Below are 136,181 nucleotides of genomic sequence, written 5' to 3'. Positions count from 1 at the left end.
ACAATTCAGGTTTTGAAAAGGGAACTGATATAACAAAATATTACATTTTCTTTCAACTCCATCACTAAAGAAGAAACACCTTTCATCCCTCATGGACCTGATATTGTTTATCATTAACTACATGAGATAATTTAGGCAACTTTAAGTGTTTTTATTTGGCCCTACTCACAATAATCTACATAGAGGTTGCTGAAAGGGCCGTGTGAATGTTGACTCCCAAGATCCTGTCACAGGCCCTTTCCCTCCATTGTCTGCACTCAGTAATCTTCCTCAAATGATCCAACTGGGGCAGAAGGGTGGGGCTGAATTTACTTGTAACGTTTGTAAGGTGGATTTTAGTGTAAGTCAGGTAGATCTTAGTGTGTGAATTTTTGTCATTATTTTTATTTTGTTATTATTTCTTAGAGTTCAGTTTCCCAGGATCCATAGCCATTCCCAGGTATTAGATATGAGTCCCCACAATTATGGGTCAAAACATCTCCACCATGCCTGCACAGCTTTATATAATGACAAATAATATAAACATCCACTGCAGCTGCACAATGAGACACAGGGATGAGGTGATATAAACTTGTAAGGCTGTTGCTGGCAATATGCCTTCTTTGTTTATTGCCCTATAAAGCAGGTGGGCATTGGTCAAGGGAGGTGGGAAACGTTGGGGTTGAATGCATAGATGCTGTGCATGCCTCAATCGGCCCCCATCAAGATTTGGGGGGAATCTGTGTTTGCCTCAACTGGCCCCCATTGAGGCTTGAGACGATTTAGGGGAAGCACAAGTTGTACCTGTCTTGATTGGTCCCATCGAGATGGAGGGGTAGTTGCACCCCCTTCTCTCAGGCCCCTGTGGAAAGGGTGATTGGGAATGCTGTAGGAGTTTGTCTTCCCACTATCAGCAACCTTCTGAGAAAACTAGACTAGAATAAAGTAAGATTATTGACCCCTTCTTAGTGTCTTTCCTGTCTAACCAGATCAAGAGTGAACCTGTGCTAGCAGCCCTCCTGTGTGCTGTGTTTATCGGTCTTACAAAATTTTACTAACACCCCCAAGCTCTAGGCATCAGTTGCTTCCTTATCAACCCATGTTTCAGGAGCTACAACATGAGCTCCCTCTAGGAGAAAGTTTTATCTCCCCCTGCTCGTCTAACAAGAAGATAGGGTCTTTGACTCCTTCCCCTTTCCAGGATGACCTATTGATACTGACAAGAGTATTTTCCCAAGCCTTGGTGGTCCCAAACTCCTGCTCAAATTTCACTAGTTTCTAAGCCCATACTTTTGCAGTTGTGTGTTGAGAAACCCAAAACTAAAGTCTGTGCAGGGGTGGGGACCCTGCAGCCTAGAGGCCACATGTGACCCTCTAGGTTCTCAAGCTCAGACCTTTGACTGAATCTAAACTTCACAGAACAAACCCTTTTATTGAAGGGATTTAGATTTAATCAAAGGGCCATACTTGAGGACCTAAAGGGCCACGTGTGGCCTTGTGCAAGCTTCCCACCATTGATCTATGGGGCTCCACACAGAAGACAGCATTTAATTGCCCCCAGACAAGCTGGTCATGGGGGCTGGAGGAGTGGATAGCACATCACTCCAAACTATCAAAGTCATTTACTCTATGAACTAATTTCATCTCTTTCCCTTGCAGATCCCCATAGGGAGCTAGTTGCAATAGGAATTCATCTTTATGGGACCAGAGGTGAATAACTCCTCATCTTAGCCACCTAAAAAAGGGACAAAGGGTAGTCCTTTGTCCTTGTCTGCAGAATTTAACTGATTTAGCTTGACTCTGTCAGTAAATCCCCAGGAAGCTCCCCAAGCCCATGGAACTGAGCTGTGGAAAGTGTCAGCATTGACTACATTAAACTACTCCTTCAGGAGTCATTGTTCCAGTGATACATCAGATTTCTGTTTGAAGTGCTCATGCAGCCTCCCCTGTTCCTTATGAGTGAGAATCTGCCCACCCTCTGCTCCCTATCACTCTCCTCCTGGAAGCAGTAATAAGTTAAGTCTGAGGCTTTTATACCACCAGTGGGGGTTCCCAAGTCTCTTCCTCATCACCACTCTTACGCTTCTATCTAATGGCTCTGATCTCTGCAGGATACAGCCCAACCTCCAAGTGGGAGACTATGCAGTAGGATCCTAGCTGTGGTTTCTTGGTCACCACCCCCATCAAGAGAGAATTTCTTCACTTGCACTGTCACCAGCTCTACCATCTGCCCTTTGGCCCTCATTTCATGATACTTAAAAGCTAAGAGCTTGGTTTTTAGTTGCTGAATGTGCAGGACAAGGTCACTTTAAGTGAAATTATGTAATTAATCCAGCTTCTGAATGACAGTCAAAAACAACCAGGCAATGCTGAACTTGGCACTTTCTTTACCCTCCCTGACAGCTCATTCCATGTGAATGAAAGCCTCCTTCCTGCTCCATTGAGAAGACTCCCCATACACAACCTACTGTATGCTACTGTGCTGTTTCCAGCCATATATATATATACATCTTGCACTTCAACCTTGAGGTGAACCATAAAACCATCTCATCTTGTCCTAGTTACTAAGTGTGGCTTATGCTAAGGGTGGGTCTGATGCCAGCATCCCATTAGTCTAAGTTTATATATTGAGGTGAGACACTCATATGACATCAAAAAGTCAACAAAAGGTTTACTTAGCCTGACCTAGTAAGGATATGCAACAAGGATATAGTAGCACTTAGCAATTACAGATGTGCCCCCACCCCATCTCCATATAGAAATGAGTTAGTTTAGCAAGGTAGGTTGTAGTAACTTGTGTGGTCTTTTAGCATCCACCAAGTTGAAAAGGCATTGATCCCACCATATAGATGACCAGGTGACCAGGAAGCCATACTAACACAGTCAGAGGTCACCAGGAATCTTTGTTAAGAAGGCACAGCTTGAGCCTTGCCCCATTTCTAGGCCAATTAAATCTTGGATTAGAAGAAACCTGGTAGATAATGGTCCTATCATAGAAATGGAAGGAAATTGATAGTGGCATGCTTTTTTCTAAGGCCAGTCCTATCACATCGAAAACCAAATTATAGAACACTAAGGTCAGAAAGAACCTTAAAGGTTTGGTACTAAATGCTTATCCTACCCTTAGAATAGGATCTAGTACACCTTATTGGACAGATGAGGTAACTAAGGTCCACAGAGCCTAAGACCACCTTGTCAAACAGCAGTCACCACATTTGGTCTTTTAATATGTTCTTCCCATATCGATTCTCCTCCATACTCTGCAAAAATCCTACTCCCAACCTTGAATTTTCATATCCTTTATCAGAGACAACCTGACCTTTGCTATCTGGATATGGAAAATGCCTACAAGTTATCTTCTCAGTCGTCCCCTTTCCATCACTCTTAGTTATGCATGCAGGGGTCAAGCAGAAAAAGTCTAATCCCCCTTTGGAATGACAACCTTTGCTAGGTTGGTGACACCTATCATATCCCTCCTAAGAGTTCTTCTTCAGGCTAAATTCCACTTCAACCAAATGGCATTGTCTTTAATCTCCTGACCAACCTTATCTGGACATTCTCCAGCTTCTCATTTTTTTTCCTAAAATACGGTTTTCAGAACCAAACAAGACAACAGAAGTAATTTGATGGAGTAGAGGACAGTAATACTAATACTTCTCTAATGCAAAACGTTATTCCTCTCTTAATGTAGCTGAATTTTGATGTGTATTTTTTCCAATTAAATTCAAATCAGCAAACATTTTTAGGTGCCTGCTATGTGCAAAATAGTGACTAGCTACCGAGAATGCAAAGGATAGGAATAGGGACTGGACTTGTGATTTGTACTAATATAGAGAACTCCATCTTCTCTGCAATTTCTAGTCTTGGTTACCTAGAGAAATGAAGTGACTTCCCCAAGGTCACATAGCCAGTGTGTGTCAGAGGTGGTACTTGAATCCAAGTCATCCTGGCTCCAAGGTCAGATCTCTAATTACTATGATAGTCTGCCTCTCAGAATGCAAAAATAAATTTACAACAGTGCCTACCTTCAGGTAACCTACTTCCTACTTAAAAGAAATAATACCTAAATAAGTAAATATAATATGTATAAAAAAATCATTTTGGAGCAGGGTTGCTCTAATTGAGGGAACAATCAAAAGACTTCTTGTAGTCCTTTCTTGCTTGTCCATTTGACTTATTAATATGCAGTTCAATAAACTCCACATATCTTTCTCATTATTCTTTGGTCCATCTCTCTAACCTGTTAAGATTTTGGGGGTACTTGATTCTGTCATCGATGTATTAAATGCCAAGGTCACTCTCCTAATGACCTCTCTTCAAGGTGACACCAACCCTTTAATGTCTATTTCTTGGACCCCATCATTCTGCCAATTCCAAATGCTAACTGTATCATCACTTCACTCTCCATATCATCCAAAAGGATAGCAGAAGATGCTTGTCAAATGCTTTGTTAAAATACAGGTAAAGTATCCCCATCAAAAAAAAAAAATAAGATTAGGCTAGCATGGCCTGGTTTTGAAGAGGCCATGCTGCTTCCAAGTAATAACTATTACCAATTCAAAATGATCACACTTTAATAGGGTCTAGAATTTTGCTGGGAATTGGCATCAAGTTCACTGATCTATAACTGGAATATTCTACCCTCTTCCCTGAGTACTGTAGAAATACTCTCCTGTCTGTTAGCATTTTTCAAAAATAATTTTTAGCAACTGAATAATCACAGATTATTTAACTAAAATTGAATATATTTCATTTGTGTGTAATGATTTTCACTCATTGAGAGCAGTTAGGTCTTTTATTTGCATCTCTTCCACTATCTTTGATTTCAACTCCCAGATTTTTGTTCATCCTTCCCAATTCAAATATCATTCTCCTTAACAGAGCAAACAAAGCAAAACAAGAATCGATTAGTTCTGCTTTCTCCCTATTGTCTATGTAGACCAAAGGCCTGTGAATGTAGGGTCCTGAAAGTCACCTCAAATTTAAGGAATTTGGGTCAACAGCTAGTCAAATCTTTAATCTACCCAATCAGTATTTCTCTTTTCCCAGACCAACAAAAGGATATTAGTTTAAAACAAAATAACAAGGGAACTATCTCTCTCTCTCTCTCTCTCTCTCTCTCTCTCTCTCTCTCTCTCTCTCTCTCTCTCACTCTATATACACACACACACACACACACACACACACACACACACACACACAGAGGCACTCTCCTACACATTCCTAGACCACCACTGGGTGAGGGAACATAGAGGGAATATACATGGCCAGGAAGCACTGGGCTTCATCCTAGCTGGAACCCCTTTCTATCCCTGCTGCACCTACCTATTATCCTTCTCTACTTTGCTGTAAATGGTGGTATCATCTGCTAACCATTTTTCATTACTGTACTACTTTCTTCTGGTTCTCTTCTTTTTGACTCTCTGAAGGGTTTCCAATACATTGAAGCTACACATTTTACATATGAGGAAACTGAGACAAACAAAGCTTAAGTGACTTTGCCAGGGTCACACAGTTAGCATCTGAGGCAACATTTGATCTCAAATCCTCCTGACTCCAGACCTGGGCTCTATCTACTGCATCACCTAACCGCCACTATATAACTATAGTAATTTTAAAAATGTACTAAATGGCAGAAAAACTCATTAGTTTTGAAGAGAAATCTTGGTATTAGAGAATATGTGATACAATAGATTTTCCTCTTCTTGACACAGAGGTGAGGGACTATGGAAGCAGAGCATTGCATACACTGTCAGATAGTTATTTTTGTCAGATGCGGAACTGTTTTCCTTTATTATAATGAATAGTTTGATATGGTAGGAGAGGAAGAGGATATATCTAGAAATTCTTCTACTGTGAAAAGCAAAGAAGTATTAGTAATGCCTTAACAAAATTTAAAAGAATTTAATAGTAAGAATTTTAGCAGGGAGAAATAGCTTTAGCAGCTACCTGTAGAGTTATAAAGTCCTGTACTACTCCATATTATACTTCTGGGTCAGATGTCTGGTTTTTTCCTCAAAACCTCTTCTATTTTTCTTTTCTCCAGGTGGTCTGCAAGATGGATCTATTACTGTCACTTCTGTTTCTCCTTCCATTGACTCTCACACAAACACTTTTCCATCATGCTTCCTCCCCCTTCCCTCCATCACTCCCTAACCCCATTCCTGGATTTTCTCACATAGGTCTATATTCTTAATATACAATGTGCTTTGATTTGTTTGTTCCGTCTGAATAAAATTTAGCCTTGAACGGCTATATTTCAATCGTGAATCCTATTCCACAAGTCCTCCGATATGCATGAAGTCGAATTTGCTTACTTGTATTGTGATCACTGTCACCCATTCTTTGTAGCTTTGTGCATAGATTTATGAGATCACTGGTTTTGATTCTGGTTCTCTTCTAGGTAACTATCTTTTCTGAGACTTGTCTGCTGGCATTAGTCTTTACCTGCTACTCTTTGTAGTACTTGGCACTTCAGTCATGTTGTACAGTTCTCCTCTCTTTCTGCTTCAGTTTCTCTTTGAATCCTGCTTAAGATTTTAAGACTCCATGAAAAAAATTTGCCAGCCTTTGTTAGATACTTTGCATCCCTGGCAAGAACCAGTCATGTCTTTATTTTAAGCTATAGTCTGGCCATCCAAATCCCATTTTCAGATACAATCTTCTTAAGCTAACTTTTTTCGATCAATCAACAAGCATTTATCAAGTATCTCCTATGTGCTAGGTATCATGTAATAGGGATGATAGTCTCTGCTCTTTCTTAAAACTAAAATTCAACAAAAGATATAAAGATATAAAGACAAATATAAAATATCCCCTGCCTTCAGGAAGTTTACATTCCAAATAACATGTACACATATAATTACAGACAAAATGAATATGAGATGATTATGATATTAGAGTCAAGAGGAATCAAGAAAGGCATCAGGTAGAGGGTGGTATTGAGGTGAATTTTGAAGAAAAGGAGGATTCTAAGAGGCAGAGGGATGGAGGGAGTGTATTCCAGGAGTGGGGGACAGGCTGTGCAGGAGCAAGAAGAGAGAAGATAGGGTGTCATTTATAAGAAAACAGCAAGTAAATAAGTTTGGCTGTACTACAGAGTATATGGAGATGAGTAATTAAAGAGGTTGACTGGGCCCAGGTTGTAAAAGTCTTTAAGAACAAAACAGAGTAGCTCTTATTTGATCCTAAAAGCAATAGAGTTACTAAGAAAGAAAGTGTCATGGTTATACCTGTGCTTTAGGAAAATCACTTTGGTAATGATGGGGAGAATAGAAAAGGAAAGAAGATAGATAGGAAAGGAGAGAAATGAGGAAGAAAGGCAAATTAGGAGGCAATTACCAAAATGCGGAAGAGAGGTAACAAGGACTAGAACCAGGGTGTTGCCTATATGAATAGAAAGAAGAGGTTTTAGTTGTGATGTTGGGCATATGGGATGAGAAAATGTAAATTCAGGATAACAGCAAGGTTACAAACCTGATAGACTGGAAGCATGGTGATGGAGAAATAGGGAAATTCTGTTTTGGACATGATGAGTTTGAGATGCCTGTGGGTCTCCAGTTTAAAATATCCAATGGACAGTTGGTAGTATAAGACTGATCCCAAGAGAGACCAGGGCTGAAAAAATAAATCTGGGAGTTATTTGCATGAAAATGTTAATTAAACCCACAGAAGTTGGTGAGGTCACCAAATTAAAAAATATAGTAGAAGAGAACTCAGGAAAATTGGCAGTAGTGATAAAAAACATCATCTGTGTCCCTAAGTTATTTATTTTCTTGCTTAAAATTTCATAATCCCTAGTAACATTATATAAGTTGCTCCTAGAAGAATTATTTGCCCTTATATAAATCTTCAAATGTACCGTATGCAGGTAGCAGTCATCAGATTTGACAAATCTCAGGAGGCTCTCTGTCATATCCTCAACCAGATGCCCAGGAAAGACAGCAGTCATCTCTATTTTTAGTGTCAGATCAATAAGTAAGCACCTTGGTGGCTCTCAGCATGGAGCCATCAAGCACTTCTTCTCATCTTTTCTTCTGCTAACCAGTCCTGGATGAGCTCTCCCTCGTATAAGCTGCTGATCCAAATTTTAATTCCTTAAAAAAAATCTGCTTGATTCCTCCTCAAAGGGTCTAGGTCCTCTCTCTACGTGAAAAGCATCCTACCTTTGTTTCCAAACATTCAGTGGTCCTTCCTATACCTCTACATTATATCTTTCTGTTCTTCAACCGACTGACACAGGAGCAGTTAATACTATAGTGAATTATGTACACATCTTCCTCTCAAGTAGACTGTAAGCTCTCTGGGAGGTGGGTGTCTATTATGTGATCTTTGCCTCTGGATCTTAACGTATCCTGGGCCCTTTCTAACCATTGCATTGTATAGTTCTGACAATTCTTGCTAATATCAAGGAGTCTTATTAATGCTTTTCTACTGTGAGCCACCAGATGGCAGTCAAACCTCTCACATAAATTGATATGTTTAAAATTTGGAAGAAAAAAATGCTATTGATACAAAACAGTGCATATATATACTTCCTTAGATATGAAAGTTTGGCAAATAACCCATTGGCAGAAGCACAATATTAGACAACCAAATAGCAAAAAGTAGCTTAGTATAAAAGAAAAAGAGCACCAGTCCTGGTGTCAGGAGACTGATGTCCCAAGACTTGGAGATTAGAGCTTTGGGATGTCAAGATACTCACTTTCCCACTCTCGCCCTATATTTCTTCCCCTGTAAAAATGAGGAGAGCTAATCTCTAAAAGCCCTTTCATCTCCGATTGTTGATGAGTCAATGAGCTCTAAAATAATTTAGAGAAGTTGCTACATAGTATGAGGAGAAATACAGGCAATAAATGGGGATCTGTAACATACAATATTCAAATGAATATAAATCACAGAAGATGACATTGCAGACCGTAAAGGGGAGCTTCTTTTTTTCTGAACCCCTACAGCTGCAAGGAATGATAAGGCAAAAACTTAAAGCTGAATATTTCTGGTCATGAATTCCATTTGGCACCCAGCAGGCAGCGTGGAACATATGGCCCCCTGAATATGTATATATGGATGGCAGTCATAAAAGGCGGTCCAAACCCTTGCTACCATAAGCATCTGTGCTCCTAATGCTTTCCTTTCACCCTCCACTGGTTCCATCACCCACCTCCTTTGCCATTGGCTCATCTCCTTCTGCCCACTTAACTACTGCCCATGTTATTTGTAAGGTTGGGAAAATGAAACTGATCTCACTGAGGAACTGGCAAATTTCTGGCTCCGAAGGCACAAGAGCTTGAAAGGAACTGACCCAGCCCCAAGTTCCATTTTTTGTACTACTTCCATGAGAAAGAGGAAATAGCAATTTCCTCCATAGGGTAGACAGATTACTGCCAAGTAAAACTGCTCATTAGTATCCAGAATCCTCATATTTCAGGAGGTAATGTAGTGGAAACACCCTGGAACTGGGAAGCAGGGTACCTGGATTATAGTAGCTACTCAGTCATTGATTGACCTGATGACCTTGAGCATATCACTTAAGTTCTCTGGGTTTTAGTTTCCCCAATCTATAAAATGAGGGGGTTAGACTAGATGATCTCATCTGTCTCTTATGATTCTAAATATAATGTCCTGAGATCTCTAAGTTTCTTTCAGGATCCATATCCTAAAATTTAAATTCAGTTGACTCATGAAAAATATAGGAGCTGGGCTGAGTTCCAGAGTCCCTTCTGATTCTAATGGTCTATGACTCTGCTTCTCATTTCCCTCCTTGTGTTAGGTGGTATAAAACCTAGTTGGCAGGTCTCTGTGACCACTTCCCTTTCTCTACTCCCCGCCCCCCACCATATCCATTGTTGACCTTGATTCCCTGAGTTTAATTGTATATGTCATCACTTCAAGCCTCTTCTTAACCTTTCTTCATCAAAGTAGTATTTTATAAGAATGAAAGCCTTATTCAGTGAACCTAAGTATCATTTATTACATGTTCATCCAGGATCTCCTGGTATTTCAAACTAAAAGGGAATTGAAATGAAAGAGTTCAGATGAAGAAGAGGGGATTTGGGCAAATGAACCCTGTTCATCACCCTGTCTCATGTCTCACAGACACCTTCTCTGGGCACTTTCCATTGGAATGTACCATATCAATGAAGGATTGTAAAGGATAAAGAATTAGAAATGACTGTGTTCTTACATACCCTGAGAGCTCTTGCCATTTCTGACCACATCAGTAACTTTTAAAGAAAGGGTAGAGGGGCATCATGGGAAAGACTGCATGGTGAACTACATAGGAAGCTGGACTCAATATCAGGAAAGCCCAAGTTCAAAACCTGACTCTGACACAGATTAGTTATGTGATTCTAGATTTCCTGGTGCCCCCCCAAGGCAATGCCTAAAACTATTACATTATAGGACAGTTACCAGTCTGTAATTCAAATTACAGAACAGTTGCTAGTCTGCACTGGAAGAAAGGGTTCATCAAATTTCATCAATGAAATCATAGGTCCTGATCTCTTCTTCCCCCTTCACATAAAGTATTGAATTGTGGGTTCTATTCATTCCAAATGTAGTGATACAGACTCTTTGGTTATAGGAGTTCCAAGTCACTATCAAAATGAGGCAGCTAAGTGGCACAACTGACAGAGCATTGGTCCTGCAGTCAGGAAGACCTGAGGTCAAACCCTAGGCAAGTTACTTAACCTCTTTTTGCTTCAGGTTCTTCAACTATAAAATGGGTTCAATAATAGTACCTACCTCCTAGAGTTGTTGTGAGGACTAAATGAGATAATCTTTGTAAACTGCTAAATACAATGCCCAGAACATAGCAGGTTGTATATAAATGCTATTATTAATAAATCCTTGATTCATCTCTCCTTTCTCACAAAGAGGCAGGACAGATAATTTGTGTTCCTAAAATAAACTCCAAGAGCAGTAGATCTGAGCCCTTCAATCCCACCAGACCTATCCTTCTACTTCCTTAGCTTCTGATGCTACATCTACCTCTGTTCCTCTTTCTCCTTCAGCCTATACCATTCTCCTGGGAGCTAAAAATAAATTATTGACTTCTTGCTTGGACAGGACACAAACAAGAGGATTTAGAACTGGAAAAAGATCACAAAGATCTTCTAAGTCAACCCCCTGATTTCTCAAATGGATATTCTGGACTCAACTTAGCTCTTCTATCCCACTTCCACTAAGTCTGATCAATGAAAGTATGGTGCCAGAGTTGTGTAACTTGTGTTGGTTATTGTGATCTTTGGACATTCCAGCGTTTGCATTTCACATTTCTGTGAGTGACTGTCCCTAAGAACCTGACACAGCCCAATTTGGGGCTGCTCCCATATAAGGCAGGCTATGTTTTTAGTAGAAAATTTTGAGAAAGCCAGTGAGTTTCAACAAAGGCCATTATAATTTAGATAACACTTATGCTCCTTGCTTTCCTCCCCCTTCAGCCTTTCTGTAGTTGGTGGTGCTCCAATGTCCTTTTCTCAGTCCTCAAGCTTTTTGATCTCTCTGAAGCATTTGATACTGCTGATGATTAGCAACTGTCTCTTCCTAGATATGTTCTCCTCTCTAGGTTTTCATAACACTATTCTCTTCTGTCTCTTCTCCTTCCTTTCCGGCCATTCCTTGTGCTTTGTTCATCATCTATGCCCCAGTCTCTGACCATAAGTGTATGCCAAGAGTCTGCCCCTGCTCTTTTGGTACCCCCTTTCTCCTGGTGATCTTTTCAGCTTGATAGATTCAATTATGATTTATATTCAGAGGATTCCCTTATCTCTATATGCAGACCTACTCTCTACTGATCACTGGTTCCACATCACCAGGAGCCTATTGAATATTTCCCACCGGATATACCCTGTGTGTCTCAAATTTAACATATTCAAAATAAACCATTGGATCATAGTTTTAAAGCTAGAAGGGACTTTAAAAGTAAAGCTAAATGCCTTATTTTGCAAATGAGGAAACTAAAATCCCAAGCCAGCAGTAAATGGCAGAACTGGGATTTGAACTCAGGTCCATTGCCTCCAAAATAATCAGTTGGGTTTTTTCCCCACTGTCTTGTTACCTTTATTTTCCCACACACAAAAAAATATCTATCTTCCTAACTTTCTTATTTCTTCTGAGAGCACTTTCATTCTTTTAATCACCCAGTTTAACAATCTCAGAATCATCCTTGCGTCTTCTCTCTCCCTCATTTCTCCCTTCAATTAAATGCCAAGTCTTATCAGTTCTATCTTTACATCATCTCCCACATCTGTCCCTTTCTCTGTACTCACACTTCCATCCCCCTAGTTCGAGCCCACATGATATCTCTTGCCTAGATTATTACAATAGTGTCCTAATTCATCTCCCAGCCTCCTGTCTCTCTCCTTTCCCATTTGTTCTCTCTACAGCTGCCTGTGCAAAAAATTCTAGAAAAACTTCTAGCAATCCCTTATTGCTTCTAGGTTAAAATACAAACTCCTCTTTTTGGCATTAAAACCCTCTCGTGTTTATACATTCTCTAAATATTTTTGAACTGCTTCTTTGCCCAAAGTCATCATTGCAAATATTCTGTAGCAAACTTGTGCCCACCATGTGTTTCTCCATTGTCCTTTGGGTTAACCATGCCTTTGAGTATTCAGAGATTGTATTCATAACCAGGTAGCATTACCAGGAAGACATGTATGTTTAAATATAGGTTTTTGAGATGATACAAAGTATTGCATAATTTCCCAAATGCAGTCAAAACTACTCTCTTACTCAATTCTGGGCCCAACTTACTATCTTTAGTTCCCAACCCAGATATATGTATTAAAGCACTAACTCAATAGACTTGCCATGCAACTACATATGATCATCTGAAAAATAGGCATTTTTTCATCCATTTAGTTTTTTCTTTGTGGGTTATTAGGCAAGTCTATTTTGAATAAACATGTATCACGTAGTGGAGGCCCCTGTTTTATTCTAGGAATTGATGTAGTGGACACGACATCATTCACAAATCAGAGCACCTATACAGAATCCCTCTTCCGTTTGTACTGCACATGAGAAGGAATACTCATGAAAGTGGCAACAAATCTCTTCCCTTTTTATGCTTTAGTTGACATTAATAATCAGAGATATGTTGAATAGAATCATTATTATGATTGCATTTATCAGGGATTCCTACATGATCTTAGCAGAGACATGAGAGGCTCCTGGTGGAACAAAGCCTTTAAAGCTATGTTTTGCTCTATTGATTACAAAAAAAAAAGCATTTGACTCAGTAAACACAGCAGGGATCTTGTATTCACTGCATCTTTCAGTCTTTACAGTATGACTGTAAAAATGTGTTCTAATATGGAAAATCATTTGCAAAAGTCTTTCTAGTCCTTTCTCATATTGTGATGAAGTATATCCTCAACATGTATTAGATCATTCTTATAAAGATCATATATAATGTGCCCATATAAGAACATTACATAATGTATGTTTGTAAATAATGCAATTATTACATATCTATTTAATAATGTTGTAATGATTAGATGATGTAATATGTAACATCATATATAGTATAAGTTTTATAGATAGATAGATAGATAGATAGATAGATAGATAGATAGATAGATAGATAGATAGATAGATAGATAGACAGGTATATGAAAAAAAGGCATTTTGGCCAGTGGTTACTGATGTTTTCTCCCTCCATTATTTGGGGATGATAATATCAGTGATCTCCCCTGGGGAGAATCTCTACCCTGAAATATAAAACAATTTCTCAGTATTTTTAAGATTGTCAACTCTAACATTAATTTCCTTGGTTATGTACCTGCTCTTGTCTGCCTGTTCTTCCTGACTTCATCTTCTTAAGTGTTATTTCTACTTCCTCATGTAGCACTTTGGAGCCTGAGGTATTAGGGTTCAAATGTAATATTTTCATTATAATTGATGGTGAAAATAGATCGTTATAGAAATGTTGATAAATTTGTTCCACTTTCTGTCTATTTGCTGTCCTGCCAATTCCATCTTGAATGCTCTTGGGATGATGCCACTCAGCTGGGTCTTATGCCAAGCTTTCTGTCAACTTGCATTTGCTTCTACTACTTTTTGTTCTAAGAATGTATATGTAGCTAAAAGGGTCATAATCTTCCACTGAAGAAATCATGGTGTAGCGAATAGGGAGCTAGCTTTGGAGTCAAAATGACTTGGATTCAAGTCCCAAGTCCTGTCTCTGACACATCTTGGCTGTGTGACCCTGAGCAAGTGACCTTATCTCACAAAGCGGCTAAGAAATTCTCTAAGACTAAGACATATTCTGAACTCTTTTTCATCCTTGTTGTAGGGGCTACTTTTCATTGGTTAAGTTTTTCAGAAAGTAGTAATAATCTAAGTCAATAATTTTGCCCTTTTCCCCATATACCATTTTTTTTTTAGCATTGTTGGCTTATTGTAACAGGTCGGGGTGAAGCTGTATGCAGATCATTCTCATGTGTAGCTTTTCCTCTAATTTGACGTTATTTTTGACTGTTACTCTAACTAGTTGATGCTCTGACTTCAGAAACTACTGATTCTCACATGATTCACATATCAGTAACTATCATTCTTGTGTGTCAACATTTACTTAATCTTGGAATTTTTTGTGATGTTATTTGGTGCCCTACTAATATTCTACTTGTGGCATGACCCTGACATAAACAAAACTTCTGCTCTAAGCTAGCAAAGCATTGAAGGCAGGGTCAGTGATGGACTACATGCCAGTTGTCTAAAGGCCAGCTCTGCGATGCTTGGATAGATTTTTGACTAAAGCAATTCTCTAATACCAAGTTATAGAGGGGTTTCAATTTATAGCAATGAATGTGGATAGTGGATAGTGGATGTGGTATGGATAGTTCCACACCAATGAAATTAACGAAGAGCTGAAATTCAATGTTCATCATGTTTAGAACCTATTGAATCTTTTCTGAAAGCAGGTATTCATAATATATAAGCGTGAGTCTTCTAAATAGTCTACATTCCTTGGGTATTTTTATTTCCCAATATGCTTTTCTCTCTTATGCCTACTTTTGCACTGAATTCACAAAGTATATATTGACTTGGTTTAGAGGATCTTATTAAGTTCTTTAGAGAATTTCTCTGTCTAATCCTATGCAACAGATGTTGCTGCATAAACTTCAATTATCTTTATGATCATCTTCTTGTATGTGTTTATCATAACCACTGAAAGCCAAGATGATCAAGTGTCCCATGAAATTGTTTCTTGGTGCCTTTGGACACATGATACTTTTTCCATTTAGCTTCAACTTTCTTTTGTCTTCCAGTTCCATTTATCAGGAGAAAAATCAATATTGATGTTCAATTTTTCTAGTAGTAGGTCTGTTGAAAAAAGATTTCACATTTAATGTACTGATTGTTAATTTAATGCTTACAGGTAGTCTATACCCTGAGATTCTCAGCCTTCTCTGCTCCCTATTCCAACACTTTTTCACTGTGGAAACATAAAGGCCCTCACAGGACAAAGGGCTGTTTATTAATTTTCTTGGTTTACCAGGTTGTCATAGCCAAATAATGATCTAATTACCTAGGGTCAACCAACTCATGACAACCCTTCTCCATACTTATCTAGATTTATTTCCAGACAGCAAACTCAATGCATCATCAGGACCATCTTGGAAGCTTTGAAACTCTTCAAAGTTTCTATGCTACGATGATGCTTTGAAGTAAAACTTTCTGTATTTTGTCTTTGGAAAGCCAAATGCAAAGCACTTGCAAAGCTGGTTTCATTGCAAGCTGAAAGTCAATAAGGAATCCCATTTTATGGGGTGCTTAGTTATCTCTTCTTGCAGGATTCATGATGAGCACAAGTAAAGATAAATGCAACTTATGCTCAATTGACCTCTGAAATTACCTCCAGTTTACCCTATATATATCTTGTATATACATACTGATTTGCATGTTGTCCTACCCATTACATTATGAGTTTCTTTAGCCTTTCTTTGAATCCCCAGGGCTAGGCACAGTTCCTGGCACATAGTCAGCACTTAATAAACATTTGTTGTTATTGTTGTTTTGTGTTATTATAAAGAAAAAATATAACACATCAAAGTATTCATGGCCAACAAGAGCAGAAAAACCAAGGTGAATGGAAATCTATCCTCCATGTCATCTGGCCTACTGTGGAACATCAGACAGTCTACTGGAGTAGCCCTGCTATAGCACAGACTGATTTAGAGCCTGGGGCTCCTCCTACTACCCCCTGAGCATATAAATGTAAGCTACTGCTCTTACTAGAACCATTGTGGTCTCTATCATTCTGATGTTTTTGTAAAGGTTAAAAGTATAGTCCACAGGCCCTCCTCCCTGTACATTTCACAGATGGATGGAACATATTTATCAGAAAAACAGGATGTTTTAAAATGGTAGAAAGGAAATAAGGTTTCATTCAGCGTTGCAGTCAGCACTTAGAAGTGTGCTCTCTTCTCCGTGTGGCCATGGCAACAGTTGTAGGAGTTAGCAAGAAGAGGGGACAAATGAAATGGAAGTACACAAAACTAAGGATAGAATTGTGGAATCTGAGAGCTGGAAGGGCCTTAGGGAGCACCGAGTCCAACCCCCTCTTTTGACAGACAAATTAGTCAACCGAGACTCAGAGAGGGGAAGTAACTTTGACCAAGGTCACAGTAGGGCAAGGGCTTGAGCCTAGGTCTCCTTCCTGACTACTTACTTATTCAACATTCTTTTCACTACATGTTCTGTCTCCACAGAATCAAGTTTGTCCAGATCAGGGATTCTTAATGTCCATGAATTTGTTTTTCAAAAAGTAATTTTATAAATATATTTCAGTGTAATTGATTTCCTTTGTTGCTTTTGTTTAGTCACTTCAGCCGTGCCCTACCCCATTTGGGGTTTTCTTGGCAAAGATACTAGAGTGGTTTGCCATTGGCTTCTCCAGTTCATTTTTAGGTGAGGAAACTGAGGTAAACAGAGTTAAGTGACTTGCCCAGGATCACACAGCTAATAAGTGTCTGAGGCTGGATATGAGCTCCAAATATGAATCTTCTGACTGTAGGCCTGGAACTCTGTCCACAGTGCCGTCTACCTGCCTGATTTCCCTTGTAATCCCTGACATTTTGTACAGTTAAAAATTATTCTGAGAAGGGGTCCATAGGCTTCCCCAGATTGTCAAAAGGGTCCATGACACAAAAAAGGTTCAGAATTCTTTGCTTTAGATAGAGAAATATAGATAGTTCAGAGTTTGTCTCTGGAGATTGGTTTTGACCTAGTTTCTTACCCTTATGAGTTTTCTAGAGAAGGAAATTTTTTTTAAGGTGTAAATCACAGAGGTGTTTATGAAGTTACAGTTTTGTTCTAGAAAGAGTAGTGGATTGGGGTACAAATTCCAACTCTGACACTTAATGTTTAGCTATAAGCAAATTATTTCATCTCTTTGAGCCTCAATTTCCCCATTTACAAAAAGGAGAATTGCTTCTCATACTGCCTTTCATATACGGTTTTTATGAGGAAAGTGTTGTATAAACTGTAGAACATAACAGAGAGGTATTCATAACCATTATTCACAATTTCTAATTTATGCTTGAGAAGGGGCATAAAATACATCACTCAGGTCACACATGACTAGAAAGGGAGGTGAGTCTGTAAGAGGGAAGAGGTAAACTCAAAGTGTTGTATTGTTATTAAATAATATTAAAAGGCCCAGGTGCACTGGATGAGAACTGAGCCATAAACAGGAATGAGAATCACACAGTACAAAAATGGATCAGCAGCAATCTGCCCTAGCAGAAGTAACAGCCACATCGATGAGATCAAGGATCTATGGAAATAAGTTACCCAAATCTCAGCATCATGAATGGAGCGTTGGAAGGGACCTAAAAATGCCATCTAGTCCAACTCCCTTATTTTATAGATGAGAAAACTAAAGAGGTTATTAGGTAGCTTGCCAAGGCCACACAGCAGCAAGTAGCAGAATCACTGACCTCATATTCAGCCTGCTTTTCCATTGCCTGCTTGCTTCTGTCCCATTGTTTCATATCACTTCTCTTTTCCAGATATCTCATCTTAGAAAGTCCTTTTGTGAAATTCCCAGTATCCTTTGAGAAAAGCCTTATTTGACATTGATCATTATGGTAGGGACCATCTCTAAAAAGGTTCAGGGCCCAGGACAAAGCACAGGAACATTTTTATCAAGCTGGAATCCGGTTAAAGCAAACCTCAAGGGCAGTGTGGGAGGGAGGTGGGATTGGAGAAGGCAGGACTGTGCCAGTGCTGTGTTGCCTTAGTGATAGATGAAGGGAGGGGGAGAAAAGGGTTGTACATACTGACACTAATTGTATTTGCTAATTGTATTCTACTGTACGCTGAAGCCTCTTCTGTTTCCCTTTGCTTCTCTGAATCACTAGGTGACTGACTGACTACCTAGCTCTCAAGAGGGACTAGTGGGGAGAGCCTCTAATTTTGCCACACCCTAGGAACAGATGACATTTGGATGTGACCTGGAAAGGGGATGGATTAGGTTATTGCTCCGTGTACTTTCACTTTACCATTTCTATGAATTATATTTAATGTTGAAATTCTTTTATCTTTTTTTTTTAAAGAAGAAGATAAGAGAAAAACAAATGAAAATGCTGATTACTGTTCTGGGCTCCTGAATTAACTAATCTTAGTCAAAATGCCATCCTTCTGAAAACTTACATTCAAACATTCATCCTTGCTATTTATCAGAGAACTAAGTTATTTCTGCCAGCCTATACAGAATAACATCTGTTCAAGAACAGCTGGTCAGGCTGCGGCAAAGATCTGAGCTGTTTGCCAAAGCTTATGATCCTCTAAGGCTCTAAAAACGGCATGACTGTAGCTTTTTTTAAATGTCAGAATCTAAACTCGAACTCGCATTAGGGATACAAATTTGCTCTAGAAATCTATTTTAATTCCTCAAACGTACTGTTCCAATCTAGAAGCAAAATGTTCAAGTGCTGTTTTAGGCCTCACCCAAAAAACAGCAGTAAATAAGAAACTCTTTTCTTCTTCCAGCTCAAAGGCCTATTTTGGTGGGAAGGAACCCAAATTGTACAACATAACAAATAATGAGGACTTGTAAGTAAGGTGAAGTTGAGCAGAGACATCTATATATTCAAAAGGTACCAGGGCCCTCAAATATCTTTCAATTACTGCTTTATAGAAATCATTCTCCTCTGTGAGGTTTTCCACAAGGCCAGTATTTCCATGACTTTTTTATATGCATGAGAATCTCAACTCACAGGGGAAATACAGGGATTTTGCAGGACATGCATCACTGAAGTCACTTGGGCATATCACTGAAAGGTCCCTAGTCTACAAACAGTGCAAGAGAATAGCGCATGGCAGTTCAAGGTACCATTTAGAGAAAAGAATATAAGCAGAAAATCTTGAAGGAAGATACATGAAATGTTAAATCAGGAAGGGCCCTGCTTTAACTAGAGGTCATCTAATCCAGCCCCCTACTTTGATATATGAGGAATATAGTCTGTAAAAGCAGAGTGTAATGGGATACATACACTTCAGTGGCAGCACTCACAGTACAAGAAAAAAGCTTTTAAGAGAAAACACATCCCTATACGCACATCCTCATATTCTCTCTCTCTCTCTCTCTCTCTCTCTCTCTCTCTCTCTCTCTCTCTCTCTCTCTCTCTCTCTCTCTCTCTCTCTCTCTCTCCCTCTCTTTCTCTGTTACACACACACACGCACACACACATATGGAGATACCCACTCACATCCCCACAGTTCTCACACACACTTCCACACAACATGCACATTCCACACCTACATACCCCTCACATTTTCATACACATACACATATATCTACAGCAAATGTCCTTATCTTTTTCTACCCTGGTAGCTTTAGACAGAAAACTAAGACAAATTTCTTTTGCTATTTCCCTCTCTTTATGAGCAAACTTTCTTTAATTTTTATTTTACTTTTTGGTCTGAAAGTGAAATTTCATAAGCATAAGGCTCTCCCAATGTAGAACCTTTCTGAAGCATGCAAATCAGTGACTGAGTACTCAGGGTTGCCAACAAAGGGCTGCCCAGGCTAACTAGGGCTAGGGACTTGCCTATAGTAAAGTCACACTCGTCAGAACTGGAATTTGGGTACTGCTGACCAAGGCTGCCTTTCCTGTGAGAGGAATACTTTGTTATGTCATGGAATATAGGAATTGTAATTATTCCTAACTCCCAACTAAATAGGCCTTGTGCCTACCTGGCCACACCCTTTACAATGGACTTTGTTTTAGGAATAGAAGTATGGTTACCTAAGTTAAAATTGTATATTCATACACATTTATATATATATTATCAAAATAAGACACACCATTTAAAAAGCACCTTCTGGGATAAGATATCAGTCATGCTGGCCAAATACTAGATAGATGACAACCCTAGATGGCAGAAGTGAATAAAAGCTCTTCGAAGGCAACGGTTATTTTTCTTTTGTCTTTGTATCACCAGTGCCCAAGATAGTGCCTTACATATAGTAGGTGCCTAATAAATATTAATTATATTTAAAAAGAAGAGAGGGGGGAGACACAGAGAGGGGGAGAGCAGAGAGAGAGAGAAATAGGAACAGGTAGGGGAAGGAGGAAAGCATTGCCAAAGTCTCCACAAAGGAATAAATCCCCCTTTCTTTCTGCTCCCCTCCTCCCCTATAGATCCAGACCATTCTGCCATAGGTAAAATGGAAAAAACCAGTCATAGGGCAAGAGAGAAAAGGAAAAATCATGATCATGATGACGAACATTTAACAGACATAACAATAAAGGTTATCTTTTGATCCCACTTCTCATCAATTTATTTATAACAAGAACAACCCATACACTCTGGGCACTGGAGATGGGGGATGATTTTCAAAAGGTAGACAGGTTGGGCACAGCTGGCTCAGCAAACTCTGTCTCTAGTGGCTACTTTCAGCCTAGAAAAACTAGGTGGGGCCAGGGCCACCGGACAATCACTGCTCAAAGTAGTGCCAAGCCTTGGCTCCTTCTTTGGGAGAGCGGGGGACTATCAGTGTGGAACACTGCATTTAAATGCCAGACTTTTTTTTAATGCTTTGGTTCATATAGATGAACTACCTTTATAGGAATGTTTTTTTTTTTTAATTGTTATGAGGCATGGTTGGGGAGAAGGAAAGGAATTAATTAGAAAATATAAGTGATATAAAAATGAATGACAGCAACAATTTTTAAAGGGGAAAAAAGGACTGCACTTCCTGACTTCTTACAGGAGTCCAATTGGGAAGACACCTTAGAGAACATCTAAACAAGGGGTTCCTATCCCAGGATGCATGAATTTGCAAAATACATTTTTATAACTATTTCAATATAGTTGGTTTATTCTTTTGAAAATAAAATTCTGAGGAGTCTATAGGGTTCCCTAGACTGTCATATAGGTCCTTGGCACACAAAAGTTTAAGAACTGTTGATCTGAACCAGTGAGATGGCACAGTGTATAAGAACAGTGGGCCTGGGCTCAGGAAGATCTGAGTTCATATTCATCTCAAACATTTACTAACTGTATGACCCTGGAGAAGTCATTTAATCCTATTTGCCTCAGTATCCCATCTGTAAAATGGAAACATACTGGAAAAGGAAATGCATATGACTGTAGTGTCTTTGCTAAGACAAAGTTCATGGGGTCACATAGAGCTGAACTAGACTAAATGACTACACGACAGCAAAACCAATATCTGAGCTAAGCCCCTGTTTAACGGATGAGACAGCTGAAGTTCAGGGAGGAGAAACTGATTTGGCCAAGATCACATAGGCAGTAACCACCAAGACGATAACTGAAACCCAGATATTTTGATTCCAAAATCAATAGTGCACTTTCCATTACAGAACACTGTCTTTTCCAGGCTAGAATAACCAAATACTTATAGAAAGGGGGAACTGAAAGGAAGGAAAGGCAAGGAAGATAAGCATAGAAAGAAAAGGAAAGGAAGTGGGAGGAGGGAATTAAATTCAATTTAACAAGTGTTTATAAGTTATTTACTATGTGCCAAGCACTAGGGTTAAATGATAAGGATACAAAGATAAAAATAAAATAGCCCTTGCTCTCAAGGAGCTTTTATGGGAGAGAGGTAGGGTTGGGGATAAACAACATGCACATAGAAAATTTAATACAAAACATATCCACAATAATTTTTAGGGGTAGGCTAGTAAGCATTAATGATAGGGGAGCACAGTTCAAGAGAAAAATTGGAATTGGTTAGATCTAAAAATTGTCTACAGTGAGAGGATAGTTGATAGTGGAGGCTGATGAGATATCTTAGAAAGCATAATGAGAAAAGAGAAAACATTCAGGAAGAGATCTTTATGTTTCATCCACGAATAGGGGACAAGACAAGGATGATGCAAGGATGACAAATCTACTGTAAAGGAGACTGAGATAGAGTGCTCAGATATCTAGGAGGAGAACCAGGAGAGAACAGTGTCACACACACACAAAAAAAACCCAAAAAACAGGAAAAGAAACACATTTAGGATGAGGTAGCCAATTGTGTCAAGTTCTATAGACAAGGGATAAAGGAGTAAAGGTTGATTTTTTTTAAAAAAAGTAAAGATTAAGATGTAAAAATTAAATAAAGGCCATCAGATTTGACAATTAAGAGGTCATTGTAAACCTTGGGGAGAGAAATTTTAGTTAAGGATATTGTTAGAAATTAGACTAAGTTGTGAAAAAGTAATTGCAAGGTAAGAAAATGAAGGCAAGTAGTGTACAGACAGCTTGAGCCAGGCATCACCTCTGAAGGCAGCTCATTCGACTTCGATATGTTGTTTTTGTTGTTCAGTCCTGCCCGTGGGGTTTTCTTGTCAAAGAAAGCCATTTTCTTCCTTGCCATTTCCTTCTCCACTGTGTCTCCATTTTACAGATGAGGAACTAAGGCAAAATAGAGGTTAAGTGACTTGCCCAAGGTCACACAGCTAGTAAGTGTCTAGGTTAGATTTGAACTCAAATCTTTTTGACTCTAGACCTCTTGCTCTATCCACTGCCATCTAACTGCCACCTTGGTATAGTTCTAATTATTAGGAAGTATGACCTGCCTCCACTTTGCATCTTCATTTTTCTGTGTTTCTTACTACTAATACCTTCTCTTTCTTCTTTATGTCTGATCATAGAGGAAGAGATATTCTTATTCCTCACTAGGACTAATATCTCTACCTAACACTCAATCTCATTCCCTTCCTGAGGATTTTCTTTTAGTGATCATCCCTTCTTTCATATTTAAATATGCATTTTAGAATTGAACCTGAAGTCTCTATTTCTCCCTCATCAGCAATTACTTTCTCCCTGCTTACAAACATGCACAAATCTCTCCATATCATATTCTCTCCTAACCAGGTATCATTTCATATCTTTCCTTTGACTGCTATATTTCTTTAAAATGCCACCTGATGCCTCCACTTCTCTCATCACCTGTTCTCTCCTCAAGCCCTTACCATCAGGTGTTACCCCACCACTGCACTGAAGCAACTCTCTGAAAAGTCACTGACATCCTAATCATGAAATTTAACTGCTCCCCACCCCCCATTCTTCATCCTCTGAATTCTCTGCAACGTCTAACACTGTTAACTTCTACTGGATAGTCACTCTTTACTTGGCTTCATAGACACCACATTTGCCTAACTTCTTATTCTCCCTCTTTAATCTCTGACTTCTCGTTTTCTTCCAGATGCCTTACTATGGGAGTTTCCCAAAGGTCCTGTTTGGTCCTCTTTATTCTCTCCTTATACTTTCTTTTGTAATTTTCCCCCCATTCCTTCAATCTTTAAGTAGATGACTCAAATTTATATTTACAATCCTAATTCATCTTCTGAACCCCAGACCTATACCTTCACCTCTCTACAAAACATTTCCACCTGGGTATCCTGCCGGGCCCTTGAATTCAGCAGAGTCAAAAACCAAGTTTATTTTTCCCTCCTAAACTTGTTCATCCTTCTGACAAATACTTTTGTTCTTTGGCACTACCTTTCACTCTCTCTACTGTTCATAAATATACAATCATCTTTGATCTTTTCCTTGAATATCTAGTATTAATTAGATGTGTTGAATTAATTCCATCTCTCCAACACCTCTCACATTTATCCCCTCTTCTCTATGTCTACCACTACCGCTCTAATTTAGACGCTTATCACTTGCATGGATTATTGAACTCTTTAAAGCTCTTTGCCTGCCCTCAACCCTAATCCATCCTCCATGTCTCTACCAAAACAATATTTCTTACACACAGATCTGGTCAACATTAATTATCTTTTCAAAAAAAATTTCAGTATCTTCCTATTGTATTCTGCATAAAGATGAAACGATTAGCATTTCAAGGACCTCCACAGCTTGTCAATACTCTGTCTTGCCACTCCTATCTCATAAATGTGTCCCATTTAATCTAGTTTTAATCTAGTTTTAAAACTTCAGAAGGACAAATGTTACAAACTTACAAAACAATTGAAGTTAATTGTTTATAATTTTGCAATATTGCAATATTTTTATTGAAATTCAATATAATTCAATATAATTACTGTTTTGTGTTATATGTCACTATAGTTGCTTTTCAAACTTTGTTAAAAACTTTCATTGGCTGCTCCTCAGTGACTGAAAGATAGCATTTGTAATTCTAGCGTTAGGATCTTCCACGTACATGACAGTTTTGATGTGACCCAACAAGAAAAACTCGAATGGAGATCAATGAGATAGACCAAGGTGGTCATGCAAGAGGACATCCATCAGTCTGAGAAAGTGTTATCCAGAAATTGTCACACATGAAATACACAACAAGGTGCCCATTTTGTTAAAATTAAAACTAGATATTTATCATTTAAAATTCACAAAACTAAATAAGTGTCAAATATTTTAAAATGTGAAATTATGTGTTTTGGGGCGTAAGTTTGTATTATTTATACTTCCGAAGCTATTAAACCTTAAAACTGCACTAAGATTTTTGGGATGCCCTGTATTATTCTCATCCATAAACTCTACCCTCCAATCAAACTGTATAGTTCTTTGCTAATCCCAAGCATGCAATAGACTTTGTTTCCATGGCTTTGTTTGGTTGTTCCCTTTTCCTGAAATGCTCTTCCTTCTTCCATTTTCAGGAATGGAACACTTATGCATCCTTTAAAGGCCAACATATATGACACCTTCTCCAAGAAGCATTCCCTGCTCCCTTGACCTTCTTTCTCAGATCTTATCCCTTTTTCCCAACCTTCTTCACACACACACACACACACACACACACACACACACACACACACACACACACACACACACACACTTTTAGATTCCTGTATTTCTCTGATTCCAATGAGTTGGTCTCATGTTTCCCCGGACCACAGTGCTCATAATATAAAAGGAAGCTAAGACTATGACTTATTACCATCCCATATGATGCAGTTGGGATGTTTAAAGCTCTTTTATCTATTTAGCTATAATTAGTCTAGCTAAATGGCACAGTGGTGAGAGTGCTGGGCCTAGAATCAGGAAGACCTACCTTCTTGAGTTCAAATATGACCTCAGACACTTACTACCTGTATGACTCTGGGCAAGTCACTTAACCTCTGTCTGCCTCAGTTTTCTCAACTGTAAAATGGGGATAATTAAAGCATTTTACCCAGGGTTGTTATGAGGATCAACTGAGATAATATTCTGTTTGATCTCCTGTCTTCTTATCCTCATACTGGCTGTCCCCTGTATCTGGAATGCCCTCCCTCCTCACCTCTCCTTTTTAGAATCTCTAGATTCATTCAAGGCTCAGCTTGAATGCCACCTCCTACATGAAGGACTGCTGATTCCTAGCTCCTAGCGCCTCCCTCCCCAACCCACTCAAAATTACCTTATATTCATTTTTATTTACTCATATGTATACATATCATCTCCTCCCTCCCACACCCCCATTCAGTAAAATGTAAACTTCTTAAAAGCAGGGAGTATTTCATTTTTATTTTTGTATCCTCCATCTCCTTTGTATCCACAATGTCTGACATCGAGTAGATTAATAAATGATTGATTAGCTTCAGAATGGTGTTTTACAATTCCTGCTTTTCACTGACTTTCTGTAGTTGTAAGAAAAGACTCTTTGACTGACGCAAAGCCTGCTGAAAGTCTCCAGATAAATTCTAACCTTGCAAATGTCCTTAGCTATCAGGACTACTCCTCAACTGCCCCATTAGGACACAGTAGACTTTCCAGAAGGCTAGAGACAGGGTGGTTTTGAGCAAGCAGGTTCTATAGTCTGTGAAGTCTTATACATTCTAGTCTGCTACCAATAAAAGTCATATAACAAAGAGTTCATAAAAGTGTAGCTCTCACTTCTGGAAGAAGAGAACATAAGACTCTATTACCTATAAATTCTTGACATACAAGACCCTCCATAATCTGCCTCCGACCTACCTTCTCAGTCTTATCTCCCACCATTCCTTTTTGCCCACTCTACATTCCAGCTATGCCCTAATTTCAACCTTCTGCCTCAGTGTTTGTTACAGGCTGTTCCCTCCCCGTCATCTCCCCACACATACACACACCCAATTTCAATTTCCTCAGTCCCTAGTGTCTAGATCCTACTTCTTCATCTCTGTGAGTTGAAACCATTCTGTTGCTTACAGACCAGCTCAGGTGTCAACCCTGAATGATTCCTCTTTGATCAGATTTTTCACAGTACTTTGTCAGGCCTTCTCTTTTGCTCTTTTCCCATTCTGCTTTCCCAGTCTGTCCATCAGACTGAGCTCCTTAAGTAGTATAGGAACATACAGGCTGGCCCATAGAAAGTAATAATAAATGTTTGAAAAATTGATTTGTTCAGCTATTTCATCTTTTCTCATACCTATATTTTAGACTTCAAAATATGAAGTATTTATATAATGGCTGAAAACAGGACAAGAAGGGAAACTAAATTTGTTTTAAAAACAGAACAAAAATCTTTTCACTCAGATCATCATTTTCTATCATAGGATTTCTTAAGTTATTCAATAAACCTCAAGTGCCCTTTTAAAAAGCCCTAAGTTCCCATTGATACTGTCTCTGACCTCAGAAAGCTTACAGTGTGCTGAGTCTTAAAAGACAATCTAATTGGACTCTCATATACAGATAAAGAAACAGAGGTCCAGAGAAGAAGTCATTTAGGTCACATGGGAAGCAACTGGCAAAGTTTAACCTCTATCTGCTAGGTCTGGCTGAACTTCTTTCATTTAGGATACAATTATCTCAATTTTCAGGCTTTATTAAAATAAGCATGTTTTTCTCCCCTCCAAAAAATCAGAACAAAACTACTAGCTTTATAAACTTTATTTACATTGTCAAACTCAGCATTTTCATGTCCATTGACCACATAAGATGAAGAAAAGGGCGATTGTTTCTTTCTAGGAACGGGGCGCCTGGTTCACTTTTCTGTCCTGGCGAACCCATTTTCTTACCATAGAAGACAATCGCCTGCCTACTCGATCACATACTAACTAAAAGTTTATGTTTCCATATTCTGTCTCTACAATCAGCTTTGCAGTATTTGGCCACCCTTGCAGCACTGTTTGCTCACTCACTCCCCCGACTGGATGGTAGATGTTGAGAAAGTGGAATATTCCTTGCTCCCTATTTCTAGGCTCTTTTCTACTTCTGTCATTCGGTATCCTCTCCTCCTTTGAGGTTCACTCAAACCATAAATATCACCCAATCAAGATTCTGATAATGACTATTTCTAGAACTCCCCTTCTTTCCTCAATGAGATCGGTACCTGGCTCACAGTCTTTCCATTCTTTCCAACTCCATCCCCAATGATAGGGGACTTCACCATACATATTGATACTCCCTCAAATATTCTTATCTCCTTCCTCAACCGGCTCATTGATAAGTCTTGATCTTGGCATCGCTCACAAATGGTCCACTTCCATGTGTATGAATGCTAAAATTCCCTTTCTAATCACAATTTGTTGTCATTTCACCTCTCTCTCTGCCTTGTGTTTTATCCTGTGACATCCAGTCTCTTGACCCCTTAGTTCTTTCCCAAACCATCACTCCTACACTGGTTACACATTCCTCCCTTCCCTATCCTTTAGTGAATAGTTCAATTCTACCCTTTTTCAATTTTTTTCAATTATACCTCTTTTCTTGAATCTCTTGCCCCTTCATCCTGCTGCTGATCTTGCTCTGACAGACTTCAGCCCTGGATCACTCACCATCCGATGCCTATACTTTTGCTCATGGGGTGTGTGTGTGTGTGTGTGTGTGTGTGTGTGTGTGTGTGTGTGTGTGTGTGTGTGTGTGTGTGTGTGTGTGTGTGTGTGTGTGTGTGTGTGTGTGTGTGTTCATGTATTCATCCTTCATTGCTGAAGAAGACCATGCCATCAGAGAAATAATGACATGACTTGCACTTGGCTTTGTTTTGAGTGAGGGAGGGCTGTGCAGGTCACCAGCCTCACTTCTCCTCCAGAGCCATCTGAATCCAGTGACCAGATATTCATCAGGATGACTGGAGATGACCCAGGATAAGGCAATTGAGGTTAAATGACTTGCTCAAGGTCACACAGCTAGTGAGTGTCAAGTGTCAGAGGTGAGATTTGAACTTAGGTGCTCCTGACTCCTGCACTGGTGCTCTATCCACAGCACCACCTATTTTACTGAACAAAGCTGGAGAAAAATCCCAAACTGGGCCAACTTGCTCCATTACAAATTTATATTCTGTATCCTCAACTGGGCCCTCACTGCTGCTTTTACACATCTCTAAATGACTATCCCACTCACCACAACAGTTTTTCTAAACCTTTTTATTTCTTTTCAAACCTCCCATAGCTCCTCCTCTCCCCATCCTCTCAGCTGAGAACTTTGCCTAATATTTCATTGAAGCTGAGACCTTCCCTATCTCCCCTCCTCCTCATCTCATCTCATCCAGATGGTTTGTCATTATTTCTGGTCACTCCTGCATCACATAATGAAATAGCCCTTTTCCCTGCCAAGGCAAATCCTTCTACACGTAAAAGTGATTTCATCCCATTCTGTCTTCTCTGACATCTTTCATTTCCACTTTCTCACTTATCTTCAGTCTCTCTTCTGGTATTGGTTGCTTCCCTATTGTCTACAAATACCCATCTACATGCTCAAAAAACATTTGATCTATCCATCTCCACTAGCTATCATCCCATATCTCTTCTTTTTGTGGCTAGCCATCTAAAATAATTCCCTCTGCCTCCTTTCCTCTTACTTCTTAATTCTCTACAGTTTAGCTTCTGCCCACATCATTCAACCAAAACTGCTCTTTTTAAAGTTAACAGAGATCTCTGAATTGCCTAATCTAATGGCTTTTTCTTAATTCATATTTTTCTTACCTTCTTGGCAGCTGTTGACACTGTGGATCTCTCTCTTCTCCTTGATATTCTTCTTTTCTCTCTAGGTTTTCTTGATACTACTCTCTCCCTCCTACCTATATGACCACTCCTCACTCTCCTCTGAAAGATCTTCATGCAGCTCATGCTCACTACTATGAGTGTCCCCTCTCTAGACCCTCTTCTTGTCTCTCCTTATACCGTTTCACTCAGTGATCTCATCAATTCCTATGCATTCAATTCTCCTGTGCTAAGGATTCTCAAATGTACTTAACCAGCTCTCTCTGCTAACATCTAAACTCAAATCTCCAACTGCCTGTTGGGTATCTCAAACTGGATATCCAGTAGACATCTCAAACTCAATATGAATCCAAAACTGAATTCATTACCTTTCCTCCAAAACCTTCTCCTTTTCCTAACTTTATGGGTACCACCATTCTCTCAGTTACCTAGGCTCAGAACTTAGAGGTCATCCTTGATGCCTCACTCTTTCATCTCACCCCCTGTATTTAATGTTACTAGATCAATTTTATCTTAGTAATATCTCTCATATAGGCCACCTTTTCTCCTCTGACACGACCACCACTCTGCGGCAGGTGGGATGGCCTACTGATTGGTTTCCTTGTAACAAGTCTTTCCCACTCCAGTCCATCCTCCAGTAACTATCCATGTAATCTTCCTAAAGGACAGATCTGAACATGTTACCTCACTCCCCTATTCTATACTTTCGTGGCTTTCTATCTCCATCAGGATCAAATATAAAATCTTCTGGCACTCAAAACCCTTAATAACCTACTACCACTCACCCCTCCCATTTTTCTCATCTTCTTACACCTTATATTCTACCACGTACTTACTCTGTGATCCTGTGACACTGGCCTCCTTGCTGTTTCTCAAATAAGACATTCCACCTTCCAACTCCAATTCACTGGCTGGCTATCTTTCCATCCCAAGCATTCTTTTGTTCCTCATCTCTTCTACCCGGCTTCTCTGACTCCCTTAAAGTCCCACCTTCTATAAGCAACCTTTCCTGATTCCCCTTAATTCAACTGCCTTCTGTCTCTTATCTCTGATTTATTTTTCATATAGCTTCTTCGTATGTAATAGTTCATATGTTGTCTCCTTCATCCGACTGAGAACTCCTTGAGAGCAGGGACTGTCTTCTACCTTTCTTTGTAACTCTAGTACAGTGCTAGGGTTGAATGATGGAGGAAAGAAAAAAAGATTACATAAACTGAATCTATCCCTAGGGACCTTAGTGTTTACCAAATCTTCCCTGACACCTTCAAATTCAAAGTGACATTTTATTCCTTAAGTTTCTCATAGCATTTTGCTTGGCTCTAGTTCTCCTTCATATTTGCATCACTCTCCCTTGTACCATAGCTATTTTTGAACCTGTCCTCCCGCTGGAGAGGTAAGTTCCCTGTGAGTAGGCCATGTCATACCAGTATCCAACTTAGTATTTTAAAATGTTTTAGAATATTAGATCAAAGGTAATTGAGTTGAATTAAATGAAGATTAAGAATGGGTAATTGTTTTTCAACAAAATTTGCCTCACAACTTGGCATAATTCTTTCCTGTACCAATATTCTAGAATTACCAGTGTTATTGCACTAATGGACACTAGCATTAATATTTCACACATCATATTCCAGAGGTTACAAAAGGTGGTAATCTCCAAATCCAGTGAGTTCTAAATCTAGAATGTTTTCTAAACCAAAGTGAACAGTTCTCAAAGGTTGGGCATGTCAAACGAGGAAGAGATGGCTTCCTATTACTTTCCTTGGATGACTTTGTGTTTGTCCTTCGTTTTCAAAGAGGACAATGACATCAGGGAAATGACATGACTTGCAGTTAACTTTGATTTGAGTGAAGGAGTACTGTGCAAGGTCACCAGCCTCACTTTTTTTCTTCTAAGCCATGTATTGACATTCACTCTAGATTCACTGAAAGACAGGAAGGGCCAAAATACAGTCATTAAGTGGAGCTTGGCGCCAGGGACTCGTTGTGGTTGAATGTATGAGCTTCAGAGTAAAGTGGGAGAAAGGACGGAGGGACGGAAGGACGGACGGACAGAAGGACGGACGGAAGGAAGGAAGGAAGGAAAGATGGCAGTAAACCCCAAGTTAACTGGAAATTTACCTTTGGAGAGGAGAGGGAGAGGGTGAGCTGAGTTCCCCAACTAGCTGGGTCCCCATTCAGTCAACTTGGGGACTTAAAATCAAGTCAAAACCATCTCAGAATACTCTGACCTAGGATTGTAGATTTAGAGCTGGAAGTAACGTGAGTCCATCTAGTCCAAACCTCTCATTTTACAGGTAAGGAACTGAGGCCTAAAGAGATTCAGTGACTTGCCCATATCACCCAGTAAGTAGCAAAGATAGGACTTAAACCCAGATCACCAGACTCCAAATTCAGCAGTTTCCACTATATCATACTGCAGTAATTGTTTCTCTTTTACCCAGAAACCCTGAGGGTCTTCTCCTTCCAGTTTAATTTTTTGTTATTATTATTATTAAAAGGGCCATCCCTTGAGCCTTAAAGAAGTCTAGTCATTGAATGGGTGTATCTCACTCAAAGTGAGAATGCTATAAGACCTTAGCCTGAAAGGGCCAGGGTCTCTCATTGCATCCAGGACCATCTCCAGTCATCCCGATGAATATCAGGCCACTGGACCCAGATGGCTCAGGAGAAGAAAGTGAGGTTGGTGACTTTGCACAGCTCTCCCTCACTCAAATCAAAGTCAACTACAAGTCATGTCATCATCTTGATGTCATGATTCTCTTCAAGAACAGACCAACACAACTGCCTATGAGATGGCAAAAGACTTGAACCTTCATTCATTTCACACTAGTTTCCGAACACAGTAGAGGTTTGGCTCTGTTATCTATCCCTTTCAGGAAGCCATACCCATAGCAAAAGTGAAGAGGAGAAAATTTCAGGGCTTAAACTTTCACATTATAGAACTGTTCAGGTAGAACTAAACATCTTCATTCTTATTCCTATGTAGGGGTCAACCTTCCTTCCCTGTGAGGGAGTATGACTATTAGGGAGAAGTGGTTCAAATCTAAGTAGAATGAAAGCTCTGTTGCCTTATCCTATAGATAGATAGATAGATAGATAGATAGATAGATAGATAGATAGATAGATAGATGGATAGATAGATATAGATATAGATATATTGCTTATGACCTATGTACTGGAAGAAGAATCTTTTTCAGTTTTAATCTTTTGAGATCAAACTGTTATTAGCAATTTTATTAAGTAATATATTCTGGGACAAAATGTTTAATTATAAAATCTTGAATTAAATGCCCAACTTTGGTCTTGTAACCATTGTTAAACATAAGATTTAGACCTGAAAATGACTTTTAAGTATTGAGCTCAACACTCTTGGTTTACAAATGAGGAAACTGAAGTCATGTTACTTGCATAAGATCAAGGTTATTACACTAAAGTATATACTAGTCTTGGAATTGAAGGGTAACAACTTTAATTTGTATGTTGAAGAGGCCAAGTATCTATTTAGATCTGAGTGATGGCCACTTTGGTTTTAGCCAGGGACTTGGGAATATGGAGGCATAATTTCTAACAGAATCAGGGCAAACAGTAATGGCTCTTCAGTGACAACATCTCAAAGCTGAGCTTCCAGGACACTCAGCTCATTCCAATGACTTTCACTTTTAAAATAACACTGTACCTTTTATTTTCTGTTGAGCTAACAGAAGCAGTGTGGACTGCTATATTTAGGCCTGACTTAAGCATCAATGGCCTCTCAAATAAAAATGATCGATAGTGTGATAAATATAAATGGGTATATACATGTATGCATGTGTGTGTGTATATATATGTGTGTGTGTGTGTGTGTGTGTATATATATGTGTGTGTGTGTGTGTGCATGTGCACAGGGAAGGGAGTTTCAATCCAAAATCATGGTGTTGTAGTCATCAATAAAATAGTTCAATTTTCTTGAATACCAAATTGATACAACATCCCTTGGCTATTTATGTACTTTAAGTGTCTGACAGCCATCTCTAATAAGGTGAAAGCTTCCTTTGTGTCAGTGGGGTGCTGCTAGTCCACATGAAACCTTTCTAATATCCTTCTATAAAGCCACACTCAATTTTATGGGAACACAATGTATTCATGTGTGCAAAATAAACAATTGTATAAAAAGACATTTGAGTTAAAAGTTTTATTCATTCAACATCTCACATTACAAATATTTAAAAATTATATGCATACTGGTATAAATAGTCATTTGCAAACTATTTAATAACATTAATTTCCACTAGCACTTCAACAAATGAACTCTTTAAAAAAAGGAACTGTGTTATATAACTTAGAGTAGAACATACAAAAATATGAACTTAACGTGAAAATGACTTTAATAAAAAATGAATTACCCTTATTTAAAATGCTATAATAAATACTACAACCTCCCCATACACAGTAAAAACTATATGGAAATTCAGCCAAGTAGTACAATTAACTGACATACTTAAATAACTTTTCCTTCTGATAATATGAGCAATACATTTGGAAAAAAAACATCAGGGATTAGTAAAAACTAGACACCCACTTGCTAAAAGTTTCACTTCCAAAAAATATAACAAAAATCTGATGAAAATTATAAAAACTAATTATACTTTAAAATTTAAAAATATAAAAAATAAAACAGTTGAATACAATATTGTCCCAATTCTTACAATGCTATCAATCACAGTAGCTTGAAAATAAGATAATAAAATAAAGCAAATGACCAAAACCTCTTTTATTCCATTTTTTAAAAATAATCTCAAATTTACATTAGTAGAAAGATTGATTTCTGATTCTTTTCTTTAGAAACACCAGCAAGAAAGAGGATTACTATAACAGTAGAAAATGACATTTTTAAATGTCTGCAATTAAAAACAAAGAAGTACACTGCAAAGATCTTTCAAAAGTCTGAAATAAGTATTGCACATAACAACTTGAAGTTAACTTGCCACAATTCATCACATTCAAGTTTTAAATCACCTTTTAACAGAAGGTTCAACTCTTCAAAACAAAAGGGGTGAATTATCAAGTCTTTCCAACAGCACTCTTATAAAATGCTAAATTCATTCACTGCAAGTTTTATTTTGCATTCTGCAGAGGTCTGTGTATGGAGAAGTATATATACTATACCAAAGCATGGGGCCAGAGGGACAGGGAGAGGGTTCCTTTACATAGAAAATAATCAGAAACACTTTATTTTACATTGCAAAAATAACCATGTAATTACTCTGTAACTACATTGTAAATACATGGCTGGTGCCATGCTAGTGCGCTAGAACTACATGCTTGGGAAATTGAAGTGATACCCTAAGATCTGTAAACTAATTACATGTTAATTATGTTTTGAGTTACATGGTAACTCCCAACTACAATCCCATGTAATCCGAAGGACATGTCACTGCTAAAGTCCAGAGTAATAGATATAATTGTTTATGCCCTGTAAATTGAAGTGTAACCAAATAATCTGCAAACACGCTTGTCACACAATCACCACAAGTGGATATTAGTAGAATAACAATTTCTTACATTAGTCATGCATACTAACATTACATACCTACCACATGGCAGGCTCAGTTTTTCTTAAATATAATTTAAAAGAGCAGACATCTCTGAATCAAACACCGAACATCAATTTGTTAATATTAAAAATGGCTAAACATTCACCAAAAACGTCTGCATTGTGTATAATTTAAAAAACTTAGTAAGAAGTTGTAGACAATTTTGATGTTACTTTAAATTTCTACCCTACACTTATGCATTTAATTTTCAAGGAACTACAGTGTTATCTGTCACTTTCATGCTTTTTTTTCCTTTAATTCATAACTTTACATATACTATTTCTTAAATTATATGTACACCAAATAGCTGGTGCTGGGCTAGGATGTTTAAGCAACATGCTTTCTCTTCTCTGCAGATTCTAAAATAGCATTGCCAGTGCACAACATCCATAATTCCAAATGTATGCAGAGCACTGAAATGTATAAAAAGCAGAATATAAGAAAATAAAATTTATTAAAATTATTTATATTAAAAAATGAAGTATATGAAGATCTCTCAGTAATAAAAGTACAAAAAGCTACTCTTTGCAATATGAAAAATTGAGGTATTGCATAAAGAGATATCCCGTCAGTGAAAAGTGTGCCTAAAAATGCTCACTGTTGGAAAAACAAGATATACAAAAGTAGTGCATAACAAATATACATTATGTGCATGACAAAATAAGTTAGCTACAAAAACACTGTACCGAAATTCAGCAGGTCATGTACAAAGGGAAAATTATTATTCAAAGCTAGTTCTCAAACAGTGTTATCTCTTGTAATGTTAACTCATCACACCTGTTTACTGAGTAGGAACAGCACAGTAGCACACCCCAAGCCACCTACAAGCATTAAGGAAAAGAAAGAAAAAGAAAAAAAAGTAAATGACCAACCTATAATTATGTAGTTTAGGAGAAAAGGAAAAGTCCCTGACAATCTACAATAAGAGCACCCTCCATTTGCATTACAGCTGTCCATATTTTCAGGGATTTCACTAAAAGCAGCTCCCTTTCTATACTTGACTACTTAAGACAGCAAATGTCTCCATTTTGACCTTTGGAAATTAACAGGTATAGTTCATTAAAGCCTGTATTGAAAAAAAGAAAGAAAGAAATGACTGCTTCTCAGAAAAGATAATTGGGTGGGGTTGGGGGAAGGGGGGGGGGGGTCACAGACCAGGTGTTTCCACAGCAGTGCTGAAGCAAGTCTTTGGTTTTTAAATGTCTAAGATGGTACTTTTAGGTAGCACAGCTAGCAAGCTTGCCGTCCAATTTTTTCTATGTATCACACACTGCTGAACGATCCATTTAATGATGAACAGGGCATTAGTAAGAGAATGTCAATTCAAATAAAAGTTAATCTCACTACCAGAGCTCCAAGTGACTATTTTAAGCACACCCCTTGAAGCATACTGTTCAACATGTTATAATGCCTTTCCAAGCTAGAATTTATTTATAATAAAGCATGCATTACTCAATGAAGTTGGCACTTCAAACATTGTGACTATGTCTCATGCTAAGTTCTGAAATTTTACTGTTATTTATTCTATAGGAAGAGTAAAGATAGACATATGTACCTCTGCACAGATTTACACAGCTATTGTGGAGCTCAAACAGTGCAAAATACTTTGCAACTACTTAGCTTTTTCATATTCATCTTCTATGTCACAACTACATTACAGATATTCAAAGTGACTTTACATCTAAGAGTAAGCCAATCAGCAGCCAATTTCTATGGTGGTATTAATTTTTTTTTCTGAGTTTCTGCTATTCAGTGCAGTCACTATAGCACAAAATCAGACTGATATCCTTGAGGTATCTCTAGGTTTTATTTTTGTTTTTTTTTTCTTCATGTCAAAATGGAGATCGATGGCTGGCACCTGATGCATGTTAGTAAATTAGGATATAGAGTTATATATAACATCAAAAATAAAATCTATACATTTGTTCGTCGGGAGAGGAAATGCTAGTCTTTCCACTAGTTGTCTGTGACTCTAGCTTTGGTAGGATTCCTGGGGCTGTAACCAGATAATTTAGCTTAAAAATAAATAAGTGCACTCCCCCCTCAGTAGTAACTTGACCCAATTTTTTTTTTTTTACATTCGAAGCTTTTTAAAGTATTTAGATGGAAATATATCTAGCTCTGCCTACTTTACTATTTTTTTGATGTGGTAGTAACTCAGAGGCACAACAAAATTATATTCAGCCTCCAAACCCTTAAAACATTAATTACAATGCTGCTTCAACCTTGCTCATGCATTTGTATCACTTTACCATGCTCTTTCCTGTTAAAAGGTAATTGTTACCTTCTTCCATTGCTGTTAAGATTTAAAAAAAAAACTAAGGGGAAAAAAGCATAAAAGGAAAAGGCAAAAAGCACTTCCCTGGGGAAAAAGTGTCAGAATAGACTGATAGTGTTATTGTTGCATGGTTATTTTAATAAAAGTATTCTTATATGTTATATTATTAACAATAATTTAATTAAAAAACCAAAATACTCTATTGTTTCATTTCTCTTTTTAATATTTCTCTCTCTCCTCTAAGAAAATGTTGCACGAGGTTTGGATCCTCTTGGTTTGGCAAAAACAAGAGAACAAAACTTCTGTGCAACATGATATCGATACGAAAAGGAGTTCAATACAGTTTTCAATGACACAAGAATCTACAAAATACCTATATTATAGGTCATTCTTTTCATTATACTATTGTTAAGTTACAGCCTACTACAAAAGGACATGCTATTTTAAAAGGGGAGGGGAAGGGGTCTGGATCAACAGAAGAGTGCACTTATTTTGAGGCCTGCAAATAAGTACTGCAGTAATCAGTTCCAGCGGAATGAAATATGTCTAGGACGATCTCCCCCTTCCTTCACTAGGGGCTTGTGGAATTCCCTGCCAGCGCGAGAATGGATAGCAGCCCAGCAATATTCACAGTAATACTGTAGACAGGTAACATTAGCACAGAAAAATGGAGCAAATTTCCCCCCACAACGGGCCCCTTGACATTCATCGCACAGCTGATCATCCAAGACATATGGCTTAACTTCCACCTGCAATAAAAAAAAATGTATTTTTCAGTTGCAGCATAAAGCAATACTATACCACATATATATATATATATATATATATATATATATATATATATATATATATATATAAAAGTCTTTATCACTTGCCAAATGACTTTGTCATTTGGTGACTACACACAAAAGGTCAAGAGTTCTATCTCCCAAAGTAAAGAATGTTGTTGTTTTGGTCTCTTTGTGACTGCTTTTGGGGTTTTCTTGGCAAAGATACTGAAGTGGTTTGCCATTTCCTCCTCCAGCTCATGAGGAATTGAGGCAAAAAGGGTTAAATGACTTGCCCAGGGTCCCACTATTAGATGAGTCTTCCTGATTCCAACCCTCCACCCATCCCACTAAGGGCAGCTGGATGGTGCAGTAGATAGAACACGGAGCTTGGAATCAGCAATCAGGAGGATGCTATGCTAGAAGGCACAAAAGGACATATGCCACAACTGTGACATTAAATTATTATTTTTCCTTTACTTAAAAAATAGACTATCAAAAATATTTATCAAAATATAAAAATAAAAAAATCAATAATGCATGAGTTTTCAAAGACTTCAGTATCGTGAAGATGAAGGTGTTATGTTACAAGGAAGCTATTACCTTGTCTCAAGTGGATCAGAAAAGGAGGATTTATTCATTGGAAGAAACCTAACTGCCCTCTCTAATGACTGATGGTCCTATGCTTATCTAATAAACAATAATAATTATATGAACTCAACTAGACTATTCTCCATTGCCATAAGCCCTGAAAAAATGACAAACCAAACACAGGTGAATATTGTAGATAAAAGTGGTTAGGATACTCATAGAAAACAACATCCTTTTACAATATCTTAGAAAAGCATAGCTTAGCTTGGCTCCTCAGTTAATTTTAATTAGGCCTCAGTAGGCTCATTGGGGAAGATGGAGGATGAAACATTTTGAGAAATATATAGAATACTACACGAAATATTAAATATTATAGGATATAAGCAAATGTATGCTACAAATGTTACCTGCCAATTTATCAGGATCAAATCTTTGCAGTGATGCATTTAGAGAGAAAATGCACTTCGATTACATACAATTCAGAGTATGCTTTAGCTCTTACCCGTTTATCAATTTCCCCATGCTGCAGCTGGACAAAGCGTGCACTGATAGCAGCTATGTAACTCTGTTGATTCGAAAATGCAACCCGCCCAGCTCCTTTTGGATACTTCAGCTCTGGATCAGTGTCAATTCCAGCATAGCACACACCTCCATAAAGTCGATCCATTATCATTGCAAGCTCCACTAAATCAGAAAGCATTATAAAGATATTTAAGAAAAAATGTTTATGTCTCACAAAGCCTACTTTGGCACAAGGAATGTTTTGGAAAACACTTTCTGTGTTTATTTGCATGTTACGGTCTCTTCATTACTGTAAGTATCAGGTGCTACCAGCATTAAATGAATTATTTTCTTTAATTGTTTGAATGATACTATGGTATGAACCAGGACCACAGGAGTCTTACAACAATCCACCAATGAGGGAAAGCACAAAGACATTAGAATCTTGTCAAGTATTCCTATGAAGCAGGAAATTTTATGGCCACATTTATCTACCTGAAATTCAGCACCATTTGTTAAATTTGCAGTACTCATCAGAGAAAGACAATGTATTTTTTCTATTATATTTTATAATTTAGTTATCAGAATTCTATTTTTTATATGCTTCTCTATTAAATTCCAAGTTCCCTGAAGACAGGTTTTGCTCATTCTATAATTAGAGCTCCATATGGCTCTGAAGCCTGTCATTCAGAATTCAATAAATAGCCACTGTTTTGATTGTTGAAATAAACACAAACACTAAACATTAAGTATAAACAATCTGGTTATTTTTTTAAAAGCAGTTACTTTATGTTACAGACACTCTTCTAAAACATATTCTTCTAAGCATACCAGCTCGTAATGGTCGAGGAACACCACCAACAAAAATGGTTTTTCGTGGATCAAGAGGTTGAGAACCATCCATCACAAAGTCACTATCACTGAGATTCCAAGGTCGTATCTGTACCTGGAGGTTTCCAAAACAAAAATTTATCATTTCTAACACAGATTTGTTGACAAGAATTGTATTTTCAAAGTTATAAACATTTCATATTTAAATATTCACTCCCTAATTTGCAGTCTGAAGTTTTTTTAAAATGGTTATTTATTTGATATGCACATGAACTAATATCCAGGCTCCTCTGGAGAACTTGTGTTCAGGAATTCCACAAATGAGGCTTCCAAGGCAGCTTGAGTTAGTGGATAGAATGCAGTACTTGGAATCAGAAAGGCTTGACTGCTACCTTAGACACTTACTAATTGTATGACCTCAACCAAGTCCTTAAGCTATCTTAGCCTCAATTACTTTGTAAAATGAAGATCATAATTGCACTTACCTCTCACTGGGTTGTTGTGAGGATCAAAAGAGATAATAAACATAAAGTGCTTAGTAAATACTAACACTTGTAAAAATGCTAGCTCATATTATTGCTACCTATGTGACCTCCCAGCAAGTCAGTTAACCTCTCTCATCAGTAGAATGAAGGAACTGGACTAGATAGCCTCTGAGGTCCTATCCAACTATAGATCAAACATTCATTCATTCATCATTCATAAAATAACAGTCCAGGGACATGAAAGCTGGGGGTTATGTTATGATCCCCCCAACTCAGTAGAGGAAGTCACAGAATTTAATCACAGATGACAAAGTTTTAATGTGGCAACAAAGTGTTAAACTAACTGTAAAATTGTAGCCACATCCGGTAAGCCCTTTATGAGCTGTGAAGTTCCTTCTCTGATGGAATCAAAAGGAGTCACCTCATTGGAAGAGCAAAAATTGGACATGCCTTTACAAGGCTTTAAATATCTAAGTTCTGAATTGCAAGTAGAGGAGATCTGCCTGTAGAGGAGATCCTCTGCAAAGAGTGAGGGAGTGAGAAATTTTCTCTCTTCCTTGTCCCTTCTTCTCCCTTCCCCCATGGCCTTATAGCTAATTTGTTTGTTCAGCCAATCAAACTGTTCCCATCTCTGACTTAATCAGAGAAGTGTTTCTCTCTCTATCTCATAAAGGTAACAGCAGGTGTTAACACTTGTTTAATGCTCATTACCTTATCACTTGTGACATTCTGTGACTACTGTGAGTTAAAGGAATAGAAATCACAACCCCTTTCCCATATATATATATATATATATATATATATATATATATATATATATATATATATATATATATATATATATATATATATATATATATATATATATATATATATATATGGAACTTTTTAATCAAATGTGGGTTGGCATCCCCTGATAACTAACCACTGATCAATCAGTATATGCCCAGGAAATGAAAATTAATTTCAATATTTATCTAAGCAAAAGCAGCAGCAATGTAAAACTGGTGCTATAAAGTTCAAAGTATATTTCCAAATCAAATATATAAATATCATTTTCATTATCTGCGTTTTGGTGATTACACTCACTTTCCTCAACAATAGAAAGGATATGCAAGAAGTGGTAACATAGGATATTTAAGACTACATGCAAATATCTACTAAGGTTTTCCCTTGCATATACCACGACAGGTCAAAGGAGACACAATGACCTCACAGGATATATAAAAGTTGGTTGGGAGAGTATTTCCAGCATGCATACCCAGTAAGATTATAGAAAACTCCAGACTTACTAGGGTCCAGAATAACCTTGAAAAGCAACATAATCAGTCGAGGAGGACTCCTAGCCCAAGCAATTACCAAACCAACCTCTAAAGGTTCCAAATCAATCCAGGGGGTATATAGAGCAATGGATTTAGAACAAGCCCTGGGTTCTAGTCCCTGCTACATGACTCACTGGTGGTATGACCAAGGGACAAACCAGTTAAGCCCGAAACATAGAAGGTGAGGAAAGAAAAATGAAGAGAAATTGCACAAGTGCAGAGAAGAAAGGTTCCTGGAGCCATTCAAAAGAAAGGGACATTCTGAAGTCACGGATGCTGCCTGTAAAAAGAACTTCTTAAAGAATGTACTGGGAAGCAGAGCCAGGAAAATAATCCACATGATGACTACAACAATGTAAATATAAAGGACAATAGCCACAAAACAACCAGACAATGAATGCTGTGAAATTATTTAAAAACAAAAATTTTGTACAAAGGAAGAAATAAGAGCAGAACACAGTCATATAATGTCCTATTTTTGATCACTGTTTTTGATAGGTTTTTATTGAATATTTTTCCCTTCCTCTCTTCTTTTTCGCCCTTGAATTCTTTGATAGATGCCTATCTAGGAGGAATACAAATGAAAATCTAGACAATGTAAAAATAAAACAGATCAATAAAATATATTTAAAATGGACCTATTATGATTTTTGGTTTGGATTCTATCTGAAAACACATCAATCATATAGGCCATATCAGACTGATTGAAATTTTTCAAAGTCTGCAGATATACAGCACAGAAAGCTTATATCTATTTGGAGCCAGATCCTATACTTTCGGTGAAATCTGACTTACTGGCTTATCCTTGATAGTGGGACTGGATACACAAAGGTAGAGTTTCCCATCTTCTTCAATACAAGCATCAATTAAAGCCTGAACAGAGCTTTCATCTTGGAATAGCAAAAATGCATATCCTGAGAAAGGGGAAAAAAGAGATGACTGGTAGCATTTTCTCAGGATTCAAATTTATAATACATTTTATCAATAAATCATATCTATATTATCAGTGCAAATGAGGATGGCATTTAATCTCTGTTTCCTCTTTCATAAAATGGGGATAATACTTGTACTACATTCCTTACAGAGCTGTTGTGAGGAAAATTCCTTGAAAAATCAATTCACACTGATTAAGGGATTAGGCTTGAACATGGAAATCCAAAAAGAAACTTCAAATAATATCTAAGACAAATTTTCTGACCAGAAATCTGGTAATACGATAGAATATACTAAGCTTCCTAATGAAATCCCCCTCTTCTCTCTTTCCCCCATGATGAAATAAAAATTATGTTCAGAATCTATGAGGAAACTTTTTAGGAGACATTTGTAAAAACAAGTCTAATCAGGAATGTACAATTAGGAGTCAACAAGTATGGTGTGGTGGAAAGAGCAATAAATTTAAATCTAGAAGATCTGGGTTCTAGTCATTTGTTCACTGGTATCACCTTGGGCAAATCACAATCTCTTTGAATCTCACAATCTCTTTGAATCTCAGAGTTCTCATTTATAAAATGGGACTAATAATATTTGAACTATATACCTCACAGAGTTACTGTGAAGAAAACCCTTTGTAATTCTTATGGCAATATAGAAATACAAATTATTAAAAGTGTAGCATTTTATTATAATACTAATAGTTAAACAATTATTTTAAAAACTAAAAAATATACAATATTTCAAAACTTGAAAAATACCTTTAGGAGGAAAGTAGGATTTGCTTTCTGCTTTATGAGGCCAGTCCACAATCAAAGGGCCAAAACGACGAAAACTGGCTGTGATTTCATCTGATCAAAAGCAAAACAAAGAAAGTGAGAAATTTTAAACCTCTTTCAAATAATTTTTGACACATATTTTGGGTGGCATATGTTTATGACATGTTATCCATTTGAAGAGCCAGCTAGTTCATGGAAGAACTTTCATGATAAGTCCAGAAAGAACAGGCAGATATGTAGAAGCAAGAGAACAAAGAGAATTCATGGGTGGGGAGAGGGGAGGAGGGTGCCCAGAATATGAAGAATCTATTCAAAATATAAAGCTTGTGGTTTTATCCCTTTCAAAAATAAATAAAATAAATTTTTGCTCACTGGCTTTCAGAACATTATCTACAGTATACAATATGTCTCCATTCTATTTTAAGTGATTCTTCCATTTGTCACATATTGATACTGAGCTACCAATACACTGGGAAATAAGGCAAAGGGCAAAATAATATCACAACACTTATTTGTGCTTAATTCAAACTGCCACTCTTGTTCACATTATCCAAGCTTGACCCTTAGACAAATTACCTACCGATGTTCTACATGAGTACAGAACATACACAAGCTTAAAGAAAACATTCTCTCTCCAACTCTAAAATTTTACTAAAATTATGAAGTGAACTTTGAAGATTTCTACTTTTTAAGATATAGTAATTGTTCCATTTCCATCTTAATTTAGAAAATCAAACCCAAATAATACAAGACACAGGTATGACTATGGTACTCCCATCTTCAAAAACCTTCAGTAGCTACACACTATTTATAGAATAAAATACAAGGCTTCCCACAATTTGGCTCCAACCTTCCCTTCTGATCTTATTTCACTCTGCTGCCCTCAGTGTTTTATATTCTAACCACTCTGTATTATTAGCCCTTCCTTGATTTTCTGCTAGATAGTAGATGTATACGTTTGCACAGGTTACCATTCCCGGAATGCCTTCTTTCAACACAGAAGGTGTCTAGTTCGAGAACTAGATTTACGATCCTATCATCTGTTTATTGAAGTCCCCTTCTTTCAAGGCTTTGTGCCATTCTTCCCTATGAAGTCTTCCTGCATTCTCTCAGCTGAAAGTGACAGCTTCTTCCTCCCATTTCACAGAGTAGGTACTTAACATTTGTTGACTAATTTTGACCCATAATCATATTCTAGGCTTATATTAGTTATTTGTGCATGCTTTATGCCCCTATTAAACTGTAAACCACTTCAAGACAACAATTGTCATTTTTCACGTTCCCTATGTCTACACGGTGTCTTTGTTGCATAAAGTTGGCATGTAATAGAGTTTTGTTAAATTAAACGGAATCATGAAAGAAATATGACATTCCATTGTGTGATATATGATTAAGAGTTTGGAATAGGAGCCTCTAAGATCTCTTCCAAATCTAAAGGCTCTGTGATTCTTAGAATTATGGTATAATAATAAATGACTACCTTTGTTCCCAGCCATCTTCTTACCATACTGTCAGAATTCCTGCCATCTTCTTCATCTTCCCCCAAGTATAACTTCGGATTCCACTTATAAGTCTGTGGTGAGTTTTAGTCTTATCTTGCCTGAGACCAGGCCTGCATGCCATTTCTGGACCATATGGGTGCCCCTACCTTTTTCAGTTCTTATGTTGTTTCCCTTCATTTGAATGTAAACTCTTTTAGGCAAAAACTATTTTGCTTTCTTATAATTATATTCCCAGTCCTCAGCACTGTACTTAGTACATTGTAAGTGCTTAACTGATGCTTTAAGATTTTATAAGTCTAACCTAAATCTGGAAGATCTCTCATTTCAAAATTTATTAATTATTCTATTTCTATTTGAAAATTTGAAAACCAAACCAGGATAATAATATAAACTCATCTGACTATGACATTTCCATGCTCAAAAATCTTCAGCAGCTCTACTTTTCCCTCTTTAGATTTAGATTTTTAGCCAAACAGTACCATCTACTGTGTACCTCTTCTCTGTACAGGTAGGTCACTGTACTAGATTAGCAGTAGAAAAAGATATAAGGCAATCAAATTCAAGGAGCTAACAAGATCATTAGGGGAAAAGGAGATGTATATAAGAAGATAGCAGTACTAGAGAAGAAATCTGAAATGCCAAATAAGTGGTCCAAGTTCAAGGATGGAAAGGGACCCCTGTAGCTTGAATTGTCAGGGGAAACTTTAGGAATAGGTGAGACTTATGCTAGGCTGTCATGGAATGATAGAATTTAAGAAGAGAAGGGAGATTATGGTCAGAGGGGAAAGGTATAAGAAAAATCACAAGGTAAGAATGCCTAAGAATGCAGTCAGGCCAATCTGACTGCAGCCGAGGGTTCACTTAAAATAAAGTAAGGAAAATAAGGCTGAAAAGGTAGATTGGGTTTATACTTTGTCCACCTGTATTCCCATCTCCTCTAGAGATATGAACTTAGGGACATCTTTTCTCTCAGTGACAATGGCTAAGTTCCCTACAGTGGTTCTTTAGTTTTGTTGGATTTGAGGTAGGCAATACACTGTAACACTCTGAAAAATGGCAAAAGGAAGAAAGAGAGAAGGCAAAAATTTCATGACTAGAAATGAAGTACAAAGAGAGACAGACATTGCTGGAGTTGGTATGAAATTGCTGAAACCTTGAAAAATGTTATCTACTAGGTTTTACTCTTTCCATTAGAACAATGTCCCATTTTAGCTGGTATTCAACATCCTGCTCCCAAGCAGTATCTATATTAACCACATGGTACGGTGCACCCTGATCAAAATGATAATGGAAAGACATAGGCCTGGTTTTAGGGCTGAATACTCAACATTCTTCTATGATCCAAGAAACACAAAAAGATTAAACTAAGAGTCTACAGGTAGGCAAAGCCTAAGGATCACATGGAGCAGCAAAATATAGTTCAGTCAGATCCTTTTCTAGTTACCACTGATAGCTCCCTCGTACTCATCCACGTTAGCCTCATCATTTCTACGTTCCTTTCTCATTCTACCCTCCCCTTCCACTCTGCCTTCTGCAAGACGTATTCTATTGTTAACAAACTGCCCTTCACCTTGTACTTCTTCCTCTCCAGTTTCTTCCATTTCTCCTTGCATCCATGAAAACCTGCTCCCACCCTAGCAGACTATATCCTTAGCACCACCCTCCAGTACTAGATATATCTTCTCATTCTAACATACTGGACCAGGAGGAAAAGGCAGGCTTTTTAGTCCTCATTCATACTTGCTGACTCTTTTCTTACTACCATCACTCAACAGACCTCCTTTTTAGTTTGCCTGATTCACATATATATCACCCTACATAGATACTGGTGGCTCATACCTACCAGTCTCTGTGTAGTCTCTCTTCTCTATAGAGAGAGAAAAAAATACAGCAGTTGCTTCACAGAAGCTGGCTCTTTCTCTCAACCCAAAGTCTTGACCTTATATTTAAGACTTTAAATTGACATGCTGATGTTCAAATAGCTTTGCTTCCTGGTTCTCTTAACTTCTTTAAGCTCCCATGATAGATATGCATAACTTCACTCCACCTTAGCTACACAAAGAGATGTTTATACACTAGACCTCATGGTTCTAAGTGCTCTGTCTCCACAATCTTTAACTCTGAAATTCGTCTGTCCAGTCTTCTATCATCCCATTTTTCCCTATGCTTCATTCATACTTCAATGTCCAATCGCTCCATTCCATACTCTACTCTGTTTTCCAAAGCTGTCACTTCTATTATGGCCTCACTTTCCTCCAAGCATCCTGCTCCTCTAATTAACTAGTTAAACCATCCTCTTCCTGGCTTCCCTAACTTCCTTCAAGTCCCAACTAAAATCTCACCTGTTATAAGAAGCCTTTCCCAATCTCTCTTAAAGTTAGTGCTATTTAGAGGCAGCTAGGTGGCACAGTGGATAGAGTGCTGGGCTTAGAATAAAGACCTGAGTTCAAATATGGCCTCAGACATTCACTAGCTGTGTGACTCTAAGCAAGTCACTTAACCTGTTTGTCTCAGTTTCCTCAACTTTTAATGAGGATAAAAGCATCTACCTTGCAGACCTGTTGTAAGGATCAAATAAGATACTTGTAAAAACCCTTAGTATAGCGCCTGACATGTAGTAGGCACTATATAAAATGTTTATTCCCTTTCTCTATATTGATTACTTTCTATTTATCTTGTACATAGCTTGTTCGTACCTAATTACTTGCATGTTGCTTCCTGAATTAGACTGTGAGCTCCTTTAGGGCAGGAACTGTCTTTTGCTTTCCTTTGTATTCCTAGAAAGTAGCACAGTGCCCACACAGTAGTCACTTAATAAATGTTATTGATTATTTTTAAAAGCACTATATGTAAATGCTATCTATTACATTCCATTTGGAAAGGCACATACACATCTACCTATAGTGAAGTAGGTCAAAAATAATTAAAACAGCTGCAATTTTTTTCTGCACTAATTTAATATTAAAAAAAAAAAACAATTATAGGTACTAATTCGGGCAGACCTATGCTACTGACCACCATTTCTAAACATACCTTCATCAATGTCAGGAGGCAATCCACCCACAAAAACCTTGCGGGAATATCGTTCCACTCTTTCCCCATTTTGATGAGTGAAGCAGTGAGGTGACCCTAAGCCACTATGTAGGGGCTGATCCCCACGTCCATCATCCAAAAACCCATCTTCCATTGGAAACAGTGAAGATTGGCCTGGAAGAGAGAATATGAAAGATGCTAACAGAAAATGTATCCAGGGCCCCACATATAAACCATATGAAAAGTCCTAATTTGATAAAACTACTGTTTTCATACTCGTTGAATAGAAAATAAAATTACTTAGATGTTTTAAATTTTTATCACCTTGCGTTCCTAATTCTTTGTGAAAGGAAATGCACAGTTATACAGAAGGCTACTCAAGTATTCCACTGGAATCCAGAAACTCCAGCTGGGTTAAAGTAAAGTAAGAAGGGCACCTTTTTTGTGAGTGGCTGGCACTAGATGGCTACTATTTTGCCAAAACTCCACAGATACTGCCAACACAGATGTGCCTCTGGAGTCCATTACTGGACAATTGGAACCTTGAACAAATGAAGTTTTTCAGAGACCCAAGATCACATTAAAAAAAAAAAAAACACTTTCAACACAAAATTGTGTTTAAAATGAACAGCAAGGCAATTGTTTGGGTAAGTGAACACTTCACTTAATTTACCTTAATGGGCTATAAGCAGAACATTTTGAGGAAGAGTTGCTATGTAACTTTACTGTGCCTGGTCTCACCAAATTAAGATTCTCTAGACAGCACTAAAGGAAAGGCTTTTCAGCTGAATTGTTTATCTTTTCTTAGTAGGAAATTTAATTCTAAAATGTGAACATTAAATTTATTATCTGAGAATTATATCATTTGGAAGATGTATGTGAAATTGGCCAAAGCAATGCCTAACATCTGTAATAGCCACTTGAAAGCCAAACAAAACATTTAAACCACAAATAAAAATACCAAAGTAGAAAAAGCAAGATATATTACAAATAACTACAGTCAAGTTTTGTTTTTGTCACTAGTAACCTGAAGTTTACGGTGAGGGGTTATGTAATAAGCTTATTAATGGACTAAATTCCTAGGAGTACTGTCACAAACATGTTCTCTGTTGAAACACCTCAATATCCTTTTGCTACCAATGTTTTCCTTTTAATTTTCTCTATCTAAATTTATATTGTAACAATCTATCCCATAACATCTACTCTCTAGAGATATTTATATGTCAAATAACCACAACTTACTTTTTAGTTATCTTCAGTATCTTTTGATTTTTTATATGTTAACACAACTAAATAATTATTTAATGCTATATTACAATTGTCAAATTAGGGATAAGAAATGATATCAGAGTCACTGATTAAATCCTTTTAGGAAAAAAAATTTTCTCCACTTACTGATATTTCAAGATATTTTTATAGTGTTTACATATTCAAGTCTGAGATCTACTCCATAGGATGAGAATCATTTGTTCAGCTCTTAGTTTGGAAACCAGGAGTTAGGAGAGTTTGAAAGATTATTTTAAAAAATAGCTAGCTGGGCTAGTGGTATACACCTGTAGTCCCAGCTACCAGACAGGCTGAGGATAGTGGATCACTGGAGCTCAAAAATTTTGAGCTGCAGTGAGTTAAAGTTGATTGGGGCATCCCCAGCCTTCTGGCAGGCTCACCAAGTTGCCTAAGTAAGAAAAGGTATTAGATCAGAAATGGATCAAAGTTCCCATGCCAATCAGTAGTGGGAGCAGGTCCATGAGTACTAGCTATACTTCTAGCCTGGGCCAGATAGGGTGACTCAGTCTCAAAAGACAAACAAACAAATAAAGAAAAACAAGACACACACACACACACACACACACAGAGCAAGTTATGAAATTGCATATTGAATCAAATATAAAAGTAGTATAGAAACCCTTTTTTCCGTATCTCAGGTATTATGTGACAAGGATGACATTTAACATATATTATACAGAGTAGGTTATAGATACTTTGCACATGAACATATGCATAGGGGTGGAGGGAGAGACAGGATTCGATCTTAGTAATTCATAGTATGGCCAGTGGCTCTGCCTCAAAAGCCTATTGTTAAATTTCCAAGGTCAGCATTTATACTTTGGAAATGAACAAACGCACTACAAATCAGGGCTTGAATTGTTTTTGTTGATTTCTAGATGTAAGAAAATAGTGGAAAAATTAATAAAGCAGATTAAATTTAAATGCTATACATACATATACATATATATTTTGAAAATCTGATAGTTTAACATTTACCAGCATTTCTGACAGTAAGCTAAGATTTGTTGAAATATCCCAATGTTCTTTTGGGATTTCAGTACAGTTTTTCAAAAAACTAATCACTATGTTCTTTTAGAAAAAGTATCACTGAACATAATAAATTTATCTGTGAAAGTAAGTTTAACTTTGTGGAGTTAAAAACTTACTATTAAGGGTAAAGTTTCTTTTAATTGCTTTTGAAAAGAAAGTAGAAATAAATTATTAAATATAAGGATCATGAATTGGTTATTTTTAAAATCAACACCTATTTTATGCAGTTAATTTAATTTGCTAAAATGGTTTTGTCTCATATATTACTAAAATATACAAACTAAGCTTGGATTAAAGTAAGGTTGCCTCATTTTTATAAAGTTACTAGGGACTAAACAAATTTAGTGATTTGTCATGATACACATTACACATTAGAAAGTTAAAAATAGTAATGTTACCTCGCCTTCGCCCATATGTCCTTGCTGCATGTCAAATGAGAAAAAAAAAACAACCTTTCAAACATTGTTATAAGTATCAAGTGTATTTTCATCTCATGACTTATGAAATTGCCATGATATGTTTGATCTCATTCCTTGGCTGAAACATCTCAAAATAATTTTGAACATAGCAAATCTAGGCATTAGTCTTTTTAAAAAAACATTTTTGAAAAAGAAGATGCCATTCCTCCAATCCCATACCCCCACATACTCTAACGTTTCAAAAAAAAAAAAAAAAAGACAGTATATCCTCATTAGCATCTGTGCTATGATAATCAGATGTCCAAGTCAGAAATAAATGTGTACTTAATACTGCTCTTACTTTCCAATTTTTCTCATAGCTAGTTTCCTGGTTACCAGCAATTTAGTGACGTTGCAGTACTTTATTCATATTTTCTGTCATGCAATACACTTAGCAATTTCCATATATAACTAGCTCAATGACTAAAGGAAAGACAACACCGATAACTCCAGTATTCAAACCATGCCCAAACAATATTGTTTTTGCAGAATTTAGAAATCTTATACCTCATCAAACCTACAACCACAAATGGATAGTAGCAAAGTTCGTACTTTTGGGGTTTTATCTCAAAAAGGCCTGTAGCTAAGAAAACAAGGTAGCCAAAAGTAAATAAGCAGTTCCTCAATACTCAAATTGAGTACTCTACAACATACCTAACAAGGGGCCATTTATCCTTTTCGTAAAGACCTTGAAAAAGATGGAGGTGAGAAGAATGACCTCTCCAGGCTGCCCATTCCCAACTGGATAGCTTGATTTAGGAGGGAAATTGCTATCTCTGTGATATCTTATCCTGAACACTGAACAGCACTGGCAAATATTCCTCCAATTGAATCTGTCCCCAATAACCACCATGAAACTGCCTGCCAAGTTTACCAGCAAAGTTCACGAGGCAGCTTTTACCATTGGTAGTGGCAGTGCCTTAATTCATTTGAGCAACATGGGAAGTCTGGGAATGTAGCAGTGTTACTGAAGAATGTTTAGTAACTACATTCTCAGACTTTGACTATGTCCATATAAGCAATGGACAGGCATTTGCTTCCAGTTATCCAGCAAATAATATCAAATAAGAAGATACATTAAATCATACTAGAAAGGCACCAACTTAGCTAAAGATTAAAAAAAATTACTTGTGATAAAATACATTTTCTTCCATGGATAGTGCTAGTTCATGCCAATCAGGAAAAGTACTATCAACAAATAAATAAAAGAGACAAATAAAGAGATAAATAGAAGGATAAATGACTGAATGAATGAACTGAAAAAGTTAAAACAAAGTGAGACCTACTGGTCAATTTTTAAGTCTGAAAATAGCCAAATTTACGGGGAAAATAATTTTCTTTATTCCTTCCCTTTCTGGGGGGTGAGGGAGTAGGTAAATATGTGTTAAAAAGATTCATAACTCAAAGTATAAGATAATCCACTCATATTCCTGTTTTAAACACCAGAGAGTTTAAAGCCAAATCAATACTACAAAGTTCTTGGATTCATTAATTCTAGGTACTTAATCAAATGTTTAAGGGCTATGGAAGCAAACAGAAAATCTGAATATAAATAAACTTTTCTAAACTAAGTTTTATTATTAAAAATCTTTCCAATTTTCAGTTATTTCAAAGATAAATACAGCCCCAGGAACAGCAGTTCTGTACAGAACAAAGATGAAAGAAATTTCAAACTTCTGAACTCCATAAAACAAAAACAATTGGTAAAACTACACAAAAATCTAGTGGTTAAAACTTTTAATTAAATGCTGCCACTTTATCATGTATCAGAGTATTCAGCATTGCCCCCATTTTGCCTATTTCAATTTATACTTGAACCCAAAAAGTTAAGACAGTATGCTTGAAATATCTGGCAATAAATTGTTTTCAAAAACAATCATCCATTCCAAACTCATAACTGTCAAGTGTTTCTTGCTCTCTAACAGAAAATACTACATATCTAGCAAACAAAAAGACTGCTTGCATACTTGTATCCTCCTGAATACCTAGTATTTGCATTGAGGAACTCTTTTTTTGGAGAGGTGGGGGAACATTCTAGTTAAATATCAGTTGAAAAATGCTACTCAAGAAAAGTAACTACTAAAAGAAGAAAAAAAATCACTATCTTCTCAGTCATACATAAAAATCCTACAAACTCCATCAATTAGAACTGAAGTGATCCCTTCTGAGTAATAGGACTTTCTCCCATTAACCATAAATTTATTTTTGATTTTAAAACTACTCAACAATTTAATTTTGAAGACAAATTTAATTTTGGCAAAAATTATGCCTGAAACTTAATATAAATGAAATATGGTTAAAAATTATTGATAAGCAGATAATCACAAAATGGATACTGAAAAACTGTCAAATTAAGACATTATATTACTTTGTAGTCAGTCAGCAAACATTTATTTGATATTTACTCTGCTGCAAACAACTTTCTACAAGATAAAATGGAAATAATCAACTGAGGGAAGGCAGTAGAATTAAGGGGGATCAGAAAAGGCTTCTTGTAGAATTTTGGATTTTGGCTGGGACTTGAATAAGGAGGGGAAAGAAGAGGAGGGTGAGTATTCCAGGCACCGCAGACAGCCAGAGAAAATGCCTGCAGGTGGGAGATGGAATGTCTTGTTTGCAGAACAGCAAGAAGGCCAGTGTCACTGGTGTAAAGGTAGGAGGGTGTGTGTGTATGCGTGTGTGTGTGTGTCTGTGTCTGTGTGTGTGTGTCTGTGTGTGTGTCCCCATGACAAGCAAAACTCATTTTGATACCTAAGTGGAACACAGGGAGTACGAAGTGAGTAATGAGCATATTGAGGCTATTTTTACAATAACTATACCTTACCTCAGCTCATTCTCCACCTCCCATCCCCCCAAGTAATGTACACAGGGCTACATATTATAGTGCAAAGGCTTCATACATTTGAAGACTAGAAAGACCTTTTATTAACATATTTCAAAGAACAGGCTAGGTACCCAAGACACAGTACGCAAGGAATATAGCAACCTCCTGTTTGATAAACCCAAGGACCCCAGCTTCTGGGATAAGAACTCACTGTTCGACAAAAATTGCTGGGGAAACTGGATAACAGTGTGGCGGAAACTAGGCATAGACCCATGCCTGACACTGTACACAAGAATAAAGTTCAAATGGGTACACGATCTAGGTATAAAGATTGATACCATAGATAAACTGGAGGAGCAAGGAATAGTGTATTTATCAGATTTATGGAGAAGGGAAGAATTTTTGACTAAAGAAGAGATAGAAAGCATTATGAAGTGCAATATGGATAATTTCCATTACATTAAGCTGAAAAGTTTTTGCACAACCAAACCCAATGTAACCAAAATTCGAAAGGATATAGTATATTGGGAAAGAATTTTTACAGCTAATCTTGGGGATAAAGGCCTCATTTCTAGAATATATAGAGAACTGAGTCAAATATACAACAATATAAGTCATTCCCCAATTGATAAATGCTCAAAGGATATGAACAGGCAATTTTCAGAGGAAGAAATTAAAGATATCTATAATCATATGAAAAAATGCTCTAAATCACTTTTGATTAGAGAGATGCAAATCAAAACAACTCTGAGATACCACATCACACTATCAGATTGGCAAACATGACAGAACAGGAAAATGATAAATGTTGGAGAGGATGTGGGAGAGTTGGAACACTAATTCATTGTTGGTGGAGCTATGAGCTCATCTAACCATTCTGGAGAGCAATTTGGAACTATGCCCAAAGGGCTACAAAAATGTGCATACCCTTTGACCCAGCAATAATGCTTCTAGGACTGTATCCCTAAGAAATCATAAAAATGGGAAAGGGTCCCACATGTACAAAAATATTTATACCAGCACTCTTTGTAGTTGCCAAAAACTGGAAATCAAGGGGATGTCCATCAATTGGGGAATGGCTGAATAAATTACGGTATATGAATGTAATGGAGTACTATTGCACCATAAGAAATGATGAACAAGAAGACTTCAGAGAGACCTGGAAAGACTTATATGATGTGATGCTGAGTGAAAGGAGCAGAACCAGGAGAACTTTGTGCACAGCAACGACCACAGTGTGCGAGAGTTTTTTCTGGTAGACTTGGATCTTCACAGCAATGCAAAGACATAAAAAAAAAAAATTCCCAATGGTCTTCTAAGGCAAAATGCCTTCCACATTCAGAGAAAGAACAATGGAATTCAATCACAGAATGTAGCAGATCATTTTGTGTGTGTGTGTGCGTGTGTGTGTGTGTTACGTTTTGGTTTGTTATATGATTTTTCCCATTTATTTTAGTTCTTCTACACAGCATGACTATAGTGAAAATGTATTCAATAGGAATGTATGTGTAGATCCTATCTAGAATTGTATGTCGTCTTGGGAAGCGGGGGGGGGGGGGGGGGGCGCAAGTAGGGGGAAAAAAATCTAAGTTCTATGGTAGTGATTGTAGAACATTAAAAATAAATAAAATGAATATATATATATATATATAAAATATTTCAAAGAAATGATTCCTTAAAGGGGATTAAAAACATTAGTCTGGTCAAATAAATATAATCATAGATTTGGAATTGGGGGTTGAGACTGATCACTTGGTACTCCTTCATTTTATAAACGAATGAGCTGAAGTACAGAAAAATGAAGAGATTTACCTAAAGTCACACTGTTGGAAAAGGGCAGAGAAGACATGGATACCTAGTTCTGCCTTCAAATTCAATGCTTTTTCCATTATACCACACTATCTTAGGAAGAGAAAGTGACTAACCAGAAAGTCAGAGAGGCCAATGAGCCTATACAGTATGTTTAAAATTTTAGATTTCTACATCTATGGGCTTAGTTTCAAATGAAATGTAGATGCATTTGTTTACTGCTATGATGTTCCATACGCAAATCATACCAATCGAAATGCCATCTCGAATGTAAGATAAAAAATAATTAGTAAAGCTCTACTTGTTTGAGTGGTTAGGGAATAAAATTTGGAGTAAAAATTATCATTATATATATTATATCCTGTCCATTCTATGTCCTATAATTATGTTGCAAGATCCTTGAGGGTAAAAGATCATAATCAGTCCTTAAATTTAACTCAAGAGCTGGGGTTCTTAACCTGGGTTTTGTCAACTTGGTTTAAAAAAGGTATTCTGAAAACTAAATTTTAATATAATAGATTTCCTTTGTAATCCTATGTATTTCATCATATACATTTAAAACATAATTCTGAGAAGGGCTTCACAGGTTTCACCAAATTGCCAAATGGGTCCATGACACAAAAGAAGGTTAAGAATCTCTGCTCTAGAACAAAGAACCATGCTACATATATACACGCGCACACATATGTACATATATATGACTTTTCCCAATATGCATTTAATCCTCTTATTGCAGATACAACCAAACAATTTCATCTACTGAAATACTGTTTTATACTTAATCTTAAAGTAACCTCATAAATTTTCCCACAGGAGCAAATATATGTTTATTTAATGCTTCAAAATGCTCTGAATACTAAGAGGCAAAGAAATACATGTGTATATGTATATATGTATGTGTGTGTATGTATGTATACACACACAGAATGCCTTAACATTTCATTAATACTTTTGATTTTATAAGTTTTGGAATAATAGTTAATTTTGTAGAGGAAACTTGGTAGAACAACTAAAAGAGAAAACAGCAGAACAACAAAATACCACCCCCACAGACAAATAAGAACAATTCTTTTGCATGGAGGCAGAAAAAAATCTCATAGCTCTCTGAGGCAATATTCCATAAAATATACTAGACAAAAGAAAATAAACATTCCTTGGTCCTTTTGGTGTTACCTAGGACTTCAAAAAGTATTCCTGACTTCAAAAAGTGGTTAACAAAAAGCATTATGTCATTTCTCTCTTGATGCAAAATAAGACTACAGATTCCATGGTGAGGTCCAAACCAGAACAACTCAAGTTAGCTTTTCATATGTTATAGAATCAGAATTGGAAGAAGTCTTAAGTGAGCTTAGTTCAACCTGTATCTCTGAAGCTTGAGAGCTAGAAATACTTTATATGAGTCTGGTTGCTTAGGTTCTTGAAATCCTTTTCTTTTAAGGCCTGAAGGTGCCACCTACTCTATGATACATCCAGCTGATACCTTCCTTTTTCAAATTTAACTGGGGGAAGCTTTATTCTCTCCTTTGACAGAATCACATTCTCCCTTCTACCCTACTTATTCATGTAAATTTAATATGCTTCCCCTTCATTCAACTATGAGGTTCTTGAGAACTGAGACTATCAGTTTTCATCTTTGCAGCTCCAGTAACAAGCAAAGTACTTTTAAACACAGAACATATTTAGCAAACATTTGATGACTTTAAATGTATACATAATCACTTTCAAAATTCTAAGTCTCACACAGCTGATTGCACTTCCATAACTTTTCAAGTTTTTTCCATCTACTTTTCTCCATCTATACCCTACAGATACTAATCACCCTCTCAAAGAATTACAAATAGACATTCGAAAATATCTGGAAAATTTCAAATTCTTATATTGCTAAAACAAAGGAAAAAACCCAACACAGTGAATCACAGTCAGCTTGTTTTTCAAGTTTTCTTTTTTTTCCCCAAAGCAACATTGAAATAAGTGAAATGATATCAATATATAGCGTAATACACTCAACACTGCTTTTAGAGGTTTCCAGAGGTACATGATGGTGATTTGTTTGGAAGCTAATGATTTTAGTACATGATAAAAAAAAGCATTTTGAATACTTTGATAACAGCTATCTTTTTTATCTGTTTATATTTAAATGGAGAACACAACATAAATTGTTGAAGGCCAAATCATAATGCAAGAAAAACAAACTGAATTATGTAATCAGACTCTCAGAGGCTATCTAGCCTGATCCATGTACGGACAAGAACAACTGGCCATTCAGCCTTTCTCTGAAGACTTTTAGTGAAGGAGAATCCAGAGGTAACCCATGGCACTACTGAATAGTTAACTATTAGGAAGTGTTTCTTTTTATTATATTAAGACCTAATCTGCTTCTTGACAACTTAATATCCACTGCTCTTAGTTTTTGCCCTCTGCCAAGCAGAACAAAATCTAATAAGTATTTCACATAACAATCTTTCAATTACTTGAGGCCAACCCAATTTCTCTTTTCTAGGCTAAACATTAATCAAGATGCATTTATTTAATGCGTGCTCTGTGCCAGACAATAGCTACGTTCCTACTCTCAAGAAGCTGAATATCCCCAATTCTTTCAACTGATCCTCTAATAGTCCCACCCTGAGCCCATTCAACATCTTGACTACCCCCTTTTAGACGCTCTTCAACACTTTCAAATGTTAACTCTACCTCAAAATTATTACATGCTAAGAATTCCATTATTTTCATTAAACAAATGAAGTGAGCTTAAATCAAAGCTTAAAAGCTTTGGACTATAAGGAAAAATTGGGAGAACAATGGCTATAAATTAGAAGGTAGCCTTGGAGTCAATTTCTCTAAAAGATCTTAAAAACAGAACAGATTCTTCTGCTTTCCTAAAATCTCTCTGATGACTTCACATAACTTTTGTCTTGATTGCCAGTGAACAACATAAACTATAGCATTCACCTGCTCATCTCCTTCCCTAATTCAAAACTCTAAGCATCTTGACACCTTTGGTTCGTTTAAGATTCTGACTCACATAATGGTAATTTTAGGTTTCTTCGGTGTCTGTGCAGTCTCTACTTATCTAAGTCCTTTATAACTCCTGTAAAATCTTTCCAAAGGAAATGAAAAGAAATCCCTTCTCTTAAAGTAGAATCTATTGTTGCATTCAAAGTATTATACTGTTATACATTAAACTATGTTCAATATTGTTCAGGCAAACCTCCTGAAACATTAAATGGTTTCATAAAAACATGTTAAGTGGAAAAACATAATTTGGCATAATAAATTTTATAGGAACAATGACAGATGGGTGACCAATCACTAGAGTGAGATTTTTCAATTTTATATTAAGGTTTATCTAACCATGTTCCTTCAGGTGATTCATCTAACACTCATTTTATAGATGTACCATAAAGGAACACTTGCAACACTTCCCTTAAAGGCTACCAGTCATACAATAGCTGATGGTTCAATGAATATAGGAATTGTGGCAGAGAGGGTAGTTAAGTGATTTGATAAAAATTACAGAAGTATTGAGTTAATATGAAATAACATTAGTGAGGACCACCTTACTACAGAATGCTCAAAAGCTCACAGAAGTTCTAAGAGGCACTGGTCACTTCTAGCTTTTGAGGCTCCTAGCTACATTTAAAAAAATAATGAAGATATATGAAAATGCACACGTAACTATAAAAACAAAGTAACTTTTTTATAGGGGAATAATTGAACAAGTGATTTTCTTTACTTCATCTAGCTTTTTGTACAGTATTGGTGTTGATTTTAAGATGAAACTGAAAATGAGGTGGTTGGACAATCTCTATGGTCCCTTCCAGCTCTAAAAACCATGAACTCCTATAAACCTACGGCCACGATCAACAGGCCTTTCACCATGATTGACTCTAGTCAATCTAGCCAGTCTGCTTAATTAGTCTGAAACTAATGTCATATAAGGAGGGGTAATTACCCCTGTAATCTAGAATAAAAATTTTAGGACAGCTCTATTAGAACTAGAAGTGATAAAGGATTTATTAAACATTTATTAAAGACCTATGTGACAGACTGTGCTAAATGTAATACAAATATCATTTCATTTGAAACAGTCAAGTGTTTCCAACATAAGACCAATAATCAGCTGGCTTTTCATTAAAAAAAAAAAAACCCACAAAACAGCCACTGTGAGAAATAATAAGAAAAACTAGCTTCCACTTATCTTAGTGCTTCTTAGTGTTCATTTACAGAAATACTTTATCTCATTTTAGTGCAAGTGTTTATTATCCTAATTTTTTACAGATGCTCAATCATTAAATATTTATTAAGGATCTACCATGTGTAAAGCACTCTGCTAGGAAGAAACTAGAATGAGGGAAGGGGAACTTTGGGGTTACATAACATGCGTGATAACAAACAGAAATTATAGTTACACTTCAGAGCCTGGATTCAACCTCATGTCTTCTAATTCAAAATCCAGTGCTCTTTCCACAATACAACTATTGTCTTACAGTAAGAGCTGACATTTAAATGGTACTTTATATAGATAGAAACTAGATCTGTGATTTCTTTCATTGGTTTTTGGAAACTTTCAGGAGACAAAATTCCTCTTACCAATGCAGGTGAACACTTTCTTTGCACCTTAGTCCTAGAGGACGGAATGGGTATGGTCTCAGACAAAATGAGACCTGGTAAAGACCTTAATTTAGAAAGGTCAAGGTCACCCACTGCATCCTGGGCCACTGCCAGTCATCTTGACCTTTGTCTTGCCACTGCATTTTGATAACTCTGGAAGAAAGGGTGAGGCTGATGACTTTGCATAGCTCTACAATTATTCAAATCCAATGCAGGAGTAAGTCAAGACATCACACTGGTGATAGCATTGGTCCTCTGAGAATGAAAGAGGAACAACAGTCTTAGAAAGTTGCCCAGAACTTTGAGTGATAAAGGCTAAAACACGCCAAGTATGAAGAAAAATGAAGGCTTATAATTTGACAATTAACACAAACAGAATAACTAGCTTCTAAAAACTAAGAATTGTTAGCAATCATATAAAGCCATATACGTGAAACCTAGAAATATTACAAGAATGATGAAACAATTGCTTCAATACTTCAGGAAAACTTTGATTTCATAAGAACAAACCTTCAAGTCATCATGAGTGGCTGTTGATGAGAAAACTGATTACTTGGTAGACAACCTTTCAGTGACTACCACCGAGTTTTTTAAGGGTTTACTTCAGTAGGCTAGACTAGAGACACAGGTCCATAGTGGAAGTTGTTCAGTTTGTAGGACCTGACTGAGCTTCCGTTCTGTTGGCATTGCCTTTGAGAAATCAGTCTACTTACCCCTTCTTAGAGAGTTAGCCCCAATAAGCTCCAGCGGCTCCCTATCACCTCCAAAATCAAATATAAAATCTTGTTTGGCTTTGAAAGCCCTTCATAAACTGGCCCCTTCCTATCTTTTCAGTCTTCTTAAACTTTATTCTTTCTACGTACTCTATGATCTAGTAGTGCTAGCCTCTTTTCTGTTCCTTGAATAAGAATCATTTCCTGAACTTCTATATTTTCACCAGATATCCTCTGAGTCTGAAATTTTCTCCCTCTTCATCTCTGTTTTCTGGATTCAAATTTCACTAAAATCCCACCTTCTTCAGAAAGTCTTTACTTATCCTCTTTAAAGCCTGTCCTCGGAGATGACCTCCAGTTTATCAGATATATATCGTCTGTTACATAGCTATTCACGTTATCTCCTCCATTACAATGTGAGCTCCTTAAAGGCAGGGAGTGTTTTGGCCTTTCTTAGTATGCCCAGGGCTTAATTCTGAGCCATCAGGTACATAGTAATCTTAAACACAGTTAGATGTATATATATTTTTTGGGGGGTGGGGGGGGATGGTGGGGGGGAGAGAGAAGAGACATCTCACTTTCTTGACATTTAATGCTCAGTGGGTTAAGAGATCATGAAATCTACATAAAATTTTAATAACAGCAATATTTATATGATGTTTTAAACTCCATAAAACTCTTTACATACATCGTTTTATTTGAGCCTCACAACAACCCTGTGAAGTACATAATATCCCTATTTTAGAGATAAGGAAACTGTGATCTTAAGTGATTTGACTTGATCAAGTCATCTAGCTACAACTGTGCAACAGAATAGAAATTCAGGTGTTCTAGACTTTTAAAATCTATAATCTAGCAATCTAGTAATCTATCCACTATACCACGCTGCTTCCCTAGTATTGTTTAGCAATAGCTAATTATTTTGCAGTGAGTCAACAATAAAATTTTCTATACACATTTCTCATTTTAGGCACTGTGGATTACAACTGTGTTTAATTATGAGACAAAATTTTAGGGTTTCAATCAAGGTGCCTTAAAAATTAACTAGTGTTACAATGAGGAAACTGAGGTTGAAATTCAAATTCAGCATTTACTTAACACTCATCTGTCCACAAAGCATTGAGGAACTGCCCCAAGGTCACACAGCAAATTAGTAGCAGAGCCAAATGTAGAATTCTTTAAACATGCAAATTCATTGTCACATTACCTTCTGTTTTTATTTCTAATAAAGAGAAAAATCATCTACAATTAACTAATGGAAACAGGACCTCATATTCCATATAGAAGAAGTAACAAAAAAGCTAGGACTAATATTTTAGATACCATCATTTACTAAACACCAATTTTAGGAACTTTACAAAGCAAATAATACAAACTATCGCAATCCTCCAAAAGCTTGCCATTTTAAACAAATGCAATACACTTAAGATGTAAACAAGGTTAGATATTTCAATTATTTTAAGTTGCCTTATCAGGAGCTCCCTATACCAGGGAAATCCCAGATATGGTCTCCTCTTCCCCGCAAAAGTCTTCTTTTACATTTGCATAAGCATAAGTTCATTGCAAGGAAAGGAGAATCAGAGAAGAGAACACAGCTATTGTATGGGAGCTAGATGGGGACAGCATTTAAATGTTAAAGGAAGAAAAAATTTGGTGAGCAAAGAAAGGTAATCCTGGTAAAGGAAACAGTCTGAGAGAAGGCTCAGAGAAAGATGCAGGTTGACTGCCAAACTGGACTCTATGGCCCCATGTCTTTGCTACCACTTTTTTCCTGTCTGGAATGTCCTTCCAACACCCAATATTTAACAACTAACATTTATACAGAGCTTTAAAGTTTGCAAAGTGCTTTACATATATTATTTCACTTCCCTGTTTAATTCCTACCCATACTTTAAGACCCAATTCAAATATAACTTACCCCATAAAGCCTAACTTTCAAAGGCACTTATAAAATATTGCACATTCATCTATGTATGGATTATCTGTAGGAGTTCCTATGAGTGCACAGACCATGTTTTATTTTAAAAATTGTATCTCCCCTAGCGTTTAGCACAGCGCTCTGCAACAAGCAAACAGTATTTATTAAATCAATAAAAGATTGCATAGTAGAAATATTGAGTATATTCAGCAGAGTAGTAGGCAATAAAGGAGCTAAGTTCTGACATTATGTACAATGGGAAGCCACTAGAGAATCTTAAGGACAGAGGCATGTATTAACTATAAAGGTTCATTTTGTTTTATTATGAAACAAAATTTGAAATTTTCACTGCATCTTGTATCCTAAGAACTAAATATCTTGTGTAGTGTTTTAAAAAATAACAAATATATCTCCAAAAAAGAAGTAATTGTATTTTTGGTTCAGATGTGATTTTATTAGAATGCAAAATGAGGAAATGCCAAAGGTCTTACCTGCAAGTCTTTAAAACCAGAAAAAAAGTCCTTCGTATCAGAGAGAGAGAGAAAGAGAAAGAGAGAGAGAAAGAGAGAGAGAGAGCCTGTAGTCCAGGAGGTTTAAGTGTTCAGGGTTCTATAGGTCTTTTGTTATGTTATTTTTATCATTAGTATAAGCTCTGAGATTCTTAAAGTTCCACTAGAATATGTGGTACTATCTATAGGCAAAGTACAGGTTCACAAAGCTTGTGGCAGGATCAGGGGATTTTTCCAGACTTTAGTGTTATTTGCAGCTCTGCTGCACCCAAGCAGCTTCAATAAAAAAAGCAGAGAGAAGAATCTATTTCCATAGAGAATGGAAGCTGAGGGTCAGATGAGGCTTGAGGTCTTTCCCTCCTCTTTCAAAGATCTTGTACTCTACATGCACTCAGGAGATGACTCATCAAGAAACCACCTCTGCTTCACATTAACTAGCAAGTTCTCTACTGGACAAAGAAAGGCAAAAGGGGTTCCCTTACTCTTCCTAGTTTTTGTTTTTCATTTAAATGTTTGAGTTCTGAAAGTTGTCATAGAATTTCGACTAAGTTAAAAATGATGGTCAGTGAGTAAATTTATATGATTTTTACATTTACAATGTGATACCCTTTGGAGTTTGTCATAATAGTTTTAGGATATATTTTCTCATCATCAAATACTCAAAGCATCCTTACATAAATGAAAGATAACATTTACCTAACACTCATTATATCATGAAACAATTGTTTTTAGAACTTAACCAGAATCCTTAGAGAAAAAGAACCCTTGTCTGATTAATAACATTTAAATATATTACAGTTCAACACAGCTATAGTAAATAAAGTCACTACCATGCTCACTGGAACTTTCTCCTTCTCTTCCTCATGTTACAGCTTATATACTATAACATCCTCTCTAGTGTTTTAGAGGTTTTGGCAATAAGTGTGCCTTTTCTGGTTTTAAATACTTGATTACATATTTAGCCATTATTTGAGCAGATTCAGTTAACAATTATCAAGTGCTTACTATGACAGTCTAGACAGAATAACAGATAGAAGGCTGGACTAAATCAGGAAGACTCAGGCTCCAGTCTCTCTGACAACTTGACCATTAGCAAACCACTTACACATCCTGAGCCCTAGCTCCCACATACAAGAAGCAGGAAGAGCAATAACAGCACTATTACCACCTATTATTACCACAGAGGGTGAAAACTCTATGTATGAAGTATAAAAACCCTAATCATGTATGGAAAGTGCTTTGCAAACTTTAAAGCATTATAGAAATGCCTGCTACTGTTATTATGCAAAATGCACACTGACAGACATAAAGACTTGAAACAAGATAGTTCTTGTCTTCACGGATCAACCACCATGCCACGCTTCTTTAGAAAAACGCCAGTCTAGCAAATGTTGTTAAGATTACAATTCTAGAATGCAGGTGGGGAGTGGGGTAGATATTGTTGTTTGTCCTCCATTCTCACAGAGGATCAATGACATTGGCAGGGTGATGTCATGACTTGCAAGTGAATTGGATTTAAGTGAGGCAGGGCTGTGAAAAGTCACCAGCCTCATTCTCTCTCCTCCAGGGTCATCTAAGTTCAGTGGCAAGACACAGGTCAGGACGGCTAGAGATATCTTCAGATGTCTTTTTAAGGTAAGGTCTTCCCCAGGTCTCAGTTGGTCTGAGGCAACAACCATTCAGTGAGCTATAACTCAGAGAAATAACATGGTATAAAATAGAACTATAAAATGGATTTAAAGTTAGTAGACTTTAGTTCTGGTCACAACTCTTGCCATTAATTTGTTTTGCAGCCTTAAGCAAAGTACTTCCCTGAAGAGTAAATATCTCTTGAAAGAAATAACATATATAAATAGTGCTTTGAAGACTTGAAAGTGCTTTCTAAATGTCAGTTACTATTCCTATGTTGGGAAAGCTAGGTGACACTGTGGACAGAGTGGTAGGGCTGGAGTCAGGAAGATTCACCTTTTTGAGTTCAAATATGGCCTCAGATACTTACTAGCAATGCAACCCTGGGCAAGTCATTTAACCCTGTTTGCCTCAGTTTCCCTATCTGTAAAATGAGTGGCAGAAGGAAATGGCAAACCACTCCAGTACCATTGACAAGAAAACCCCAAATGGGGTCACAAAGAGTTGTATATGGCTCAACAACAATTCTTACACTCCTAATATATGAAACTAGAGGGATAGAGTAGACCTTGATAATTTTGGTTAGCTCTAATATGCTATGACTCTATATACCATTAAGGGATTTTCATTCTTTTCATCGCCAACATATTCTAGCAATTCAGTCTATTCTCAAATCCTTATGGCAATTTTTCTGTAACAATTAAAAGAGAATTAAACTTAGTATCCTCAAATTATTTTAAACCTACAATAATACCAAGCTATTATCATAAGCCTTATTTTTTGATTCAGCTGCATGTACAACTACTATACTTCCTCAGGAGCTATTAATTTTTCTAGCTCATTGAACTTCACTAACTTAAGGCAATTAGCACTTACCATTAATAAGCAGAGAACTATCAGATCCTGGATATGAATAGTTTAGACGACCTGAAGGTAAAAGAAGGCCATTACTAAATTCATTTTTTGTAAAATCAGTGCTCAAATAGCTTAGATATATTAGATTGAAAACTGTAGTTCTTCAGGTAGTAAGATATAAATAAGTTATATTTGGGAAGGAATTTATTTTGTAACTAATGATAATTTTAAGACCCACAAAGAGATGGCTAACTTCTATGTCTTCTCATGTCAGATAGCAAATCATAACAAGGGTGTGTCAGTGGACATATGCATTAGCCTTTTTATATATAATTTTGAAACAGGACAGTCCGATAAATTCTGAAGTGTTACCATGAAGATATAAGATCACTCTTTACTTCTGAATCTCTATGCAATATACTTTTCTATAAACTACCTCCAGCACTATTACAAATTACAAGCTCATGTCCCAAATTAACATATACAATCTACATTTTTTTTCTCACAGGTGTACTTTTTTTTTCATTTGTTCCTTAAGGCATATATCACTTAAGAGTATGACTATAACACACATGTGACTCAATTCAAAAGCATGCCTAGACATTTTGGCATCCTTTAAGTTTTAAATATTTCCAAGTACAGGACAATATTGTTCCTCATAAACTGAACCAAATAAGTGTAATTTAAGTCTTTGCAAAAAAGAAAAAATTTCAAAATTAGTAATCCTCTAAAACAACATAAAATTTCCCTTCCTCTGATCATTCTAAATCTACAGGCTCATGATGATGAAACAGATTATGTATGGTGCTCTTCATTCTTCTAGAATGAATAATTTTGCTCAATTACATTTATGTTTTGGTAAAATGGTGAATAGCTGAGTCTTATAAGAGTAAATCAAATAAAATACAAAGATTATTCATTGTCTATGTGCAGGGAGCTACATTAAACTTTATAACATCACTATGACCACATTTCCAAGTTACCACATATCTAATGGAGGTTCCCTAAGTGCAAGTGGTAGAAAACAACCAGCAAAAAACCCTGACATCAAAATCTGTATTGACAGGGGAGTCAATACAAGAAAATTTTGGCCTCAGAATATTCTAACTTCCAAGGCACTACAGAAATTTTGAAAATATCTTAGGTAGTTCTGAGCCACACTAGGGAACCCTAATTATAGAATTTATATCCAGAGCCCTGCCAGACTCCCCAAGGGTATGGGGTGGAAAAAAAATGACACTACTGCACAGAAGATACTCCATGGTCGACAACATCTTTATATGCTAACATAATCTGCAAAATAACCAACTTCAGAAAATCTTTTCTGTTTTTAACAGCATACATCTCGTGATTTGTCAAATGTCTAAGTACCTTATTAGGGAGAGAGATTTTAGGAACAAAACTGATGACTCTTTAAATCTGGGTAAAAACAGACTCTGAAATTACTTTATATAAGCTGCAGTCAACTCTGTATCCAAACACAGAGAATATACCCTAGGCAACCGAGCTTTAAAACCTTCCTGTTGATGAATTATTAGATAAAATATTTGACAACATGTTGTTCCAAAGATTTTTTTGGTCCCTAAATAGGTTAAAAATGAAAATATTATAATTACTGAGAAGATATTCCAACTTTAAAGAAATCTCATTATAACAGATTTAATTCATGTTCATCCCTACTGAAGTCATATAAAATATAGCTAAAAGGGAACATTTATTTTAACTTACTTCACTGTCATAGAGTAAATGAATTAAGAAGACTCACAAAGAAAATCTTCCAAGGCTAGTTAGCCCTAACAAATACATGGGTCCTTTTATCAAAAACAAGCCTACTGGAAACTTTTGAAGGTGATAATGATAGTAAGAATAGTTAAATATGACAGGAACACTTATTAAAGCTTTTTGTGAAGTCCTATTGAAGCAATTATTTTAAGAATGAAACTAACTGTAATTAACTTTTTGCTCCTCAATCTTGGGAAGAATTCTTTGCTTAAACTCAGAAATAAGACCAAGAAAATCATTTATACTTTTCTTAGGGCAACTCTTTTTAAAATCAAATATTTCTAAATCATTACAATCAGTTTGAAATACAAACTCATAAGTCTCTGAGTACTGTGAGGGAAAGTGGGGGTTGGATGAAGGCAGTCTGTGCTATTTCAGAAAATTACCATTAATTATTACTCCTTCACGAATTCAACTCCAGTATTTTGCCAAAAATATAATCAGTGGAAACAGAACATTTTCCCTGACCTTTCCTAATGCCTTCTTCACAAGTCCTTCTCTCCTTTATTCCCCCTGGTCCTCAAACTAAGAAAAGACCAAAAAAATTATCTATTCATTCCCACCAGTTTGACTGTATCCCACACTTCTGAAAACCTTGTTGTCTCCATGCTGACTACTATATACATCATACTTAATATCCTAACTTTGGGCTTTAACATTTTACACAAGCCCAACATTCTCCCTTGTTTTCATCTCTCTCATGATTACTCTAACCTGTTATGCAAGTCAATTTTATTCCATCTCCTGCATTCTCTTCTCCCCGGCTAAAAGAAGTAAATTACTACCGCCACCCTTCTTCTGAGATAGTCTCCTTTATCCTATGAGCCTGACACATCCATCATTCCAAGTCTTGGGTCCATATCCTCAAATAAAACTTCTCCCAGAAGACAGACATATTACTATACTGTTGGCAGTTACAAATTGGTCTAACATTTCTGGAATACAATATAAAATCATGTAAGAAAAGTGACTGAACAGTGCATGCTCTTTGACACAGAGATACTATTGCTAGCATATACTCTGAGCATATCAAAGACAGAAAGGCTCCAAATATACCAAAGGTTATGGCAACACTTTTGTGGTAGCAAAAAAAATGAAAGCAAAGTGGGTGACTATTTATTAGTTTTTGCTAACTGCTAAACAAATTATGTCATACATGCTAATTTAATGGAACATTATAATGCTGTAAGGCAAATATAAGGAATCTGGGGAAATGAGGAAACTTTGAATTAATACACAGTGAAACAGAAACAAGAAAATTGTGTGTGTGTGCAGCACAATACAGGGATAAAACAGCAAAAACCCTGAACACTATGTAAATATAGTAACTAATATGGACCTATGGAAAGAGATAAGGTAATATACCATCCTCCTTTCATTGTATCGGCAGGGTACTATGGGGATGGAATGTTGCCTATATTACAAGACTATGATGATAAGGGAAGGGAGAAAAAAGAAAGAGAAGACAGAGAGAATGCCTAAGTAAGCTTCTCTAGAGAATTTGGGAACATTTTCCTACCAAATTCCATACAAACACGAACACACACACATATCTTTAATATTTCAGTGTTTAACCTTTACAGTTAAATATTTCAATTACTTCCTGAAGCCTTCTCTATATTAGATTATAAACCCTTAGAGTTTAGCTAGGTGGTGTGAAGGATGGAGCACCAGCCCCTGGAATCAGGAGAACCTGAGTTCAAATGGAGCCTCAGATGCTTACTAGCAGTGTGACCGTGGGCAAGTCACTTAACCCTGATTGCCTCCAAAAAAACCCAAACCCAAATAAACAAATAAAAAACCCATGTCTTTTTTATATGGTAGATACTTATACCTTATATTTTTGAAGCTGTGTATTCAATAATAATTAAACTCAATTTTTACAATGTTTTAGAAATGTATATATTAAATTCAAAAAAATAATTTAAGATTAGAATGTAACCTAAGACTTCAGTGTTTTTGAACTTAACTTGCTTATATATCCCCAAGTGTCATCATATACAAATGAAATACCAATCAAGGTACTTAAGAAATGTCTTTCTATAAACTGGATGGTAAAAATTCTATTAAATCAAACTCTACTTTCTACTAACTTACATTCTAAAACCAAATTACTCCAACAGAATAATCCTCAGCAAAGTACTGAAAAATTCTGGCAAAAGGGAAGAAGAGTTCATTAATATGGGGTCCAGAGTCATAGTTGTATTAGATTTCACTTTAGGGCATATCAAAACTGTGCTCTTAAATAAAATTAGCCTATAGTCAAGAGTATAGTGTGGGAAGGGTCTCCACCTGTCTCTCCTTTTTCCATCTTCTATTTTTTGCCAGCCTTACCCTGAACTAGACCATGGGCCAGACTTACTATTGACAGTAAAATAATGCCAGGGGGACCATCAGGTTCATAAGGCATGTATCAAATTTACTTTCTACTTTGTAAATTTTGTAATAGTTCATTTGTAAAAACCAAGCTTACAATATGAAATTCTTGTATAACCACAGTATTAGAGTTAAAATAATTTGTTCAAAATTTCTATTATAGCTTGTTGACTCTCTTTAAGAGTCTGAAATATACTCTTACGCCATTGACATCAGTGCCTACATTTTAAAACTAAAGAAAAATCTAGCAAACATCTATCAACATACATTTTTTTTCATGTGTCAAGCTTCTTTCACTAATACTGTCCCATATTCTAACTCAACACTATTTCAACATCATTCCATCTTGTGGCACAAATAAACATCTGAACAAATAAGCAAACTGCCAAGAATCAAATCTACTTAGAGGCAGAGATACTTTCCTCATCCACAGGCAATGAAAGGGACTTATTAGAAAGGGATACTTAAATTCTTAAGCATTTCAATAGGAAAAGATTCTCTCTGGTTTTAACCCAGAAAAGGCACATTGTTTCAAAGCTTCTAAGATCTGAGGCCATAGGAAGACAAAGGACAAAAATCAGCAGAAGAGTCCAAGGAAGCATTCCTAAACCCCAAATAAACCATTGGGGATGGAATGGTATTTTTAATCACTTCACAGAAGTCAGCAGTACTATGAATGTTACATCTCCCAAACTATTAGAACAGCAGCAAGATGAGACTTTACAACAGCAATTAATGAGAATTTCAAGATAATGAACAAGTATGCATAGTAGCTAGCAGTCAAATTACACCTGTCAAAATTGAGAAACCGCCACCTGACTAAAAGGAGATGGATTAAAATATGCAGAAGAGGACATACATTTTTGGATATGGCCAACCGGGAATTTGTTTTCCTCAATTCTGCATATTTATTTCAGTTTCCCCTCATCCTCTTTCTCATGTGTGTGAAGTGGATGGAAGGAGAAGAGAGGAGAAAAAGAAAATAAATGGTTGTTGATTTTTTTAAAAAATAAAATGTAATGCGAAACAATCAAGGACAAACTGGATAACTGTCACAAATAAGTAAAAAACAGTTATCTGAACTGAATGGTTTATGAAAAAGGGCTAGCTATAAAGCTTATCAAAATTCCTATAAACGAGTTATGTCACTTTTAAAAGATCAAGAACTTGAGATATAAAACATATTGGCACATTCTTCAAATGAACCCAGAGACAAAATTACAGATTTCCCCCTGGTTTGCCATAAAAACCATAAAGAATACAGGGTTACTTCCTTTGCAACAATTATTCTTCAAAAACAGAGCATTACTCCTACACAGAGAAAAGTCATGCCAAATCCATCCCAAACCACTCTTGCAAAAAAATACAAGGATATGGTCCTGACACTAACACTCAAAATTATTTTAAAAACTCATTATTTATGTTTACTTACATGTCAAGTAACACTAAGTATTTGTTTTATCTAAATGCCCTGCTTTCATTATCCTACATAGTGACTATATTTGAATTTCATTTGACCCTGTGAGATATTATCCTCGTTTTACAGTTGAGGAGACTGAGGCAAAGTGAGGTTTAAATGACTTGCCCAGGGTCACAGCTAGTAAGTTCCTGAAGTGACATTTGAATCCGGGTCTTCCTGACTCCAGGCCCAGTGCCTAAACACTTTCACTAGCTGCGTACTGGACCCAACAAATACTTACCAGTATCTTTCTTCATCTCAACCTTCACTATGTGATGTTACGCCAGGAAGAGACTAGACCTTGTAGATCTCTCAGCAGCTACTAGACTCCTGGAGCACCTACATGACATACAGTCGGTTTCTTCATTGACAGAAATGTGGAGATCTTATTGCTTTCTACACAAAGCATTTCTGGGCATTTCTCAAAAAAAAAAAAATTTAAAGTTCAACTATGAAAAATCCTAACTTAAAAGCTCTGATGTAGATTATCATTGCACATCTCTCCCAGCACAAGTTATGTCACAGTAATGCTGCTGCACCCAGGCTCATGTGACAGATTCACCATTCTTTTTAGACTGATGCCAAAACAATCTGAGTCATGCATAAATTTGGTCATGCTGCTCTTCTGCTCCAAATTCTTCAGTGCCTCCCGACTGAGCAAAGTTCAAGTTCTGCTGGCATCAAAGCCCTCTACAACTTGGCACTGCCCTGCCTTCCCAGTCTTTCTCACATTCACTGCCCTTTATAAACACCAGACTCAACAGGCCCTAAACATGGCCTGTACTTCTATGACTCTCTTTGTAGCTCACACTGTTCCCTAAGCCTGGAGTGTCCTCACTGCACCTGCTGAATTCTGACTCCACTTTTGAAGCCCCACTTAAATAATGCCATCTCCTCCACACAACTTTGGCTGATTCCCACCTTCAGTACCAATCTCCTCACCCAAATCCTACAGAGAATTTGGTTTTGAACTTCTCTAACATGTTTCTGTATTACTGTGAATTAGAGTTGTGTATTTTTGTCTTAGGCTTCTACCTCACTATCACATCCAGAGAGGCCGGAAATATGGCTTTCCTAACAGTAACTCATTTCACATAGTGTTTTAGGGTTTACAGTGAGCTTCACTCATAACATAGCTATTGAAGCATTATCCCCATTTTAGAAATGATCATCTGAGTTGCATGGAAGGTATGTGACTTAACCAAAACAGAATTCTATCCCATCCTGACTCCAATGACCATTCTATTATACTAGCTCTTCACTTGTTTTTATCTCAACTTCATACCTCCCCATTAATACCTATCACAATGCTTCATTTACCATAAACATGTAATAATGTTTGTTGACAGAATAGGCAAACCTAAGAAAGGTGATAAAGCTGTAAGTAGCAACCTGGCACCTGGAACAAATTCAGTGAGTGTGGGGGTAGGGAAAGGAATCCTGTGTATGGCTCAGGTATATTGGAAAGAGGTATGACTGGAATGAAAACAGGGGTTGGGATGAAGAAGACCCCACCTAAGCACTGACACAGCTGATCTGATTATAGTCCAAGGTCCCTGGAGGCATGTTGGAAAGGGTATACAGGTATAGCTGGTAGAGAGGAGATTATAGATGAAGTTATGAAGAAGGTGGTGTGAGAGGGTAAAATGAAGCCTGGCTGGGACTCTTCCTGAAGAGATTCCTGGAGAGGCTATCACTAATTATAAGAATGGGTCCCAAGATTTGGTGTGAATGATGAGACAGACCATGGAGGAGGTGGGTAGAGACAACAAAGTGTTCCCTTACTGTGAGAAGACACCCTGAAAAAGAGTAGTGTTTATGGCCATCACAGCCACAAAACATGGAAAGACAACAGTCTGAGGCACACGAAAGGGATAGGGAAATATCAAGTCTGTTAGAGGGAGGCATCTGGAAGCTAGGGATGGAAAAGCATGTCCTCTGGGAGAAGGAATGATGCCCTTCCAGGACACTGGTCTCTGGGGCAAAAACTCAGCTTTCCAGTTGATAGCTACATGCTATTCTCAAACTGTCAAAAACTATAAGCCTTCAAAATTCTATTAATTGGAATAATAGTGGTAGAGTTTACATTCATTTCCAGATGGTGAGTTCAAGACTGAGATGCAGTCAAGTAAAACATCAGGTGTCAGGGTGAGATTTATCCTATCGACATTCAGGTCTTCTCTACCCACCTAGCTCCTTCCACCTCCCCCCGCCACCCTTTAGTTATGTTCAGAGTCCTGCTCACCTGGAGAAAGACATCCCACATCTTACCAATGTCTCTGTAGCTCAAGTAGGCAGTACAAAAGAGCTGGAAATGATCTTAGAAAACTATGGTGATTGGGGCAAGAATCTCAAGGCAGGAACCTAGACCACAATTGGAACCAGCAGCATGGGAACAGAGGGTAAATCTACTGCTCATTCATAGTTAACTTATTATGCTTCAATGAATCATATGGTCATTAAAAATCATTTAAGTCCTATGAATGAGATTAGAGGTCATGGGAGGTTTCTCTAAGGTGAAATGAAGATTCAGAACAATTTTCTCCTTTTTCTTAATTTTTGAGCATATTGCAGGCCATACTCCCATTCATTAGAGAACTAAGCCTAGTCACTGAGCCCCTGAGCTCAATAAAAGTGAGGTGGTAGAAAGATGGTAGTCTTAAGAGCTTGCACGCAAGTAACTTCTAGTAAAGAAGTAAGATACTGTAGCCAATGAGAAAACATATGCATAAGCACTGATTAACCTTTGATACAGCCATGGGACTGGTGGTCAGAGGGTGCAAAGGGGCAAAAATACTATATACCTTGCTGTTTAATTATGTGGTAGCTGGCTTCTCTGCAGAAAGTAGGGGAACGAAATGAATATTTATATAGTGCCTACTATGTGCCAGACATTGTCCTAAATGCTTTTCAAATATTATCTCATCTGATACAACAATCCTGCAAGGCATGTGCTGCTATTATCCTCATTTTACAGTTAAAGAAACTGAGGCAAAGAGGATAAGTGACTTGCCCAGGGTCATAGCTAGTATCTGAAACCATACTGAACTCAAATCTTCCTGAGTCCAGGCCTGGTGCTCTATCCACTGTACCACTTAGCTGTAGATGGATAAGACTTCCATGGAAAGGTACTACCATATGCACACATAAGACATATCACTTGTTTCAAACTAAAACTTGGTAATGACCATATGGATCACTGATGCTTTCTTTTTAAAAACAAGGAAACCAAAGGCTAGGGCAGTAAACTGAGTGACTAGCCTAAGAGTATACTATAAAGTTTTATGTTAGAAGAACAGAGTTTGAATCCCAGTTCTACCACTAATTTGCTACATGGCTGGGACAAAACTCTTTTGGCCTAAGATTTATCATCTAGAACAAAAGGAATATTGAGCAGATCATCTTGTAAAGTAGGTCCTATCCAGTTCTAATTTTTGATGAGTTATATGACTAGCTGGTAGCAGAGCAGGTACTAGGCACCATGGTTCCCAAACCACTTCTTCGTCTTCAGTTTCTCGATACACAGGAAGGTTTGGTGTAAACTAACAACCTCTAATCATAGTTTTACCAAGTACTTCCAGTGGCAATTAATCAGAAACAGAAGCCATTTTTTGGTTCATACAACCATAGTTCTAGAGACACTGTATAGTTCAATCAGAATACAAAACTCAATAGTGAATATTTTTTTCTTCAAGTAGGGTTTTTCTCCATAATATGTTCTTTGCATTTGCTTTTGGCTTCTTAGGAACTAAAAAAAATTTCTACTAATTAGTTGACTTCTTCCCTTTCCCTATATGCAGCAACCGGCATCATCACAGCTACCTTTTAAAGAGGCTAGGGAGCCAGGTTCCCTTCAGAGCCCCACTAATGTTCTTAATAGGCTGGTTACCAGGTGACACCTGGAACTAAGCAAGCCTTGTTTTTAGCAAGGAACCATAACATGTAACTAAATAAAATCAATCTTCAATTCTACATAAAGCCAGATATAGCACAGATAAATGACATCTTGACTCAAGGAGCACATTTTAATTTTGGTAGTTACAGTTCCTTCACCAAATCATTTACTCTTAATAAGCAACAATTAGAGTGATTTGAGTTTTATAAATGATAATAAGAGGAGGAAAAGGATAGAGAATAAAAAGACATAACTCACAAACTGGGTATAGAGTTTCTGAATAACAAAAATAAATTGTAGACAGGTTTTAAGTAGAAATCTCTATCACAAAGTGATAATTTAGTAGACATGGTTATTCAACTGGTCCCTTCTTCTTACTGCCAAATAAAATGCAAAAAAAAGTCTTGAATATAAGAATTATAAAGTAGGTGCCTTTGCATTAAACTTCTCTTTCAAAGAAAGTTAGCGAATAATATTTGCCAAGATGATATGACAGAATCATTGAAAGACTTCAGGCAATTCCCTGTTGGATTAATTCCACCACAAAGAGTTTTATTTGACCCTTATTAATATCCTAGGAGGGGTACAACAATTCAGATAGAATGACAGTAAACTCTAAGAAATTACCGTTTAGAAGACATAATGATACTGATAAAATAAAAATTACAGACAATATGGATAAACAAACATAATTACACAGAAGTATCAAGGATGCTGTTAGAGATGTTATAAGCAGGAGGAAAAAAAAAGAGAAGGGCCCATCATGTAGCAACTGTGAGAAACAATCAAGGGATATCCTGTGTGGCCCACAGGTATCCATGCAATGTCAAGGAATCTAGGGAAAAGCCCTCAGGCATACTGTGTGACTCTTCTATAGAGGATTTACAGGAAAACATGCACAAAAGTCACAGTGATCTGCATCACTGAAAGGTGTCCCCACATAAGTAAAGCCGAACAGGTCCACTGAAGTACTGACATAATCTTGATGGATGTCATCATTTTTACACATTAAAAAATTCCCTTAAATATCTATACATGACAAACCTTGGAAAACTAAACATGTGGTATTCAAATTTTACCTTTGAGGAAAATACTGCCATTTAGTTTGTACATATGGTTAGATGTGTACGCACACATTGAAGTATGAATGCACAGTACTAATTTCAAATGCAAGAACATGCAAAAAAGAAATCTGTCAATTTATCACTAACATTTCTCTGAAAATTATGATATGTAATTTTTTTTTCATACTCTGATATATCACACCATATCTTAGAATCCTGATAGGTCTCAAAAAAAAAAAGGTCCCAAGAGCCTAACATGAAATTCTACATTGAATTCTTCCTGAAGGCCCTACTTATCTCACAAAATAGCTCCGTACACAAAATAAACTGCTAAAAAAGGTAAAGTATTTATGTAAAGCTCATATTCAAATATTCTAAATTTAATCAACTATATTGTACTCGCTTCATGCAATCACTAAGGGCAACAATGAAACAAGATTTTGAGAATGGAAATCGTTTAAAACAAAACGATTTGAACATAAACAAGTTTTTAAGTGACGCAGAATCTATATTGTGAAGTGATTCTTATTTTTATGCTGTACTCTTTACCAATTTAGCATAATTGGGAAGCAAGTATTTGCTAATACACAGCATACATCTCTATCTATATATAGTGCATAATATATTTTATGTGATATATTCTATGTATTTTAACATGCAAATTATATGTTGTATATTTATATTATACATAATATGCATATGACATACATATTTATAATATATAGTACCTATAATATACATATAACACATTTACAATATATATTTGCAAAATATTATATATGCATATTGTGCATAATATGTGTGTAACATTATTATATATAATATACACATTATAAATATGAGTAAATTTATATAGATGTACGTATATGCATATATATGTGTGTGTATGGAGACAGAAATAGAAATAGAGACAGAGAGATATACTGGGGCCAAGCAAATTTATCTATAATTTTGTTCACAAAATTTGTGGATAGGAGAAAATAATAGTAAATTATTAGGCTTCTTCCAAACCTTAATAGGAGGTAATATGCAAATAGGTCGTATCAGCATTCAGAAATATACGTGAAATACTGAACCAACACTAAAACACCAAAGCCATTACTGAGGAGCCATTTGACACAATCAAAAGTATACACCAAAGTTCACAAACAACTCTTAGGGTCTTCCCTGGGGTTTTAACCAAAAGACTACTGCAAATACAACCTGTAAAAGTATTACAAGTTTAGCAAGCAACAACTGCAATACAGTGATCCCTGCCTGCACCGAACATAGCCTCTCCAAAGAATCATACAAAACCCTCTTTGAAAGCAAACAAGTAACCAGATGATGGTTAGTTTCAATTGATTAAAAGTTGGCCAAAAATCTCACCCTAGTAATAAAAATAAAATATGTGCCACACCTTCATTTACCCTTCTTTTTTTCCTCACCCACAAGGTTACCTCAAAAAGGAATCCCAGATCCCATCAGGCAGGCAGACACAGCAACACTAATCAAAGGCCCAAAGGAAAGGAAATTTTAGAATGTTCCATTACAGAAGCAACATGCGGGGGCATGCAGGAAGAAAGAAACAAAAACCTACTTCTTTCCTTAACATCTACTTTAAAAGCTAATTATTATTTTGATATGTTCTTTGTGCTATTATTTATAAGAATCCTAAGTACTGAGTAAATTTCCACTTTTGAGCAGTTCTTGAGAACTCCCCTACTATGGTTTGCATCACTTGGTATCATCCAAACCATTCAAGAAACAGCCAGATGAGTTCAGGAAGTTTAGCCACATGAAGCCCATGTTAAAGCTTTTAACTTCTCTTTTGGCCACAAAATGTACAGGCACCTAGAATGATAAAAAGTTAGAACTAAAAGGGAAAATATAAGTCATCTGGTCCAACCTCCTTACTTTATATTAATCAACTACCAAGCATTTAATAAATGCTTATTATGTGCCACACACTATGTTAGGTGTATATAGGAAAGAGACTGATGTCAGAGAAATAAAGTTCCTTGCTCATAGTGACACAAACCATTGAGCCAGGAGCAGAATCCAAGTCTCCTTACTTCCAGTCTAGTCTTCTTTACCTTCTGTTTCCAAATTAAACTACTTCTTGTTTCCTTCACACATTTATTTCTTTTTAAATCTCAACATGATATATTTAAAAAGTGACCTAAAACTATCCTGGCAAAATATGTAAGAACATGGGACTTGGGTCTGGATGAGGGTTTGTATCCTTCGATAAGACACTTGCCCCTTTCTGAAGATGGGAAAGTCATTTACATCAAAATCTATGTTTATGTGTTAAACAGGGATAACGGTACTCTACCTACTTTACAGAGTTTTGAGAAAAGTGCTACACAGACACGAGCTCTTTATTATGAGGTCTAGTTATTGCAAAGAGCTGGACCACATATAAAGTTTAATGATGGATACAAAACAATAAATAAAATACATAACTGAAATGGAAAAGAAAGAAATTCCTAAGAAATAAATTAGGATTTAGTGTTAGATGGAATAGTAGAGAAGAGAGTCCAGGCCCCCATTTTTTAAAGAAAATGAGACCAAGGAAGGGGGAAAATGCCTTGCTAAAGGTCAAACAGGCATTTAGTAGCAGAACTGGGATTTGAACCAAAGTTCTCTGACTAAAAATCCAGTTCTTTGGGAAGAGAAGGAATAAAGATAACCACTTTTAAAGGGCTGATATTCTGAATGTTTACCTAGATCATTTATGAACAAAAGAATTACCTTTTTAAACACAGTATGAAATACTAACCACTAAATGCCTATTATGCATATACTGGGCCCTGCACTAAGTGCTGAGGAGAGTTAGAGATACCAAGATAAAAATGAAACAATCTCTGCTCTTAAGTTTCTTGAGGAAGATGTGTGTTTCGGTGTGCATAAAGTATATTGTGTGTGTGTGTGTATGTTGTATATGTGTATATATAGGCACAGTGTATGTTCTATGTATATACATACAGACAATAAACTGTGTGCATGTATGTACATGTGCATATACATATGCATATGTGCAACACATATGCACATACACACATATCACAAATAAATCATTGTGGTGGCAAGGACATTAGTAACTGGGGAAGGTCTTGTGTAGAAGATGGTACAAGATTCTAGTGTGTGGGAAGTGGAACAAGGTTGGAAAGGCAGGTTGGAGTGCCGAACCTGAAGTCAAGAAAAGCTGAGCATAAATCTTTCCTCAAACAGTTTCTAGCTGTGTGAGTCTAGGCAAGTCATTTGATCTAAGATTCAGTTTTCTCATCTGTAAAATGGGGAGAATCACAGCAGTTACTTCACAGGATTTTTGTTAGGCTCATTCTGATAATGTATTCAAAATGTTCTCTACAAACCTTATAGTGCTATATAAATAGTATCATCATAACTCTTTTTCTAGATGTTTGGCTATGAAAGGGAGAACTGAGTTAGGACAATAATTTGAGAGAATAGTAGGTTCTAAATGAGGGATTTTTAAATATGGGGGCCACTGATTATGTTTAGAGACATCAAGAAAAGAACCAACACATGGGGTAAGACTGAAAAGATTAAAATGGTGGGGGAATGATTATAGGGACTAATTGGTTGGTTGTTGTCCTGGATCTTCGAAGATGACCAAAATGACATCACCATTGTAAAGTGAAATTTCAGTGTGTCCGACTGTGGCTGATCAGACCAATATGAGCTTGGAATGTTCTACCACAGGTTGGGCACAGATAGTCCGTATGAATATTTGGAGTAGATATCCCAAACTTGCACATCCTGCATTTACTTTGTGCTGTCTCAATTCTGCTTTGCTCAAAGAACATAGCACCTTTTCTTATGTGGGCACCCCATGCTGAGCATAGAACATAGAACTACATAAAGTTGGGAGAGACAGCCAACATACTGGATCAGAGGATTCAAGAGGACCTTGGCTGAGATCAACAATCAAACAAGCTCAACAGTATATGAAAGACAAGCGTTACCTCTTCAGAGACTAAAGTAAAAGGAGAACAGGATCCACATTTTGAAATTAAAAGTGCATTTCCTCAAATATTTTACAACAAAAATGAACAAAGACTATGAAGCCTCAAGAACAGATAACTCCCAAAGACACTATAATGTAGCTAAAGAAAGGCAACCAATTTCATGTAGGAAAGTGAATAACTGCAAGAAGAAAAGCCTAACATATGACTCATATAGTTTTATAAACCTTAAAAGTATCATACAAATATGTTGTTGTTGTTGTACAGTCATGCCCAACTCTTTGTAACCCCATTTGGGGTGTTCTTGGCAAAGATACTAGTTTGCCATGTCTTTCTCCAGCTTATTTTAGATGAGAACACTGAGTCAAACAGGGTTAAGTCACTGGCCCAAGATCATACAACTAGTAAGTGTCTGTCTGAGGTCACATTTGAATTCAAGTCTTCCCGACTCCAGGCACTCCTGGTACTCTGTCCACTGTGACACCTAGCTGCCTTTTTACACAAATATTAGCTAGAATTACTCTTGAGATCACTGTGTTGTTAATTAATTCCACATTTCTTACTTGTCTTAAAAAAAAGAAAAAGAAAACAAAACTAATCATTTAAAGTTAATCATAGAAAGTTAAGTTGTCTCTGGTCTTCAAGAAATAAATTTTCTTTTGGATTTTAAAAGTCAGCATGTCCTATCAGTTGGAGTTTTTTGACATTCTCACAATTCCTACGTTTAGCCTGAAGGCATTTGCTGTTATGTAACTAATTATTTTGAAAGAGTAATTTGATTATAAGTCCAGGTATAAATTAGCTAGTTTCTCTCATCTACTTCTTTGAAGTTCTTATTACATGGCCCATTAAGTTTCCCTTAAATGAAAGGTCCATTTGAGCAGGTTTTGTCAAGTGGTTCCCTTTTAAATTACCTATGGTAAAAAGTATTAGAGACAAATCAGTTCTGTCATCACATTTGATATATTCTCTCCACCCATTTGTACTAGTTTAAATATGAGATATTCTTACTGTATGCAAGGAAAACTAAAAATCACCCATTTTATCATAGGTTCCATTGAGGTTTTCTAATTAAATTTATTCGTAGAATGATTCAAACATATTACAAGACAACAAAGTCAGTTCAATTCAATTATCTTATCAACTCTTACAGGTGATCATAAATATTCATAAATGCAGAAGCATTATCCTTAACCATAGTTAAGTCAATTAGTCTCTGTATTTTGATAAGGACTCCCTTTATCTATTACAGTGAGTTTTAAGTAATTATAAATTTTTTCCATTGGATTTATGAGTTGTGATTACATCCAGACATTCAGGTGGCACCATAAATTTCCAAAGTTTTGAGTGCATCAGCGGACTGCATGGAGGACTGTAATCTTAATATATGTGTATAATGTTGAAGATTTGTGTGTAGTAATCCTTGAAAAAGTTAAGGTTGAGCAGTTTGCACTAATAAGATTGTGTATGAAAGGAAATTTAGTATAATGCCAGGTCATAGGATAACTTAAGGTCTAAATAGGACAAATTCTTTCTAAGCATAAAGTTAGAAAATGTAAAGTAGCCATAATTGTCATTCTCTTTTAGTGATCATCACCAAAAAATTAAAGTAGTTGGGATGAGATTAATCTTAAGTAAATGAAACAGGTTTTAGTTTATTAAACTTTGAACTAAAGTACATTTTCTTTGAGGGTACTTTTTACAAAATTTTGTGCTTAGCAACGAAGAGATACAGATGGATCATCAGTTGCCCGCTCACATATATATTTATTTCAAACCAATCCTCAGCAATTAAAAATAGGAACTCCAAAACTCACTGCATTAAGCTAAGAAAAGAGAAAAAAATACATAAAGCAATTAGTAATGAAAAGTCCAAACTCCTTCAGATACCAGGAGTAACACACAATGTCTTTGGAATACATCCACCTCTCTTGAAATAACACTAAAAGAGCAGAGGTTAACAAGAGATAACAAAGGTGTGGAGGTGGCAATGTGCTTAACCATGCATTATCACACACCCACAACATAATATTATACATATATCAAGATTGGAGTCAGCTCCTTGGATTCCCGCTGATAAATGCAGCTTTATTGAATCACCTGAATTTCTGGATGCAAATATAATTATTAATTCCAACGGAAAAATTATGAAATTACTTAAAAGTCAGCATATCAAATGCTGATATAAGAACATGAAAGTTGTATTTTCATATACATTATACGAAGCAGAAAATATTCCATAATATTTGGGAGAAAACAATATACATACATATTATATATATATATATATATACACACACACACACATACTGTTACCTTTTTCCACAATTAAGTCAATTATTCTCTACATTTCAAATATGGAATTTTCATAAGTTACTTTTGCTGGATTTTTACTTTAGTTTCTAGTATATCATTGAAGAACAAATAGATTACTGATACTAAGAAATCATCTATTATTTAATTCAGTTTGGTCTTTGATTACATTTATGCACATTCTTCTGTTTCTTCTCTCAGATACTGAATCTTCTGTTTCCTTTCTATTCATACAATGAATTGTTTCACCTCAGCTGACCCCTTTCTTTAATATCAAGCCTAGATTCTTACCCACGCCCCAGCCCCAAATTCTACTTAATATATAAAGATATTCCCTACTATATGTAGCATAATAGGTTTTCATGAATCATTTGGCAGCTTATAATTTAAGTTTTAATGCACTAAAAACAGATGTATGCACATGTGGCTTTAATCTATTTCATGCTGCTGTGTCTAAGCAGTAACCTTACAACTTCTCCACCTAGAACAAACATAAGAGATATAAAAACCATAACACTCACTAACTGATCATTTCAGATTCTACACTGGTAGAATAAGATTTCTTTCCAGGTGAAGAAAATATTCGATAAGCCTAATAAGACTGCAGCAGGGTAAAAACTACCATCTGGAGCATCCAAATTCAGAATTAGTCTCTCTTGCAGGCTTTTAGTTCCTGAAGGCTGAGTATGTTGTAAAGAAGATGAAATTAGTCTCCAGGGAAGGGCTTCTGCAGATCATCACTGGCATTGGTTATGCAGAAGGCAACACACAATCTCCTGGATAAAAATAACATACAGAAGTGGCAGCTGCCTAAAGAAAGGATATGGAGATAAGATATGGGGAAAGACAGAAAAGAAGAAAGGACGGAAGGAAGGAAGGAAGGAAGGAAGGGAGGGAGGGAGGGAGGGAAGGAGGAAGGAAGGAAGGAAGGAAGGAAGGGAGGGAGGGAGGGAGGGAGGGAGGGAGGGAGGAAGGAAGGAAGGAAGGAAGGAAGGAAGGAAGGAAGGAAGGAAGGAAGGAAGGAAGGAAGGAAGGAAGGAAGGAAGGAAGGAAGGAAGGATGGAAGGATGGAAGGATGGAAGGATGGAAGGAAGAATGGAAGGAAGAAAAAGAGACAAGAAGAAGGGAGATGGAGGAAAACAAAACCTCACATAGAGAAAAAAGGAAAATATCCTTCAAATTTTTAGATGTTTTAAAAATAAACTTTATTATAAAAATTTTGGAGTATATATAATTATTTGTATATCAGAACATGTTACTAGACAGTAAAACTTATAAAGGCAGGAGATTTAAATGCTTTTGTGGCATCTTCTAGAAAGAAGCACAGTGCTTTGTAACAAGACACTTCATGCTTTTCTCTGAATAACTGACGTCTCTTAAACTTTTATCAAAACACAATATAAAATAGTTTTTGATGTGAATATTATTATAAGTCATTTTGGACTGGCAGCATTTATTTAAAGAAATTCAATAATAAACTCACATTACGAAGTGTGAAGCGGATTATAGGAATGTCACTTTTTGTGTATGTGGTAGAGAGCTGTCACCACATTAACTACAATTTCCAACTAGAACAGAAGTTAAGTTCATACTTTAAAAAAAAATAAACCAAACCACCCTAAAACCACAACGCTCTATCTAATTGTCATTTAACTTTGAATTTTCTTGTTAGGCACAGGACTTACTGATAATAAAGCCAAAAAGGAATCATATGCATGTGAATTGCCAATGAAGAGTAAAGAGGAAAAATAAACAGAGTCACTTTAATTACTACTTGCAGAACATGCTGAAGTTATTTTTGGAAAGATCAGAATAGCAAAGCCAAAAAGTTAAACACAAACTTGCGTTCACAGACATCATATTTTAAAACCTCTGAAATTAATTTTATTTTAATTAAGTTTTCAGACCTTGAAAGTACTAGTTCTAAAGAAGGTATATATTTCATTGCTGACCTCACAGAACCAGTGCCCAGAATGTCCAGGGTGAAATAGGGTACATACAAAGGAATTGGATTCTTGTAGTAAGAAGTAAGCTGTGGCTATTCAATTTTTAAAATATCTCCACGCTGATTCTCAAAAATAGAAACACCGTCACATTAGGTACATTTTCATGACTACTACAGGGCCTTGTTCTTTAAGGAGTAACTTACCCATATTTATAGTAGCTCTGTAGAACTAAATCAGAATTGAAACCATAATAAGAACAGCCCAAAACAAAACCTAGTTTTTTGTTAATACTAGTCCAGCAACAAATATTGAATATTATAAAGTGAACAATTTGAGATAATAATCTAGTATCAATACAAATCAATAATTTAACTCTATATATTAATCGTTAAGGTTTTTTTTTTCACCCTAAAAACAACATAGAAAAAATCATTTGACATGCATAGGATGTTTTAGGGCAGTTAACACAATACAATGTTGTACTGGAATCAGGAATGAGAACACAGGGAATTCTGTAACAATCTGAAGAGACATTTATGTTCATTATATTTTAGGCATCACTTTTTCAGAATTAACTTCTGGAAACTTAATTTTGGTAATAATAGGAAAGAGGAGAAAAACAGATGCAGTAAAAATACAAATATACAGACTAAGGCAGACAAAACATACACTAAAAAGGCAGGATAAGCCAATTTGCTTAATCTAGTACCACTGGTATAATATTAGCTAGATGATTGTACAGCAGTGGACCTGAAATCAGGAAGACCTGAGTTCAAATACAGCCTCTGATCTTACTAGCTATATGACATCTTCTCATTTGCCTCAGTTTCCTTGTCTGTAAAGTGGGGATAATAATAGCACACAGGGTAGTTATGAGAACAAAATTAAATATTTTGTAAAGTCCTTCACAATCCTTAAAATGCTATATAAATGCTAGCTATTAGCATTATTAACTATTATTTACTGTTCACTTACAACTACCGTACTAGTAGGAGGTTCCCTTCTTAGTAATTATAGCCGATTTGCTGTTATTTATTATCATAAGATTTAGACCCAGAAGAGACCATGTGGTCATTTGGTTAAAAACCCTAATGTTAAAGTGTGGGCGAGAGTGGCGAGGGAAGAAGGGAATTGATGCTCAAATAGACTCAGTGACATGCTAAGAAATAAACAAATAGCATGCAGTTGTTTCTAAAATGACCTTATTATTCTGCCTGCAACTTTATCTTTTAAAATTTTAATCATTAAATCATGAAAAATAATTGTTAGTTGTAATTAATGCAGATTTATTCAGTTATTTTATATTCATCTTACATTGAATTAATTTTCCAATAAGCTTCATTTTGAATTTCTAAATTAATCAAAAGCAAATAAAAACCCTCTTCAAAGTCCATATTCACAAAATTTTTGCAAGGTGTTCATAATTTTAGCAATATATATTTATTTTCCAGATATTTTTAAAAGAAACTTTTAAGATACAGTTATCACTATTGAAAAATTAGTTTTATATAATAAACTAAGTCCAAAGAGAAATGAAAATGATCAGATATATATGTTTAATTTATTAGAAGGTTTGTTTAGATCAAAGATGGCTTTAATGAGAGGAAACTACTTCTGTTTCAGAGGGTTTACACTCATTTATTGTTAGATTTTCAGATCTTCAGAGATCAGCTAGTCAAAACCCCTAATTTTAAGAGAGAGAAGGAAACTGGGGCCCAGAGGGATTAAATAAGTCGCCCAGGGTCACAAAGTTTGCCAGGATTAAAACAACCTAGATCTCTAAACTCCCAGGTTTCAGAGCTCTTTCAGAAAACTACTTGGAAAACTATTCTGAGCTTACAAAACTTTTATTTTAAATTATGACATGCTGCCTAGTTAAACAAAAATGGGAGGAAAAAATTAAACCCTAAATACAGACATTTAAACTATACCTAGCTTATGTTCACTATCTCAGATAAACATATAATCATGTGCACTAAGTATGTTTTGCCTCAGATATGAAAAAAGCCACATGTTTCAAATTGATAAAACTGAAAAGCTGCAGTACATTATCTATCACATTTGTCAGAACAGGGTATTAGTTTTATACTATAGACATACTACTATTTTCAGCTATTTATTAAAGAAAAACAGTTATATTTACCTTTAAGTGAATCATTTTCTGCTCTCATTATATCAATGAGTGAGCTCTCTAATGAGTGCATGTCAAATGTCCTTGGGCGCTCCTGAAAACAAAAACATTGACAAACTACTTTTAAAAATTTTATTATTTGAATATTTAAGTATGGCATAGACTAAAGCAGCAACTTCATTCTTGTCCATGTAGAATCAAAACTAAGTTTCTCTGTAGGTAAGCCAAAATCAAACTGTTTATATTAATACTTCTAAAACTCCAGTACTACCGTGAGCCAGTAAGGAGTAGAATAAAGTAAATCCCTATCAACGACTCCATTGAAAACACAATTACATATTCTATACAAACAATAGAAATTTAAAAAAAAAAACATTTTAAATTCTTCCTAAGCAACTGTTAGTGTTTATTTAGTAGGGTTAAGTAGATAAGCTCCAGCACCCATGTCATCATAATTACAGAGTCAGGTTTGGGTACTGGATAAGGAACCTAATCTCAGAATCAGGAAAACCTATGTTCAAGTCCTATCTCTGACACCTAATGGTTTTGGGACACTGGGAAAATACTCTTACCCTCAAGTTCCCCCAGGCACTCTCTCAGATTCCATGTTGCACTACAGGTGTCCATCTGCACTGCTGAAGGAGTTTCCTCACCAGAAATTCCTCATAGCAACAGGATTAACTGGTCCAATAACAGTCACAACAGCCTGATATATGGCATTTTAAAATTTACAAAGTGCTGTACATTATCCGATGTGATATGAGCCCCATAACTCTCTGAGGTAGATATTAAAGGCATTATTATCCCTATTTTATAGATGAATAAATTAAGTCTCAAAAAAGATAAATAAATGGCTTGTCTCTGGTCATTCAGCTAGTGTCAGAGGAGGGATTTAAAGTTAGGAATTCCTGACTCTAATCCCAGAATCCTACCCACTGCATGCTATACTGCCTCTCTGAAGGTATTTTTCACAATGAGAATTTTTCCACAATTTAAATCTTTAAATTGTAAAGCCACTAAATGCTTGCTGGAATACTAGAAATATAAATAACAAATGATATCCTTAATTTTACATAGTCTAAGAAAAGTAAAAATTATGAGATTGTTTTTTCCTTCCATATAATCAAGGCTGTACTTAAATATAATACGTTATCATTTTCTAAACATAGGCAGCAGAGATTAGTAGAATTGTTTTATCTCTCTGGCCTTAATCAACTTAAACATTTAAGTATCAAAAGCAACTTATTACCCACTGTAACACCCTTGTGCTTATGATTTAAAGCAAACTACTACAACTATTTTAAAGGAACATTCTCATAAAAATATTTTTCCTGTTATTGAGCAGCTGCTATTGTTTAATCAAACTAGGCAAATACAATCACAGCATCTGTTCAAAAAGTCATCCTTTTACAGGTATATATTTGGATATTTTTAAACATATGAATCCTATACGTTCATAGGAGTGTACATACAGCATGCCTAGTTCTAATTTTCTCATTCTGTTGCATTTCCTTTAGATCTTTTGATATTTGCATATATCCTTTTTATTGTTCATCCTTCATGGCAATATAGTCCTCAATTACACTGTTCTAGCGCAGTTTGCTTTGAAATTCCCCAGCTAGGAATTTAGGTTGCTTTCAATATTTTTATTATTAAAAATAATGTTATAGTAAACATCTTTGTCTAAGTAGTTGGGTTTTTTGAAATTTATTTTCTTGAGATGCTTTCCCAACCTGTCCTACAACTCATTTTGAATGACGAGATGGCTTTCCAAAATGATTATAACAATCAGTAATGCTATCAGTGTACTCACTTCTTCTACTAATGTTGAATTTTATAACTTTTACTTATTTTTACCTAATTGATGGGTATGAATGTTTTAGTTTTTATTTCTTTAATGACTACTGAGGCTGTTATTTTTTTTTTTCAAGTGCTAGGGTTGTCCTCTTCCGTTACGGTCTGCCCATTCTTATTATTTGTCAATTTGTCCATTTGAGACTAGATAATAATTTGTTATGTAAATTCTGATGTAACATTAGTCGCTATCACATATTCATCAAAAACATCTCATTAAATTACTATTCTTAATTTTGTTTTGGTTGAATTGAATTCATCTTGAGAAAAATGTTTATTCTTATACAACCAAATCCATCAATCTTGTCTCCAGTAATTTCAACACTCTTCTATATTTGAAATTGAGGCATTTTTCTCCATTCTTCAGTCTTCAATTCATCATTTCACCTGTTATTTGTTGTATTTTCCCACATATTGGTGCCCAATTCTTATAATAAGATTTATTGAATGATTTCTTTCCCTATCATTTAACATCAATAGTTTTATTATATATTAACCATTTACACCAATTTGCATTTTTATGGGATTCCTATTCTCTTCCATCGCTCTAGTTTTCTATTTTTTACCAAATACCAGATAGCCTTGATTGTTGCTCTATAATATTGTTGATTTATTTTCAAGGTCAGTAACCTAAATGTGAAGACAATGAAAACACATGCTACCCCCACTATAAAAAATAATTTGGTATAATGAGTTCTGAGTGCATTGGGACATGATTTCAATATCTTCACCCAAGCAGGGGCTAGTCTCATTATTCTGATGAAACCTCCTCCAAGGAAAAGCAGGGATGCTGTAGGACAGTATGCTTAAGATTTGTTAGGGAGCTATTCCCTCTAAGCTTTAACAAATCAAGATCTTAGTACCCTTAGTAAAGGACAGATGAATCAGCATCTCCTTCAAATTAGATGAGCAAGTTGTCAGCCCTTAAAAAGCAATCCCAAAAAGTTTTGTGTATAAAGGGCTGATGCCATTAAGAATTTAGTAATGCAAATGATTATATCTCATCCTTTTATTTTTTCAACTAACACAGTAATTATTTATTTTTACTTCCCTTTATTTAAAAATGGTGCTGAAGGAAAAAAAAAAACACCTGCTGGACTATATTTCTGGCATAAGGAAGATTCATTCAAAAGTGGGCGAGGAATCCTAAAATACACAGTGCACAAATTGCTTTGGATTTTTTTCTAGATGAAGAAGGGTAGAAAAACTAAAGCTTGCTAGGTTTGGAGGAGGAGATAAAAATATTTCAAAATGACATTTTAAAAGTAAGTAGGAAAAAAATTTGCATCTACCACACACACACACACACACACACACACACGTCCAATATGACCTTAAAGAAACAAGAGGTCATCCTTACATTTTCCAAAGTCAATTCTTTCCCTTTTCATTTAATTCTGTTTTCCTTTATGTTTCTCTTACAAACAAAAATAAAAACTTTCCACTGATTAATCACGCACTTGATCTACCTGAGCTGTTTCTGATCTGATGTTAGTATCCCCTTGTGCAAGATAATGACTTTAACATACCTCCTTTCAAGTTCTAATCTTTTCTTGGTAAATAAGGAGTTCAGAAGAACCCTGAAGTTTATTGCAGTATGAATATAAATTTATTTCCCCAAGATTAGTCTTCAGTCTATTGTTCACATAGCTACTGAAGTCATTTTCTTCAAGCTCAGGTCTGACCATTTCTCTCCCCTACTCAACAAACTCCAGTGGCAAACAATTGTTGAGGATCAAATACAAACTCTTTTGGATTTCAAAGCCATTTACAGCTTTGACCCTAACCTACTTTTTCATCTTTATTATAAAAGATTCCCCTTCCCATACTCTTAAGGTCTTGCTGTTCTTTGCAAACAGCACTCTGCCCATTGCCTATTTGGGTGCCTTTGCACTGTGTGCACTCTATGCCTGAATGTTCTCCACTTTACCGCTACCTCACAGAAGACTACTTTCTTCATGAAATCTTTCCCGATTCCCTCAGCTGCCTGTACTAAAACTCCCATGTATTTATTTTTTATTAGTTCTCTATGTATATGCTCTCCCCATAGCATGTAAACTCCCTGAGGGATGATTTTTTTGTCTTTGTATCTACAGCATCTAGCACAGTGCCTGGTACATAGCAAGCTCATAATAAATGCTTATTAATTGATTCTCTTCATCTCTAGATGGGTAGGAGGATGTGATCCAGAATAGAAAGGGCTACTGTCAGGGTAGACAGGCAAGGATGTTTTTAGTTTCCTGTCTTTCAAATAACATTTTCATCAATTTTTCTGGAGTACAGAAGATTTTAGTTATGCAATTCGAAAGACATGAGGGTTAATAAAAGATGGTAAATCTGGAATAATTTCTCATTCACAGCACCACAGAATGTGATGGCTTTTAAGCTACCTTTTATAGCTAGTTGGGGAGGAACACAGCTAGAGAAACATGATCTTTTCTGTATACTACCTATATCCTTTGAAATTTTCATATCCAGTGCGGGATAAACAAGTCTAGGAACAGAAATATATCTTAAATTCAAGTATATTTTAATTGCTCAGACTTTTCTTCTTTTGTATATCCTCTACCCAATTCTTGTCTGTACATTTTTTTCGCTCTTCTATATATTACTATTCCTTTGGCCAAAACTACTAAAATAAATAAATGTGAAATGTTGATCTTAGACCACTCCTTTCATAGAATGACAAAAGGAATTTGGACAATTATGATTTCTGAGATACCTTGTGGAAAGTAGCAGTTTATGAAATTACACAGATGTTTCCATTTTGTTTCATGACCTATGCTGCCAGTTGAGAAGCCAACTCCAAAATAACTCACTAGCAAATTTCTCCAGTGTAACATTTGTATTTTCCACTAAAACTCATATAAAGATCTAAATTAATTAAATGATTATTCATTAAACATCTAGCCTATGCAAGGTCCTGTGAGGAATACAAAGGACAGTCATATAGTTCTTGTTTTCATGTATCTGGCAAGCTAGGAGTGATACAATATGTACACTAATAACTAAGAGGAACCAAATCTTTTAAAAATTTTTTATCTTCTTATATGCCTACCATTGTGATCTGCACAAGGTTTAATAAATGATCATTGATATGACTTGAATAACAGAATATAAAAATATACCAATACATGCAAAAGATTCTGGAAAGTCAGAGGTGGAAGAGAATGCTTCCTATTGGGGTACATCAGGTAAGGTTTTATAGTTTGGACTTTGAATGAATGACAATAGCTGACATAGTGCTTTGAAGTTTGCATAATAACTTTACCTACATTATTTCGTTTGAAAGTCACAACTCTGTGAGACACATACTAGATATGTTATCTCCATTTCAAAGATGAGAAAACTAAGCCTCAGATAGGGTAATTTGTCCTAGGTCCTACAAGCAGTTAATGACAAAAATGCAATAAAAGGTAGGCATTAGACAGGTGGAGCTCAGAGAAATAGGGGAAACAGCCCAGGCATCAGAGAAGGCATACAGGCTTGAAAGCAAAGAGTATATTTTGGGAAATCCTTTTCATTTGTATGAAAAGGAATAATGGGAGGTAAGGTTATAAATCTACATTTAGGAGCATATCATGGAAGGCCAGGATAAAATGTTTGAACTTTATTTGGTAGCTAATCAATGATTAAAAAAATTTAAGCAGAGAAGTGATATGTAATCAATACTGTACTAATTTAGGAAGATTAATGTTAAAAGCACTTAGAATGGATATAAGGGGAGGATAAGATTTGAAGTGAGGACACCAGATGGTAAACTACTGTAATGATCAGTGCAAAAAGCTGAATTAGCACTGGAAATACAAAAGCTCAGATGTGAAAAATAAAAAGTCTGTGATAGAAATGACTGTTGAATAGTTAGATATGGGGTCAAAGACAAGAGAAAAGTTAAAGATGATTCATGAGCATGAGTGACTATGAGGCCAGTGGTACCATTAATAGGCATACTAAAGGTCACAAGGAAGAATGAGTGTTTTGTGTTTTTGTTTGCTGTTGTGGGAAGGAGTGGGTTGGGAGGTGAGATGATGTTTAGGTACCTGTGGGACATCCAAGTTAGTCATCAGGGAGACAACTGAAAACTGAGGTCTACGTATGAAGTTAAAGATATAGATTTGGAAATTTTATGCATGGAGATAATACAGAAAGGTATGGGTGTGAGTAGATGAGTTTCACAGAAAACAGTATGGAACAACAGGAAAAATCCAAAGAAAACCAACAGAACGAGTAGAGAAACTAAAGGAGAGAATTTCAAAAAGGGTAACAACGTCAGAGTCAAATGCTTTCAGAAAGGTTAAAAAATATGAGGCCTGAGAAAAGACCATGAGATCTAGTGATTAGACTGATGATTTTTGTGAAAGCTATTTGTACAATGTTGTAGGTACTGAAGTAAGATTGTAAGGGAGAAGTGAATAGTTGGTGAGAGAGCAGAGATAGTGAATTTTCTAACAGAAAAGGAGTGATAAAATTAAGAACAGTTGGGGCAAAAAAAGTTTATCTGGTTATTCAATAATGCATCATTTCAATGTAAACTAATTTTTGTTGGTCCAAGTTTTAGTAATTTAGTGATTTTAGGGTTAGCTAAAAGGAGCCAATAGATAAGCCTGGGAAAACACAAATGAGGTGATTTCTATTTTTCCATCCATGTGTATAGTACAATCTAGGAAACATGTGGTTTGATTTTCACATGTCATTCCTTTGACCAACGTCATTATCAACAAGCATGTATTAAGTACTTGTTTTGTGCCAACCTGGAGATGAAAAGGAAGGGAAAAGAGTCTTTTCCCTCAAGGAGCTCATATTCTAATAGGGGAGACAGCAAGAAAATAATCATATAAATACTAGATATGGACAATGTAAATGGAAGGAACTGATCTTAAGACAGTTTTGCTTGTAAATAATAAAGTTATGACAATTTACTCAGCAATTAGGATTTATTGGCTAAAAAATAAGCTAACTAAAAAATCTTACACCTCTCACTTTTATAACCAACCTCAAATGAAATTCAATTACTCACTTAAAGTACAGTAGAAATACAAATGGGATTGAAGGCCACTGAAATGGGATTCAGAAGATGTAAATTTTAATCTCTGGTCAAATCAGAATACTTTGATTCTGCAGTTATCTGTATACTCTTGGATTCATTTGGATCATTCTCCCAACTTCAGTTTTATCATCTGCAAAATGGGGAGTTTGGAGAAGAAAATTTCTAAGATTCTTTGTAACTCTTATCTCCTAATTAAGTGTTCACATTATCAGTTCCTTAAGAATTCTAGTTTCTTATACTTCTAAGATTTAATAATTTGATCACTATGACTATGACATATATAAACCACAAGAATGTGACTGAGGTGGACATATCTAGATTCACTGCTATCTAACATTAAACAGAAAAAAATAATTATGGTACAGATCAATAAAGCTACTGCTGCTTTATCTAAAACTATTGCCATATTGTTTTCATTCAGCTATACTTAGTATAAGTAGTTATTTGAAGGGTTATTTTTAAATGATGCTGATAAAAAGAGAAGAAATGAACAATGTTTTATACAAAGTAGGTACTCAATTGTTTACTGAATTTTTAAAAACAAAATGAAATGAGAAAAAAAAAATATTTCTTCTAGTCTTAACCCACTGTTGCCTACTTCACTCAATAACCTAAAAAGCTAAAGTGTGTGCCCCATGGCAGCCAAGGTTCACAATATAAATTGCCGATAGGAGAAGGGGAAACTCAATATGAAACGTCCTGTTAAGCAGGACAGCATAGGAGAGAATAGAAGAGTAGAAGACACAGGGGAGAAGACAGCAAGATATTAAAGAAGGGAAGAGGAACATTTCATTTTCCTTTAAACACTGCTATTTCCCTTCAATATTTCAGTTATGTGGGCTCCTAAATTCTACAAATTGACTTATATTTGTCTTAGACATATCTGAGAATCACCAGTCTAGTGCTAGATACACAGAACCAACTCCCCTGATCATTACAAGTTTTAAAAAGACATCATTCATTTTCCAAATCTTACCTAAAGAAATTTTATTTTATTGCTTATGTTACTTTCTACCATATGTTAATTGAATATTTTTGTAACTTATCTCTGTAACCTACAAGACTTGTTTCTTCTGTTATTACTTAAACATCCCTTCATAGCAAATGATAGAATAGGCAGTATTCTATCCACAAGAGTCAAAGTAAAGTGCAACAAAAACATCTCCATATAAAATGAAAGAGCTATTGTCTCTTTAATCCCTTGGTCCTATTTTGGTCACAGATTTGGTTATATATGTAAATTAGAATGTTAGTAGGGCTAAACCTAATATTTGGCTTAGGAAAACTAATGGCCAACTTTAGGCAAAAATGATAAAGTTATCTTGCATTTACTGAACAGCATTTGCTTTCTTATTCTTCCATTTGCTGTTTCATTACATATCTCTTATACAGTGACAGCCAAGATTCCTATAACCTTTGTACTTAAATGGATTTAATTTTTAGAATCATGGAATTATAAAGCCAATATTAGAGACAATCTAGTCCACTTTACAAATGAGGTAATGTAGACAAGAGAGATGAAATGAACTTGTCCACAGTCAATCAGGTAGCTAGGGACAAAGCTAAGATTAGAAATTAGGTTTCCTAATTGCAAAGTCTAGTGGTTTAGGCACTAAGGCTTGTTATGTTGTCTCATCTTTATTTCAAACTTCACTAAGTAGCTGACACTCGTGATCATCAAAAATTCACAAAGGAATGAGCACTTTTCACCTAATGCTTATCTAGGTAGAGAAAATTATCCTTCAAGGGCAGTTTCACAATTCAATTCAACATTTATTAAGTAGCTACCATATGCAAGAGATCGAGTATAAAAAGACAAAACTAAAACTATCCCTACATTCCAAGTGTAAATAAATACAAGACAACCTGAGAAGAGAGAATAGTAATAACTGGGTTTTTGGGAAAGGGAAGGTCAAGAAAGACTTTGAAGAAGAAACTGTTATCTACAGCTTTGAAGGAAGATAAAGATTCGGAGAATCAGAGATGAGTGCATTCCAGACTGAGGGATGGCTTCTGCAAATGCACAAAGGCAGGAGACAGAAATGTCAAGTTTCAAGAACCAGCAAGTAATCCAGTTTGGCTAAACCATCATTCTGATGAATGGTAGTAATACAACTGGATCCAGATTGTAGAAGGCTCTAAATGTCAGAACGATGACTTTGTATTTTACCCTTAAGGCTATGAGGGACACTAAGGATTTTTTGCTTAGGGAACTGGCATAGTGCTTTAGGAGAATTTTAGGAGAATTACTTTGGTAGCTGTGGAGAGAGTGATTGGGGAGAGAAAAAACTCAAAGCATAGAAATCATTTTGGACTATTACAGTTATTACAAGATTCCAGGCAAAATCAAAGCCTAAACAAAGGTGGTGCTCCTGGAAGTGGAGAGGAGATGAATGAAAAAGATTTTGTAGCAGTAGAATCGACAAGACCTGGCAATGGACTGGCTGTAGGGGAAGAGTGAAAGAGAAGGAAGACTCAAGGATGACCTCAAGGTTACAAACCTGGAAGACTAGAAAGATGAGGATGTTCTTAAGACATAACATGAAAGTTTGGATAAGGAATAGGTTTGGGCAGGAGAGGTCATCAGCTCCGCTTTGAACATGGTGACTTTAGGTAATGGGACACCTGATTACATAGTTTCTGTATTATCTTGTCTCCAGCTCTACTTCTAATTATCTCCTTAATAAATTGTTACATTGATAATTAACAGCCCCTGGTCTTTCCCTTTCCTAGCTAGGTGGTTCAGTGAACAGAACTTTGGACCTAGCATAAGGGCATCCTGAAATCAAATCAGGCCTCAGATATTTACTAGCTATATGACCTTGGGCAAGCCATTTAACCTGTTTCAGTTTCTTCAGTTGTTTAAAAAAAAGGGGATTAAAAACAACACCTGCCTCACAGTTGTGAGGATCAAATGAGATAATATTTGTAAAAATTTTACATAGCAGGCTCTTAATAAATGCTTGTTTCCTGCTCTCCCACCCCCATCCTGGAGTAGAGGAGTAATATTTGAAAGTCAGATCTACTTTACTACTTGTTAACATACTCTAGGAAAAGGAAGTTACAGAAAAAATTGAAATAAATATAAAAACCTATTTTAATCATTTGATGAGTTCAACTATCTTAGGGCTTTTCCTATATATCCCATGTTATGGATAATTGTGTGTGCCTCCTTTGTTGCCGAAGAAGACCATGCCATCAGAGAAATAATGACATGACTTGCACTTGACTTTAAGTTTAATTGTAATATCTGAAAATATAACTCCATCAAAAGACATAAACATGCAACACTGGTAAACAGTTTTCCTTCCTGAAAATGAGCCTTCAGATTTAGGTTTAGATGCTCTGAAGGAAAAGTTTTACCAGTTCCAAAATCTAAGCAGTTAACAATAAAGTTTGTTTTGGGTTTTTTTTCTTGACCTTACAGAATCTTCACTTTATCCCAACATCTCTGATTTTTTTCCCCATATTTCCAGGTTATAAGCACTCAACAATGCTGAAGAGAATGACAAACAAAATAAAAAGATGTTTTGCAGTCTTATCCATTACAGATAATGGTATCATTTTACAGTTGAGTGGATACAGTGAGCAGATGCAATAGAGAAGTTTTCTGCCTTCAGTGTCAGTTTTCCTCTACCTTTAGAATTTGAAGTACAGGAAGAAAAAAAATCAACAGTTAAAAAATTAATTTTCCAGCATTGTTAAAGGCATCAGGGCTGTCTTACTTTGCTACTACCACTAAACATGTCCATCCACACAAGAAAACCAAGAGAACATAAACTTTTTTGACAGAAGTGAAGACCCTCTAGAACTTGTTCATCAGTATACAGTCTAGGACCCAAAGCAGATGGACAGTGGATTGAAACCAAAGTTGAAAAGGAAGAGGATACAGAATGGCTGGTTTTCAGAAAAATGAAAAGCTCTTTTTCCTGACTGCAAACTTTCCATGAAAGCAAAGGTCCATCTTTTTATTACTAAGAGTCTACTAGTGTTGCTACAAGGAGGCTTACAACTACTGTGAAAAATTAAAAATCAGTATCACACAAAGGGTAGGGGAGAAGTTCCTGGAGCATATGAATAGCCTGAAACACATAACCAATGAGGAACTCCAAAGAACAGGAATAAAAGATGATATCCAGGAATTATAAAGTGGAAAGAGAAGATAGGTTGATCATTTGTTAAAAGAGATGATAGATGGACAGAGTGCTTCCCTGTAGCGTTGCAAGATCAAAAGGAAGCCAGAAAGTCTCCAGCCTACTGGGAGGACATTTCCCGTGTTAAATGTATGCAAGAACATGGATAAGAGCTGTCCAGGATGAGCAAGCATGGATGCACCACTGGTGGGAACTTCCAAACCAATAAGATCATTGGTAATTCTACACTGCTCATGATGATTTCACTATATGAGTGTAAAACATCACATAAATGCTCACAAAAGGTAATTTCACAGTGGCACATCCTTCACAAAGTAGTTTGTACATCATAAGAATTTGCCTATGCCAATATAGAGAGACATTTTATTAAACTTTTAGTGATTTCTTATTTCCATTTGTTTCCTTGCTTTCTTAGTGGCTAAACTCACTAAGAAAAAAAGATGCACTAAAATGAAAACATAAATATATGGATGATATTAAAGATTAAATTAGGATAACAGCCAATAGAATATTTTTTTTTAATTTACTAGGGATAAATTCAGCATCAATAACTATCAATTACAGCCTACTTTGGTTTGAGAAAAATTATACTGAAAATCAATGAACTTGTATAAAAATACTTAAGTTACAATAGGAAAGTATATGTAGAATCTATACAGAATTGTATGCAGTCGTGGTGAGGGAGGGGGGTAGTGGGGGGTAGGTGGGGGGGGATAAAATCTCAATTGTATGGCAGTGATTGTTAAACATTAAAAAAAAAAAAGAAAGAAAATCAAGTAAGAGAGGTGGAGGGAAAATTGGGAAGAGAAATGAGAGAGATGCAAGAAAATCATGAAAAGTGGGTCAACAGCTTACTAAAGCTAAAGGAGACCTAATCCATCTTGCCCTCCAAGAAAAGAAAGAAGATGGGGATATGGGAAGGGAGGCAGTGTGATAGAAGGGAGGGCAGATTGGGGGTGTTTTGGGGAGCGGGAGGGAAGAGATGGGGAGAAAATTTAAAACTCAATATCTTGTGGAGATGAATGTTGAAAACTAAAAATAAATAAATTGAAAAAAAAATACTTAAGTTAGACTTACATATAAAGACTATGGGATCTTTCTATCTGGCTTACAACTGAAACCTTTCATGTCTTGTCTCCTCGCATTAGAATATGAGTTCCTTGAGAGAAAGAATTCTTACTTTTTTATTTGCGCCTCCACTGCTTAGCATGGTGCTTTGCACAAAAGGTTCAGATTATTAAACTACATTTAATTTCCTCTTGTGAATGCCTCACCCCAAATATGTGGCACTTTGATTATGGAAATCCATATATTCACCGTGTAAAGCAGTAGCAAGTTTTCATATTTGTACCTATAATTTTCTTGCATTAAAGTAGCACTCATTATTTGAATATACCATAGTGATATAAAGATGACTGGGCTTTTGGAAGCTATGTTAGCAATGTGAAAACATGTCTAAGGCACTGCATGAAGTTAAAAAAAGAATTCAAGTAAAGACAAAGCAACAGTAAGTATCTCTGCTTTACATAGCATAGAGTTTTTCATAAAGTAGTAGTATAATGTTTAAATTCCTAAACCTTTAAAACTTTAGTAACTCTGGTCATGAGTATAATATATGCTACTTATTAAAGACAACTTTGGTTTTTCTCTCAACCAATGTGTATTTCAATTCTGCTAGCCAGAAGATAATTATTTACCTTCTCATCTACTGTAAACTTTTCAACACCAAATATGAAAGTATGTTGTGTACTGCAGTTGTTTAAACATTTGCTTTTGAGAGTTAGAGAATGTTTCTATAACCCACATTACTGACATTTTAAAATGTGTTCAGCTATTATGGTGGACTCTGTATATTTGGAGGATGTTTAACCAACTCACTAAAAGAAAATGAACCAACATTAGGTTTCTTTTGTGATTTTTGACAAGGGAAAATGGGAAATGAAAGATAGAGAGAACAAGTTCAGCAGATATGAATTAAATACTCCAGCTTGTCTCTGAATCAAGAAAAACCTAAATTCAAGTTATGTACTGTACCATACTGGCCTTACAACACTTGGCAAGTAAAAACCTTTGAGTGCTTCAGGCAACTCAATTGCTAATATGAATTAATAGAGATAATTTCCTCATTACGAATTCCCTATACCAATGAAATAATAGGTCTGACTACACTATTAAGACTGTACAAGGAAATAATATAATTTTCTTAGAAGGCCTAAATTTGGTTATATTTGGAACCAGTAAAGTTTAGTTCTTCAGAATAAGTTTCTATGATTAAGTTCTTAAGTTTCGTTCTCTGTGAAATGAGGAAGTTGGACTAGATGTGTCTAAGATCCTAGGTGGCACACTGGGTAGAGAACTTGGCCTAGAGTCAGTGAGACCCGAGTTCAAAACTAGTGTCAGGGATTTACTACCTGTGTGACCCTGAGCAAGTCACTTAAACCCTGTTCGTCTGTTTCCTCATTTGTAAAATGAGCTGGAGAAGGAAATGGCAAGCCACTCCAGTATCTTTGCCAAGAAAACCTCAAATGGGGTCATAAAGACTCAGAAACATCTGAACAACAACAAAGTTTAATCTAGTTTTAAAACCAATGACCTTAAATTTCTAAAGACTATATTTCTCTCTAAAGTGAAATTATATAAAGTCCACATGAAAGTACAGAATTATTTAAGTTATAGCAACATCACCAATACGGCTTAAAATAAAATCATAGATAATAATAAGCATCACAAAATACTTTAAGATAAAATGACTAATTTGTCAGCTAAAAAATTAAAAACTGACAAAGGATGACAAACACTATACAATTATAAAAGTTGCTGTGCAGCTAGGTGACATAAGAGCATGGGATCATCTTCCTGAGTTCAAATCTAGCCTCAGACACTTCCTAGCTGTGTGAGCCTGGGGCAAGGTCTTTAACCCTGTTTGCCTCAGTTCCCTCACCTGTAAAATGAGCTGGAGAAGGAAATGGCAAACCACTCCAGTATCTTTGCCAAGAAACCTCAAATGGGTCATGAAGAATCCTACAAGACTGAAAATGGTTAAACAACAACATAAAACTAGTTACCTATCCAAGTATGACAGTTGGATTAACAGCATGGCTAAAACTCATCTTACCAAAAATGAAATATCAGTAATAAAATAATCAACCATCAGTTATTTCTTAACTTAACATTCATGGAAAGACTCTAAAATATTTTAATGAAGTTCATTTCAGATTTTATTATTCTAATACTGGGCACTGTTGTAAATAAAACTACCTTTCCTTACTAGCTTTGGAAAAAGCTACAAGAAAAAATACAATTCACCTCTTTCTTACCACTATCTAACATCATCCTTCTTACCATTTTTCAACATTACAAAACTAAAACTGGGTTTTAGTTCCATAAGAGATTAGATAATAGATATAAAGACAATTTGGTGTTCTCTTAGTTTACAAATGATAAAATAACATTTAAAAAAATATCATGTATTATTAGAAGTCCTCTACAAATATTGTTTGAAGGTCAAAAATAGCTTTAAAATTGAGAATTAAATTTTTTTCCAATGAAACTATAGAATATCAATGCCTACAAAAGGTACATGATTTTACCTGCAGGTAGACGGTGGAACTTTATTATGTGGTTTTACTGTACTTACAGTCTTGTTTTTATTATGGAGAAACAGGTAAAGAACTAGACAATGTAATTTTTGGATATTTAAATTCAGTACTATCATGCATTAATAACTTAGAACACTTAAAAATATGAACATCAACAAGGAATTTTCTTGAAAGCTTAGTTAATAAACAAAGTGATATCTTCCTATCTGTAACCAGTAACAACTATATTAACAAGTATTTAATAAATGAGTTTTCTTTTTTTGAAAGATGTTACAGCAGATATCGTATTCATCCTCTGTGGTTTTGCAAAGGATAACAAAAAAATTAGAAAATGTCCCCCCTCAGCTTTACACATTTTTACCATCATTTAGATTTCATTAATATTATTACTACAAAGAAAAACACTTTGTCTGCTGAGTAGGACCCCACTACCAGTTTTCTCCACATTTTTCCCAAACCCTTGTTATAGTATCTAACTGATCTGTTGTAACATTAAATTATTTTTTGTAGGAATTTTTTTTAAAGTTGCCTATTAATAAAGATTTCAATATTCAAGTTTTAAAACTTGAAACCACCGAAGTATTATAAAAATTTGTCAACAATTACATTATAAACTAAAGTAACTGATAAATTTTTCAGAAATTTATAAATTTGTGATGTCATACATATCAATTAACTGCCAGCCATAGAAATGTAACTTAAGTGACTATTTCAAAGAATAATAGGAATCTTTGATAGCTAGTACCTAAAGCAAGAATACTCTCTACATCAAAATTCCAGAAAATAGCACAAAAGTTTACTTTAGTTTGTTATTAATAAATAGTCCATGAAAGACAAAAACTAACTGTATCTTGTCATCTTTCTGCTTCCAACAATTCATCTACAACTTTTATCTAAAGCAAATTTTTAATTCTATGTGGCTGACTTCCCTGTGACAACCAGCATGTTACTGTTGGGCTTTCCCCAATGTCATATAGGATGAATTTAAAATAAGGACTTCACTTTAGGTGATCATATCTGAGGGATGCAATTTGAATGGCTAAAAAGGAAACTCTTTGAAGGTGGTGCTAATTTTTTTTTTGTCTTTTATCTCCAATCCTTACATATAATAAGTGCTTAATAAATATTTGTTAAATGTGTATCCATGTTAAAATGAGATTTGTTAGAATAACCCTGAAAAAAATAAAAGATTCTTTGGAAAATAAATCTATAATGTCAACAATTCCCTAATTCCCAAAGTCAAACAGCTATACCTTGGGAATTATTCAATTTTGGAGTACTACTGCTCCCTAGCCCCTTACTATGGGCTAACATATATACAAACATACTACTCTTCCCTAACTCATTGGAGTGGTTACACATGTATAAAGGAATTAGCCAAATTAATTAAATTTTCATTTTTACTAGCAGTATAAAAATGACTATCCCCAAATGCTGGAGCAAAATAATAATAGCATTTCTATGGTATGTTAAGTTTTGCAAAGCACTTTACAAATACTATATCATTTGATTCTCTGGAAGGTAGGTGTATTATCCCCCATTTTACAGATGAAGAAACTGAGACACAGAAAAGTTAAGTGACTTGCCCAGGGACATACCAGCTAATATTTGTCTGAGGCTATATGTGAACCCAGGACTCCCTGACTTCAAGTCTAGCACTCTCTCTACTCTACTATATAGCTGTCAAATTCCACCTGATTAATTCCAAGTCTAAAATAAGCACGGAACAGTATTAACATGAGTTCTGCTGTGTTCCCCTGATATTCTTCACAATGCCACCATTATAATGCATCTATTTCATAAAGAGATCTTACTTTTAAATACTCTAGTATTGTTTGAAATGCTTCCTGTAGTACATGAGAAATTTCCTAATATTAAACTAAATTACATGCGTAGCTGCCCATTTCTCATATACTCTGAAACATATTTCCTGTCAGAGTCAGTATGTCTAAAACAAAGACTTAAGTGGTGATTAGAAAAAAGAATCTGAATTTGTGGTTGCAGCATTTCAACTGAGCCTGTGGAAGCAGGAACACAACCAAGTCTCCATTTGACCTAGTACCTTCTTTTGCCTCTGCAACACTAACTGCCCAACACCCATCCAGCAAAAAGAAACTGATCTTAACCAAGATTGTACCACAGCAATAATTACCCTGTGATGACTATAAGTATTATAATTCATCTGTCACCAAATACTACTTCTATGACTAGCAAATTCCCACCACCTGTTATTTTCCCTATCCCTGTATTACTTAATCATAGGCTATCTAGAAATAAAGTACTGTCAACCATCTCTTTTCATTCTTTATATGTACCATGTACACATGTCCTACTGCAGTTCTGGCCAACCTTTCCCCTTTGCCCTTTGGAATTTCTGTTCCATAACAAAGCTTGTTGTTGTTTCACTGTTTCAGTCATGTCCAACTCTTAGTTATTCTATTTAGGGCTTTCTGGGCAAAAACACATTAGTGGTTTGCCATTTCCTTCTCCAGCTCATCTTATAGATGAGGACACTGGGGCAAATAGGGTTAAGTAACTTGCCCAGGTGACAAAGATAACAAGTGCCTGAGGCCAGATTTGAACTCAGGAAGATGAATCTTCCTGACTGTAGTCTTGGCACTCTATCCACTGTGTCTTCTAGGTGCCCCATAGTGAAGACAAGGTAAGGGAATAAGAATTTATTAAGCATATGTGCTAAGTGTTTTATAAATATCTCATTTGATGCTCACAACAACCCTGGAAGGCATGTTCTATTATTATCTCCAGAGAAGAAAACTGAGGCAGATAAAGGTTAAATGACTTCTCCAGACTCACACAGCTAATAAGTAACTGAGGTCACACTTGAACTCAGGTCCTCTTGACTTCAGGCCCAGCATTCTATCTGCTATACTGTCTAGGTGCCTAACGGTATCATAATCGTTCTTCAATTTGCTTTCACTGAGACCAACCAGCACTGCATCCCTGGGTATCCTCTCTTCATTACTGATTATACCTTCACTCATACCACTCTTCAATCCAAACACCAGTGCACCATACTGCCACTTCCAAAATCCATCCTTTCTACCATCTCTCAAGCAACCTGTCCTCCTCTTATAATGTTTCACCTTACGTCGATCATGGTAGCTATCATCTACCAAACACTCAGGTTGTTCTCTCTCCTTTCTCAAATTCAATACCTGGATCATCATTGTCTTCTCTTCCAATACTGTAGCCTTTCAACATTCATGTTGATGGGGAGAGGAGTCAAGATGATAGAGCAGAAGCAGGGACCTGCTAGAGTTCTCCAAAATCCCTCAAAATAACTGTAAAAAAGGATGCTAAACAAATTCTAGAGTAGCAGAAGCCACAAAATGACAGACTAAGGCAAATTTCCAGCCCAAGATAATCTGGAAGATCAACAGGAAGGGTCTATTGCACTGGACTGGGAGCAGAGTGCAGTTCGGCATGGGTGGCACAGAGATGGAGGAGGCCTTAAGGGACTGAATCCATGGCGGTTACTGCAGTTTCCAGACTTCTCAACCCACAAATGCCAAAGACAGCCTCAAAGGCCAGTGGGAAGGGTCTCTCACCTGGTTGGGGGGGGAAGAGTGTGGTCTGACCCCAGCTCTAGCCCCTGATCCAGCACCAGCCCCGGACTCAGCACCAGCCCCCAACCCAGCCCAAGGGCAGCAGCAGCCACTGCTGAAGCAGAGGCTGCTTTTGGAGCTATCCACTTAACAAAGAACTCAGAAGTCAAGTAACTGGCTGTGAAAATGAGCAAACAGGAAAAAAGAAACAGACAATAGATTCTTACTTTCTCAGTGAAGAGGTATTTTCTTACGTCACTAGTGATGAGAAAGATAATACAACCAGAAGAAGACAACAAAGCCAAAGCTCCTGCATCCAAAGCCTCCAAGAAAAATATGAATTGATCTTATGCCATGGAAGAGTTCAAAAAAGGATTTTGAAAATCAAGAAAGAGAAGTAGAGGAAAAAATGAGAAGAGAAATGAGAGTGATGCAAGAAAATCATGAAAAACAAGTCAACTGATTGCTAAAGGAGACCCTCAGAAAAGCTGAAGACAATAACACCTTTAAAATTAAGACTAACTCAAATGGCAAAAGAGGTCCAAAAAGCCAATGAGGAGAAGAATGCCTTAAAAAGCAGAATGGGCCAAATGGAAAAAGAGGTCTAAAGGCTCACTGAAGAAAATAATTCCTTCAAAATTAGAATGGAGCAAATGGAAGCTAATGACTTTAAGAAATCAAGATATTATAAAACAAAACCAAAAGAATGAAAAAATAGAAGACAATGTGAAGTATCTCATTGGAAAAACAAATGACCTGGAAAATGAATCCAGAAGATATTAAAAATTACTGGACTACCTGAAAGCCATGATCAAAACAACAGTCCCAACATAACCTTTCAAGAAATTATCAAGGAAAATTGTCTTGATAATCTAGACTCTGTGGGCAAAATAGAAATGGAAAGAATCCATCAATCACCTCCTGAAAGAGATACAAAAAGGAAAACTCCCAGGAATGTGATAGTCAAATTCCAGAGTTCCCAGGTTAAGGAAAAAATATTACAAGCAGCCAGAAAGAAACAATTCAAGTATTGTAGAAACACAAATAGGATAACATAAGATTTAGCTGCTTCTACAAAATAAGGGATCAGAGGTCTTCGAATATGATATTACAGAAGTAAAAGGAGATAGGATTAAAACGAAGAATCACCTACCCAGCAAATATTAGTATAATATTTCAGGGGAAAAAATGGAACTTCAATGAAATAGTGGACTTCCAAGCATTCTTGCTGAAAGGGCAGTAGATGAATAGAAAATTTGACTTTCAAATACAAGAATCAAGAGAAGCATGAAAAAGTAAACAGGAAAGAGAAACAAACCATAAGGGACTGATTAAAGCTGAACTGTTTACATTCCTATATAGAAAGATATTTGTAACTCATATTTGTAACATTATTGAGACAGAGATGGCACAGGGTGAGCTGATGATGATGGAAGGATATCTAAAAAAGAAAATTAAGTGTTGAGAGGATAGTACTAGGAGAAAGAGAAAGCGAGAAATAGAATATAATAAATCATTTCACACAAAAGGGGCAAAAAAGAGCTTTTACAATGGACAGAAAAAAAGGGGAAGGTGAGAGGGAATAAGTGAGCCTTCCTTTCATTGGATTTGGCTTCAGAAGGGAATAACATACACACTCAACTGGGTATGGAAGTTTATCCTGCCCTGTGGGCAAGTGGGTAGGAAGGGGATAAGAGAGGGTGGGATAATAGAAGGGACTGCAGATTGGGGGAAGGGGTAATCAGAAGCAAATACTTTGGGAGAGGGACAGGTCAAAGGAGAGAACAGAATAAATGGAAGGCAGGACAGGATAGAGGAAAATATAGTCTTTCACAACATAAGTGTTATGGAAGTGTTTTGCATGACTACACATGCATAACCTATATCAAAGTGCTTGCCTTCTTAATGAGGGTGGGTGGGGAAGGAGGAAGGGAGAGAATGTGGAATTCAAAGCCTTAAAAATAAATGTTAAAAATTGTTTTTAGATGCAACTAGGAAAATAAAACATATAGGCAATGGGATATAGAAATCTATCTTGCCCTACAGGAAAAGAAAAGAGAATCAGATTGGGGTCAGGGGTGAGGAGTGGGGGGATGGGCGTGGTGACAGAAGGGAGGGCAGACTGCAGGAAAGGGTAATCAGAATACAAGTTGTCGTGGGATGGGATGAGGAGGGAGCTGGAGAGAAAATCTGAAGTTAAAAATTCTGTGGAAGTAAATGTTGAAAATTGAAAATAAATTTTAAAAAAATTAATAGAAATCTAGATAGATATGCATAGAATGCTAATACTAATGACAGCTAGTATTTATAAAGTACTTTAAGGTTGGAAGAGTGTTTTAGAAATATCTCATTTTATATTCATAATAATTTAGGGATATATATGCTATTACTCTCATTCTACATATGTTACATAGGATGTATACATATGTCTATGTTTTCATGAATATGTATATATCATATGTATATATTCTTTACTTTCTATGTTTATCAAGGTACATGGATCATATGTCCCACATACATAGAATATCTTTCATTTATAATCAGTTTCTAACCCTAAGCTGTTACAACATGAAAAAAATTCACAAGGATAATACATTAAACATTTTTTAATTGTGAAGATGTTGTAAAGGTTCTATGAAACTGATATTTATAGCCTATCAATTATGGATGGTATTTAATAAAGACTCTCCAATATAGGACTGGAAAATATACAGCTTGGGGGAAAAAAAAGAAAACATTCATGTTGAAGTTTCTTCAAATACTCTAAACTCCCAGTTCCTCAATTTCCTCAAATTCCAAGACCTAACCTTCCACTCCACCTCAGCTACACAAAGGGATGATCACACCATGGCTTTCTGCATTGCCCATAAATGTTTTATTTCCTTCATCAAAAACTCTGACATTGCTCAATCTGACAATAACATATCATATCATCTCTCCTTATGCAACAGCCCTACTAAACTTATTGACTGTCCTTGAGATCTCCAATCTCTCCATCGTATCTGGCCTACTCTGACTTCACTTTCCTTCCTTCCCGATTCTGATCCTATTGCATTCTGAACCAAATGCACTCTACATTGTTCTGTATTCTCAAATTCTTTACCTCCTATTCTATTACCACTTTTCCTTGTCAAAGACCAGCCCTGGATTACTACCATCTACCTACTCTATTCCTATACATGGTGCTGAACATAACTGGAGGAAGTCACACAATCATGCTAACTAAACACATTACAAATGTATGTATGTTATCTCATTTCAATTGGGACTTTCCTGCAGTAAGGCAATCCTTTGATTTCTCTCTAATTGATTCCCTATCTCACTCCCCACAGAAACTATTCCAAACTTCTTTTCAAGCCTTCCATGCCAACTAAGGAGTCAACTGAGGATCTTGCATACTTTAAAGGGAAAACTGGAACCACTGCTCTGAACATATTGTTCACCACTTCTCTCCTCAAAACTCACAGACATCATTCCCAGTCTCTTCTGCTTTCCTCTAATCTCTAAAATGGCCCCTATCTTTGCCAAATACAACCTCTCTGCATGTACTTTGATTTCATTACTTCCAGTCATCTCAAGTAGTCCTTTAAATCTCGTCTCTCTAATCTTTAATCTCTTTCACATACACCCAAGCTTCCCCATTCCTAACAAAAACAAACCAAAAAAAAAAAACAAAAACTTCCCTAGACCCTATTTCTCCCTCAAGTTATCATCCTGTATCTCTCCTCACTTTCTAAGGCAAAGTCCTATTAAAAGCTGCCTACAGAGTTGCCTCTACTTCTTTATCACAAACTCTGTGGGTGTTACCCAATACTGGGACCTCTTCATTCTCTATTTTATTTCTCTTGGTTACTTCAATCAACTTCCACAGGTTTTACCATCATCTCTATAATTTACATATTTAAATATTTAGTCTCTCCCCTGTGCTTTAGTTCTGAATTTCTGTTCAATCATTCAGTTATATCAGATTCTTTCTGACCCCATGAACCTGTAGCATACCAATGCTATCCATGGGGTTTTCTTGGCAAGGATACTGAAGTGGTTTGCCATTTCCTTCTCTAGTGGCTTAAGGCAAAAAGAGGTTAAGTGATTTGCCCAGGGTCACAAAGATTATAAGTGTCTGAGGCCTTATTTGAACTCAGAGCTTCTTGGCATCAGGCCCAGAGCTCTTTTCAACTGAGGAACATTTCAGACTGGGTATTCCAACTCATCCCAAAATATATACAACAAGACCTACCCCTCTTCCAAACTTCCTTCTTCTATAGAAAATATCACCATTCTTTCCAACTTCTGGCTCATAACTTTGATGTCATCCTTAACTACCCACTCTGCTACAACAGTTATCCAATAAGTTCCCAAATCCTGCCATTTCTATCTCCACAACATCTCTGACATGCAAGCCTCCTCTATTCATATAACTACCAGTGTGATCAACATAAAAAAACCAACCAATCAAACATACAAATAAAAAACCAGTTCCGTTCTCTGTAAGGAGGAAACTAGTAGACTATTTAGGGTATTAAGTCATAAACAATATCATTCTCAAAATTTTGAGATGCACACGACACAATCAATTCAAACATAAAAATTTAATCCCTTCCCACCAAAAACTGAATTGAATTTATAGTCAACTCAAATTACTTGAGATTTTCAAAACCATTAAGAACTTAAAGTCAAAGGATTTCTTTTTATTTGTTTTCTTTTAAACCTCTCACCCTGTAAAAGGGATTTGAAATTTGGCAGTGCTCTTTCTCAACTTGTAATAGCTTAAGTGTACGCAACAGCCCTGCATTTTTCTCCTTCCAGAATAACACAACTGATTCTAACAGAGGAATCAGTTTATATCAGCTCTTTTTGGCAGTAAAATTCAACAATGATCTTGAATCTAGATCTCTATCTTATAGACATCTTTTCTTAAAAATCCACCTAGAAAGAGCTTTGGTCACTGAGACTACAAATTTCAAACATTTCATTAACCATATATACAAATACGCAAAAATCTCAGGAATATATCATTTGGTTTACTTCTTTTTTTCAAATTGTCTTTTCCCCAAAACATTTTTTACCAATGCCAAAACACCTGGGTATAGAAAACATACCACAAGGTCAAACAAGTTCACTAACATAATACAAAAGCAATATGAAAATATTGATAAGGAATTAAATTAATGAACTAAACTTTAGTGCAGTTGAAAAGTAAAGTGTCACCTCATAGTTTTGAAAATTTTAATAAGATAATTAATAGTTCATAAAATTACCTTTGTAATACTTAAAGATTTGACAGCCAGGTATTAAAAACTTTCCAGTTCCAATAACCTTCACATCCATTGTAATGTCTTAAATATTTTTACTAACTGGTAAAATTCTATGATTATTGTGCAGTTCAAGTATCAAAAATCCTTCCTAAACCAGACGCCTCCTGACAAGGACAGCTAAGATAGCTAGGCCTTTTGTGAAATAAAATGAAACAGATATTAAGGTAATCATTTCAGACCAGGTACTTTATTAAAACTGGTCCTTAAGAAAGACTTTTCATCTTAGGGCAAAATGAGTAAATGATTATTGACACTAAAAAACATAGGGCTTCTTTTATCTAATGATCCCTTACCCCTAAATTACTTATTAAAATAGGTCATCCAAGTTACGCTGACACTGGCTCTAGAAACTGCCATTATTTTGCAATCTGTTTTTATTCTTGCTGAAAGATCCTGAAAAACTACACACACACACACACACACACACACACACACACACACACACACACACACACACACACACACTCTCACACACACACACAGTCCCCAACCACAGATACATAGTTGTTTATACATCTGCTATTGAATTGACTTTCTCATTCACATGATCTAAGTCAATACTTCTTTTATGAAAACAGCTTTAAAATTCCACAAACTATATCTATTGGTCATTAATTCAAAATGTCAAACAACCTGAACTCCTGAGAGTGTAAGGTTATATTGGCACAGAGAAAGCCAACAAGTGATATTAGTTAGACCAAGTCTATTTTTAGTAGTGGCTTCTTTTTCTACAACCTAATATTGCTATCAAAACATAAGTCAATGAGTTAAAGTCATCAAAAAACAGTCATTCTGCTTTCAACTGTTTCAAAGTACACAGAACTAAACACAGCTAAAGAAAACATTTAGATTATTTCCTACTCTGAGTCCTTGCTGGCCCAAGGTAGAGAATGGATTTTGCAACATAGGTATTTTTTTTTTAATTTAGTGTCACTGAACTTGTCGATTTAGACATGTTCAAATAAATTGCTTCAGAGATTTTATATTTAAAACTTTAAATAGTAAGAAAACTGATGCAAAAAGTTCTTTCAGTTTATTCTTATTTAACACTACAGTAAAACATGCAATTGGATTGGATTATTTACTGCATGATCGGAGAATGCTAATTAGCTTTAAAATGTAGTATATTTAATATATAAATATATACACATAGATTTAACATTCAGTCTACTTATTATTACCTAATACATAGGGAAAAAAATCTATCATTCTTAATTCAAATCAGGAAGGTATTATAATTCACAATTACGATTACTGAAAGCTACCTGATATTCATACCAATTTCAAAAGATTATCTTCAGGAATACGATCAGAAAAGATTGATTACAATTATAAAATATCAATGAATTAGTTGAATTTTTGTTTTGAAATAATATCCCTCTGCTACTACAAAAATTTATATTATAAAAATTGATCAGAAAACTAAAAAATCTGATGAGAACATACATTATTAAAGACCTCTTGCTTAATAGGTATCTAATTTTATATTTTTTCTGATTTTAATTTATTTAATGGGATAGAATCTCACCGGGAAAGGAAAAATGTTGTCAGCTCTGTTCAAACTATCTTCCATCCAAGATTTGGGAGCAAAAGCTGAACTGGGCCGAGCATATTTCTGTAGCTGAATATGATTGCTTGCAAAATTTTTCTTCAGTGGCGAAATGGAGTTGAGAGGTGTTATTCCTCCATTGAGTCCTCTGCGGTGATCTCGGCCTTGGGAGCCTCCCCAGCCACCATATCCACCACCACCGGGGCTCCATGAAGAAGATGGTGTAGGTGAAGGACTTTGGTAGCTGCTCCACGGAGAGGGAGGCTTGTTTAGATTATTAGCCAAATGAGGCAGCTGATTAAAAGCAGCATTTCTGTGTGTAAATGGAGGTGGATGAGGACTAGCAGGAGACCTCCTCTGCTGCTGATGCTGATTGTGATGGTGTTGAAAATGAGGATGATGAGGGTGGTGCTGAGAAAGGGGTCCTATCTGAGGGGAAAAGCTGCCACCAAAGCCAGGGCTGACGTGATGCGGAAAATTTTGAAACAGCAGAGCACCATTATTAGCTGAAGCAGCAGGGACACCTCCCTGGTGAAAAAAACTTGCATCTTCATTGATTATTGTAGAAGAAGAAGGAGCAATAGCTGCTGACCAGTTACTGAAACCAGTAAGAGAGGATGCACTGGATGTTAAGGGCTGAGTTGAAGTACCTAACCCTGTAGCCTCTTGGTAGTCAAATCCTGTCAACACTGGGGATTCTATTCTTATTTTTTCCTTCCCATTGCCATTTTCTGAAGAGCTATCTCCTTGATTTTCTTCCGATTTGGCTTTCTCGGGTTCAGGCAGTATCCCTGCTTCCTGACCTTGACTGGGGGAGAGCTGCTGCTTTTCTAGAGAATCTTGCTGTTCCTGCTGCTGTTGCTGAGTTTTAGATTTTTCTGACCCCAGAATCTCATCCTGAATGTTATGGGCAGCTGGAGCAGGAAAGAGCCAAGCTGACCCAGCATTACTGCCATTGGCAGCTGTGTTATTATTTATAAAAGCAGCAGGGCTGGGGGTTGCATTTTGATGATGGTGTGGAGGCTGCAGATGTGGATGAAATCTGACTGGAAAAGCTGATTTATTCCCAGTATTGTTTTGCACCAGCACTCCAAACCCGTAATCCCCCATTTATTATTTTTATGATCTGAATTCTTACAACAAAAATGACAACCTAGTGCTTAAGTCTGCCTCCTTTCCTCCAACCCAAAATGAGTGTTTTAGAAATGTCTTATTATAGCTCAGTGATCCCAGCTTATCCCCACCCTAAATATTTCTGATTTGGAATTCTGGTATCTGAAAACCTAAAAAAATCTCTCTTAAGATATGGACATGAGTCAAATTGTGTTTATTTCTAAGGGAGAGGGTAGGAAGGGGGAAAAAAAATCAAGTCTTTGGTTAGTAAAATAGGTGGTTTCTTTTTCCAAAGGAAAATGCACATGAATGACAAAAACAGAGCTTCTTAAGCATTTATGGATGTAGAAGAATAAGCATTGCGCAGAGTAAAAAATATATCTATAATTTAACAATCATATGTTCTTCCTCAGCAGTTTTGACTCACCCACATATGAAATCTTTTAAGGATTAGGGGGGGGGGGAGAAGACGTCTTTTCTTGGCAGCTCAAAAAAAAATTTTTTTTAAATCAGGAATAATTTAAGAACATTATATATTATATATTTATGTATAAAGATATTATGTTACGTGGAGAGAAAGAAAGAAATGGGGTGGATTCCTGGTTCCGGGAAACAAAATTTCAGTCGAGGAAATCAGCATTGAATAGGAATGGGAGGGTGGCAGGAAGGTCTCTGCTGTTCCTGGTGCTGTTTCTGCGGCTCCTGGTGCAGTTTTTGCTCCTGGGGCTGTTTTTGTGGCTGCTGCTCTTCCTGCTCCCGGTGCAGTTCTTGCTGTTGCTGCTCCTGTTTTTCCTGCTTCTGGTCTCCCCCCCACCTCCTCTCCCCCATGAAATGGGCTGAAAACACCCGTTTCTCTCTAGGGGGGACAGAGATTTAAAAAGCAGGATTAAAGCGATTCACTGTGGAGGGGAGGGGGTCAAAACAATGCGGGGGGGCCTCAGCGGCCGCCGGCCGGGGTGTGCGGGGGAAATTGGGGCGCTCTGGAAGGAAGGTCCTGCCACTGCTGCTGCGGTTTCTGCCTCGTCCCCTCTCTGCGGCTCCGGGGTTTTTTTTTCCCTCATGGGACCCGGGGGCGGTTTGTTCGGTTTCTCAGTTCGATTCTCCGCAGGAAGAAAAAAACAAACAAACAAACAAAAAAACCAACACTGCGATTATTCTAACGGAGAAATGTCCCCCTTTCTTTCTTTTCTGCCCCCCGAAAGATTTAAATAATGATTTACAGTTTTCTCCTCACGGTTCCTGGGCCGCCGCCGTCTCCGCTGGCCCCGTAGTCAGTGCCGTCTATGCCGCGGCCTTCTCCTTCCTCGTCGGTTTCTCTTCTTCCTCCTCCTCCTCCTCTGCTGTCTCCACCGCCACCGCCTCCCGGTGCCCGGTCTCCCCGCAGCCGCCTCCGACTCCTCCTCAGGACCGAGCCGAGTGAAATGACAACCAGCTGGAAAGACCGAGAGACACTTCCGGTTCGGGGAGGGAGGGGCGGGGCGCCTCGAGAACCCCCGCCCACCCACCCAAAGACCAATCTATGAGCGAGTTCTGCGATGACCACACCCCGTCCCCATTTGGGCCCCGCCCAGGAAGGTCGAAAAAGATACCTCCGGTGACGCCCCAGTAAACTGGAACCCGCCCATTAAGGTCATTAACTTGGATTCCCCTCCTCCACCCTCTCAGTAAACTCGACCCGTCGCCATCTTAAGTGAGGGCAAAGGAATCCATTGCTGATTCCGCTCCCTGGCTGGGAGGTGACTGAAGAAGAGTGAGACGAATGGGAGATACCTGCACCCCTACGCCACCTGAGGCAGGAAGGCGGAGTATTAAGAAACCAAACCGACGACCTGCGAAAAGCCGGGGAGCGGCGTTGCCCATAGCCAAGGTGGCGCCCCGGGCGTCACGTGCGCCAATCCCGGCTCCGCCCCGGAGGGCTCTGGAAGGCGAGGCGGTGCCTGCCCTGCCTGCCCTGCCTCCGCAGCTGGAAAGGTTAGAGCTCCTCCCCAGCAGTGCTGAGAGCTGCGTTTCTTCTGGCCTCGGCTGTAGGCCGGTAACCGGGCAGAGCCTGGCTGGGCGTGTGGCCTCTTTGACTGCGGTTGACCCCGAGGCCCGGCACCTTGCGCTGCAGGCCCCTCCTCCTTGGCCGATGAAGCCAGGATGACTTGCATAGTAGCGTCGGAGGGTGGGCTGTCTCAGAGTCGAAGTGATCCATGCCTGGGCCTGCACCGCTCCTTTTCCCAATGTAGGAAAGGATTTGGGATATCTGGCAGCCCAGCCCCTTTATTTTACCAAAAAGTTTAATGACTTGACCTAGGGCATTGGATCTCAGGTTTAGAATTGGAAGTGACCCTATTCGTGAGCTAGACCCGCCCTGCCTCCCCGCCCCCCCAAACCTAAGAGATTTGCCCGAGGTCACAGAAGGACTGACCCTCAGGGCTGAAGTTCCAAACCTTTGTCTAACCCAAAGCGTCCTTGCACAGATCCGGAAACAGGCCCTGGAAGGAAGGTGACCCTGCTCAAGGTCACAGAGGTAGCCGCAGCCTTGCCCTTTCAGGCTGCTTCGTGTTGGTTGGAGGCACCTTCTCGCCAGGCTTTCGAGAACTCTAGTTTATGTTCCTGGAATAATTAGAGATAAAAGGGATGTGAAAGATCACCTTGGGTTGGGGGAGGGGGTGGGACTGGATGAGGAAAAAGGCCACAGAAGCAGATTCTGAATTTCAACCCGTATCCTGCTGGCCTCCTCCACCCTGCTTCTGTCCGATACCAGATACTGAAGTGAACCCTAGCATAAAGCCAGTTTTAAGAGTATAAGGGCATAATATAATGGTGCCCTTGGAGGGGTTCCTTTAGTCCAGATCTTTCCTTTGGCGTTGAAGGGACTTGCCTAAGGTTTCACAACCAATTAGCTGCAAACCTTGTTCTAGAATGCAGGTCTGGTGGCTCTTACCTGGTGTCAGGTCTTTTTCTGCTATTCTGTTTCAAAATTAAAATCTAAGGCTCCTTTGGACAAAATATGAATACATGTTTGGAGTCGATCGGGTTAGAGGGAGCAGAACCACGGATAATACCAGACATTAAAGCACAACCCCTGGTCTGTAAGGCATTACGTGAAACAGTTATTTAAAAAACAATAGGTACTTATTAAATGCCTACTTAACTCAAGGGGAGGCCTAACTTCTGCATCATTCCCTGTAGTGTCAGGTGCAGACCTTTTCTCCTTTTGTAAATTTCACAAGTCCCATCTCATTAGCATACGATGCTACATCCTGCTTTACTGAGATGTTGAAAGTGACAAGGAGAAAAGCACTAGTGTCTTTTTAAAGACGACCATTTCCTCATCTTCTGGAATATTTCCTGCACAGAAACTGGGGGATCATGGTCAGTGAACCCATATGCAGTTAGAAAGGCCCATGTCATGGTAACCTTCTAACTTTGCTTAGCAAATGTGGAGTATTCTTTTCCAAAGAACCAGATCCTAGTTTTTCTGGGTCTGCCAGATCACTTGAAATGTTCCTTAGTTCATCATTCCCATCAGGCTCTGGTTTACATTTTGCTAATTAAGAATATACCCAAAAAGCAACTGTCTTCTTGGTTTATAAGAAACTAATTATATGTAAAAATATTCAGATCAGAATATTGCTTTGAAGTTGGTAGGTCAGGCACTTTGTGTTACAGAATTAGAGGACTTAGTGTTCTTGGTGTGAGTCTTACCTGGAATGCAATAGTCGGAAGACAGGTCTGGGCAGGTATTCTGTCCAGCCCTCCTGGGGAGTAATACTAGTCAGTGTCCTTGCCTGGAAACGCTAATAATGTTCTGATGAATCTGTAAAACATATTTTAAAGCAAGAGTACTTAAACTTTTTTTTGTATTGTGGGCCTCTTTGACAGTCTGGTAAAGCCTAAGGATCCCTTTGTAGAATGATGTTTTAAAAAGCATAAAATAAAATACATAGAATTACAAAAAAAAGGGCTAATGAAAATAAAAATGTATTTTTTTTTCTATCCATGTTCCTATCCCCTCTCCCTTGAAATCTGTCTACAAGTCAGAGATAACAAGTAAAGATTGTTGTTGTTGAGTCATTTCAGTTTGTGTCCAACTCTTTGTGACCCCATTTGGCGTTTTCTTGGGAAACACTGGAGTGGATTGCCATTTCCTTTTCCAGCTCATTTTGCATATGAGGAAGCTGAGGCAAACAGGATTAAGTGACTTGCCCAAGGTCATCTTTATTTCAAAGCAACTAGAAAAACATTATCAGTTCTTCCAGTCCCATATTTTTTCCAAATACAAGAGCCATTTATTAGTTTTGGAGATGGGGAAGAAAGGTACTAGAAGGATTGAGTTGCTTCTCAGGCATCATCCATTCCAAGGTTATCAGGAAGTTTTAAGCCATAGCACAATATAGTAGGTAATTAATGAGCAGGAGACAAGCGTTTTGAAACCAAGTACAGAGAGTACATTTTATTAAACTACTCCTCTGGTATACATGGAAGTATACATGTTTACTTAGGAAGGGCCATTGTTTTCCAGCACCATTTTTTCCTTTTGTTTGCTGTTTTGCAGTCTGTGCAAGCCCTTTTTTAAACATTTTTTTAAATTTTAAACATTATTTTCCCCCAGACTTTCCTAGTCATTTTATTATTAGTAGTAGTAATAATAATAAATAATAATTATTAATAAAGTTAATAAGCCCTTTTGTCAAGAGAGTGGTGAACCCAGCTCCTCTGCTGAATTGTTTCTGAATAAATGGCCTGAAAGGGACTAAGACCTAGGAATGCTTCATTTAAATTCTGGCATACCTTGGCAAAGCATTAGCGTAAGCAAAGACTTAAATCAGCTAGAACACTAAAAGTATAACTTCCAAACAATGACGTTAATCTCCCAAGATGACATATCCTTGACTGGTTCCAGCCACCTGTACTGGGGATTGTTGACACAGATTACTCCTTTCTGTTTGGATTGGATACACTTCATTTCCTGTCTTAAAAGTATGGCAAAAGTGATATGACTGAATAGCTGCTTGTTGAAGTACATCCCACAGGCCGGCAGACCAAATGATTTCCATCTTTAATATGTATAAAATCTACGACAACAATAAAAGGCATAAAATTATCCGACAAGTTGTATAAGTAGTGATGAGCACTAGTGAAAGAAGTACCATCATGCTGACTAGCTCTACTACAAGATGATATGATCCATTCTCCATTGTGCCCTTGTTGCCTCACATCAATTGTCTTTTATCAACCCTATCACATTCTACTCAGAATTTATTTCAAACCATCCCTTGCATTCTCGAGTCATGGTAATTTATGCACATATATTGCCCTCTCACCTGAGAGTGTGCTCAGCGAAGGACCTTGACTCAGACTTCATTTCATACCCCCTTCTCTTCCCCAATTCCACACTTCAAATCACCTCATCAATCATCTTCCATCATCCCTTACTTTACTGTAGTCACTGAAGATGAAATGGCCCTTCTTGATAATATCATCCTGTCTTTTCCTCTATCCTCCCTTATCCCTTGGATCATCCTCTTGTTCTCCCTAATTTTTAACCTCTACTTATCTATTGTCGTCTCTGCTGTATTCAGATATTCTTGTCCACTTAAAAACAAACAAACAAAAAAAACCTTTGATTTGGCCCTACCATTCCCTTAAAATGTAAGCTATCATTTTGTATCCTCTTTCCGACCAAACTTTTAAGAACTCTATCCTCATTGCCTTATTGTTCACCTGCCACATACATCTCAAACCTTTGCAAAATAGCTTCTATCCCTACCACTAATTTAAAACTATTTTCTCCGAGGTCATCAATGATTCCTTATTGCTAAGTCCAATGACCTTTCTTCGGTCCTCTTTCTTGGCATATCATAGTAGCTTAATAAGTGTTCATGAATTGAATAATTAATTGACCTCAGGAAGAAGAGAACTGTAACTTCTCTGGGCCTCATTTGTAAAAGAGAGAATTGAACTAGATGTGCTTTGAGGTCACTCCATCTCTAAAATCCTATTATTTTATTGAAATAATAGAAAGAAAAGTGATCATTTTAAAAGAAGTAAGTAATCTAGTATTACAACCCTGTATTTAGAATAATAAGATATGTGTTCTATGGCTAATATGGCCATTGTTCAGATCTGTATGATAGGTAAATTACTGAATCTTTCTCTACTACATTTCCTCCTAACTGATGCTCTGAACTAAGCCAGAAACTTTTCATAAGAACACCTTGTAAACCAGTTTTAATCAGACACAAATCTTAGGACTTCCTAAGTATTTATAACAAGACAATGTTATTTAGTAGAAAAAAATGTCAAATTTGTCTTCAAGAAGACCTGAGTTTGAATCATGCCTCAGATGCTAACTTTGTGACCACAGTCAAGTCACTTTGCCTCTGTGAATCTTAGGTTTCTCATCTGTAAAAGGGAATAATAATAACACATGCCTCACAAGATTGTCGGGAGGACCAAAGCTGATCATATATATATATATAAAGTGCTTTGCAAACATGAATGAGATATATGATTGCCAGTTATTATTATAACATCTAGCATTTAACAGTAGTTGTAGCATAAGTTTAAGTTCTATTCCCTTAAGTAAAAATTTCAGAAAGGGTGCCTTTAAGTTTCTAAGCTGTAAAGTATACTAATCATTTGACAAGTATTTCTACCTTTTATATCCTTCTTTCACATCCTTCTACCGATGAGACTAGGCAAAAAATATTCAAGAGTCCTTTTATGGTATCAGCATTTTAGAAAACATTAGACCAGCATATCCTGAAAGACAAAGTACCAGGGAGTAACTTCTCCTGCTAGACTCCAGCATCTTTATGTCTCCTAAAGGAAAGGATCTGGTTTCCTTTGTTTCTTAGTTCCTCCATAGATACTCTTACCTCATCCTTTATGCTACTACCCCTCAGGATTAAATTCTAGGGTGAATGCTGGAGGGAGGTCTCTAATGGTATGCCATATTATTTGTAATAGAAAGAACATTAGAATTAGAATGTATAGTTTAGCACTAAGAGGTTGTGATACGTACGCAAAAACTATTGGACAAAATAGAATCATAGAATCTAAGAATCTATAGATAGAACAGGAAGTGACCTGAGAGGCCTTCTGAGCAAATACTTATTTTATAAATGAGGCCTAAGAAAGCTAAGTGACTTGTCCAAGGACATACAGGCTAAAGATAAACATAGCAGAGTGGTTAGAGCAATCAATCAGTCAACAAACATTTACTAAATGCTTATTGTGTGCTTAACATTGTACTAAAACACTGAGGATACAAATAAAAAGCAAAAACTTATAGTCTGAAGTTTGGAATTTTAAACTGGGGTCTGTGGACTTGTTTTTTAAGAGATATGTTTATAACTATTTCAATATATTTCCTTTGTATTTTATTTTATGCATTCTAAAACATTCCTCCAAAAGAGGTCAATAGCTTCACCAGACTACCAAAGGGGTCCATGACACAAAAAAGGTTAAGAAATCCTAAATTAGAGCTTTTCCAAATTAGAATGGGCTGCCTCAAGAGATTTCGATTCACTGAGGTTGGAGGTAGCGGGTGATTTCACATGGTGGCTAGAAGACCATGGTCATGATGTTGTAAAGGATATAACCTGGACTAGATGCGTCTCAACATCTCTATTGATGCTAAGATTTTATATTTCTATAAAATACCTAGGCTAATGCTTATAATTAATGCTGTCCCTGAGCCTTTGATTTGGTAGCATCTTTATTTTATTCTCTAAAGACAACATGATGTCTGGGTGTATGCATGTATGTGTATACATATGTGTATATGTGTACATATACATATATGTGTACATATACATGTGTGTATGCATATAAAGTTGGGGAAATAGTCTTTCCTTATCCTCTGAAAAGGATTATTTTAAAGATTGGCAAAATATAATATTGACTTAAAGTCCTATGGCTAGAGCTTCTTAGAAATGGAGGACTATTTAAATTCCATGAATTGCTGTGCGCATTTAATCCTTTTCATTTTACAGATGAAGAAACAGTCTCAGAGACTTTCCTTAGATCACACCATGAGTTAATAATAGTAGATGTAAGCCTATAACCCAAGTCTTCTGATTTTTGGTTTATCACATGACTTTATAGCTAATTTTCAGTAATACAACCTTTTTTTTTTTTTGCCTAGAGATTTATCATTCTTACAAGGCGATTTGCAAGTGATTCTTTCTCAGTCTTTAGAAGTCTGTAAACCTAGAATCTGTTGGAAGGCTGTCTTTGAGACTGCATATGTAGCCTTTGGGTAATGATCTCTATCTTACTTCTGTTTATAGCTTAGCCTTCATTTAGATTGTCAGTAGCTTTACATTCTTATATTTTAAAGCTTCAGTGGTTCCATGATCTGATTAATGTTGGTAGTCCCTCCAAAGTTAAAAGACCAAAACTCATCCACGTTTTTCTTACCCAGTGAGACTCCTATTCATATCCTCCTCCCTAAATCCACCATTTGGGATCCACCCAATTGCTGGCAATTTTCCTTTAGGTCTTTTTTTTTTTTTTAAACATTACACAGGTACCAGAGCAGCAATCAGATTATCCATCTGTTAATCTCATCAGCTTTTTTACATGATCAAAAAAAGATGTGATTTTAGAGAATAAAACATTTATGGAATATATATTTGCTCTTTCCTAAAAAAAAAAAAAACAGTTCAAGCAAGATTAATACAAAAAACATAAAAACAAGAGCCATTCCCTAATGACTGATTACCAGATATGAAGAGGCATTTTTTCAAAAGAAATGTGGCTTTTCATAATAAATGAAAGAATGCTCCAAATCATAAGAGAAATACAAACTAAAATAATTCTGAGGTTTTAACTCAGATCTTTCAAATTGATAAAGATGGGAAAAGATGAAAATGGTAAATGTAGGAGGGACTATGGAAAGACTGGTAAAATGCACTATTGGTAGAAATAGGATTTTAGGGCAACCAGTACATTTTTGAATTGTATATACCCTTTGACCCAGAAATACCACGACTAGGTAATAGAACCCAAGGAGTCAACGATAGAGGAAGAGGTTTCATACAGGAGTGTTCTGGAGGCAACCTTTATATTTCAGTGTAAACACATCAAAAAACAGAAAGCACTACAAATCAAGCCTTATTTATTATTTTATTGATAGTCTGGACTTTTTAAAATGAGGAGAAAGTGTTAATAAGACACATTAAACTTAAAAATGTATCCTACAAACATTCTTTTCAGAGAGCCAGTTAAACTGTTACAAGCACACTTTTGCATATATACAAAAATTTTTGTGGTAGCATTTTTATTATAGCAAAGAACTGGAAGGAAAGTAGGTTTTTATCGTTTAGGAAATGGCTAAAAATGTATTATCTGACTAACAGAATATTTTATTTTGAGAAAATAATTATATGACAGATAGATAGATAGACAGACAGATAGATGACAGTATAGACTGATTTTTTTTAAAAACCATTTATTAAATGTTTATTGCATTCCAAGTACTGTGATAAGCACTAGGTCTGCATTGCTAACGTGAATTTTCTCAATGGAAGTTCCTTATACCAATGAAATCACAGGTGGGTCCAAAAAAGCAAAGCAGTTTCTGCCCTCAAAAAGTTTGTATTCTGAAGGGGAAAGACAACATAGAAAGAAGTGCTGGGCAGTTGGGGAGGTGGGGTGCGGGGCCACTAGGAAGTAGCCTGGAGAACCTCATCTCTGTGAAAGAAAGGTCTAAGCTCAACTATCAGAACTGGGGAAACAAGAGAGTAGACTCCAGGGTTGGGGGGTGGGGGATGAGGAATATGGTGGGAGAAGCATGGTGAAGAGATGGCAAAGAAATTCAGAAAACCTTTAGACTTGTTTGAACTGATACACAATGAAGTAAGTACAGCCAGAATAGTTTGCATGACAACTGCAATAATGTCAAGGAAAACAACCCTGAAAGGCTTCATAACTCTCACTGATCGGATGTGACCAATCTTTACATGGAGGCCTGAGAGTGAAGCCCATTTCCCACTTCTTGTCCGAGGGATGGTACACTGTAAGTTCAGAATGATGATAAATATGGTCTACAGGCATGCCATACATTGTCAAACATGGCCAATATGAGATTTTCTTTGCTTAAACTTATTTATTACAAAGAAGAGTTCTTTTTTTAGAGGAAGGGGAATCATTTGGAAGTGACAGTGATATGAAATGAAGAATATCAATAAAACATTTTTGAAAGTCCAAAGCAATAAATTTCCCTTAGCAAAATGCTTTAAAGCTTACAAAGCACTTACTTTATCCTATTCCTGTGAAGTATAATTGCTGTCACTTCATGGATTTAATTCAACCAATACAATTCAACTTATTAAGAACCTACAGAGCACTATCGAAATTCTAAATAGTGGAATGTAAATTCCTTCAAGATTCGAACTGTTTACTGTTTGTCTTTGAATTGCAGTTTCCAATGAAAGTCAGAATAGTGAGAAAACCTTGGAGAGGGTTACAAGTCCTGAACTCAGTCCTTGCTTCTGGAGCATACTGACAGTGTGACCCAGGATAATTCACTTAACCTCTAAGTGAACTCTCTAAAATTATAAGTTGTACAGCACGTTCTGGTCTGCATTGCTAACGTGAATTTTCTCAATGGAAGTTCCTTATACCAATGAAATCACAGGTGGGTCCAAAAAAGAAAAATTCAAATGCCTCACCTCAGATGATTTGCAAATAGTAGGAGTTCAGTAAATACCTATAGAATAGAATTGAATCAAACTGAATTGAATTGAGATATCACTGATTTTATGAAGCTTACAGTCTATAAAATGGAGGAAATAATATAAAATAATATTCCTATCTTACTGGATTTTGATAAGGAAATCCTTAAAGTTTAAAGGACTTTTTTAAATGTGAATTTTTATTGTCCTAGACTTTTCTAAAAAAAAAAAAAAAGAAACAAATGCATATTCCATGTCTTTCATTCAGTAAAATAATATCAATTTTTTCTTTCTCTTGTAAGACTAGTGAACAATAACAGGTAGTAGCACAGGTTCTCCCCTGGTACATATGCAATGTTAAAAAACAAAAAACAAGCCAGAAAGCTCTCAGCTGTTTGGTGTATGGAATGATTCATTCACAAATAACAATAATACAAAATAAGCATGGCATAGTGTGATGGTTCCCAAACTTTCACATACCTCATCAGTAAGAAATTTCTGAGCATGCAACCCTTATATATGCATAAATATATATATATATGTACATATATAATATATGTTGTTATTATTAGTTATTTCAATCACTTCTGACTCTGAGACCCCATTTAGAGTTTTCTTGGCAAAGATACTGGAGTGATTTGCATTTCCTTCCTCTTCAGCTCATTTTTTAGATGAGAAGAGGTCACACGGGTAGTAAGTGTCTGAGGCTAGATTTGAGCTTAGGTCTTCCTAATTCCAGGCCTGGCACTCTTGTCCACTGTGCCACTTAACTGCCCCATTATATAATGTCTGCATGTATGTACACACACACATACACACATATATAATATATATAATTTATTTAGAAAGTATATACCTATATAGCTGTACTACTAATTTTATACATTATAAAACTTATACAAAAATAGAAATGAAAAAGGCTAATATAATGATGAAATAATATTTAATTCTGGAGTCAATAGGAAATCAATGGAGTTCATTGAGTAGGGGATTAATATGGTCAGACCCTGAGTTTTAGGAAAATCACTGGCATCTATGTTGGAGAAGGGAGAAACTAGAGGCAGGACAATCAATTAGTAGGCAATTTCAATAGTCCAGGCAAGACTTGATGAGGACATGTATTAGAATGGTGTATATATGAGAAGTAAGAAATGGATGTGTGAGATGTTGAAATTTCAAGAAATTATAAGATTTGCCAACTTACTAGATATGTGGGGAGAGAGAAAATAGAAAGTGTGAATCTAGGTGACTAGAAAGATGTCAATGTCCTTGAGAGTAATAGGGAAGTCTGGAAGAGGTGTGGGTACGGGGGAAAAGATAATGAAATGAGATGTGCTTTTAGACAGTCTTTCCATTCTTATTTGTGCTGTGTGACTGACTCATGACTCACTGCCCCAGAGTGCAGAGCCCATTCTCAGAAAGCTCCCCATCACAGTCACTAAGTAATCCTGGGTCAAGGGGACCAGTTTGCTGGGGTTGGGGTGGGGCATTTTCCCAATGGCATCTGCACAGCTGCTGCTATATCTACCTGAGTAGCAGGATGGTTAGATAATCACTTCCTTGAGGGGCTCACCTGACTCAGAGAAGGAGATATTGCACAGGAAGAGTAGGGGTGCAGTGGAGGAGCTTGTGGGATAAGGTAAATGTTGTGTTGAAGACAAGTCCCATGATTAGCTCTCCATGGAGAGTATGGAATGCTGCAATCCATCTTCTTGGCTATCCCACACTACTTAAAGTCACACCATGGATCCCCAAAGGGCACTAACCCCAACTATAGAGACCACTGGCATAATGGGTAGAGAACACTGGATTTGGAATGGGGAGATCTGGGTTCATATGTGGCAGTGGACATTCATTAGCTACATAAATCACTTTCTTAGAGTTTAAGTTTTTTTCAACTGTAAAATATGTATAATAATACTTGTATTACCTAGTTCACTGGGTTGTGGCCAAGAAAGCAGTTTGTAAACCTTAAAGTACTATTGAAATGTTAATTGCAATTATCGTATTAATAATTTGCGGAAGTACAAAAAGTATATGAGGATTAGGAAAAAGGAATATCAATTGGAGGGATCAGAAAGACTTTATGAAGGTGTCACTTGAGATGAACTTTAAAATTTGGGTGAAAAGAAAGAGGGAGGACATTCCATGCATAGGAAAGAGGGTAAGCAAAAACCCAGAGGCCTAAGTGTCTAGGGGTATTTTCAGGGGACCAAGAGTAGCGCAGTTTGTCTGAAGCATGGAATGTATGGAAGAGAAGGGCCTTAAACGCACGGCAAAGAGGCTGAAACTTTGGTTGGTGGACATTAGGGAATTAGCCAGTGAAGATTTTGGAACAGAGGAATGATATGATTAGATCAATAAGTAAGAAAGATAATTTTGATAGCTTTATGAAAGACTGGTTGAAGGGAAGGAGTGAAAGTAGGAATTGTTAGAAAGCTATTGCTCAAAATTCAAGCGATTGATAATTCTGAATTATAGTACTGACACAGAGGCATCTTTCTTAGTGAAAAGGACTACCTGCTCAAGTGATCCCATTCTATCCTGTTTCTTCCAACAGATTGCCCCTGCTGTCATCCTTTATTTTCAATCTCTCTCTCTGTGTCTCTGTCTCTCTCTGTCTCTATCTCTCTGTCTCTCTGTCTCTCTCTGTCTCTGTCTCTCTCTCTGTCTCTCTCTCTCTCTCTCTCTGTTTCTCTCTCTCTCTCTCTCCACTGATTCCTTCCCTATTGACTACAGAAGTACTCATTTGTTTCCCATCCTCAAAAAATCCTTTGATCCTTCCATCCCCATTAAGGATTGTCTTCTATCTCTTCTGCCCTTTCTGGCTAACTTCTTTGAAAAGGCTGTCCATAATAGGGGCCTCTACTTTCTCTCCTTTCACTCTCTTAACCTCTCACAATTCATCTTCCAAATTCATCATTCCACTGAAACTATTCTATCCGAAATTACCAGTGATCTCTCTTTTTGTGTGTGCCTTTTCTCAATCTTCATTCTGCTTAACCTTTTACAGTGTTAATAACCCATTTTTTCCTTGATGATTTCTTCTTTCTACTACTCTGTCTTGGTTCTCCTCTCAGTCTCCTTTGCTAGATCCTACTCCAGTTCGTGCCATCACACTCTAGGTGTCCCTTAGAGTTCTGTGCAGGATCCTCTTTCTGCTCTCCATCTACACTGCTTCCTTTGGTGATCTCATCTGCTCCATGAAGTTAATTACCATCCTGATGCTGATGATTCTCAAATTTGTCCGTCCTGCCCTAACCTCTCTGCTGACCTCAAAACTCACGTTTCCAACTACCTTCCAGACATCTTCAACAGGATATCCAATAGACCTTGAACTCAACATAGCTAAAACAGATATCCAATTTTTTTTCACCCCAATCCATCTTTCTCCTACCTCCCCTATTACAGTTGAGGGTATCATCATCCTTCTAGTCTCTCAGACTCACTACCTAGGAGTCATCCTGGGTTCCTCACTCTCTCTCACTGTCTATATCTAAGCTGTTGCCATGGCTTGATGGTTTCACCTTTGCAACATCTCTTGGATATTTCCCATTCTCTCCTCTGATATTGTGACAACTCAGTTGCAGGCCCTCATCGCCTCATACCTTAATAATTGATAGCCTACCGGTAGGTCTTCTTGCCTCAAGTCTTTCTGCACTCCTATCCATTGTCTTGTCAGCCATCAGACCAATTTTCCTAAAGTACAGGTCCATTAATTAGCATTAGGAGAGCAGTTAGTGCCCACTAATAAATTTCACACTAGTTCATAGAAATAAAAAAGCATATAGTTTTTAGCCCTCAGAGCTAGAAATGAACCCAGATCTTTTCACTCTAAGTTCAGGACTCTTTCCATTATATGATGCTGCCTTTTGTAAGTCCTGAGTAATATATATATATATATATATATATATATATATATACACACACACACATATATATGTATATATGTATGTATGTATGTATATGTATATATAAGGTTGAATTTAGCAAAAAATATTTCTTATAAAAGCTTAGAGCACCAAAAGTTTTGCTGGGTGTGAAGAGGGATGCATGGAATCATCCAATGGTTTATGTGAAGTCACTACTTGGCTGAAAACTGCTGCTATGCTGCAAATCTTCTCACAAATCAATCTTTGAAATACTGGAGAGTGATTTTATAAACTAAGTAAACAATTTAAATCTTGTGTAAAACACATTATACATAGTAATAGCTTCATTTGGCAAAGTCATCATAGGAAGGGTTCCACTATTGCATCGAGGCACTGTTTATTGATATACCCTTAACGTTAAACAACCTCTTAATGAAGTGAATTGCCTTGAAGCCTTAGAACTGCACACAAAAAAAGTTATCAGTACCTAAAGAACTATTTCAAATGCAGTAATTATATAATATTAATGAGCAATATCGCATACAACTGTGTTTGCTAGCCCATAATGCAGTTGATCTGATTCTTTATAATGTGTTTCTGGAGATGACCTAGCCCCGCAGAAGTGCCTCCAGGTTCAATAGCCCATGTAAAATATAATAAATGCATAAATAATTTAGCAATGGAAATAGGTAGCATTATGGCCATGTTTTGTGCTGCCGTTATTTAAAAGCCTGTCAGCTTGGTAGTTAGAAACAGCAGTGTGGAGAGGTGTTGTAATTCATCTGTAACTCTGAGTTGGAGCTTGACAGAGGACCTCTCCAGATTTTTAGATTATTACTATTTTTTAATTCGGTATCAAGTTAATTGTTTTAGTTAGTGTCAAGTTAGTCATTTTAAATTCTAGAAATGAAAAGAAAAAATAGCCTTAGAACTTGCTAATTTTATGTTGCTTTTATTTCTTATAAGGTTGAATCTGAGTTGATAATATTTTACGAACTACTCAAAATGGCTAATGCCATTAATTGATATTACATTTCTGTTATGCTTATATATTGTTGTTGAGTCGTTCAGTTGTACCTGACTTTTCATGACCCTGTGAACCATAGCACACCGGTACTGTCCATGGGGTTTTGTTGGCAAAAATACTGGAGTGGTTTGCCATTTAGAAGGTAAGTGACTTGCCTAAGGTCACACAACTAGTGTCAGAGGATGGATTTGAATTCAGGTCTTCCTAACTCCAGGCCCAGCCCTCTATGCACTGAGTCATCTAGCTGCCCTCATGCATGCGCGTGTGTGTGTGTGTGTGTGTGTGTAACTGATAAATTATCTAATGCTTTAAAATTTGCAAAACATTGTACATACTTAATCTCAGGCCCTCACAAAAACTCTGTTAGCTAAATATAATATATAATGCAGACACATGTAGATGTAATAGAGGGGAAAAAGCCAGTTAATTAGAAGCATGGAAATCAATCCATACTCCATTTCTTATACAGTTGATAATTATTTTTAGTTTGTGACCTATACTTCATAATGATAGGTATTAGTAATTTCAAGTTCACGAGGGCAAAGACTACATCCTGTATAACCTTTGCGGTTCCCCAGAGTGGAGAGCAATGCTCTGTAGAAAGTAAGTACATAAAAAATTTGTTGAACTAAATAAAATATATGTGAAAGTGGTAACTGAGCCTAAGTCTTTGCTTATGCTATGTGTGTGAAATTAACTTGTAGAAATATAAAAACAGTCAATTAACCACAGGTATTAACATTTAATTTCATTTCTTTTCAATTAACAAAAATCTATTTTTTCTCTGGCCTACTTCTCTCACCTTAAGGGGAAAAAATGTAATGAATATGAACAGACAAGCAAAATAAATTCCCCACGTTGTCCCTAAAATGTATGTCTCAATCTGTACCCTGATTCCATCACTTCTCTGTGAAAAGGTGCATATAGTGTTTCATTACAGGCAGGGATGTGCTGGTGCCAGCTCAAATCAGCTACCCAGAGCAAGTTTTCAGTGTGAGTATTTACATCTTTGGCAAATGCTACAAACCAGGGCTGGATTTTTATTGATGTGATTGTCGAGGCTTAAGAAAGTGATGGGGCAAGTGTTAATAATGCGTATTGAAATTAAAAGTATATTAAAAGGTATTTTTTTTCTTCAGAGAGCTGGTTGTTAAACATTTGGCCTCATGCTACTAGTTCTCTGGAATCACGATTGGTCTTTGTGTTGATAAGAGTTCTGAAGTTTTTCAATGCTTCTTTTTTCCACATTATTGGTATTGCATATATTGCTTTCCTGGTTTTCATCCCTTCTCTTCATCAATTCACACAAGTCTTTCCAGGTTTATTCAAAACCATTTCTTCTGTCACTTCTTATAGAACTATATTATGTTCTATTCGTATCCTATAATTTATTCAGTCATTTCCTAAACTCCTTAGTTTCCAATTCTTTGCCCACACACACACACACACACACACACACTTGTCATAAATATTTTTGTTCTTACGGGTCTTTTTCTTTCTTTGATCTCTTTGGAGTGTAGGCCTATAAGTAGTATCACTATGTCAAAGAGAATTATGCATAGTTTAGTAACCTTTTGAACATAGTTCCAAATTGCTTTCCAGGATGACCGGACCAATTCATAGGTGCTGTACATTCATGTGACCTTTTCTCCCATAGCCCTTTCAGGATTTGTCACTTTTCTTTTCATCAGTTTTGCTATTTGACAGGTATGAAGGAGAACCTCAGCATTGCCTTAATTTGCATTTCTCTAATAACTGGTGATTTGAAGCATTTTTTTTTTTCAACTGGCTGTTTCTAGTGAGTTAAGTTTTCCCATGTTCTTATTCTCTGACCATTTATCTATTGGGGAATGACTCATACAGTTGAATGAATTTCTTGACTGTCTTGGAAATAAAACCCTTATCAGTGAAATTTGCTGCAAAGATTTTCCCCAGTTATTTATTTCTCTTAAAAATTTAGTCACATTGATTTTGCTTGTACAGAAACTTTTAAAATTTGACATGAATGAAAGTTCATTTAATCTTCTATTATCCTCTTTGTCCTTTTTTTTTTTTTTTTTTTTGTCATTAACTCTTTTCCTGCCCATAAATCTAAAAGGTAACTTTTTCTTTGTTCCTCTAATTTGTTTATGGCTTCTTCCTTCATTTCCAAGCCATCTACCCTTTTGGAGCTTATTTTAGTATATAATGTGAGATGTTCTATAGCTAATTTCTGCCAGAATTCTTCTCAGTTTTTATAGCAGATCTTTTTCCCCCACATAAAGAGTTATTCCTAGTGAGTGAGTGGGGTCTTTGTGTTTATTAAACTTGAAGCTATTATGCTAATTTGCTTCTGTATGTTGTATACATAATGTTTCACTGATCAACCCCTTTATCTTAACCAGTGGCAAATTCTTTTGATGGTTTCTGCTTTGTATTATAGTATGAGATCTGATAATCTTAGGTACTCTTCCTTCCCATTTTATACATTATTACCCTTGAGATGCCTTTGTTGGAATTTTGTTATTATTTTTTCTGCTTTTGTGAAGTTGGATTAGTATGTCACTGAAAAAGTAAATTTATTAAGGTAGTATTGTCCTTTTTATTCTATTGGTTTGACGTAACTGTGATCAATTAATATTTCTCCAATTATTTAGTTCTTTATTTATATAGAGAGTGTTTTGATAAAGTTGTATTCTTATGGTTCTTGTGTGTATCATGAAAATAGACTGTCAAGTAATTCTTAGATTCTGCAGTTGTTTTAGTTGAGAATTTCTCTTTTTATCTCTTCCTGATGGGCTTTGTTGGTAATAGGCAGAAATTCTGATGTTATATGGATTTATTTTATATTCTATAATTTTGTTGGATTTATTGTTTCAATTTTTAGTAAACTCTCTAAAGTTCCCTAATCAAACTATCATATCATCTGAAAAAAGTGGTTCATTTTGTTTTTTTCTCTGCCTATGTTATCTCAATTTATTTTTATTGTCTGTAGCTAGCATTTAAGCACTATATCAAAAGACAGTGGTAACAATGAACATTTGATTTACCCTTGATCTTATTGGAAAGTCCTGTAAGTTAACCCTACTACATGTAATGTTGGCTCTTGATTTTAGATAGATAGTATTTATTATATTAAGGAAAGGTTTATTTATTCCTTTGTCTTCTACTACTTAATAGGAATGAGTGTTGTATCTTGTCAAAAGCCTTGTCTGTATCTATTGATTTCTCCTGTTTTGTTTCAGTTTTTTGACTTTGTTTTATCATTTTTTTATTGTTTCAGAGTTATTTAATTTTGTTTGGTCCATTCTAATTGTCAATAGGTCTCTTGTTCAGTAAGTTTTTGTACCCTTGTGCTAAGGTATTAATTCCCCTTTCAGGTTTTTCCTTCATAGCTCTCATTTCTTTTCTAATTATTTTCTCTAGCATTCTTCATTTATAAAGTGTCTCTTTCTGAACTTTGTGTTCATCTCCCTCCATAAAGAGGTGGATGACTTGCTTCATCACAGGTCCTCTGTGATTACTCACTGGGTTGATCAGAGTTCTAAGTCCTTAAAAGTTATTATTTTATTTTTTTGCAGTATCCTTGACCTTTTCTATACTGTTCTCCTTGCTCTACTTACTTTATTCTGAATTAGTTTATATTGGTGGGGATTCTCTGAAATTCTCTTTCATAATTTCTTATGATGCACTAATATTCCATTACTTTTATATACCACAATTTTTTTTAACCATTCTCCAATTGTCTAAGTAATCATAATCCTACATTGTCCCCTCCACCCCTGCTGTTTTCTTTTTCCCCTTTCAATCCTCCCTTTAGGGTTATGAAATTTAGGAAGTTCATTTTGTGACTAACCCCTTCCCCATATTATCCTTCCTCTAACCCCCTCCCTTTCGCTTTCCCTTTCCCTTTCCCCACTTGTTTCCCTATTGAGTTTAATGTACTTCTACACCAAAGCTGTATACATTCAACTTCTTTTGCCCATTTTAGAAAAGAATGATGTCCACTCCATTATTGTTTTCTTATTTATATACTTTTCTTCTCACACATACCAACTATAAGAAAAGGCATGTTTTATACCCTTATTCATTTCCATACTAGTGTATTCCTTTTACTTTCCTTTATCCCTTTCTCTTTCTCCACTTCAAATCTAGGACTTCTGTTTCTCATATTTAACTCAGTCAATACCTTTTGAGGACATTAAGATTTAAAACTTTCATTTCTAAGTTATTTGTTCTCCTTCCAATTCTTTCCTCCAGAATTTTAATTTCTTTAAAAAATTCTTGCTTTATTTATTCTAGGTATTCATATAGTCCTTGTGCCTTTGAGGGCATGAGCACTGCTTTCAGAAGAAAAGCTCTGCTCTTTACTAGAAAAAGGACTAGAAAGAGGAAGAGAAGGAAGCTCCCCATCTGGGCCAGTCTAGTGAATGTCATCTGTGAGCATTTTGACTCATCCTCTTTCTGATCAGGAGGAGAAATAGAGGAAAGTATAAATCCTTTGTGCTGTACAAACTATGGTATAGATATATCATAGTTGATCCAACTATTGCCCAACCAAGGGGCTCTCATTTTGTTTCTACTTCTTTACTACCACAAAAAGAACTCCTATAAATATTTTCGTATATATAGAACTTTTGTTTCAAGCTTTGACTTTTTTTGGGATACAGATCTACAAGTGGGATTTGTGGGTCAAAGGATATGAATCTGTATTACAGAAGATTTGTAAGGTGTTTTGCAAACTTTTAAACACTTTACAAAGGGTCACCCAGGTGATGCAGTAGATAGAGTGTGAGCCTGGAGTCAGAAAGAGTCAGTCTTTCTGACTCTTCTTTCTGAGTTCAAATCTGGCCTGTAATCCAGAACTGTTGATGGGCGATAGAGTTGCCACTCAATGCCCGCTATGCCCAGTGCCAGCAAAAAGTGTCCTGAAATCTCTTTCTGACCATTTGTCCCCTCATTGCCTCTGGCCTGAGAGCTCCACAAACTGTTGCTATTGCTGCCCCAGTTACAAGTGCCTGCAAGGTTCATGACTGGTGCTGTGGCTGCACTCTGAGCTGATGCCCATGCTGGTGTCACAGAGCTTTCCTGTCCAGCTTCTAAGCTGTTTCAGGCTGGAAAAATGTCTTACTTTGATCTTTTGTTGACTCTGCTGCTCCAAAATTTTATTTGAGGTACTATTTTAAAGTTGTTTGGAGAGGAATGTTGAGGAAATTCAGATGGGCTACTGACTACACTCCACCTTCTTAGCTCCACCTCCTGACTGCTTGATGTCTTGAATTGGATGTCCTATAGACATCTTAAACTAAATATGTCCACAGCTGAACTCATTATCTAACTCATTATCTTTCTTCCTAATTCTTCTCCCTCCCCCCGCCCCCAACTTCCCTGTTACTGTTTAGGTTACCATAATCCTTCCAGTTACCTAGCCTTAAAATTTAGGTATCATCCATGACTTCTCATTCTCTTTCACTCACCCATATACATTTTTTGCCAAGTCTTTTTGCTGTTACCTTTGTAACATCTCTTTTATGTATCCTTTCTCTCTTCTGATACTTCCACTAGTTTGGTGTAGGCATTCATTACCTTATGCCTGGACTATTGCAATAGCCTGCTAATTGGTATTCCTGCTACAAGTCTCTCCCCACAACAGTTTATCCTCCACTCAATTATCAAAATGTTTTTCCTAAAATTCAGGTCTGACTATATCACTTCCCGTTTCCATTCATTAAACTCCAGTAGCTCTGCATCACCTCCAGTATCAAATATAAAATCCTCTGTTTAGCATTCAAAATCCCTCATCATTTGACCCCCTCATGCCTAATTCTTCTTCTTGCACCTTACTTACCACCACATACACAGTCTCCCTATTCTGAGCCTTTTCACTGGCTGTCCTCCATGCCTGGAACTCTCTCTCTCCTAAGCAAACCTCCTGGCTTCCCTGGATTTCTTCAAATACCACCTAAAATCCTACCTTCCACAAAAAGGTTTTCTCTCTCCCCTTAATGCTAGTGCCTCTCTTCTGTCGAATATCTCCAGTATACGTTGTTTGCATGTTGATTTTTCTTTTGGGTTGTGAGCTTGCTGAGAGCAGGGACTATCTTTTCCTTTGTTTGCAACCCCAGCATTTAGCACAGTATTACTTAATACAAGCTTATTGACTGACAGACTGACTAAGAAGTGAGTATCTTTCCAATTATTTATCTCCTTTTATTTGTGTAAAGAGTGTTGTATAGTTGTACTTATACAAGTTGTGTGTTTGGGAGGTTAACTTCTTGCCTAAGCCACAAACTCCTTGAAAATTAGAATGGACCAAAGAGAAGCCAAGAACTCCATGAAGCAACAAGAAATATTAAGACAAAGTAAAAAGGCTGAAAAATAGAAGAAAATGTAAGATATATCATAGCAAAAACAACTGACCTGGAAAACAGATCAAGGGGAAAAAATAGAAATCACTGGACTTTCTAAACAATATGACCAGAAAAAAAAAAAGAGCCTACAGACATCCTATTTCAAGGACTCTTAAAAGAAAACTGCATTTGTTCAACTTGTGGTAGAGCCTTCTGAGCTCATATTGGTCTGATCAGCCACAGTCAGACACATTGTACCTTGACATAGTGATGTCATTTTGATCCTCTTCACGGATGAAGGACAACAACCACCAGATCTCTTGAAACCAGAGGGTAGAGTGGGAAAGAAAGCCCTAAATGAAAACCCCCAGTAACATCACAGCCAAAATCCAGAGCTCCCAGGTCAAAGAAGAAATACTACAAGCAGTTAGAAAGAAAGAATTCAAATACCAATGTGACACAGTTAGGATCATACATGATTCAGTAGTTACTATCATAAGGGAGCAGAGAATATGGAGTATGATATTCCAGAAGGCAAAAGACTTACAGCCAAGAATAACTTAATCCACAAAATGGAGTATAATACTACAGGGAGAAAAATGGACCTTTAATTAAATGTAAGACTTCTAGGCTTTCCTGATGAAAAGACCAAAACCAAGGGGAAATTTTCAAACACAGGAATTAAGAGAAACATAAAAGGATAAACACAAATGAACAATGAAAAAGGACTAAGCAAAGATCAACTTCTTACATTCAAATATGAGATGATTCACTTGTCCTCTTTGAAGCTTATCATCCTCAGAGTTTATAGAGGGAATCCAATTAGATAATGGCTAGGACTGGTTCTATTATGTTTTCAGGATCTTCAGAAAAGAATGGAAATAGAGGGGAAGAAGGATGTACTGGAGCAAAAAAAAAAAGGAGGAAGAAGGAAAAGGAAGGTTAAAGAAAAATTATCTTACATTATCAGGGTACATAAGCTTACATTTATACAAAGAGGAGTAGAGTATGAGGAGAACTTCTGATACTTGCATCTCACTCTCCTGAACTGGTCAAAGAGGGGAAGAACACACACGCATACAAAGAATTGGATGCAGAAATATATTTTACCCAATAGAAAAATGGGAGGGAAAGGAGAGAAGGGAGGAGAGGAAATTAGAGGGAGGGTAAATTGAGAGGGATTAGTTCTAAGCAAAACAAATTGTAAGGATGTACAAAAATGTTAATGCTTTTTTTGAAGTGGCAAAGAATGAGAATCTGAAGGGCATCCATAAACTGGGGAACAGATGAGACTGTTAGGGTAAATAAATGTGATGGAATACTATTGTGCTGAACTCTTAGGAGTGCAATGACCAACTAGGATCCCCAAGGACCAATGTTGAAACATGCTACTCACGTCCTGATAGAGAGATGAAGGGCTCAAAATGCAGAATGAGACATATTTTTTTTAGATGAGGCCATTTTGAAAATTTGTTTTGATTGACTATATAATGTTTGCTGTGGGTTTTGCTTTTCTTGTGTTTTCAATGAGAGGTAGGTCTATATTGGTGAGAAGGTAGTTCTTAGCTGATTAAAACAAAATATATTTTTTAATGATATGATG

The 136,181-nt window shown here is 36.5% G+C and overlaps 1 protein-coding gene across 5 annotated transcripts; it reads right to left on the bottom strand.

The window, feature by feature from the left end:
* Positions 1-33,462: 33,462 nt before the first annotated feature.
* On the bottom strand, positions 33,463-114,121 carry CPEB4 (cytoplasmic polyadenylation element binding protein 4). 5 transcript variants are annotated; one of them, XM_072630994.1, is made up of 11 exons: positions 113,898-114,121; positions 111,544-113,822; positions 86,493-86,574; positions 65,565-65,615; positions 50,616-50,639; positions 47,899-48,072; positions 43,346-43,435; positions 42,450-42,568; positions 39,848-39,962; positions 39,018-39,199; positions 33,463-37,906 (listed from the first exon to the last, which is right to left on the bottom strand). In XM_072630994.1, exons 2-11 carry the CDS (start codon positions 112,672-112,674, stop codon positions 37,679-37,681), a joined length of 2,196 nt encoding a protein of 731 aa, XP_072487095.1. In that variant the 5' UTR covers positions 112,675-113,822; positions 113,898-114,121; the 3' UTR covers positions 33,463-37,678. The 5 variants fall into 5 exon arrangements, with proteins under 5 accessions (XP_072487095.1, XP_072487094.1, XP_072487096.1 ...); XM_072630993.1 differs by having other exon boundaries at positions 111,544-113,777; positions 113,898-114,120; XM_072630995.1 differs by lacking the exon at positions 50,616-50,639 and having other exon boundaries at positions 111,544-113,777; positions 113,898-114,120.
* Positions 114,122-136,181: the final 22,060 nt, after the last annotated feature.

The sequence above is a fragment of the Notamacropus eugenii genome, chromosome 1 (genome assembly GCF_028372415.1).
Source record: "Notamacropus eugenii isolate mMacEug1 chromosome 1, mMacEug1.pri_v2, whole genome shotgun sequence".
Taxonomy (NCBI): Eukaryota; Metazoa; Chordata; class Mammalia; order Diprotodontia; family Macropodidae; genus Notamacropus; species Notamacropus eugenii.
This window is presented reverse-complemented; position numbering and strand designations above follow the sequence as displayed.

Bases quoted from the DNA above. Each gene is read 5' to 3' on its own strand.
- CPEB4 (XM_072630994.1), bottom strand. From the start codon at position 112,674: ATGGGGGATTACGGGTTTGGAGTGCTGGTGCAAAACAATACTGGGAAT. The intron at 50,640-65,564 runs GTAAGTGCTAAT...TTTGACATGCAG, and splicing joins TAGTTCTCTGCTTATTAATG to CAAGGACATATGGGCGAAGG. The intron at 37,907-39,017 runs GTAAGAGCTAAA...TTTTTATTGCAG, and splicing joins ATGGGGAAATTGATAAACGG to GTGGAAGTTAAGCCATATGT.